The sequence below is a fragment of the Panthera uncia genome, chromosome E3 (assembly GCF_023721935.1).
Source record: "Panthera uncia isolate 11264 chromosome E3, Puncia_PCG_1.0, whole genome shotgun sequence".
NCBI classification, from domain to species: Eukaryota; Metazoa; Chordata; class Mammalia; order Carnivora; family Felidae; genus Panthera; species Panthera uncia.
This window is the reverse complement of record NC_064815.1, coordinates 15,685,700-15,815,277: the sequence shown is the minus strand read 5'-3', so window position 1 is coordinate 15,815,277 and position 129,578 is coordinate 15,685,700. Positions and strand designations below refer to the sequence as shown.

At 52.2% G+C, this 129,578-nt stretch overlaps 2 protein-coding genes and 1 long non-coding RNA gene across 6 annotated transcripts; 1 reads left to right on the top strand and 2 right to left on the bottom strand.

The window, feature by feature from the left end:
- Window positions 1-12,167: 12,167 nt before the first annotated feature.
- IL4R (interleukin 4 receptor) lies at window positions 12,168-53,724 on the bottom strand. Of its 3 annotated transcripts, none has more exons than XM_049638461.1 (10): window positions 53,586-53,724; window positions 32,055-32,145; window positions 30,888-31,026; window positions 29,456-29,607; window positions 28,162-28,313; window positions 22,986-23,142; window positions 19,454-19,550; window positions 17,463-17,541; window positions 16,028-16,077; window positions 12,168-14,710 (listed from the first exon to the last, which is right to left on the bottom strand). In XM_049638461.1, exons 2-10 carry the CDS (start codon window positions 32,122-32,124, stop codon window positions 13,153-13,155), a joined length of 2,454 nt encoding a protein of 817 aa, XP_049494418.1. In that variant the 5' UTR covers window positions 32,125-32,145; window positions 53,586-53,724; the 3' UTR covers window positions 12,168-13,152. The 3 variants fall into 3 exon arrangements, with proteins under 3 accessions (XP_049494418.1, XP_049494417.1, XP_049494419.1); XM_049638460.1 differs by having other exon boundaries at window positions 32,055-32,142; XM_049638462.1 differs by lacking the exon at window positions 53,586-53,724 and adding an exon at window positions 33,662-36,864 and having other exon boundaries at window positions 32,055-32,142.
- An 11,161-nt stretch (window positions 53,725-64,885) lies between these two features.
- On the bottom strand, window positions 64,886-70,989 carry LOC125927990 (uncharacterized). The gene is made up of 3 exons (XR_007459519.1): window positions 69,834-70,989; window positions 66,632-66,722; window positions 64,886-65,734 (listed from the first exon to the last, which is right to left on the bottom strand). It is a non-coding gene; the product is annotated as an uncharacterized LOC125927990 (long non-coding RNA).
- Window positions 70,990-97,005: 26,016 nt separating this feature from the next.
- Window positions 97,006-128,365, top strand: NSMCE1 (NSE1 homolog, SMC5-SMC6 complex component). 2 transcript variants are annotated; one of them, XM_049638465.1, is made up of 8 exons: window positions 97,006-97,119; window positions 102,600-102,746; window positions 121,532-121,653; window positions 122,543-122,620; window positions 123,851-123,997; window positions 126,564-126,680; window positions 127,641-127,761; window positions 128,145-128,365. In XM_049638465.1, exons 1-8 carry the CDS (start codon window positions 97,020-97,022, stop codon window positions 128,222-128,224), a joined length of 912 nt encoding a protein of 303 aa, XP_049494422.1. In that variant the 5' UTR covers window positions 97,006-97,019; the 3' UTR covers window positions 128,225-128,365. The 2 variants fall into 2 exon arrangements, with proteins under 2 accessions (XP_049494422.1, XP_049494423.1); XM_049638466.1 differs by having other exon boundaries at window positions 97,049-97,197; window positions 128,145-128,363.
- The last annotated feature ends 1,213 nt before the right edge of the window (window positions 128,366-129,578 follow it).

The window sequence follows — 129,578 nt, the reverse complement described above, 5'->3', positions numbered from 1 at the left end:
CCCCCCCCCCCCATCTTACACCTAAGGGAGCCACAGCCCAGAGCCACTTGGGTCCTCCAAGAGGCTGCACACACAGGGAAGAAGGGCACCGATGACTCCATTTCCAGGCAGCTGTGGTGAGTTTCTGCAAAGACTCCCTTCCTCAAAGAGGCTCCTCTTTACTGAAAGTTCAGGCTGCTGTGGTTTCCCCGCACTGACACAGAGGAAAGGACAAACTCACAAAAATGTTTACCAAAAAACTGTCCATCAGTCGATCGGCAAGCATGTACTGACAGCTGCCGTTTGCACCCTGGGCCGCGTGCAGCGCCGCGGGGAAAGAGAGAGAGGAGTAAGCACGGTTTGTCCTACGGAAAGGTCAAGGACCACGCGGGAGCTGTGGTTGGTCCAGAAGAGAGGGAGCTCCATGCACAAAGCCGGGTGGGGGGGGGGGGGGGGGGGGGGGTGGGGGGCCGGGCTGGGGAGGGGAAGCATGTTCTGGGCAGACCAAAACAGGTGTTCCTTTGCCCCCCCCCCCCAAATCACAGCTGGCAGTGGACTGCTAAGCCAACCATCAAGAAACAAAAAACAAAAACTTTACATGTGGCATTTGCTGCTGTCTGTGGTGTGAACAACACCCCCGCCCCGGCCAGTTTCAACCCGAGCCGCCAAACGCAGGGTTGACAGGGATGCGCACAACGGACCCGCGGGAGGGAGCTGGTGCGAGCCCGCCTCGGCACCCCGCGGAGCCACGGCCTTCTCTTTCCAGCGACAAGTGGAGGACGGAGCCAGAAGTCCCGGTTACAAAGGCCAAGGTCGAAAACAAAACCACTGCTCGTTCCTCAGTGCGTGTCCTGGTTTGCCCTTTCATTAACTCGGCACCCACCCTGCGCCGGATGCCGGCCCCCCACCCCCGGGGGTGCCACAGCCCATCCTACCTGTGCTGATGGGGAAGCACAGGTGCTGAGGAGCCCGGAAGACTTCTCGGAGGAGGCGGCATCTAAGCTGAAACATAACGCAGTGAGATCGTGAGCGAGGGGTAAGAAAGGGCTCTTTCTGAGCGGAGGAAATAGCCTGAATGAGGGCTTTAGCGATGCCATGCACTTCTTGGTTAACCCAGCCAAAGCATCCTGTTGAACAGACTTCTTAAATGAGCCGGCATAAGTGGCATACGGGTCCTCGATCATGTCGTCCTCAGATGACCCTGCGAGGTACTTAACTATTTTTAACCTCCTTGTACCTATGGGACAACGGAGACCAAGAGGAGGTGAGCCAACAGATCCGCGATCACTGGTTCCCTCTGCCTCTGCACACACCTCCTCTGAGCATCTGAAGTGGGTGCAGCTTGGGGAAATTTTCGGGGGTACCCAGACACGGCAACCACCTGTAAGTTCAGTTTTGGGTTTAATTAAATGTCAGCGTGTGGGAAGTGATCTGTTCAGCTCAAGCGTAGTCCTCGCCCCCCCTTTACACACAAACAAGGCAAGAGTGCGGTCCACGGTCAAAGTGTTTCCCGGAGACGTCAGTCAGCCAGTCCGCACACGCTGGTCAGCATCGGCACGTCTTGGCCTGGCCTGGGGCCGAGACGTTTAGAGTGAGCCCTTGTTCACTCTCGGTCTTGTCTTGTTTTTCCACTGAGCGTTTCGTCTGGGCCGGGCCCGGGGCTGGGGGCCGGGGGCTGGGAGTCACAAGAGGAAATAGGTTCTAGTCCCTGTTCTCCACGTGTCTGGTAGGAGAGACGCCCCAGCAGTGACTTCCTGTATGTTTGAAATATTCCGTTATCAAATACAGAAAATAAAATTGACAATTACAATAAGTGATCGTAAAGGGGTTATGTGCTGAAGAGAGATCGATTCTGCCCTGTGTTTAGGAACGGGCTCAGAGGGAAATGTCCACTGAAACGGGGCACTAGAAGGTGATATTTCATCCATTACTGGGTGGTTGGGGGGTGCAAGTTGGGAGTGATGATATCTAGGGATGGCCAGGTCGCGGGGTCTAGGGGTGACAGGTCATGGGTCTAGGGGTGCCCAGGCCATGGTGTCTGTGGCTGGCTGAGTCACAGTATCTAGGGATGGCCAAGTCATGGGTCTAGGGGTGACAGGTCATGGTATCTACGGGTGACAGATCATTGGTCTGGGAGTGACAGGTCATGGGCCTAGGGGTGCCCAGGCCATGGTGTTTGTGGGTGGCCAGGTCACATTGAGTGGTGGTGCCCAGATCCCAGTGTCTAGGGGGCCCCGGGTATGATTTCGACACTAATTTCCACATGTGTGGGTCTCTACACCACCAAGCCGTTAACTCCATTCTAACACTACCTGCCTGGAGATGCACCAGATCCCACAGGTTGAGGGCTCAGTCCTACCAGACGGCCCTGCCCCACACGCTTCAGACACCCATGTCAAGTCCGGCTGTCACCTGCGCTTCTGGCAGACCAGCAACCGATCAGACGTTCCACTTCTGCTCCCCGGGCTCCACTCGTTTGCTAGAGCCGCTCAATGTCACTTACTAGGTTTCCGGTCTATGACGAAGGGATAGAACTCAGGAACAGCCAGATTTAGGGTTCTCGGGCAAGATATGGGGAGAGCCCAGAACTTCCAGGCTTCGCTGGAGCTCGCCATTCTCCCAGCCCCTCTGTGTTCACCAACCCAGACGTCCCCCTGAACTTAATCCTTTTTGGGTTTTATGGAGGCTTCGTTACCTAGTCGTGATTGGCCATTGGTGACTGAACTCGATCTGCAGCCTCCCTCCCTTCCCCAGAGGTCAAGGAGGTAGGACCAACGCTTTCAACCGAAGGACACAGTTGGTTCCCCTGGCAACCAGCCCCATCCTAAGGTGGCCTAGGGACTTCCCAAAGGTCACCTCATTAACATAACAAAAGACACATTATTGCTCTAATCACTTAGGAAATTCCAAGGGTTTTAGGGGCTCTGAGCCAGAAAGGGGACAAAACCAAAGATACATTTCTTATGTAAATCACAATATCACACCAGCTTGCAGATTCTAGGGTGCCCAGGTCATGTCTCGAGGCGATAGGTCAAGGTGTCTCGGGGTGACCAGGTCATGTCGTCCAGGGGCGACAGGTCACACTGTACCCAGGGCCAACAGGTCATGCTACTTAGGGGCGACAGGTCACGATGTCTAGGGTGTAATGTAGGCTGAAGGGACAAGAAGAGAACGAGCCAGGAGCCAGGTGGCAAAGGGGTTTGGACTCTGAGCTGTAGACCAGTGTCTACATAAACAGTGCCACAGGCCATTTCTTCCAAGCTTCCCTTTTCTCCTCCACCATCGTGTCCTTAAACTTGCTCTCATAGTGCCTTGCTTGTTTTCTTTAAGTCATTTTATTTTAAAAAGAAACGTTGTCCTCCTCACACATGGAAAACAAGAATCCTGTGTCACAAATAGAAGGGAACTGTAAAAACAAAAACAGTGAAACCAAAACTGAGTTATTAAATTCTGGCGACACGCTGCGACCGTGGAAGGCTAGTCAGATGAGGACAGAATTGAAAAAGGATTCGTTTCCTCGGCTCACAGCCCTTTTACGCCACACCCATGTGCCACCTAAAAGCATCTCAGGGCTTTGTGTCCCCCACCTGGGTTACCCTGGGGTGAGTGACCCATACTCCTGCCCTACTGGGAGCCAGGAGGTACTGGGAGCAGGGAAGGGAGGTGACTAGCCCGAGTCTTGGGAAAGAGGGAGTAAATGGGCCGCCTGGGGCAAAGCCTGCTGTGGCCTTAGCAACTGGGACCCAGAAGGAGGAGGTTTGGGGAGGGTGATGGAGCGCCCGCGTGGGATATGCTGATTCTGAGATGTGGGGACGTCCATGTGGGGATCCATTCCTTTGTTCGGAAAGTATTTACTGAGCACCTACTGTGTACCACACACTGTTCTAAGGCCCTGGGGATAAAGCGGTGAACCAACCAAACAAACATCTCTGTCCCCGTGGGGTCTACGTTCTTGTGGGGGAGATGTGGGAGCCCTGATAAGAAATAAGGGAGTTAAAAATACCTCATAATAGGGGCGCCTGGGTGGCTCAGTCCGTTGAGCGTCTGACTCTTGATTTTGGCTCAGGCCATGATCTCACGGTTTGTGAGTTCGAGCCCCACACCGGGCTCTGTGCTGATGGTGGGGAGCCTGCTTGGGATTCTGTCTTCCCTTCTCTCTGCCCCTCTCCAGCTTGTTCTCTCTCTCTCTCTCTCTCTCTCTCTCTCTCTCTCAAAATAAATAAACTTAAAAAATTGTTTTTAAATATGTCATAATATATGTCACATTAGATAGTGATGCGTACTGGGTAAAACACGTGTGTCTGGGTGGGAGAGGTGAGAATTGAGATGGATGTATGGGTCTGGAGTTCAGGCAAGAGACCTGGGCTGGGGAGACCTATTTAGAAGACATCATTCATTCATTCATTCATTCAACAAATGTTTGTGGAGCGCAATCTATGTATCAGCCATAGATACATAATGCTGGTACACACAGCCTTCGAAACTCCAGTCCAGTTATAGTTAACTCGATGGTGATGAGGTGCAGGGGAGGTCGCCCCCAAATGCCCCAAATAATCAAAATATTGATTATTTTGAATTAAAGTTACTTAAGACAGCGTGTGCAAAAAGGACACTGTGACCCTCCTCTGTCCCCCTGAAAGCAGGGAATAAATCTCCTGGGGGAAAGGTCCCCTCCGTGTACCAGGTGGTAAAGAGATGCCCTTCTCACCAGAGAGGGGACGTTCGGGCCGAAAAGGCTGTAGAAACAAACCTTGTTACTTTTACCACTTTGTCGCCTCAACCCAAATTTTGCTTACAACTCCTTACTAGTTGAAGCTCCCAAGCGTAATTTTCCTTTGTCCTGTCCGTTCCTCACGGATTTGCGTCTGTCCACAGGATATGAGAGCTGCATGCTTTTTCGTCGTTTCTTGGGTCTCAGTTTTATCATTGGATCTCCCTGTGCACCTCATTACACTTGGGTTTTTTTTTTTTTTTCTGCCATTAGTCTGTCTCGTATCAATTTAATTCTTAGACCAGCCCGAAGAACCCTTGAAGGGGACAAGAAAAGTTTTCCTCCTCAACAATGGAAACAGATGAGATTGCCCATGGAGCGTGTGGGTAGGTGGGTGTGGTGGGGGGTGCTGGGGACCCCCAATGTTTACGGTGGGGCAGAAGGGAAGACCCAAGGAAAGGAGCCTGAGCAGGAGCCAGCGGCCGTTACCGGAAGAACCAACAAGGGCAGAAAGGTATGGACTGAAACAGACCTGAACTTGGTGGCTGGTCTCTGTGAAGGCAGTTTTGCAGCTTCTGCACAGAGAGGGCTGGGGAGTGGGTGTGCAGGGAGGAAGTGGAAACAGAGAGGAGACAGCTTTCAAGAACGTGGCCGGGGAGGGAAGGAGACAGAGAGAAAGAAGGAGAAGTAGGAGGGGTGGAGGGAAACTTTGACGGCTTGCAGAATGAGGGGATTTGACCAGAGACCCGCAGGGATGGGCAGAAGGCGGCAGAGGGAAGGAGCTGAGAACACAGGGGACGGTGGTGACTGGGGTCCAGAGAGAGTGGTGGGCTCAACCTTGGAGCCAAGGGCCGACCCTATTTCAGGAATGTTTACGTAACTCGAGGGGCTCAGGGCAAAATGCCAGTGAAGGTCTTCTTCAAAAAGTACTAAGAATTCAAAATGGTGACTCTTGGTACCCAGATGGGTAGTGGAGAAGAGGCTTGACTTCTTGGCTTGGCTGAGTTGACAGAATCCACTGGATGTGCAAACTGGGTGCCGATCATGAGAGAGAGAATGGAGATGTGGGGATAGGGCTTGAGGAAAAGGCCGGGAAATATCCGTGTATTCGTTCCCTATTGTTGCTGTAACAAGTTGCTGCAAATCTAGTGGCTTGAAATGAACATCCATTATCTTACAAGTCCTAGAGGTCAGGAGACTAAGATCGGTCTCGCTGAGCTGAAACTCAAGACGTCAGCCGTCCTGCATTCCTGCTGGAGAAATCTAGGGAAGAATCTGTCCTTGTCTCTTCCAGCTTTTAGCGGTCACCTGCATTCCTGGCTCACGGCCCCTTCTTCCGTCTTCGACGCCGGCTGCATGGAATCTTCACCTTTCTCTGGGACACTAACTCTCCTACATCCCCTTTTCACGATTATAGGGACCCTTGTGATTCTAAGAGCCTTGGGCCCCTCCAGATAATCTAGGATCATCTTTCCATTGCAAAGTCAGTTGATCAGCTGACCGGATTCCACCTTCAACCTTGACCCCGCCTTGCGCTGTAACATAACAGATTCACGGTTTCCAGGGACTAGGATGTCCATATCTTTGGAGGTTCATTATTCTATCTGCTACAATCTTTAAGGCTGCTTTATGGCTGCAAAAGAAACTCCACAGTGACTTAAACAAAATCAGGTTTATGGTTTATTTAAGAATCCAGAGGTTGGGGCGCCTGGGTGGCTCAGTCGGTTAAGCGTCTGACTTCGGCTCAGGTCACAATCTCATGGTCCGTGAGTTCGAGCCCCGCGTCGGGCTCTGGGCTGACGGCTCAGAGCCTGGAGCCTGTTTCCGATTCTCTCCCTCTCTCTCTGACCCTCCCCCGTTCATGCTCTGTCTCTCTCTGTCTCAAAAATAAATAAACGTTAAAAAAAAAATTAAAAAAAAAAAAAAAAGAATCCAGAGGTTGATTTGATCACTTGATGATGTAATCAAGGACTCATGGTCTTTTCTTCTCCCGTGTGGCCATATTCAAGACACTAGCTTTCATCTCCGGTCTTGTTCCCTCATGATCACGAGATGGTTGCCAAACCACCAGACATCACATCCCAAGCAGCATGGATGATGGCAAAGGGACCTTCTCTTACTGCCACTCTGTTTGGTTAAAAAAGGAGAACTGCCAGCTTGCCCTGCGGTTCCGTGGCAAAAAGGAAGGACCACATATGTTGACCAACTCGAGCTGAATTTACCAGCTGGAAATCAGGAAATGCCAGTTCCTGGTTGGGGTGGGGTGTCAGTGTATAGGAGTGAGGAGTCCAGATGGCCAGAATCACAGTCTACAGCTGGGGTCAAAGATTAGTTTGTGGCCAGGGAGAGGGGTCAGCATGTGGCTGGGGTCAGTGTGCAACCAGGATCATGATGAATAGGTCCCTAGCGTGGGTCAGGAATCATTCTATGGCTTGAGTCAGAAGTCATTCTGTGGTTGGAGTCAGGTTTCAAACTGGAGCTAGGATCAGAAGTTTGGGGGTGCGCCTGGGTGGCTCAGTCAGTTGGGCGTCCGACTCACGGTCTGTGGGTTCGAGCCCCGCGTCGGGCTCTGTGCTGACAGCTCGGAGCCTGGAGCCTGCTTCCCATCCTGTGTCTCCCTCTCTCTCTTCCCCTCCCCTGCTTGTGCGCTCGCGCTGTCTCTCATTCTTTCTCTCAAAAATAAGTAAATAAACTTAAAAAAAAAAAAGAGAGAAGTTTGGTTTAGCATTGCGCTCTCTCTCCCTGCATCTCTCCCGTCTCATTCTCTGGATTATTTACACTGATGTGAGTGTATCTAGTTGGGTCCAGGAGACGAGGTGAGCTCAGGGCCCTACTCGGCCATCTTCCCAGGCTCTCTCGTCTCCTTCTCCTTCTCTGACAAGATCTGCTGAAAGCTTGGTGACTTGGGTCTGTGGGGAAGAGAGAAGCAGAGTCTGGGCAAGACCCTTAAAGACAGGTGGGGAGGGGGGGGTGTGGGGTATGGAGGAGGAAAAGACTGCAGTAAAACAGCGATGGCGGGAGGGAGAAAATACATACAATGTGAATGGATAGATGGGGAGAGATCCGTGAGCCAAACACACACCTACCCATCCCGCATATGAACAGCATCCAGAAGCGATGTGCGGACAGCTACAAACACGAATTGGTAAGGTGTTGCCATTGGGACCATTCCTGTCCTTCTGGTGTGCTAGTCTGAACTTTTGGCAATAAATTAGCATTAAATTCAGAGTGCCGTTGTTTCTTTGAATCATATTTCGTGCCTTCATTTCCACAAAACCCACGGACCCGTTCGGTCTAACAAGAGTGCTAGCAAGCCCGTGGACAGCGTTGCCCGTGTGCAGGCGCCATTCTGAGCCTTCCACCTATCGACATACACGCCAATATCGGGTTAATTTTTAACAACTGGTCCATGAGGGCGGTGCTATTATCGTTCCCATTTTACAGATGAGGAAGCAAACACAGAGAAGTTATGTGACTGGCCCCGAGCCACACAACCGGTCCTTGGAGCACTCTGAGGTCCTAATGTGTGTCAGGCCCTTTTGCCGGGTGCAGAAGGGGACAGGGGACAAAGGCAGGTGCGCGGAGATCGCCCACGCCTACTTTTCTGGGCGTGGCATCGCCTCGGAGCCGCCGAGGCAGAGGCAGGCGCTGGGGCCAGAGCCGGTCACTAGGGGGCAGCAGGGACCAAGGAGCGAGCCTGCAGCCCATCGGATGCTGCCGGTTCCCCCCACTGGGCTGGTCAAAAGACACGTGGGAACGGGTGGGATTCTAAGGAAGAGCTGGCGCTGTCCAGCTGCCGTCAGGTAACTTAGGCAGATGCATCACAAGGGCAGCTGGGCATCCATCACCACCTCTGCTGCTCACCCTACCACTGTGGGCCGTGGGCTGTAGGCTACTTCTTTCCGTCTTTGACGGGGTGGAAGTCGAGGCCCAGAGTGGTCAAGTACTTTGCCCGCAGTCACACAGCCCCAAATTGGCAAAGGCAGGTTTAAACGAGGCAAGATGAGTGCAGAGCCCTTGTTCCCCGGAGCCTGTGTTCTCCCCTGGAAAAGGGATATGCGAGGACGGGCAAACGGTGGCCACGAGCGACCAGGAATCAGGGCTCCTCACGGGCAAGTCCTGCCCACGTCACAGCCTGGGGATCCTAGCTGTGGGGATCCGCTGAGATCACGCCTCTCTCTTGCAGTGGGGGCTCAAAAACTTCTTGCTGTTTTTTTCTTTTTCTGATTAATAACTTTCGTGGGAAAATAATGTCAGAAAGGTTATTCAACAGGATATGCACGGAGATACACCTTCAAAAACAAACATTCATTTTTGTGACCTCCCACATGGTTCCAGGAGCAGGGGCGGGGGATGGGATTTCCGGTGGTTTTCACTTTTCTCTTTATACCTTTATGTTTTCTCTGAATCAGAGAATCCCGGCATGTGCCAATTTAGTAATCAGAAACAAACAAATAAGCAGGGTTTTTGTGTAAAAAAAAAAAAAGAATAAAAATAAAGTAAAACAAAATAATTTTAAAATAAAATAAGATAAAATAAAGCATAGGCACACCCCTTCCCCCCCCACCCCCGCCGCCGGGGGAAATCTTGGTAAAATCGAGGCTGGGGGTGTGCAGGGCCGGAGTGTGAGGGGGGGAATCCTGGAATCAATGCATCGGCAAGCCCAACCCCTTCACTCTCTGCACCTCTAGTCCTGTCCCGCAGGGGGGCGCTGGGAAACTCCAGCCTTCAGCATCTCCCTCCGCCCACACCCCTGCCGCCTGCTTCTAGTTCTGGGCTCCCCCCATCTGCCAGACCCTCACCCCTCTGGGGCTCTTGGGGCAAACATTTGGTGCAGCCAATCCCTGTTCTTCCCCTCATCTTTCCGGATCGTTGCCTCTCCCCTCCATACCAGGGCAATGGATGTCTAAAACAGCAGGGTCCATTCATTTGCCTTGCCACAAAATCCCTTTCTACAATTATCTTTTTTGAGCCGACATTTTCTCTTTCTCTTTTCTTCTGATTTCCTTCCTGCAGATCTCACCTGAAACTTTGGTCCATGCTCATAATTTGAATTTTTGTGTTTCCTTTAACAACTGACTCCCAGGGAGTAGTTACTAAACATTTGAGTGAGGGAGTGTTCTGCCAGGTGGGGAACTCCTGGCCAGCGAAGGAGTAGGCATGAGCCAGAGAGCTTGGGGACCGAGAGAGGGCACAGGCAGGGGAGCTCCCACGTCAGGAGCCATCAGAGACCCACCAGGGAAGCTTGGAAGGAGCCCAGGGGATGATGAAGATGAAAAGGGACTCGATCTCCAGGACAACCCCAGGAGGGAGGTGTTATTATCTTTCCTGTTTTACAAATGAGAAAGCTCAGGCATAAAGGGGGTGCAGCAGAGAAGGGGGCTGGGGCTCCCTGCCCCGAATACCCTTGGGGTTTCTTGCCTAATGTGGAGACCTGGGAGGCCAAGAACCAGATTTTAAGGGGATTTTTAAAAGTCCTTTGTTGAAGAAATGTCCAGAAAGGCCCTGGCAGCCAGCCATTCCCTGGGGGAAGTCACTTCAGTCCTGAGTGAGAATATCAGCAATGAGGATTTTTAAGCCGCCCCCCCCCCCCAACTCCCCTTGGCTGTAGTCAGGAGGGCTGTAGTCCCCTGCTTATGGGTAGCTTAGTTTGGGGACTGGCTGGTTTCTTTCGGACCATGTATCTCAGTGCATGGGCTAATGTGCAGTCGAGCCAAGATAAAAATTCCTCACTCCAGCCCCCATCCTGCCTGATCTTATCTCCCACCACTGTCCCTGGCTCACTGCGCTCTAGCTGATCTTTTCTGAACTATGAACAGGTCGAGTTCATTATGCCGCAGGACCTTTGCACTTGCTGTACCGTCTTGCCTGATACATGCTCAGTAAATATCGGTGGGGTGTGCAGCTTCCCTGCCCTCTGCTTCCTCCTTCCTGGTGTTAAGCTGGAGAAGAAGGTTGGGGAAGCAAGAACAGTGGCCTTGTCCCAGCTTCCCTGAACCAAGGAGGGTGGGTTTAAATCCACATAAGAAATGCGAGGTGTCTGATTGTCTACTCCCGCTTCCCAAAGCCCAGACGACTCTCTGTTACGAGAGGAGCCTCAGCTGACCACCTGGGTCCCTTTTCTCTTAAGATCCTGGCGGGGCAACGAAGAGACCAGCGTCAGGTCTGTGTCAGACTTCCATCCCGACCACCCCTCCACCATTCGCACATCTTTTCTGTTTGCTGCTTGCTTTTAACAGTTGGTTTTCTGAGACGACGCTCAGGCAAAATGGACTGGAGCTGGTATTTGAGTGGATGGCATACCATGGCGGCTGGGAGCTCTGCAGCCTGACCTGGGTTCAAGTCCTGCTCCGGGATGTCCTTGCTGTGTGGTCCTAAGTGAAACCTCAGCCTCTCTGGGCCTGCTTCCTCATCTATAAAATGGGGGTAATAACTGAACCTGCCCGCCAGAGACGTGACGTCGTGGACGTAGAGCACTTAGCACATTGCTTGGCCTTAAAGAGAGATTTTTATTAAGAATTATATATATAATTTTTATAAAGAGCTCTTGAGGGCAAAAAGTCCAGAGGGCTAGTTCAGGCTCCGTCATTCACTGTGTGACCTTGGGCAAGTCCCTTTTCCTCTCTAGCACAAAGTTCCCCCATCTGTAAATCATGGGGTGGTGGGGGGTGGGGGGGGGATGACTTAGGCCTCTAAAGGGGTAGATTTGGGCTCAGCACAGAGGAAGGATTTCTAACAAACATCAGGCTGCATGTGAGGTAGTGAGCTCCCCATCACTCCTAGCGCATGGTACAGAAGGCCAGAACAGAAGGGAACCTCATGCGGCCCAGCCGCTTCTTTTGCCAAGGGTGGCCGTCCGGGTAGCTACTCAGGGAGCAGACTGATCACAGACACAGAGCTTACGTCCCCGGCCTGCGTCTTCATGCCACCTGCCCGGGTTCAGCTACGGGCCTGCCACTGACTAGCCGGGCCACCTTGGCAAAGTGCAGCAGCTTCCGGTAATCCTTCGTACCTCTCCGTCTGGGGGCTTGCTTCCTGGAGCAGCTGGACGTGCTGGAGAACTAATGCCCTTGACCAGATGGAAGCTGGTGGCCCAACACCCGGCTCCCTCACCCCTGCAGGGATAGCTTTGGACAGGCGCTGTGCATGGTTACCCGAGGCTCCCAGCGGGTGGAAGGTCAGTTGCCCGGGCTGGCCCCGTTGGATAACACACCGTTTACTGCCTCCTGACCTTCCCCGCCTCACGTCCCCACTCCCGAGCAAGGTTTCCTGGAATCACCACCTACAGCAGCTAACTGCCCTTGAGTCCTTGGCTCGGGGAGCAGGGGGGGGGGGGGGACCCAAACAAACAGAGACAGAAAGTTAACCTCTTGGACCTCATTTCCTCTGGATGGAAAGATCCAATGAGTTAACAGAGATAAAGAGCTCACCACCACCTCGGCCCGGATGTTTGTTTAATACACGGAGAGGGCAGGGAACGGAGATAAAGAGGCTTTATTTACACAAAACACCACGCCCTGCCCTCCGATTCCACGCTTCTCAGCGAAGACAAATCCCAGGCGATAAAATAATCTTCGAGATGCAAACAAGCATTACACAACCAGAGGGGCAGGTCGCCGTGCTGGCTGAGGGTGTGGTGTGGGCCGGCGGAGCCCTAACTCGGCCAATCCCTCCCTCCCTCCGGCTGCTGCGGCTGCCAGCAAAGCGCCCGCGGGGGCACAGACTGGCCCCGAGGTAGCTGGCTGTGTTCATTCTGGGGCTCCTGTGCTTAACGGGAGCCCCCGGTCTCAGCGGTTGTGTGGGAACCAGACAGCAGCCAGTCGTGGCTTGGTGATCCCAGTCTTTCGGGTCCTTTTGTGTCTGTTACCGCACTTGACTTCGCGCCCCGCCACGGCCCAGGTCCCGCCCCCAGGGTCGACTTAAGGAAGGTCTGTTGAATGAATGGGCACCTCCGGGCAAATGACCACCTTCCCAGGACCAGGATGTCCCATCCATTTCCCAAGGTCTCCCAAGTCATTCCCCGGTGGGCTGGGCCTCCAATCCGGTGAGACAGCGGCAGCCGATCCCAGAACCCGGCAAGACATGAGTAACAGAGTGACGAGCGGACAAAGCGCACCCAGGGTGAGCGTGGCAGGGAGAGCGCGTGGACCCATGAAGTGGCCAGTGGCTCGTGCATAAGCCGAGGCACCCAAGGAGCTCCCGATCCCCGCAGGGGCCTCGCCCCCGTGCCCTCCACTCCCTTGGGTGGTGGCGAGCCCAGGCCAAGGCTGGGAGCTGGCGGAGGGGCGGGGTGGAGTCCAGTCTCTGTACCCCCAGGTCAGACCACCTCCCAGCTTCATAGCAGGGTTCTCCAAGTCTTTTGCAAATCTGCTGGCCTAGCCGCCTTCCAGGAGGAGGCACTTCCCAGGCCGGGCTGAGGCCCAGCCCTCACTCGTAGACGGCAGTGACAAGCGGGCACACGCCTAGGAAGCCATCGTGCACGTGGGCTCTGGGAAGAGCATGGCCACCTTTTTGGGGGTCTGGCTTGAGCTGTGAGCATGGCTCGGGGCAGGCTGGAAGCACAGGGAGGACGGGCCCTCCTCTGAGACAGCCAAGGGTGCCGGGGAGGCTGGAGCGAGGCTGGCCTCCAGGGGCACCCCACCTGGCAGGGGGTCCGGGGCCCTCAGAGGGCTCACCAGCGGCGAGGACCTGTCTCCACAGCAGCAGCCGCAGCAGGGGCTGGCCACGGGATGGGCCTCGCCACCCTCCTCCTGGCCGTGACACTGCTTCAGGTGGCCACACAGGTGGCAGGTGAGGGCTGAGTAGACAATGCCGCTGGCCAGGTCGTCCCGGAGGGGGTCTGCGGCCTGCTCCGGGGCCGGCGGGGTCTTGTGGCTGTCCTGTGCCTTCCCCGCTGGCTCTGGGGAGCTGCCCGGGAGGGGGGAGTCCTGCGGGCAATGAGGTGGCTCCGCGTCCAGTCCGAAGGTGAACAGGGGGACGGGGACTGGGGCGGGGGCCCCAGGGCAGCCAGGAGTGAGGCTCTGGAAGGGCTTGTAACCCCCGTCCCCACTGCCGGCCTCACCCCCGGACGTCTCTGGGCAGACGGCACCGCTTGTGAGCAGACTCGAGAAGGCCTTGTACCCGGCCTCCTCCGAAGGGCCGAAGCCCCCCACCCCGCCGTCCTGGGTGCTGCCCTGCCTCACGGCGCACACAAACTCTCGGTAGCCGCTGCCGGGGGCCGGGGCAGGGGCCCCCCTGTGCTGCAGGACTCGCTGATGCAGAATCTGCTCCCAGGTCTCTGGCTCGGGCTGGAGCGCGGAAGGCGCCTCCGAAGGCTGGGGGGCAGCGGGGATGCCGGGGTCCGCCTCCCCCAGGCGTCCCGCCAGCTCCGGGCCCGAGTCACACTCGCCGGGACCGGAGGACTGGCCCTGGAAGGTCCCGAAGCTGCGGTAGGCGGGGTTGTCTGTGACGACCGGGGGCGTCTCTGGGAAAGTCGGGCTGGCTGGGCTCTGGGGCAGAGTGGCCAGAGGACCGGACCAGGGGTCGAAAGGCTGCTCCTTGCCCCGGGGCGATGCCTCCTGGGGCCCCGGACCCGGAAACTCAGCCCAGGGCATCTGAGCACCTGCACTTCCCGAAGGAGGAGGAAACCACGATTCCAGAGAGCCCTGTGGGCCAAAGCCCCCTTTCTCAACCCCGAGAAGGTCCAGGAAGAGGCTTTCTGTCAGCCGGGCCGCGATGCCCTCCCTGCCCTCCTGGAAGCTGTCCTCGAGGTTCACAGGCGATGGGCAGAAGCTCCCTTTATCTTCCTCCTCCTCCTCCTCCTCCTCGCTCTCCACCGGGGCCTCCAGGAGCTCCACACATCGCACCACGCTGATGCTCTCGGGCCAGAGGATCGTCTTGCTGACCTCCACGGGGCACCATGCTGATTTTCCAGAACCCTGCAAAGACCCATTTCTGGCAATCTTGGAGGGATCCTCTTTCCTTTCCATGCCGTGCTCCAGTAAACAGGGCAGGAGCTTCCTAAGACAAGTCTTCCAGTGTCTGCAACAGCAAAGAGAAGTTTGGTTGGGATTCGCTTTCTCTGCTGGAAAAACTCCTATTCGTCCTTCAAAGCCCAGCTTAAAATCAGCCTGGACTGACGTCTATCTAATGCAGACAGGCCTCCTGACTTTAATTTTTTTTTTTTTTTTAACATTTATTTATTTTTGAGACAGAGAGAGACAGAGCATGAACAGGGGAGGGTCAGACGGAGAGGGAGACACAGAATCCGAAACAGGCTCCAGGCTCTGAGCTGTCAGTGCAGAGCCCGACGCAGGGCTCGAACTCACGGACCGTGAGATCATGACCTGAGCCGAAGTCGGACGCTTAACCGACTGAGCCACCCAGGCGCCCCTGGCCTCCTGACTTTATGGTCAATAATCTGTCAGTCTGACTTCCCTACTAGCCCAGGAACTCCCTGAAGGCAGGGCCCGTGTCTCACTTTGAGATTTCTGGAGGCCACACATACAACCTGGCACCCGATGCAAACTCAGTCTACTGAATAAGGAAAAGTCTCCGTCAGGGACGATGACATTTAAAAATACTTATCAGGTTGACAATAAACTTCATATATTGAAAAAAAAAATACTTATCAGGGGCACCTGGGTGGCTCAGTCGGTTAAGCGTCCGACTCTTGGTGTCAGCTTGGGTCACGATCTCACAGTTTGTGCGTTGGAGCCCCACGTAGGAGCCTGCGTGGGATTCTCTCTCTGCCCCTCCCCCACTTGTGTGTGCGCACGCGCTCTCTCTCTCAAAAATAAAAATAAAAATAAACTGAAAAAAATACTGATCAATTTAAAATATTTATCAATACCACAGCACAAGTAATGACCGGGGCTGTGGGGTCCTAGGCTGGGGCAGTGTCCTGGGGCCCCCGTGCTGTGCCAGGTACCAACTCTTTAGTTACTGGATTGTGGGTCATCCAGGGACGAGCTAGGGGAGGCAGGGGCGATGGTCAGACACTCAGCGGTTCCAGAGTTGGCGATTCGCCAACCAGCACGCGATGCTGTTGACATTGTAACAACCGGCGCAGCCGTCCGGCTTGTTAACCTCTACGAGCCTGGCTCAGGCCAGACTGCGCACTTCCGAGGGGGTTCGGCCTGGGCCTGACCCCTGGGGAAATTCAGGGGGCTTAGCCAACATGCCCACCTACCCAGACCTCCTCTCCTCCTGCCACCCTCCGAGCCCAGTGTCCCAGGGCAAGTCCTGAATGCTCAGGAGGAAAAACAGGCGGGTGCGGGGGTGGGGGTGTGGTCCTACCGCCCCGCTTCCAACATCCTCCAAATCCACACAGGCTGTGACCTGAGTTCATATACATACAGGCACTTGGCTGGTTCCTGGCCTCGGGACCGCTTCCCCCACAGTGACACCTAAAATACAGAGACAGCCAATGAAATGGAGTGGAGAGGCCTTGCGGCCCAGCCTGGCATACGGCACGGCTCAGGGAGTGTTTGCTGCAAAAGGAGTGTTCGACGAGACATCACATAGGCCGGGGGTCCAATCGAGGTCACTTCAGCTCTCTGAGCCTCAGCGTCCCGCGGGATCGACGAGACTGCCCAGATATCAAGTCGCCGGGGGCGGACGGTAAAAATGGCCACACTGCTCTGAAGCTCCTCCCACCCTCTGAATCTGGCCTGGGCGTGTGACTCGCTTTGACCGACAGGATGCCGCGGAGTGACATCGGGCCGGCCAGCTCGAGGACGTCACCACTGCTCCAGCTGACAGTCAGCCAACTTCCAGACCTGTGACTGAGGCCACTGGGAAGGGGCCCATCCCAGAGCCTTCCACCCTCACCACTGCATGGAGCCCAAACTGCCCACCTGCAGAAGCAAGTGCTAATTTAGAGTGTTTCAGCTCTCTAAATTTGGGGCTGATTTGTTACACAGCAAAGCTCACTGATACATGAACAGCACTTATGACGTGCAGGACCCTGCAATATATACTTTATATGTGTCGCCTCCATGAATTCCAGTATCAGGTAAGCACTACAATAACCCACATGAAGAAACTGGCTCAGAGAGGTTAAGCAACATGCCCGAGTCCACACCGCAGGCAAATGGCGAAGCCAGGGTTCCAAGCCAGACCACTGGACTCCAGAGCCTGCCAGCGGGTCCCTGGAGAACGGAGGACACTTGGATGTTCTGTTCTAGACAGGGCTTGTGTCCCCCCTCCCTCCCTCCTACAGAGCCCTGAGATCACCCAGGAAACCCCACGTGGCCATGGCATTGGAGAAGCTCATCCACCCTTAGTTCAGGGGTATGCATCTGGCTGGTCTCAGAGCATCCCCACTCCCTTACTGGTGAATGCTTTAGGAAAGGGCGTGTGGTACAGTTCAGACCGACGAGAATCGAGGAGAGATTTGCTCATGCTTTGGGGGCAGTTTTCTGCTCGTAAGAGGAAGACACGGGAAGTCTGTCCCCAACCCCCTCACCTTTTGGCTTCTTGCCCTGGTACAGAGACCTTTCCAGGAGATGACACAGAGGTGACCTCATGGGTCACCTCCTCCCGGGGGAGATAAGACGCCAAGCAACCAACCCAGAGGAACCCGGCCCGTCGGAAAGAGTAGCCACGGAAGCTAGGGGGCAGGGAGCAAAGGCCTCTGGGCTCCTAGTGACCACACGAAGCTGCTGCTGAAATCCGGAAACCTTCCTGATTTGTCACATGCAGTTCCAAAAGCCAACAGCCTCCCAGGCATTTTGAATCCTGCTTCCTGATGCGTGCGGCCTACAAAAGGCTAACCAACCCACTCTCCTACCTGTGGGTCCTGGATGACTATCGCCACTAGGTGGCTGTGGGCGGGGTTGGGAATCTGGTCCCACCATTCTTTCTTAATCCTGAAAAAGAAAAGGGAGAGTTATTGAGGGGCGCCTGCGTGGCTCAGCCGGTTAAGCGGCCGAATCTTGATTTCGACCCAGGTCACGATCTCACAGTTTGTGGGTTCGAGCCCCGCGTCAGACTCTGAGCTGACAGCCCAGAGCCTGCTTGGGATTCTCCGTCTCCCTCTCTCTCTCTCTCTGCCTCTCCCGTTCGTGCTCTCTCAAAATGAAAAAAAATAAACATAGAGTTATTGGGTGCGTGAACAGGTTGATGTTCTTTCCGTGAAGGGGTCAGGGACCACGTTGAGAGGGTTCGTGGATGCCTTGCCCTAACCTCATTCTACAGATGAAGACACCAAGGCCCAGAAGTGAAGTGACAGCTGGACCGTGGGCAGAACAGCCAGGTTCTGTTAGCCAGGATGGAGCTCCTGATGTGGCCACCTCTGCCCTCCATGGGAATAAGCCCCAGGGAGTTAGGAGACACCCAGGCAGCAGAGAGAGAATTCTGGGTTTCCCCATCAGCAATTCTGCCCTCCCCGGGGCAGCCGAGACCAAGATGCTGGGGTGAGGCCTGGGATGGCCAGAGCAGTTGAGGGAACCCAGAGACAAACGGAGTCCTTCTCTCCGCCTGGTCTGTCCGGAGCCACACAGCGTCAGTGCTGGGAGGGAAGGTTCTCACATCACCTCTGACTGGCTTCCCGCTTCACTCAGTCTGGCAACACATATTTATTGAGCATTTGCTATGCACCATTCACTGGTCCAGGCGTCGGGAACGCAACAGTGAACAAGACAGACAAAATTCTCCGCCCTGGCGGAACTGACCTTCTAGAAGAGAGCGACCTCAGCCATGGCAACTTCAGTGTCATGAATAAAAACACACAAGAAAGGGAATAGAGAGGAATGGAGGGTGTGCTCGCGGAAGGCCTCTTGGAGGAGGGGACTTCTGAGTGGCCACGGAGGCGGGGGCAGGAGCCACGGTGACACCCGGGGAAAGGGCCTCCCTGGCAGGGAGGGACCGCCGATAGGGAAACTGAGGCTCACAGAAGGGGAAAAGACCAGCCCAGGGTCACGCAGAGCCATCCGGAATAAGACACGAAGGGAACCTGTATTTGCTGCATGCCTACTGTGTGGCCGGCAAAATGCAGGACCCGGCTCGCTCAGCGCCCAGTCGTCGCTAAGCCTCACGCGGTGAGCCAAGGCTCACTGGTCCCATTTCAGAGATGGGAAGATGGCCGCTGCGAGACACCACGAACCCAAGTGCCTGAGCTCTCACTGGAAACAAGGCTCCTTCTATCCCCCCGCCTACTGTGGCCCGGGACTCTCTCAGGACTCTCAGCACTCATGAAATAAGCTCCTTCCACCTGCAACAGAGACCCAAGGCTGAGAGGTTCGGCCTCTTATTGGCCACAAAGCTCCCGAGCTCCAAGGCCAGGATCCAAACGCAGGTCTCCGGGGCAACTGTCTAGAATTCCTCTGTCTCCTGCCACGTGCTCTGAGTGTCTGGACCTCATCCTGGGGACCCAGGGTGACCCATCTTCCTTCTGCTGGAGGAAAGTCCCTCCCCAGCTCATTCTCCCTCCAGAATATCCCTCAGCTCGAATATCGCCTCCTCAGAGGGGCCCGCCTGGCCTCCCGACCCAGCAGCCCGCACATTTCTTCCCTTCACCCCGGCAGATTCCCTTCAGCGCACGGATCACCATGGAAACCAGCTGTGGTTATTGGTTGACCGATGGCTTCGGTCTCCCCACCAAGAGCACAGACAGGGTCGTGGTCGGCCCTGCTCTCAGCTGTTGCCCCTGGGCCTCGCGCATAGTAGCTGCTCAATAAAAACGTATCGTGAGAGCGGACGGACCCGAGGGGGGTTCCCACCCTCCGCACACCCCAGCGGGGCCGGCTCGCGGGCCATCCCGTGGCGAAGCCCCGGACTCACTTGATGACGCTGAGGTAGCAGGACAGGCAGACGGCCAGGATGACAAGGCAGGAGATGCTGACGCCAAGTGGGAGGTGCTGCTCCCAGGGCTCGTAGTCTGCAAGTGGGAGGGAAGCCGTGAGCCTGCGCCGTGCTGGGTGCCACCCGCTGGTTCCCAGGCCGCCGAGGCCTCCGGAAAGGGTCCGCTCAGACCCTGCGTGGGCCGGCCTCCACCCAGCGCTCCCGCCTCACCCACTGCTACTGAGCCCTGGCCACACGGCCTCCTCACTCTCCCCTGCTCCTCCCAAGCTCCGTGGCACCCCAGGATCTTGAACTCGCTGCTGCCCCTCTCCTGAAGCCCAGAGGTCAAGAGTGGGGGACCTGCGGAGCCCAACTACCTGAGTTCAAAGCCTGACTCTGTCATATCCTTGCTGGTGACCCAGGACAAGGCCCTCAGCCTCTCTGTGTGCCTCGGCTTCCTCATCTGTACACTGGGGTTAACACAGCACTGAGGTCGCAGGGCAGTTGTGGGGATCACACGACGCGGTCAGAGCAGCGCCCGCATGTCCCATAAGCCTTTGCCGTTGTTGTCTGTGCACAGCTGGCCCCTTCTCATTCACTTCACCGTCACCTGCTCCAAAAAGTTCCGGCACGCCCTCTCCCCTGCTGCCCCTCCCATCTCTCCGTGCCTGCACCCTGATTTTCTCCCCGGACTTAATGTCATATGGGTCAAGGGCTATCTGATTTATTTTCCTGTTTACTTGTTTGTTCTCTGTCTCGCCTCCAGAAGGTCTGTCCCACAAGATCAGGGATTTCTGTCTGTTTCGTTCATGGCTGATGCCCCAGAGTCTAACACAGGGCCAGGCGTGCCGTATGGGCTCAATACATATTTGTGGAAATAACGAATGAGTGTCCAGCCCATCGTACATGCTCCATAGAAGCCATTTCTCTCCCTTTCCTTCCCTTCCCCAGGGCAGTGGTATAATCGAGTGAACTTTGCCCAGCACTATACCACGTGGGACACTCAGTGGGAGAAGATCCTACCTATGGAGTGGAAGGCAGATGGGTCAGGTGACGTCTGCAAGGCAAGACGAACAACACAAGAGGGCTAAGGTCAGGGGCGGGGGCGGGGCGGGGCGGGGCGGGTGGGGTACCCACCCGCAGCCACTTTGCCCGGCACTTTGAAGACCCTTCTCCCACTGGGTGCCCACAACAGCCCTGCTCCTTCTCCATGGTACAGACTGGTGCCTGAGGCGGCCCCCTTACTCAACAGGGAGCAGTGTGCCCACCCTGAGGTTTGGGTCAATCGTGATTATCTTATTCTCTTTTCCAGGCATGAGTTTCCAGCCTCTCTTGCAGCTGGGAGAGGCCCCGCGACAGTCCTGGCCAATGAGATGCAAGGGAAGTCCGCTAGGGAAGCTTCTGGAAAGATTTTTGCTTCCTGATGAAAGAGATGTCCGAGGAGCACTTGTTTGTGGAGCCTTTCATTTCTTTTAGGCTTTGGGGCATGAGGGCGTGTGCAGCAGCCAGCTTGGGGCACGGGGTAACAAGTCTAAGGATAAAATGCTACCACGCTAAGGAGGGCTGGGGGAAAGAAAACAAGCCTCTGGGGCCACATCACTGAGCTGGGGTATAAACCAGGGAAGGTCCACTTGTCAGACTTCATTTTATGTGAGATAAATCAATGTTTCCATTGCAAAAAGCCATGAGTAACAGTGTTGCAAAGACCTCTTGTGGGGGCCGGTGGGGGTAATGCAGCTACCGTATGAGGGACTACATCTCCCAGAATCGGTTGCAGCTCTGTGTGGCCATGTGACTAGTTCCACCAATAAAACTGGAGAGGAAGTGGTGTGTGTGTGTGTGTGTGTGTGTGTGTGTGTGTGTCACTTCTGGGCTCAGGTTTTTAAGAAGCGCTTTCTTACGCCATAAACAAAAATAAATTCAAAATGGATGACCTAAATGTGAGACCTAAATTGCGACAGGAAATCATAACACAGGCAGCAATCTCTTTGGCCTCGGCCGTGGCAACTTACTAGACTTGTTGACAGAGGCCAGGGAAACAAAAACAAAAATCAGCTACTGGGACCTCATCCAGATAAAGAGCTTCTGCACAGTGAAGGAAACAATCAACAAAACTAAAAGGCAGTCTACGGCATGGGAGAAGATATTTGCTAACGACATATCTGATAAAGGGTTCTCCTCCAAAATCTATAAAGAACTTATCAAATTCAACATCCAGAAACCAAATAATCCAGCGAAGAAATGAGAAGACATGAATAGGCGTTTCTCCAAAGAAGACATCCAGATGGCCGACAGACACATGACAAGCTGCTCACCATCACTCATCATCGGGGAAACACAAATCAAAACCATAATGAGATACCACCTCACACCTGTCAGAATGGCTCACATTAACGACTCAAGAAACGGTAGATGTTGGCGAGGATGCGGAGAAAGAGGATCTCTTTTGCACTGTTGGTTGGAATGCAAGCGGGTGCGGCCGCTCTGGAAAACAGTGTGGAGATTCCTCATAAAGTGAAAAAGAGAACTACCGTTAAGACCCAGCAATTGCACTGCTAAGTATTTACCGAAAGGAGACAAAATTATAGATTTGAAAGGGTAAATGCACCCCAACGTTTATAGCAGCATTATCAACAATAGCCAAAGCATGGAAAGAGCTCAAATGTCCACCGATGGATGAATGGATAAAGACGCAGTGCGCGCGCGCACACATACACACACACACACACACACACACACACACACACACACAGAGAGGAATGTTACTCAGCCATCAAAAAGAATGAAATCTTGCCATTTACAATAATGTGGATGGAGCTAGAATGTATTATGCTAGTGAAATAAGTCAGAGAAAGGCAGATACCATGTGATTTCACTCATATGTGGAACTTAAGAAGCGAAACAGATGAACATAGGGCAAGGGAGAAAAAAAAGAGGGACACACACCATACGAGACGCTTAATGACAGAGAACAAACTGAGGGTTGACGGAGGTGGGGGGGGGGGGGGCTAGATGGGGGATGGGTATTAAGGAGGGCAACTGTTGGGATGAGCACTGGGTGTTGTACGTAAGTGATGAGTCCCTGAATTCTACTCCGACCCATACCGCGCTGTATGTTAACCAACTAGGATTTAAATAAAAATTTGAAAAGAACAAAAAATAAATTCACTTGTTCAATTCTCTTAAAAAAAAAAAAAAAAGGATCTTCGTCCTAGAGAATGATGGAAACCACAGGAAGAGAACCATCCACAAACCAGCGATGTTCACGCCGGACCGTTACGTGAGCGAGTCATACGTTTCGGCGGTGTTGAGCCGCACGCCTCGTGGGCTTATCTGTGACCGCAGCCTCGCCCTGGCCACCCTGAGCAGTACACCAGGTCGGTCGGGAATTCCGTTACCTGCGGTCAGAGGCACTCTATGGGACCCATAGGGTGGGCAGGCGGGGGGGGGGGGGGGGGGGGGGGGTCTGGCCAATAGGACAAATGGGAGTGGCCCCGGCTCTAACTGCCCATGGCTCCCAGGAGATACTCACAGTTAAGCCACTTGGTGCTGGGGCTCCACTCGCTCCAGGTGCTGTTGTAGCTCTGAGCCCAGGCCCTCACGCGTGCGCTGTAGGAAGCCCCAGACTTCAGGGTGCTGGCTGCCACGCGGAGGGTGGGCCCCATGTAGGTCACATTATAGATTCTGGACTGGGAGAGGAAAGGGACACGTTAACGCGCCAGCTCGGGGCAAAGGAGGTACCGGCTCCCACCCTGGCTGCTGTCCTTGGCTGACTCCCCCGCAGTGTCGAAGGGCCACCAGCCTCGGTGTTTGGTTGTTCCTCCAATTCAGGCCTGTGGCTGCCACCTCCACAACCGTGACCAGAGTCAGGCGGGAGGGGTCAGGGAATGCCCTCCCCCCACCCCCGGCCCCGGCGCCCTGACGATCAGCCATACAGCATGACTGGGGCCAGCCGATTAAGCTTTGAGTTGTAATTTCCTCCTCTGTAAAACGAGGGTAGGAGTCCCTGCTGCCACTTTTTAGCTGTGTGACCCTAGGTGAGTCGCATAACCTCTCTGGACCTTGACATCCTTCTTCCGCAAAATGGTAATAAATAATAAATAACGATTTATCTTTTATTAATAATCATTATTAACAATGATTTATTTTATTATGATTTATTTATTCCTGGCACACAGGAAGCATGAGAGTGACCTTTCTACAGCACAGGTAAGGTCCCCGGTGTCTCTCTCTCTCTCTCTCCTTTGTGGGCTCTCTGGAGCCGTCATAGTCAAGTCCAAACTCTGGCCTAGAATCTCAGCCCTGCTCCAACTGCTGGGAAGGGACTTCTAAGACCTGTTATCAAGTGAAAAAGGTAAATGAAAAGTAGTATGTGCTGACTACTGCTTTTTATGTTTAAAAAAAAGGGGGGGCGCCTGGGTGGCTCAGTCGGTTAAGCATCCAACTTTTGATTTTGGCTCTGGTCATGCTCTCACGGTTCATGAGTTTGAGCCCCACAAGGGGCTCTGCGCTGAGGGTGTGGAGATTGGGATTTTCTCTCTCTCCCTCTCTCTGTGCACTGTCTCTCTCAAAATAAATAAGTAAATAAACTTAAAAAAAAAAAAAAAGACAGACTCTGGGATGGCCCTGCGATCCCCCACCCTGTATCACGCCCCTGTGTAATCCCCTCTTCTTGAGTGTGGCCAGGGCTTGCGACCCACCATGGGATTATATTCTGTAAGGCTATATAATTCCAACTTGCTAGGAGACTCTCTCCTTTGCTGGCTTTGAGAAGACAACAGGGAAGGAACTGAGGGCAGCCTCCCACGAAGGGCCAGCGAGAACCCGAGGCCCTCAGTCCAGCAGCCCGTAAGAAACAATGCTGCCAACAACATAGCAGCTGGGGAGTGATCTTCCCCAGTCAAGCCTCAGATGAGACCGCAGCCCCAGCTGAGTCCTTGACTGTGCCCTTGGGAGAGCTGAAGCTGTAAGCCACACCCAGACTCCTGGCCCCCAGAAATGGTCAATAAAATGTGTGATGTTTAAAGTCGCTACACTGGGGCACCTGGATGCCTCAGCTGGTTAAGTGCCTGACTTTGGCTCAGCTCATGATCTCTTGGTTCGTGAGTTCAAAACCCGCATCGGGCTCTGTGCCTCCAGCTTGGAGCCTGGAGCCTGCTTCGAATTCTGTGTCTCCCTCTCTCTCTCTGCCCCTCCCCTGCTCATGCTCTGTCTCTCTCTCTTTCTCTCAAAAATAAATAATAACATTAAAAAAAATAAAGCAGCTGCATTGGTGGTGATATTATTACATAACAAGAGAAAACTGACACGGCGGTGAATGAACACACATGTTTCACGCTTGCTTGTACAGGCACACACTCTCTGGAAGGACACAACAGCCTTCACAACCTCTCCTGGCTCTAACCTGGCCTTCCTTCCCCTCCTGGCAGGAGACGGGAGCAGTCAATCTCTGGGGGTTGGGGTCACAAGAGAAACACATTACCGTTCTAAGTGCTTTCAAGCCATCTGGCTTTTTTACTACTCGTAAATATTACTCGTGTTTAAAAACCCTTAAGATGCGAAATGAAATCTGTGTTCGGGATCGATCTGACGACATGGGAGTAGCCTGAATCCTCTGCCCGCGGCTCCTCTCCCTGCCAGGTCCGTCCCTTTGCAGCCCTGCTTCTGCTCACGGGTTGGAGCAGAGGTCAAGGGGAGAGTTATGGGAGGAAGCGAGGGCAGAAGACAAGGACACTCACTCACAGCCCTATTGTCTCTCTAAATATGAGTAAGCAGGAAGCAACAGCTGGACCTAGGTTGCCAAAGGAATCGTATACCCCAGAAAGGAGTGGGGGGCGGGGGGGGTGGGAAATGTTTTACCAAGAAACAGAACAGAAACTGGGGATTCCCAGGAAACACTTGTGGCTTATTGTTGTTGTTGTTGTTGTTGTTGTTGTTGTTGTTGTTATTGTTTTGGCAAAAAGGGCCAAGTGTTTGGGAGGCCACCCCTGAGAGAAGGATCCAAGGAAGAGGAAACAGCACTGGCTCTGGAGTTCAAATCCTGGTTTCCCAGCCCGGCTCTGCCTTTTCCAGCCGGGGGGCCCTGGGCAAGCCATTCCACCTCTCAGGCCTCAGTTTCCTCATCACTAAAATGGAGAGACCAACACCCTCCCACCTGCAGGGCTGTGTTGTGCCTAGCACATTTCAGGCACGCAAGCAATGGTAACCATTCACGATCCTGAACAGACTGGTGGCCTCCTTTTCTGCTGCTTCACTGCACTCACTGCCACATCTCCGTAATCCCCAGACACGCCATGAATCTTCTTATCCCCCAAGCCTTTCCTCACGTGGTTCCCTCTGCCTGGCCTCCTACTCTTCCCTTCCTTCCCCGTCCAGAAAACTCTTCTACGGCCTCCAATGCCCGGGCCAAAACTCCACCTCCATTATGGACCCCTGTCCAGAGATCATCCAGGACAATAGGTAGCTCCACTCCCCAAATTCCACTTCTAAGGTGTCTTCTAGAACTGATCCCATCTATGTCATCCATGGGGAACACAGTTGCTCATATTCTTTCCACTCTGTGTGGTGACAGATGGTAACCAGACTTACTGTGGGTGATCATTTTGCAATGTGTACAAAACGTCAAATCACTACGTTGGGGTGCACCTGAAACTATTACAATATCGTATGTCAATTATACCTCGGAAAACAGAAAAACAAAAAAATCGGTCCCACCCAATCGGAGCTGTAGCTGGCGTCTGCAATATGGTAGCAAACGGGGCCGGGCGCCCATCTTTGCCGTTGGGGACACGTCCTCAAAGCTCAGGGCAGGTAAGCCTCTGACTCCACCTCCAGGGTTCATCCTCATTGGCCAGGACCAGTTGTGCCCACCCCGTTGTCTAGCCTGTGATTGGTTAGAGATCAACTCCGGCCAATGAGGAGTGAGGGGACTTCTACAGGTGGGTCCAGCCCTGGGAAAGGGAGAGATGGGAGAGGGGTGTGTCCGTGGCGTCTGCCCCACCAACAGGGGAAGCTGAGCCAGGAATTCTGAGGCTCCGGGCAGCGCCCAGCACGTCCATGACAACTGAGCCATAGCTCGGGTACACTGATTAATTCTACCTGCTGGTTGGGAGTCCAGGCCCAGGTCCCAAGGCTGGCTGTTACAGCCAGCCCTGTCCCCGCTTCCCCTTCCCTGGAGTTTGCTCCGGGGAGCCACCCCTCCCTCCTTCCCAGCCCTCGTGGCTTGGGGGGAACTGACCACACCTGCGCTCCAGAGGTGGGCGTGTGACTCACCTCTGGCCAATCAGAGCACAGTACGAGCACCCTCCTTCCTGCCCACAGCCTGGGCCAGGGTCAGAGATTTGCAAGTGATCCGAGCCAGGCAACCGAGCATTGGTCCCAGAACTTCTACCGGGACTAATTAAAAGTGGGACTCTCCCAGTGTGGCGCTGGCACGTAGCCCCGGAGGCGCTGGGGGGGGGGTGGGGGGGCATGCTGGCCACCACCTAAAAATGAACCTAACCCAGAATAAAGCCGGGCCGAGGGAGGGACAGATTCCCGGAACCTGGATGCAGCCACGATAAGCAAATGAAGAACACTTCACACCCCTCTCTCCCCTCCGGACTTCACCCCTCTGAAGCCCTGCACAGGCTCAGCACACGGGGAGGGGATTCACCTACGAAATGGGATCTGCCTATCTCTTTCGGCATCAGAGCAGCCTTGCCAGTGCGTTCTGAGCCTCCGCTGTCACACCCGGGCCCCTCCATCCCTGCTCCCACCCTGCGCCGTGGCCCAGAGCCAAGGGGGAAACCACACCTGAGAAACCGAGAGATGGAAGCCAATACCCGCCCCCTCCCTGGCTTAGGTGGGAAGGACAGGAAGCAGAGAAGCTGATGTGAGAGGGCGAGACGAGTGGGGCCTGCTCCCTGGCAGCGGAAGCCAGGCCAGCCTGGGTCCCAGGACACAGGACACGGGGCGTGGCTCCGAAGAGGCCCTCGGCGACGCTGACGTAGCGAGTTCTAGACCAAGGTGTGGGAGGCCAAGGCCGCCGGGGCTTTCCAAGGCCTGCGGCGCCCCGGCGAAAAGGAGAACAGTGCTTACGACACATTTAGAGCCAGGCCGGGGGAGCCTGTGTCACACGCTTGGCGCCCTCAAGGGCTGATGGGGCGGGGACGCTTATCCTCCCCATGTCACAGAGGGGGAAACCGGGGCCCCAGGAGGTTAAGCGACAGGGCTAGGGCCCCGCAGCCAGGGAGCGGAAACAGGTATCGGGAGCCCGCTCTGTGGGAGGCCGGGGCCCAGGGTGCTCAGATGTGCCTCCCGTGGGGATGCCTGAGGGGAAGACATGGGTGGCAGGAAATGATCTCCAGCCCCGCCTGAAACCAAACTCAGAGGCCAAGCCATCCCGTGTGCAGGCCCCTGCCAGTATTGACCCGATGGTTTGCTGCCCATCAGCTCTCCCTCCTAAAAACCGTCAACGCGTCGTTTAAGAAGGAAACTCACGATCAGTGCTGTGATCGCAAACCAGGTGTCAGCCTCCATCGGCCGCCTCTAGAAGTAAGTGCTATGAGGACCCAGCGACGGCATGAAATGACGGCACACTGGGAACCAGGCACACGGCGGGGGCGGGGTGCACAGAGCCAGGGTGGAAGTCGGGCTCCAGGGGCCCCGGTCTCCACCCGCCCGAGTCCCAAGAGGTGGCAGAGAAACGCCGAGGCGCACACACTCACATCCGTGGGGTCGTCTTCGCTCGAGATGTTGACCGTGTAGGTGAGCTCGGCGTGCAGGTGGTTCTCACGGGGGTAAGGGTTGCTCCACCTCAGCAGCCACGTGTGGGAGACGTTGGGGTGAACCGTGAGGTTTCCGGGAGCCCTGGGTTTCACTGCGGAGAAGCAGTGGCTGGTGAGGCGCTTGTCCAGGTGCGGGGAGGAGAAGGGTCCGCAGGGCACGGGTCATTTAGATGCTCTTGGTCGAGCACACCTCCGTAGCACATTTACGGAATAGCGTGTGGATATCGTCTCAGCAGAGAATGACCACCATCATACTGATTACAATGTCGCTAAAACTCCGCTTCCCACGAGTGGGGACTAACCGACTTTCTACAGTGAGTGCAGGAAGCATAAGGCAAAGGAACCCAAAATGTGGCTTTTTCACTTCGGTTCCTTCACACTTGGGGCCACATCTATGCGCTGTGTTATGACTCAGAGTTTTTGTTGATCTTGACCCGCGTGTTTTAAAACTCAGTCTCCTTTTAAGCAATCCTATCCAGGAGATTACAGGTATGTAAAGCCGGCCCACCCGTGCAGAAACGATTTTAATTCATGGGTTCGTTCTTGGGTCTATCTCAACAACCCCCCGACCGTGGGTGGTAACTACTAAGCTCTGAGCTCGGCGATACTCTTGCAAGAATATTCCTCTGCAGCTTTGTGGCCGTGTGACCCGGGGCAGGTTACGCGCCTCCTCTGTATTATACCCGATCGTAAAACGGGGATAGCTCTCTTCTGGAAAAGGAGGCCCAGAGAGGTGATGTGACTTGCCCAAGGTCACAGAGCAATAGATGATGTCCCAACCTCCCGTCACGGTACCGCAGCAGAATCGTGGTGAATTGCTGTGGGGACTCTGGCTACCAGGATGAAGTCAGACTTCTGAGGTCAGACTGTCCGAAGAAGCAGCAGCTGACCAGTCCACACAGCGGGGAAGGAAGGTTCCCAGCTCAGTCTGTGGTCTACAGCAATGCCTTCTATTAAGCACGCCTCATCTCAGCACCCCAGGCTGGGCACTTACATTCAGGCGGCCGAGACGCGTAGACTGAAGGGGACCTGACGTCCTAGGGAGCCCAGCCCCATTTCAAAGACGGGAAGCCGGAGCCCAGAAAGGGGCAAAAATCCCGTCACGTCTGGGGACGCGCAGAAGACTGCTTGCGCCTCCCTCCCCCGCGTGGAGCCTGCCGCCCCCCCACCCCCCGCCCCGCCCCAGAGCCCAGCCGGGGTTGGGGGTCCGGGAAGCCCACCCCGTGCCCCTCACCGTGACTGCTGGGCTTGAAGGAGCCACTCCACAGCAGCTGCGTCCCCGCCCACAGGTGCAGCTGATACACGTCCGCCTCGACGAAGTCGTCCATCAGCATGCTGCACGCACACGCCGCGCCTTCTCCGTTCTCAGGGACACACGTGCGGTTTCTGCAGACACGGGTGTTGCGTTAGGCTGGCTGTGACCCACGGGCATCCCGGGAACGTGCCTCAAGGGACACGCGCTTGGAGGGCCACGCTGTGTGTGTCTCAGCCATTCAAGTCCGCTCTCCTAGCACAAAAGCAGCCACGGGGAACGCAGGAGCGAATGGGCGTGGCTGTGTGCCGATAAAACTTTATTTATAAAAGCAGCTGGTGGGCCAGATGCGGACCTCGGGCCGTAGTCTGCAGAGCCCTGGTCTAGGCCAGCGTACCACATTTAGAAGCAGAGCCCGTCTGCCTCGGTAGGTAGGGGAAGGCCTCTGGCAACGTACCCTGCACCCTGGGGTGGGCACACCCCAACACTCCCCCGTGACTGCGTGCCTCGCGTACCCAGCCGCACCCTCAGCGCCGCCTGGAAGAGCACCCCATGTGCCACGGCTGTCCCGGTGACCCAGCCGGAACCACGTACCCCAGGCTCCACGGTCCCCCAAAGAACACCGTGGGCTCCACCGCTAACGTGCCCAAACAAGCGGTCTAGCCAGCGGTTCTCAAAGCGGGGTCCGGGGGCGGGTCACGAGGTCAAACTCTTTTCATAATACCAAGAGGCCGTGCGCCATTTTCCACTGTTTCTTTCAAGCGTAAGGTGGAATTTTCCAGACGCTACACAGCGCGCGATCATTGCCCCGACGGCTTAGCGAATGTGGACCCGTGTGCTGTCGTGATCTAGTATCTCTGTTTTAATTACTAACAGGGTAAATAGCAATATTACGAGCCACCGAGACAAGAGCTTTGGTCTAACTTTGAAGCAGACGAACAAACCCCGGGACTCCAAAGTCTAGTCCAACATTCCACCACACCCACACGCCACGCGCCTCAGTGACAGTGCACTTAGAGCACCGTGACATGCCCACTGAGCCCCAGGGCGCCTCCCTTTTTTTTTTTTTTTTTTATAACGTTTATCCATGTTGGACAGAGAGACAGAGCGCGACAGAGGGAGACGTAGAGAGAGAGAGGGAGACGCAGAATCCGAAACGGGCTCCAGGCTCCGAGCCGTCAGCACAGAGCCCGACGCGGGGCTCGAACCCACGCACCGCGAGATCATGACCTGAGCTGACCGACCGCGCCACCCAGGCACCCCAGGGCGCCTCACTTCGAACACCACGCTCAGTCAGCTGTGGGGAAGCCCATTCAGCACCCCGCGCTCCAGGGCACCACCGGGACAAGTGAACTCCTGGGGTGAACGCTCTGGGCTCAGCCTCCCCCAGATCCCAGCTCCACTCGTGGCTTACTCGGACCCCATGAAGTTCAGCTGGTAGGACAGGCGGAGCTCAGCGCTGCAGTTCGTGGGCACATCCATGTTCCACTGGCAGACAGAGGTGCTGAGGTAGTCGGAGAAGCAGGTGGGCGCACGCAGGACCTTGACGCTCCCTGGGGAGACACAGGAGCGCCGTGTGCGGCCGGAGCCAGGCAGCAAGGGGCACGTGCAGCAGCGGGACAAGCAGGAAAGCGGGACAAGCGGGACCGAGGGGCCAACGCCACGCAAGGGAACCACAGTCCCAGGCACGGTTGTGGGCCGGCGTCCGGGGAGCTGGGGGCAGGACGGGGCTCTGCGGCGTCCCGGCTGGCATGGGGGCGATTCCCGATGTGGAAGACTGCCCCCCGCGGCAGGCCTACCTTGCCTCATGGCACCTCCACTGCTTGCCCTTGGCCAGATTAAAGGACGTTTCTAATCTAAGGCATTTCTAGTCTTTTCCATCACCACGGGCGTCTGCTCCAGAGCCGTGTGAGCAGGAGGAGGGCCGCCGTCCATTTGCCCGCTCCCGGACCCCATCCGTTCTGCACCCCTCTCTGGCTCAGGCGGCTGAACGCCATGGTCTTGGCACTCAGGCGCCCCTGTCCTCTGGCTGCCAGTTCGGTTCAGCCAATGTCAAGGGCAGCATGAAAGGCTGGGGTATTTCTTCCCACTGGCCAGTGGCAGAGCTGGGGTGTGAGGCCGGCAGGGCACGTACTGGGTTTGCCAAATCGTTCGAGAGCCCGACAACAGACAGGCAGGTGCCTTCTCGCTCTGATGCCCAGCACCAGCCTCCACAGCGGATACGTTGGCACACGCTCGCCGGATAAAGGACTTAACGTGTAAGGCAGAGTCTTAGATACCTAACAAAGATCTCAAACTCACCTCGTGTCCAAAACTAACGTCCGATTCCCCACCCCCCGCAAATACGTGCCCCCGACTCTGTTCTGTGCTGTGTTTTTCTATCACTTTCTAACGCTCTTTACAATTGACTTATAATTAGGACCCTGTGTCATTGGCCGTCCCCTCCCACTACAATGTAAGCTCCTCAAGGCCCGGAATCTGTGTTCCTTTCGCTGATTATCCTAGGACCCTGGCATCTAAACAGCCAATGAACGTTTGCTGAATGAATGAGTGGATGAATGAATGAGAGGTGGTGACTTACCAGAGCCTGCCGCCCACATCAGGATCAGACAGCTCACAGGGAACGTGAGCCCAGAGCAAAGTCGCCCCATTGGGAGATCCTAAGACACCTGCTGAGTGAAAGCGAGCCAGGTTAGTGCCAAGAATGAGCCCTCTGTGTTCACTAGAGCTCACCCTCTCTCTCTCTCTCTATCTACCTATCATCATCATGAAACGGTTGTGTTTCAGATGTACAAAGCCCACAATGCTTGCCCGCAAGAGACACTTCGTGAAAAAAATCCCATGACCTGCTAAGTTTAAGCAGCCCCTTGGACTTACGGGAGACCATAATGCACATTTGTGTGTAAAGGCTCTGATAAGTCCTGCGGCAAAGAAACTTATTTTTCTTCATTTAACCCAACACTTGCCAAATTTATTTCCCTACTCAACCTTCATCTGTATGTGTGTGTAGGCTAAACACCCAATTAAACCCCCAAGAGACTTACAATTCCTTGAAATGTACTTTGGAGATGTTAATCTGTTTAGCCTTACGGGGCAGGTTAAATGAACAGTAGACCCATGCAATGCAGTATTAGGTGGCCACTAAAAAGGATGCTGTTGAATGTGTTAGACTTACACCAATGGTCCCAATTCTTCCCAGTCCTCCTGGATCCATGTAACCTTGCGGTGCCCACCGCCTCCTTCCCCTCCCCCCCTCCCCCTCCCACTGCCCCGGGCAGGGCATTCTCCCCTGGCCTTCGATTTTGGGCTCAACCACGTGACTCGCTCTGGCCGGTAGAATATGAGCAAAAGGGATGCACTGAAGAAGCCTGCTTTTGCACGACCACTGTCTTAAGAACGCACGTGCCAGCCTGCTGGAGGATGTGGACACGTCGCATTCTGCATCGGGGAACAGGCAGCCACCCCCAGTCATGTGAGCGAGATCAGCAGATCGGCAGAACTGTGTAACCGACCCCAGGCCGACCACAGGGGCACAGGTGACAACCTCCAGCGAGGTTGGCCACGCCCAGGTAAGCCGGCTCTCCCGGACCTGAGCTAAGTAAGCCTCTCCTGCTACATGCTCCTGGGGTTTTGTGCTTTATTGCCATTCTCCGTCCAGTCGTTCCCCACCACCTGGACTCCTAACCCCATAGACGACCTCTGTGTTTTGTGTTTCAGATAAATGGGATCGTACACTGCCCCTACTGTGTTAGATGCATCCCATGTAATACATGACTGGGGAATAGAAGTCAGCAAGCACAGACACCCAAAAAGAAAACACAGTTCCAATCCCTCCAAATCCCAAGGCCACGTACACGTTCGTATCAACTCTTCCAGATTTGTATCTGTACAAACAGGGAGATAAGTACGAATTTTGTTTCCCCAACTAGCAGCACCCTCTTCCTACTGAAACTTAAATTTTAAGCTTAATATATCATTAAATATCATTCCATACCACTAGAGATTCAAAGCATCCAATCAGTGGGATCTCCCTGTGTGTCACTGGATTTTAGCCTTTACTGATTACTCTTACTGCTTTGTTGTTCTTTGTTTTGTTTTTTTAAGGTATGATATTGATCTTTTTTCCTATTACAAAAGCCACACGGGATCACCGTAGACAATTCGGAAAAGAGAGACATGCAAACGTACAAGAATGCCTGTAGGGGGCGCCTGGGTGGCTCCGTCAGTGAAGCCCCTGTCTGGCTCTTCACTTCCGCTGGGGTCCAGGTCTCCAGGTCTGTGGGACCGAGCCCCAGGTCGGGCTCTGTGCCGACAGCGCGGGACCCGCTTGGGATTCTCCGTCTCCTCTCTCTGCCCCGCCCCTGCTCACAGGTGCACGCTCTCTCTCTCTCAAAACTAAAGAAACTTAAAACAAAAAGGAACGGCTGTAATTCCGTCACCTGGAAAAACGCCCCTGGAGACATCTGGCATCCAAATCTAGTCCTTTCCACGCGTACCTAGTTTGACAGATCGGGCCGGTACAACGTCTTCTGTTTTGGAGCTTGTGCTTACATCCTGCCCCCCTCCCTCCTCTCCCCGCAATGGCTGTGCAGCGTCTTCCTGAAGTTTGAACACCTGCTCTGTCCCTTACTCGTTATGAACGTTCAGCAAACCGCTTAGCCCCTCCGTGCCTCAGTTTCCCGCCCGGTGAAGTGGCGCTAGGAACGGCCCCCACCTGACCAGGGTGCTGTGGGCACTGAATGGGCTAACACGCGCAGGGTCCTCAAACAGTGACCTGAACACAGCCACGGCCCAAGGAGTCGCTTTCGTGAAGGGAAATGCTCCGCAGTGGGATCTCGCCGGGTCAAGGGGCGTGCGCTTCCCCCCACGGCACTCGCGGCACGTGGCGCCCTCTAAAGCGCGACGTATGGAGGAGGCAGGTTTCCCGGCGATGCTCACAGCATCCGCTCTCCCTGTCCCCGTGTGGGTCTCGACCTCCGCGTCGCATTCAGCCAAGCAACGGCCAGGCTTCCTCCTGGGGCTTGGGAGCTATGTGCGGTTCAAGGCAGTCCCGTGGTCATCATCGCAGCGTGGGCCTCCTTACCTGCAACGTGCAGATGAGACGGAGCCTAACCTCGCAGCTGTACTGCAGAAACGAAGAGTCGCGCGGACCTGAAGCCTTCCGCCCGGTGTCTGTGCAGCATGGGGGGGGGGGGGGTTATGTCCCTGCCGGAAGCTCCCCAGGGACTCTGTTCCCCTTGCAGGGCCTCCCCAGCGGGGCCCCGCCCCCCTCTCCACCTGGCCCAGCACCTGTGCACGGTGCTCCCGCCACCGGCCACATCCTCGCTCCTTGCTGCTCGTGAAACACACGAAACCCATTCCCGAGTGCACACCTTCCCCCTCAGTCTGTCTCTGTTTTATTCATTTTATGTATTCGTTTGTTCCCAATGAATAAATCACTCCTTAAGGCTCCAGTGTATATTTCGGAGAAGGAGGTCATTCATTCTCCTGCAGCCACAATGCAACTGCCCAAATCAGGACATTAACACTGACGCATGACTGTCGGCGGGTCCGCAGACCCTATTTCCGTCTTGCTCGTTGCCTCCACAGAGCTCCTTCTTTTTAAAATTTTTTTTTTCTTAATGTTTTTATTTATTTTTGAGACAGAGAGAGACAGAGCATGAGCAGGGAAGGGGCAGAGAGAGAGGGAGACACAGAATCGGAAGCAGGCTCCAGGCTCCGAGCCGTCAGCACAGAGCCCGACGTGGGGCTCGAACTCGCGGACCGTGAGATCATGACCTGAGCCGAAGTCGGACGCTCGACCGACTGAGCCACCCAGGTGCCCCTCCACAGAGCTCCTTCTAATGAGTCCAGGATCCGAGCAGGGAAAGTGCATGACGAGCCTGGAATCCTTGTGTCAGAGAGTAAGGACGCACTCCAAGAATGATGGGCTCCCGTCAAAAAAAAAAAAAAGACACAGGAGCCAGCTAAACCGCGTCCACCGGCCCACACGGGCACAAGTGAAGCACCCCAATAAAGGTACAGTAACCAACCGTAACCCCTGGAGTTCAATAGGGGTGCGGGAGTCTGTCCCGATTTAGATCTATACGCGGGGCAGAGAGAGCGGCTGTATTTCAGCAGGGGCAGCCTCTAAGCATCTGCCCACAAAATTCGTATTGTCTATTGACTAACGAATCAAAACGCTTGTTAACTTTACCGCATCCTATGCTTCATATACGTGTGTGCGTAAAATCGGAGATGATGCAGAACCCTGGGAGGCCCCACCTTCAACCAAGTGGTCAAAGGTGACATCTCCAGGAACGGGACAAAGCAGGGTCATGAGCTCTCTGAGACTATCCCCTGAGAACATAGCCTTCCTTCTCTGGCGATGCTGCCCCAAGGGCACAAATCACAGGGGAGTGTCAGACAAACCTAACGGAGAAGTCTATAAAAGAACTTGCCTGTGGTTTTCCAAAAAATGCTGGGGGCGGGGGGGGGGGGGGGGGGGGGGGGAGACAAAAGGCAAGGAAAGTCCAGAACAGCTGTTCTTTTTCAGTTGCCTGTCATCCTGAGAGCTGTCATTTGTCTTGTTCACTGCCAGGTTCCTGGTGCCTCTACGTTGGTGCCTGGCGTATAACAGCTGCTCAGTTAATGTTTGTGGAATAAAGTCATTTTGGACATGATGTGGGGCCTCTAATGGGCTCAGCACGGGTCTGGAAACCCTCCCCAGGGGGAACCTGGTATCTGTTCCAAGCCCCAACTCGCTTCCCTTCAAGAGTCACAGTGAAGAACAAGGAAGAAGGGGCGGGAGTGGAGCGGTGGACCCGTGACGCTGGTGTCCTCTACGAAGTCCTGGTGACGCTGCCTCGGACAAGTTCACACGGGGCCACAGCCTCCTATGGCAGAGACGGCAAAGGTGTCACTTTCGCCCCGATTTCGAATGAAGAGAAACAGAGAGGGCAAGACGTGCGTGCAAGGTCACACAGCAGCCCAGCGTCCGTTTGCACGCCTCCACGGCAGGACGCTCAGCTCCAGGTCATGGCTGAGCAGAACTGAGACTGGAAACAGTTTCCTTAGATCGAGCCAAAGATTTGTGTAAACACAACCCCTCTTGTCAAGTGCTCACATTGTGCCTGGCACTTAGCTGAGTGCGTTAGGAACATTACCTTATTGAATCTGCCCAAGAGCCCTGCTACATGGGCCATTACTTCCGTTTTCGACCTGAGGGAACTGAGGCCAAAGAGGTCAAATAGCTTGCCCGTCAGGAACCACAGCTGGCAAGAGGGGAGCGCTAGAGTCAGAAGCCAGTCTACTGGCCTCTGAGCCCGAAGTTCATTCTGGCATTATCAGTGCCTTCACCTTCTCCAAGGACTGCAGAAAGGGCTCAACTGGGTGAATGAAATAAGCCAGGAAGAGCTGGCCCCCCTGCTTGCCAATTTCTTTCTTTCTTTTTAAAATGTTTTAATGTTTATTTGTTTTTGAAGGAAAGAGAGAGCGTGAGCAGGGGAGGGGCAAAGAGAGAGGGAGACACAGAATCTGAAGCAGGCTCCAGGCTCCGAGATGTCAGCACAGACCTGGACGCGGGGCTTGACCTCACAAGCCTCGAGATCACGACCTGAGATAAAGTTGGATGCTTAACCGACTGAGCCACCCAACGCCCCTGTCAATTTCTAACGTAAGCTGCCCAAGCAAAGAACCAGAAACAGCAGAAAAGACTCAGGGCTTTTGATGTCTGCAAATGCCCCACACGCCATAGGTGAAGCAGCACCTTTTTAAAAAAAAAAAAAAAAAAAAAAAGACAAAAAAAAAGCCAGTGAAAGTCATATTAACAGAGATATGAAAGCCAGGACAAAGGAGGGGACAGTGCCCAACCACACCTGTGTATCCCTTTGGAAGAAACCCTGCTGATCTGAAGCTTGTCTAGAGGATGATTGATAACTGACACAGAGAGGGCTTGAAAATCCCAGAGGGCCTAGGAAGTTTTTGCCTGAATGTTCTGCCCCCCTACACCCTATAGGCTCATGATTCACTTAACAAACATACAATATTTCCCACGTGCCAAGTTTCCTTGTGAACACCGCACTTTGATTAATTCATTCAATACTCAACGCAGCCCTATGAAGTAGGTACTATTCTTTCCCCCATTTTTAGATGAGGCAACCAAAGCACAGAAGGAGTAAGTGACTTGTCTGAGGGTACAGAGCCGTGGAGGTCACGAGATCTGAACAGGGGCCATCAGGTTCGGGGGCCTCAGCTCCTAACCACTATCTCTGTCTGGAAGGCACAGTCCTTAATGTTCTGGAGATCACTGATCCGTCTGAATATGTGATGCAAACTCCAAACCCTCCTTCTCGAAAAGTGCACACGTTACATTTTGCATCCCATTTTAGGGGTTCACAGCTCCCCCACAGCCCAGGCTAAGGGCTCCAGGTCAAAGACCCCTCCTCTAGGCAATGAGTGGTTTTTAAGGGTCTTTGAATTAAATTTCTTTTAAGTTTATTTTGAGAGACAGAGACAGGGGGGAGGGGGCAGAGCATGAGTGGAGGAGGGGCAGAGAGAGAAGGAGACACAGAATCAGAAGCAGGCTCCAGGCTCTGAGCTGTCAGCACAGAGCCCGACGCGGGGCTCGAACTCACGGACCACGAGACCACGACCTGAGCCGAAGTCAGACGCGTAACTGACAGCCACCCAGGTGCCCCTTAAGGGTCTTTGAACAGGGTTGTGGCAAGATTTTCCAAAGGGCTAGTCTGGGGCTGAGAGAATGATGGGGCAGGGGCACGGTGGGCGGCAAGGAATTAGCAGTTACTGCAAACATGAGTCACTTCGTTTCTTCGCCACACTGCAGGCAGAATCATTTTTTTTTTAAGTTTATTTATTTTTGAGAGAGAGAGAGAGGGTGGGAGAGAGGCAGAGAGAGAGAGAGGGAAACACAGAATCCAAAGCGGGCTTCAGGCTCCGAGCTGTCAACACAGAGCCCGATGCGGGGCTCAAACCCACAAACCATGAGATCATGACCCGAGCCAAAGTCAGACGCTTAACCTGCTGAGCCCCCCTCAGGCGCCCCGGCAGAGTCATTTTAACATCAGAAACCAGGCCATGAACTGCCTGCTCAAGCCCTTCGTTAGCCTCTGGCTCCCAAAGGGTGTCTTCGCCCAGGGACAAGGATGCCTGGAGTTCATGGCCCATCCAAGAGGAGCATCTCTGACTCAGCATTCAACCCAAGCCCGGGAGTGAAAACAGCCAATCCAAAAGGGTGCAGCCTGTGTGATTCCATTTATGTAACATTCTTGAAATGACAAAATTATGGAAATGGAGAACAGATGCACAGGCGGCGGGTAGGAAGGGAGGTCCGTGTGGCTATAAAAGGGCAACACGGGGCTCCTCGAGTCGCGGCTGCTGTGCTGGCGAAACAAACCTGCACACGGGGTGAAACTCCACAGAACCAAACACCCGCAAATGGGTACAAGGAAAACAGGGGTGCTCAGCGGATCCCATCAATGTCAATATCCCGGTTAGGCTATTGTGTTTTGTGAGACGGCACTCTTGGGCAGCAACGGACTCTGTTATTTCTTACAATTGTGTGTGAGTCTACAATCGTCTTAAAATAAGAAGTGTAAGAAATGCAAAAACCCAAACCAACCAAACAAAACCTTAAGCCCCCTGATGATCTGGCCCGGTACACATCCACCGTTGCCTCCCACCCCGTCCCCGTCCCCCACGAGCCTTTGGTCCCACTGGCCTCCGAGCACCTTGACGCACTCCTAAGCCCTCTTCTCCCTCACAGCCTTTACACCCAGAAACCCTACCCACTGAGGGTGCCCCCCTGTTAACTGCTCATCGCAACACCCTGTTTATTTCTGTCCTACACTTATCAGCATCTCTGTTCGTATCACTGAGGTTACACATGTGAATGTTTATTTCAGAACGTAGCCGGCAAAGACTGAGAGATCTGACTGCAAAAATGTTTTCAACTTCCCCAGTTCAAAATGCACCACTGAAAAAAAAAAAAAAAAAAAGCAGGACGCCTCGGGGGCTCAGGGCGTTGACTCCTGATTTCAGCTCAGGTCATGATCCCAGGACTGTGGGATCGAGCCCTGTGTTGGGGCTCCGTGCTGAGCGTGGAGCCTGCTTAACATTCTCTCTCTCTCTGCCTCTACCTCTCTCCAGCCTCCCCTCTCTCAGATTTAAAAAAAAAAAAAAAAAGCAAGCAAAGACTAGACAAAGATAGCAATCTACATTGTAGACAGCTAATGACCTTCCTATAAAGAGACCTTACAAATCAGTAAGACAAACATCCCTTTAAGAAAAACAGGCAAAGGGGGGCGCCTGGGTGGCGCAGTCGGTTAAGCGTCCGACTTCAGCCAGGTCACGATCTCGCGGTCCGTGAGTTCGAGCCCCGCGTCAGGCTCTGGGCTGATGGCTCAGAGCCTGGAGCCTGTTTCCGATTCTGTGTCTCCCTCTCTCTCTGACCCTCCCCCGTTCATGCTCTGTCTCTCTCTGTCCCAAAAAAAAAAAAAAAAAAAAAACAGGCAAAGGTGGGGCGCCTGAGTGGCTCAGTCAGTTAAGTGTCCGACTTCAGCTCAGGTCATGATCTCACGGTTCCTGGGTTTGAGCCCCGCACCGGGCTCTGTCTGTACTGACAGCTCAGAGCCTGGAGCCTGCTTCGGATTCTGTGTCTCCCTCTCTCTCTGCCCCTCCCCTGCTCACGGTCTGTCTCTCCCTGTCTCTCAAAAATGAATAAATGTAAAATATTAAAAAAAAGAAGAAAAAAAACAGGCAAAGGGCATAAATTATTCACCCAAGAACTATTCCACGTTGGCAAAACATGAAACAGCCCCTCTCATTCTGCTGCTAGTTTGCAATGTTCTGAGTGTAGAGGATCACCCATACCATTTAAATTATTTGTCTATATATGTATTGTTTTTCCCCCCTGCCCCACACACCCCATCAGAAGGCAAGCCCCATGAGGACAGAGCTTTATGGTCATTGTTTTGTCCCCAGGACCTGAATAGTGCCTGACACATACATAGTGTATGCTCAATAAACATCTATTAAATGAGTGGCTAAAAATCAAGAATAACAGATCCTGTAATCTATTTTCAAACACGAGGTGCCGAGCTGTTGCTTATGACGATTGCCGTGCATACACCTCTATAAGGCAGGCTGCCATTGAAACCCCCATTTTACACAGGAGGAGACAGAGGCACAGAGAAGTTACACAGCTAGGATTTGAACCCAGGCAGCCTCACTCCAGAAGCCACGTGCCTGACCACTTGTTTTTGCCGCCTCGTGAAATGCCATCCCTGGCCCCCTGGGAATGCGGTGTTATGGCCAAAACTGAGGCCTAGAGACGGGCAAGTGACAAAACCAAGGTCAGGGAGGTAGGAAGCAGCACTTAGTGAAAGCCTGAGCCAGGAAGAGGTCAGAAGTGCTCTGAGTGGGAAAACCCTCCTGCTGGCAGTGAAATACACTTAACTCACTCTTTCTGTTGGGGAGGAGGGGAGTGGAGAGTCTTGAAATGTCAAGGCCGGTGGCAGTCAGGCAGTGACCGGACAGGCTCTTCCTGAGCCCAAAAGGGTTGCAAGGCCGCCCACACGGGCTCCTCTTTCCTCTCTTGACCGCAAACCGGCTCAAAGTGGGGCTGGACGGGCAGACAGGATGCAGCCAGTCCCATGAGGAGCGAGCGCATGTGAAGAGGAAGCCGATGACAGCAGGGGCTGACGGTGGCCTCCCTGGGGGGAGCCACCAGCCCCTGAAACTCCACAGTCTTAAGCCAGCCTGGAGCTTCCTCTGGCCTCCGGGACAGCTAGGCCAGTCTGGCGGGGAGCCAGGGGCACACTTCTCCTCCCAGCGGTCGCCTTCCCAGAAGCGCTGCCCGGCAGAGGTTCCCGGAACCGGCAGCCGCGTCAGCAGCCCCGCCTGGCCGGCAAGGCAGGCCAGGCCAGGGCCCCAAGACCGAAAGCCGAGTGAGGAGTGACGGCAGGCTGCCTCCACTACTGCTGGAGGCAAGAACCGGCCACCTTGGCCAACAGAGCCCAGCGGGCTCCCCGTGCACCTACTGTGTGCTCCCAGCCTTTGCCCGCGTGTATTCTCGCGGCGGGTGTTACTAAGTGCCTACTACGTGCTGGCGACCGCAGACGTGGGAGAAGCCACTCATGCATTCACTCATTCACTTCCTCCCTCTGACAAGTACTTGAGAAGATAAGTCACTGGAGGTTTTTGAGCAGAGACGTGACATTATGAGACGTTTTAAGCCATCTCTCCGCTTATGTGGTCTACAGGGCCCACGGGGTGAAGGGCAGAAGCAGGTACTGGTGAGGAGCCTCCTGCGCTGGTCCAGGCAGCAGGTGCCGGGAAGGGGTCTGTAAGAGCAGGCTGGATTCCAGATCTGTCGAGGGCACAGCCAGCAGCATTTGCTGACCGCACAGACTTTGCCAAGAGAAGAGAGCCATCAAAAAGGCTAGATCTGGTCTTGTCAGGATGCCACGCAGTGTGGGAGGGACCCATGCGGGAAGCAGGCCTGCAGAGGGGCTGTGGGTACGACGAGGCTGTCGGCAGGCAGCCGTCAGGGAGGATCCACGCTGGTCCTCGAGGGTCAAGTGTCCCTAGAGGGACTCCCCAGGGGAGGGCAGGGGTGCCGTGTGCAGAGGGAGGAAGACCTTCCCACGCACGGGAGGCGCCGTGGACTCCGTGAGGGCAGGCCACGTCGCGTCCTCTGTAAGCAGAAGGCCAAGCCCGGCGGCCGGTGCAGGGTACCTCCTCAACAAGCAACCCTGCGTCTCCCACCTTGTTCTTATTTCTACATTTACACGGTGCTCCCCCAGTGCCAGCCGCTGTTCTAGATGCTCTAAGTCCTCACTGTGAGGGGGCGACAATAATTAAGCCCATTTTTGATCCTGAGGAGTCTCGGGAGAAGGCAAGAGACGGGGGAAGTGACGAGTGAAGGATGAGTGAATAGCCAGGGAGGATGGAGGGCATGGCCCATCCCCCACCCCGCAAGATAGGCCGTGGGCTGCAGGGACGGACAGAAGGAGAGGTCAGTGGGGCCAGAAGACAACACTGCCAACCAGGCACAGTGCGTGGTTCAGACCCCGTCCATCCCCAGTGCAACGGGGAGCCACTGAAGGCTGTCAGGCAGGGCAGGAGCAGGTGCACCTGCCAGAAAGTCCACTGCACCTTAGGTGTGGAGAAGGGCTGTAGGTTCAAGGCCGAGGTGGCCGGGCTGAGGGGCGTGCTGGGTGCTGCTGGAGACGAGGGGCAGACTCAGCCCTGCACGGGAGGTAAGGGTGGTGAACTTGCCGATGGCTGGCAGTGGGTGCCAGGAAGATCACGCGCCCCCCATGCCGGGGACACGGGGAGTCGAAGCAGGTGGTGGGGAGTGGGCATCCAGTCCGGAAGGCAATATATTCTTTTTTTTTTTTAATTTTTTTTAATGTTTATTTTTGAGACAGAGAAAGGCAGAGCATGAACGGGGGAGGGGCAGAGAGAGAGGGAGACACAGAATCCGAAGCAGGCTCCAGGCTCCGAGCTGTCAGCACAGAGCCCGATGTGGGGCTCGAACTCACAAGGAGTGAGATCATGACCTGAGCTGAAGTCAGACGCTACACCGACCGAGCCCCCTAGGCGCCCCACGGAGGCAATACATTCTACTGGCCTGGAGCTCAGAAGGTAGGCTTGGGCTGGAGACAGGCCTGAAGGTCATTAGCCGTGTCAGAACCCACGCGGTTGCGCAGAGTTAGGGAAGGCCTTGTCTGAGGGGGAAAGGAGAGGGTTGGAGACCGTGGACCTCCTTCACAGGACATGGCTGGGCCAGACCCGCTGGAGGGGGCACCATCTTGGGGACAGGCTGGCCACTTTATGGCAGTGGGGACACTCGTGCTGGCTGTCCCAAGCTGCCAGTGGGAACCCAGGGGAGGCTGGACCTCAGAAGGTCCTGGAGGCCCCAGGGAGGAGGCTGAGCCTACGGGCCCTGTGTCCAGACGCCGCAGAGTCAGGAACGGCAGCTGAGCCCCGTCACTTGCAAGGCCATTTCTCTGTTTAGCACTTATCCCTTGAGGCTCACCACATGCACACACGTCCTGTACCTCGGTCCCAGCTCCCACGAGACCCGAGGCTGTGTCCACCCTGTTCACTGCTGGCACCCCAGAGCCATACGCCGCTCGGCACACAGCAGAGGGGCCATGGGTATGTGCTCAGTGCAGGAGGGCCTGGACGGCCATCCCTCATGAAAGCAGGGACACAGCTCCACAAGCTGGAATTTTCCACCTCTCACAGCTAGATAAACACTGACCAATTCTGGCTCCGAATTTCCTTAAATACCTTAATGCAGGCACCGATCTTGGCCACCCCCGGGGGAAGTGACTGCAGAATGCTGGTAATTGGGGCATTACCATGATTATGACATCTGGCCCCAAGATGCTGATTAGATTTTGCTGGTCTTAGGGACAGTCACGGCTCCCAGTGGGCCTGCTTCCCGAGGTCTGCAGAAGTCACCATGATTGCCCCTGTGTGTCCCCAGTTCCTCCAGCCATTAGAGACGATGCCCTGGGCCCTTCTGCCCAGGGGTTCCACCCCACCCCCCAAACTGACCGGCCACAGCCTTGGTCAGAGCAGACTGTCTTGCACTTACAAGTTAACCAACTCATTTAACCCTAACAGCAACCCGAGGAACAGGGCAGGTGCGGTTAGTACCCTCCCCACGGCAGACACGGGGGAAACTGACACCCAGAGGCCCAGGAACCTGCCTAAGAACCGCAGAGAGAGAGGGAAGCCGAGGCTCAGAGGCGTTCAGGGATCATCCAAGGTGACCAGGCAGGAAGTGAGTGAGCTGGAACTTGGCTTCTGTCCCTGTTTGCCCAGCCCTCCTCTGTGAACTTGTCTCAACAGTGACCAGGACTTTGCCCCCTGGGCAAACCCACAGCCGGTAGGTAGCATGTCAGCACAGGCAAGATCTCCCTGTTCACTTTCTGCCTGCAGACAGGTGCTGGGGGCAGAGGTCTCTCCCTGGAGCGCATCCTGCTGTCCACCCTGCCCTGCGCCAATGTTATCCCTGGCACGGTGAGGGACACCCGGACGCGTGGGGCCGCCCACGTGGGCAGCGACCTTAGAGCATCTGACACACAGAAGCCTAACTCTGGGCCTAAGTGTGCAGGCCCTGCCCTGCCCGGCTGACAGGCCTAGGCAAGCCAGGGGCCCTCTCAGAGCATCAGTCTCCTCGTCTGTGATGTGAGGACAGAACCACTTGCCTCGCCGGTCGCACAAGGGGACGGAGAGACCACAGCGGGGTGGAAGAGGCACTAGGGACAGCGTTGATGGAGCAGGTGGCAAAAGCCCATCTTCAAGCACCAAGGAAACGCTCCGAGACCCTGAGTAGCGACAGCGGCCATGACAACCGTGGTCAGGTCTCACGGGCGCGAACTGAATGGAGGAAGCCGGGTTCCAAAGGGCAAAACTGATTCCATTTACATCAAGTTCCAGAGGAGACAGCCCTTGATCCTGGGGGTCAGAGGTCAGGGAAGTGTCTTTGGCGGGGCAGGCAGGAGGGGACCTTCCGGGGGGCCGGTCAAGCTGGGTTACACACACTGCTTTGGGAAAATGCACGAAGCTGTGCACCGGCCTGCACGTAAGCTCACTAAGGAGGAAAAGGGAAAGAGATGGGGGAACGTGTGTGCGATCCGGGCTGAGGGGGCACGGCCGCAAACGTCTCAGCCCACCCGTGCTCAGGCCCACGAGGGTCCCCAAAGACCCCGCAGTCCACTCCCCAGCCTTTACAGGGGCCCCCGACTTCAGCCTACCTGCTTCTTCACTCACTGTCTCGGCGGGGGGGTCGCACAGCTCACAGCCACCTGCCCCAGACGACCCAGGTGTCTACGGGATCACAGACCCGACACCTCAATGGCAGAGAAGGGACAAGCCGCAGCGGGCGGGCACAGGCCCAGCCCTAAAGGGCAGCCGTCACTCTGTGTCAGCCACTTTTTGCCACATCAGCGAAGGCCTGGGCATTGCTAGGTCTCCTGATTTTTCAAAAGAAGCTAGAAATCCAGATTTCTATGCATATTTTCCTGATTTTTAAACGTTGGAAAAGAGTTCCATTTTCAAAAACCACACCACACATCTGTGGTCTCCCTTTGGCTTCCGACGACCAGCTGGTGTCATCTGGGGTGGGTGGGTGTCCTGAGACCACCCCCCCAGCCTCCTGGTGCACCGGCCCCACCCCCACCCCTAAAGGTGTTAAGGCTGATACCTTTCCCTCCCTTCTGTCCCTAGTTCCTCTTATTCATTATGGGATGTGGTTGTTATGGTGACAAGGAAGGGGTGGGGCTGGAGACCCAGCTTTGCCTGCTCTTTGGTGTCAAGGATCCTCCAAATTCTGCAAGCCCCCTGCCTTCCTCCTTCGTCGGGGAGGACGAGGAGCCCAAGAGCGGTCCTTACCAACCTTGTGCCCTCCCAGCGCTGCCCCCCACCCGTCCCCAAATGTGCCCCAGACTCCCCTCTCAGTGCCCACTTCCTAAGCCACCCCCTTGGGACACTGCTACTCAAACCCCGCTCCTTCCTCAGCCCTTCCCTGCCTGTCCCTCTGTCCCATGAGCAGTGAGCTGCACCTTCTTCCAGACCAGAAGCCCCTCCAGGCCAGAGACTGTGTCTTACTCGTGTATCTGTGAACAGCCCAGGAAGCCAACCAGGGGCGGCCACTGTGAAGTCGGCCTTCACCCTCAGGGCTCCGGCACAGTCCTCCCTCCCCCTCCCTCCCTCTCCGTCCCTCCCTCTCCTCACCTCTCCTCACCGTCTGGAAAGCCAGCCCATATTCACACCCAGTGACTAACTTGTAGGGATGTAGGCAGCTCCTTTTCTATTCTCCACTCTCATTATTTTTCCAGAAACCCGAGAGGAGAGGCCAAGTGAGTCATGTCCCCATTTTACAGATGAGGAAATTTAAGGCCCAAGCAGGCAAAAGGACTTGCCCCAAATTATGCAGCAAGTGGGTTACAGAGCTGAGTCTGAGAGATAATATATATATGTGTGTGTGTATATATATACACACACACATATATATAATTATTTTTAATTTATGTGGCTACAAGACTGTAGTCAAAGAAAATTCCTAGAAAAGTCCTTCAACTTTAGTGTTGAAGAAAAGAAGACAGAGAATTGGTCAAGAGACCAATGCGCATAAAGATAAGAGGTACGGGAATGAAGGAACACTGAATAAAATAAATTCAAGACAGCAAAGTATTAAAAGAGAGAAAGGTGGCTCTTTTATACTGATAAAAGGAGCAATTCACCAGAAGGAATAAATATCATGAACCCTTCTTCGATTCATGTTTTGTTTTTATATGCACCTAACAACACAGCTTTGAAAATAAAGCAAAAAAAAAAACAAACAAGAAAAGGTCAAGGTGAAATGAATAGATCCTTTATCAGAGCGGGAGATAAGTCAGATAGAGAAAAACACATAAAAACATAGAAAACATGAATGATGTAATTAGCAAAATTGATCTAAGAGCTCTATTTCTGAAACATTACACCCACCTTGGGGGAGCCTGGGTGGCTCAGTCGGTTGAGCCTCAGGCTCTGGATTTCAGCTCAGGTCATGATCTCACGGTTTGTGAGTTCAAGCCCCACATCGGGCTCTCTGTTGTCACTGCGGAGACTGCTTCAGATCTTTGGTCCCTCTCTCTCTCTCTCTCTCTCTCTCTCTCTCTCTGCCCCTCCCCCACTTGCACTCTCTCTCTTTCAAAAATAAACAAACATTAAAAACAAAACAAAAACCTCCACACCCACCAGAAAATATACATCCTTTCAAACACAAGTGGAAGATACAAAAGAAACTAACCAGAGAATCTTACAAAGATCTTCACAAATTCTCCATCACTGATATCATACAAGCCATAAATACTGACCACAATGCAACAAATTGAGACTCCAAGCATACAAGGATAACTTCAAAAAAAAAAAAAATCCATTCATCTTTAAAAACGTTTGAAGTGCGTAACACTTTTAATCAAAAGGGAAACTGAATTATTTTTGCATTGTGTCACAAGACCTGTGGAATGAAGCCAAAGGAGTACTCAAAGAAAAAAAAATTACAGCCTCTTAGCCTGAAGTAGATTTACTAGAAAACAAGAAAGCCTAAAAACAACTGCCAGCCTCAAATAAGGAGTCTCATGACAGAATATACTTTGACAGACAGCAGCTCGTGCAGAAGAGAGATCTGGAGGTTTTAGCTGGCAAGCCCAATGTACGCCCCAAGCGGGATGTGGTCACTATAAAGTATGATTGCAGGTTGTATCAACAAAGATATGGGTCCAAATCCAAGGAGGTGACAGTCTTCCTCCTCTGTGACTGGGCAGACACTGGGGGAAGCAATGGGTTTTATGTGAGACTTTGAGGAATCTGTTCATGTCTAAAGCCAAGCTGAATTCTCTACAATTCCTTGAGTCAGGAAGAGTGGTTGAAAGGACTATACCTGTGTAGTCTGAATAAGAGAAATATTGGGCTCAGGTTGGGGGGAGCTGGTTACTACTTCCAAGGGGGGCAGAACCAGAGTCGGAAAGTGAATGTTACCGGAAAGTGAGTTTGGCTAAATCTCAGGAAAGATTTTCTCCCAGTTAGAGCTGTCCAGCTATGAGGATCTGCCTTCCAGAAGGCCCGTGCTCTATGGCCAGGGGCAAGATCGTCAAGAGGCTATGGCTCCAGGAGCCTGGAGGACTGCCCGTCCAGAGATCTAGTGTCTCCCCTCTCCAGAGAGATTCCGTTTCCTCTTTTCAAAAGGCAGAACGCTTTCCTGGCTCCTTCAGGAAAACCTCAGGGCCTCCCCAGTTCCCCAAAATGGCTCTGGGTGACTGTGCTCCCCTCATTTCTGACCGTGAAACGTAGTTCTCTACTCCTTGGGCTGTATGGCTCAGAACAGTGGTTAAATGCATAGGCTCCCAGGTCAGCAGCCGTGGGTTTGAATCCAGACTCTGCCCCCTTGGAGCTGTGCCACCCAGATCGGCCACTTACCCAGAGCCTCAGCTTCCTCCTCGGGGAAACGGGGAGGCGCCCACTCATCTACCCGTGTTCACCCAGCGCAGTGCCTGATCCTCACTGTATGCTCTGTGCTGTGGTGGATGTCACGGTCACGGTCACAGGCCGGGAACGTGCTCATTGGCAGAATGATCTGTAAAACGATCTGTATGATGATAGAATCACCCGTAACACCAATCCGGGCCTGACCACATCCAGGTGTTTTTTGTTTTTTTTTTTTTAATTTTTAACATTTATTTATTTTTGAGACAGAGAGAGACAGAGCATGAACGGGGGAGGGTCAGAGAGAGAGGGAGACACAGAATCCGAAGCAGGCTCCAGGCTCTGAGCCATCAGCACAGAGCCCGACGCGGGGCTGGAACTCACGGACCGCGAGATCGTGACCTGAGCCGAAGTCGGCCGCTCAACCGACTGAGCCACCCAGGCGCCCCCACATCCAGGTGTTTAAACACCGTGGTAAAGACTGGAGATGCTGGAGCTGCTGGGTTCACGGCCCCGCGCTGCCACCCGTGTGACCCCGGACAAGTTACTCAACTACTCAGTGCCTCTTTCTTCATCGGCAGAGTCTAGATAAGAGCAGTTCCTACTTGGGAAGGTTACTTTACAAGGTGAATGAGACACTGCAGGGATCTGGTTCCCGTTTTCCTCCCTGACCTATGCTCCTACCCCTCGGTGTCTGGCTCACTTCCATACCACCACATCAGCTTCCTTGTGGGTCAGATGCACCAAGCCTGTTCCCACCTCAGGGCCTTTGCACCTGCTGTTCCCGCTGCTGGAATCACTCTCCGGATGTCCATGTGCCTTTTTACCTCAGGTCTCACCTCAAAAGTCACCTCCCCCGCTAGACTGTCAGCTCTAAGAGGGCTCTCGTTTCTGTGTCATTCACCGCTGTGTCCCCAGTCCCTAACACGTCTGCTGAGCGAGTGGAAGCCTGGTGCTGACCCTCAAGACGTGTGTGTACCTGTTACTTTCAGGTGTGTGGTTAGTCCCTTCAACCCGCTGCTCAGAACTACAGTCCTTCCGCTAATATTAGGAAGGGTTCCACCAAACCCAGGAAGCCACGCTCTCTTCCCCTCACACGGACCCACTTCCTTCCTCTGTCCCTGGAGGAGGGAGGCGGGTGGAGGGAGGACTCAGATGCCCGCCCCGCTGCTGATCCTCTCCAGCCGGCTGGCACCCGGGCCTGCTTGAGACAAGTCCCAGAATCTCTAAAGCAAACTCGGAAATGCCACGCGGGCCCCCGTGGGTGAGAATGAGTCAGTCAGAGCCAAACCCGAAATCTCAGACTCACGGTCACATCTTGGAAAGGCAAGGACATGCGAGTTTAGACAGAACTGTGCGCCCAGAGCCAGGGACAAGCAGCGGGCCAGGAGGCGGGGTTGGTGGGGTGGATGAGACCTTCCCTGAGGGCTCCCTCCCCACCCGTGGCCCATTCTTCCCCGGGGCCTCTGCCCCACATCGTCCTAAATGTGGCTCCTCGGGAGAGGCTCCCGCAAAGTCCACCCTCACCCGGCTTTCGTTTTCCTCCCCAGTCCTGACGGGGTCCTGAAGGTCCCTGTCCTCTTGTGTGAAATCCCCGGGGACCAGGCATGTCTCAGAAGTCACAGTAACTCAGATTATAGACAGGTTATTGAGGATAAAATCCCACCAGGCGTAACCACCCACCCTGCCTCCCTCCCCCCATGGGTCCAGCACTACCCCCTCCCTCCCCCCCATCGCTGACGTCAATTTCTCCACAGGGCAACACATAAGGGTTGGCGTCCAGGGGGATTAACAAACACACCAAAGAACCCCCTGATTAGTTGCCCTCAGTTCTTGCTTCCAACTGAATGATGGAAAACCTTGTCGGTTTTCAGAACTTGCAGAGTTCAGAATTAGGAATAAGGGTGATACATGTGAATGTGTTTGCTTAGTTGTGTATCGCCCGTCTTCAAACTAGAATTTAAACTCTAGGAGAGCAAGGACTTTGTCCAATACTCGGTCAGTAGCTCCTGGAACATATAGGTGCTTGATGAACATTTGAAGACATGAATGAGCTAGCCAGGTGCTGGATATGGAGAAGCGATTGTCCTAAGAAGAGAAACCGCCATCGCTGAGCCGTGGGCAAGGTGCCTGTAAAAACTATGCCCTGAACACCCCCCAATAGTCATTTTCGTGACAAGCAAACCAAGGCTCACAGAGGTTAAGCAAGTGCCTCATGATCACACAGATAGGAAATAGCAAGGTCAGATCTGAACCCGGGGCCCCTGTCTGCAAGCCTGTGTCCTTCTCTCTGCCTCCTGCTCAGAGAAACAGAATGACTCGATGGCAGTCAGAAAACAGGGAGACAGCCCTGGGTGACGCTGGTTGCCCTGGCCTCTGCAAGAGCCTTCAGTCTCCCCTGGGCTTCCTGTCCACACTCTTGCAAAGGGCAAGTTCATACACAGCCAGGGAGCCACTGGCCTGTCTTCTAGCCTAGCCAAGGGAATTCTGGCCAAACGTGACTGGGCATGTGGAACGCTCAGAAAGATGTCCCTCTTGCTAACCTGAGCAAACTGACATAGCGGGAGAGAACTCAGGCTGGGGAGAAAGGCAGATTCAAATCCTTCCCTGTCGCTCCTAGACAACATGGCCTTAGGCAAGGCCACTGCACACATCTCTGGGTCTCAGTTTCCTCCCTGGCAAAATGGATCGATTCCATCCCATCCAATGGGGTTCCTTTATTTATTTAACAAATACATAGTGCTCAGTCAGTACCAGGCACTGCTCTGGAGGCTCGACATGTATCTGTTCACTTAATCGTTGCTACAATGGTATAAAGCAGTCACTGTAATTTCGTAAACGGGGAGACTGAGGTCCTGACAAATTAGTAAATTGGAAAGCCAGCATTTGAACCTCGGCAACCTGGCTCCAGAGTCCATACTCGTTACCTCCACGCTATACTTCCTAACGGGTAAAAACAGTCATGAACATTTGTTGTGCATGTACGACGCTTTGGAAACTGTGTTAAGTATCTTATAAAACATGATGCCCTTAGCCTTCGTGAAAGCCCAGCCTGACAAATGTGAAGCACCCCGGGGGGCTCTGTCCCTGCCTCCCTTGCAGGTGCCATCAAAGGCAGCTGAGGGCAGAGGGCAGCACCTCCATTCTGGGGGGCAGGGGAGTAGGGGTGGAGGGAGAGGACGGGTCCAGGACAGGCCCTCTCCTCACTTCTCCCACAGTGCATTTCAGCTGCGTTGCTAAATCAGAGCATCTGGAAACTGACTGCCTCAGGGGACCACCTCCCTGCCCCTGCTGTGTGGTACAAAACACATCAGTTACTGAGCTGCTGCCCGGAATGTGGAAATCTTCAGGTGATCCCAGATCTGCTGGTAACTGGGCGTGTGGTAACCAGAGTGCCTGACTCACGAGTGGTTTTCCCTCCCTGCTGCCTTCCCAAGGCCTCCCTCCAGCCTTGGCTGCAGGGATCCGGGGGCACCCAGGAATCTGCATTGTGGTTTTTATGGCTCGGGCTGAGGTGAAGTGCACTGGGCCACACTCTTCAGCATGGCATTCAAGGCCTTCCACAACGTGGCCAGACGCACCTTCCCATCCCTGTCTGGCTGCCCCCCCTCCCCCGGCACCTCTCCCTCAGGCCTCTCCCAGCTGCTCCCAGCTGCTCCCTCCCATTCTCCCGCAGCCAAGCTCCCCCGCCCCTCTTCCAAGGCTGGCTCAGGGGTCCCCGCTCCATGAAGCCTGTCCCTGCCAGGTGATCACCCCTACTTGCGCGAGCCCCCCCTGAAAGGCAAACACCAGTGCTATTTAGAGCAGTGTCCTGTAGGAGCCCAGCGGGTGCTGATTAATGAATGGATGGCTGCGGGAGGTTGCCCCCCCCAACCCCTTGCTCCCTGCCAACACCACAGCATCCACATCTGTAACCACTGGGCAGGTGAGCTGCTCTTGAGGAGTCTTTGCAGGACTCTGGAATCCCCTGACCGTGGGGGGACACCCTGGACAGAGGTACACCTCACCCTCAGTTTCCCCATCGGACTTTAGGATTGTAATCAAGGCACTGATGTCCCAGAAAATGCCCAGGCTTCTAACAGGCCACCCTTAGGGAAGGAGCAGCAGGGGTGGAACCTGGGAGGCAGCTGGGGAAGAGCAGAGGCTAGGACCCCGCAGGGATGAGTGCTGGCAGGGGAGCCATCTGCAAATCCCAGCAGCAGGACCACTGAGGGTTGCTTGGTCCCCAGTCTTGCTTGATATAAGAAATCCAGATGTTGTGGGTTTTTAAAACTCCAGATTCCTAGATTTACTGAATCGGAACCTCACTGAAGACAGCCCGGGAATCTGCCTTTTAATAAAATCCCTTGGATAATTCGTTTATGGGGTAGTTTGACAAATATTGCCGACGGGTGGACCACGACAGGCTCTGGCGTCAGAACCGCCTGGGTTCGAATCCTGCCGCACCCTTTCCAGGCAGTTGTCCACCTCGGGCAAGTCATTTAAATTGCCTGTGCCACACAGCGTCCTCCTCTGAAAAACGGACGGACACACGGCACCGACCAAAACAGTTATTTTGCGATTTAACTCAGAATACGTTCAATGCTCAGGACAGAATCTGTACAAAATGAGTCCAGTTAAATGACCGCTATTGTTACTGGGTCTACCCAACGTTCAAGTAAGGAGACAAGGAGTCGACTGGGCCCCGTTTCCCCAGATGCCTCGACCGGGTAACCAAGTTCAGTTTTCGGAACTCCCCCTCCCCCCCTCCGCCCCAATCCTCACCCATTTCCTGCGCGCGGGGCAGGGGGTGATCGCTGGGACACTGGCGCTGCATGGCCCGAGCCCCGCCTCACCCCACGCTCACGACGGCCCCGGGTCCCCGAGGGGCCGTCCCCGCTGGCGTCTCCGGGCCAGCACGAGTTTGGGGGGCGCGCCGGGGACCCCGCTCCGCGCGTCCGCCGCCCCCGGGGGCGCCCGGGCCGAGCCGGCCGCCGCTCGGGGCGCGGGGAGGAGCGGGCTCCGGGCGACCCCCGACGGGGTCTGGTCGGCCCGGGGGTCCCCGTCGCCTGGAACCCCGCCGGCGGCCGAGCCCGTCCCCCGGCCGGTCCCCCGTCTCCGCCGCGCGCATCGGCCCGCGTCCTACCTGCGCGCCCCGGGTCCATTCGCCGCGCCGGCGCCGGAGCGGGATGTGGGGGACCCCCGGTCGGCCAGTCCTGCCCGCGCCGCCCGGGGCTTTCCTGGGCGCGCGAGCCGGCCCGCCCCGGCTTCCTGCGCCCCGCCCCTCCGCAGGCCCCGCCCCTCCGCAGGCCCCGCCCCGTGCCCCCGCCCTCCCCGCCCTCCCCGTGCCTCCCGGCCGCCCACTGTCCCCGCCTGGCTCCCGGGCCCGCCTCCTCGCCCGCGCGGCCTCTCCCGCCAGAACCCCGCAGTGCTTCCCCCTGGCTCTCCGAATGGCGTCCCGGCTCCGGCCCCCAGCCTCGCGTCGCAGAGGGGCAGGTGCATGTGGGGCTGGGGCGTTGGGCGGCTTTCATCCCTCTGCCCTTCCCAAAGGCCCAGTTTCTGCGAGGTGCCCCTGTGCGTTTGTTCCTTCAGTGTTTCCTGAGCGCCTGCCTTATGCCGGGGGCCCGAAAAATTTAGATAGTGGAACAACTCTTCTGGCAATAGCTGGTAAGATCTGGCAGGCTCTGTTGTGAGGCACTGCATGTAGTAATTTATTTAACTCTCACAACTACCCTAGGAGGGAGCTGTATTACTATCACTCGTTTTACGGATGGGGAAACTGAGGCACAGAGGGGCAACTTGGTGAGAATCGTGCAGCAGGTGTGGGATTTGAGCCCAGGCCCCGTAGACCACTAACCACTGGACACCATAAAAACCCCAATGGAGCCAAGCAGTAGGGAAGAATGCTAAGAGAATAAAATATTTCAGGTGACAAGAGGTCCGGAGAAGAAAGTAAAGCAGAGAGGGACCTATTAGGCCAGTCGGGGTCGGTGGTTGAAAGGTGTCCCTGATGAAGACACGTTTGAGCTGATCCTGAACAGAATATGGGGGAAGACTAGTTCAGGGAGAGAAAACAGCAAGTGCAAAGGCCCTGGGGTGGCGTGTTGGAGTAATTGTCTGAAGGCTAGCTTGGCCGGAGAGACTTGAGGAAGGGAAAATGGAAGGAGGTAAGGTAAGAGGATGTGCTGACTCAGGCTGCGAAGTGCTGGAGATCCAGAGGGTAATTTGACCCCATCTTAGGCTCAAGGAGCTCCTGATCTCAGAGTAGAGGCAGAATCCTCACAGCCAAGGACAGCCCGATGGGCTTGCTGTGGTGGAGGGTGAGCCAGGGGAGCAGAGAAGCCTCTGGGAGGGGACACAGTACTTCAATTCTCTTTCGTTATTTTTCATGCACTTATTTTTCTCTCGGCCCTACTGTGTGCCTAAGCCTGTGACAAGTGCTGAGGACACAGATACGGAGATACGAAATAAATATGGACCCTGCTTACTGAGACCTTACAGTTCAAGTATTTGATAGTAGACAGTTTGGGGGGGGAGTCAAGGGTGGCTTCCTGGAGGACATGGCCTCTGACGGTCTCTCCAAAGATCAGTGCAGAAAAGGGAGGGAAAAGGGAAAGGCATTCAGGCAGAGGGGATGGGGCGAGCAAATACCTAGAGGTGAGAAAAGCTACAATAATTTAGCATGTATGTATTAATGCCTCCATGTGCCAGGGCCTGAGCTGGGGGCAGGAGAGAGTGAGAAATACCCATCCCCTGCTTTCTTAGCCCTGGGGGGTCAGGCGGGAGCCCTGACAAGTCACAAACGCAAGCAGTTGTGTGTAATGAACGCTGGATGGGGACAGCCAGGGCAGCCAGGGAGAGAGGCCTCAGCAAGAGCCAGGAAGCTTGGCCAGACAAGCTGTGAATTCCAAGAGGAATTCAGGTCAGATGGGAATTCTGCATTTCTTTTTTTTTTTTTTTTTTTAATGTTTTTATTTATTTATTTTGAGAGAGAGAGAGAGACCGAGCATGAGCAGGGGAGGGGCAGAGAGAGAGAATCCCAAGCAGGCTCTGCACAGAGCCCGACACGGGACTCGATCTCGTGAACCATAAGATCACGACCTGAGCCGAAATCAAGAGTCGGACGCTTACCCGACTTAATCACCCAGGCGCCCGGGAATTCTGCGTTTCACGTGAAATCCGCCAAGAGCAATGGCCGGGGGGGGGGGGGGGTTGGGGGCAGGTATAGGCATTGCGTCACTGACAAAGGTTTGTTCCTGCCTAGAAAAGCTTGCACGCACGTTCACACCCACCCTCACACCCACTCACTCACATTCTCCAAACACGTTCACGTGCATACATTCACACTCACGTACTCACACATCCACTCGCACACCCGCACACATTCACACCCACACCCGGGGACTCAAACTCATATACAGCTGACCCTTGAATGACATGGGGGGCTAGGGGTGCAGACCCCGGGGCAGTAGAAAATCCGCATGTAACTTTGACTCCCCAAAAACGTAAGTCCTAATAGCCTACTGTTGACCAAAGCCTTACAGATAACACAGTTGATTAAACCATATTTTCCATGTTGTACAGTTTTATATACTGTATTTTTAGAATACAGGAAGCTAGAGGGGCGCCTGGGGGGCTCAGCTGGTTAAGTGTCTGGTTCCTGGTTTCGGTTCAGGTCATGATCTTATGGTTCGTGGGTTCGAGCCCTGTGTCAGGCTCTGGGCTGACAGGGCGGAGCCTGCTTGGGATTCTCTCTCTCTCTCCCTCTCTCTGCCCTTCCTCCGTGCTCTGTCTCTCAAAATAAATAAATAGACATGTTTTAAAAGCTTTCAAAAAAATTTTTTTTAATATTTATTTTTGAGAGGTAGAGACAGAGCGTGAGCGGGGGAGGGGCAGGGAGAGAGGGAGACACAGAATCGGAAGCAGGCTCTAGGCTCCGAGCCGTCAGCACAGAGCCTGACGCGGGGCTCGAACCCACAAGCTGTGAGATCAAGACCCGAGCTGAAGTCGGACGCTTAACCGACTGAGCCACCCAGGCGCCCCATAAGTTTATATATTTTTTGAGAGAGAGGGAGAGAGCACAAGCGGGGAAGGGGGCAGAGAGAGGCACACAGAATCCGAAGCAGGCTCCAGGCTCCGAGCCGTCAGCACAGAGCCCGACGCGGGGCTTGAACCCACGAACCACAAGATCGTGACCTGCGCTGAAGTCGGATGCTCAACCGACTGAGCCACCCAGGCGCCCACAAAAGCTTTTAATAAAAATAATAATAATAATAATAAAGTAAGCTAGAGTAAAGAATGTTATTAAGAAAGTCATAAGGAAGGGACAGCCTGGGTGGCTCAGTCAGTTGAGCGCCTGACTCTTGATCTCGGGGCCTGTGCCGTCTGCCCTCCCACACTCCCAGCTTGGCTCCCACCCTGTTTTCTGCAGTTTTAAGTCAACCTCACTCTTCAATTGCCGCCAAAACACCTGCCTCCGCAGACCAAGTCCACCACTTACTGACTGTGGAACTCTGGGCCGCAGGGTCACCGTCCCTGTGCCTCAACTTCCACATCTGCCAAGTGGGACCCCGACGGGCTGCTTCCTGGGGCCAGGTGAGGGGAAATGCCAAAAGGCCGGTGAAGTGCTTGCAACGATGCCCCGCACGTCGTAAGCGCTCAGTGAATGTTCATCATTGTTCCTAACAGAACGAAGATGAAAATGGGGCCTTTCCCTCAGCCCGTTTCTTCCTTGGGAAATGGAGCTGAAAACACTGGAAAGACAGGGAAGGTCACACCACATGGGGTCCTCCGTGAAGGCTTGGGGGGAAATCGGGGGAAGGGAACACGGGAATTCTTTGGACGACTCTCGCCACCTGCCTGTAAGTCTGAAATGATGTCAACATAGGAGTTCAAGAGAACAGGGAATTGTCGTGAGGCCCCAGAGGCAATAAATGGGAAGCTTGTCACTTTGCATACGGTTTCGTTATTCAAATTCACCTGCCCCGCGCTATGCAGCCTTTATCGGCTCTGTGTCCGGCCTAGGGAGGAGCCTGGAGACCCCCAAATAATAAAAACCCAGTCCCTTCACCCAGGGGGTTCCCAAGTGTGGCTTCAATACAAATTCAGCTCACATCACATCGTAACTCACTCGTTTTAAGCCCATCTCTCAGGTTTTAAAGGAGTGGTAAAGATGAATAAAATTGTTCAATAAGAGGTGTAGATTTACAGAAAAACGGGTAGTGCAGACCGGTCCCACACACCTCCCTTCCATGAGCATGACTTCCCCTGTTACTAGCGTCTTGCCTTAATGTGGTGTATTTGTTCCGGTTAGTGACCGATATTTACGCAGTTGCTATTAACTAAAGTCTGCAGTTTACGTCCCGGTTCACTCACTCCGTGACACTTTTGACAAAATCGGGTTTGGACAAATGCGCGATGACTTGTGTCTGCCAGGATAGAGCAGCGTGAACCCTAGAAGCCACTGATCTATTTACTGTTCCTGTTTAGTTTTCCGCACTTAGAATACGCTTTTAGGATTCCTCCTTGTCTTTTGGGGGCTTGATGGTTTTCTTTTTCTTTTTCTTTTTTTCTTTCTTTCTTTTTCTTTTTCTTTTTCTTTTTCTTTTTCTTTTTCTTTTTCTTCCTCATTCTCTTTTTCTTTTTCTTTTTCTTCTTCGTTCTCTTTTTCTTTTTCTTTCAGCACTGAATACTATTCCGTCGTCTGGATGTATCACATTTTATCCAAATCAGTCTTGGGCGGTTAGGAATAAAGCTGCTTCAAGCCCTTGTGCGCAAGTTTTGTGTGGACATGTTTTCAACTCCTTTGGGCAAATACAGAGGAGTGCGATTGCTGGATCACATGGTTAGAGAATGTTTCTTTTTGCACGAAACTTTCAAACGCTTTTCCAGAGTGTCCCTACCGGTGTGCATTTCCAGCAGCAATGAACGAGGCTTCTGCTGCTTTGCATTCTTGCCAGCGTTTGGTGTGGTCAGTGTTTTTGCATTTTAGCTAGTCTGGTAGGTGTGTACTGGCATATTATTGTTATTTAAAAAAAAAAAAAATTTAATGTTTATTTATTTTTGAGAGAGAGAGAGAGACAGAGAGACAGAGCCAAGCAGGGGAGAGGCAGAGAGAGAGGGAGACACAGAATCTGAAGCAGGCTCCAGGCTCTGAGCTGTCAGCACAGAACCCGAGCAGGGCTCGAACCCACAAACGGCGACTTCGTGACCTGAGCCATAGCCAGACGCCTGACCAACTGAGCCACTGAGCGCCCCCTATCATTGTCATTTTAATTTGCAATTCCCCTAAGGACATACTGTGTGGAGCATATTTTAATATGCTTATTTTTCATCTTTTAGGTTACTGATTTTAGAGTTTTCTTTATTTCGGGGCACCTGGGTGGCTCAGTAGGTTGGGGGACAGACTTCGGCTCAGGTCATGATCTCATGTTCCGTGAGTCTGAGCCCCATGTTGGGCTCTGTGCTGACTGCTCAGAGCCTGGAGCCTGCTTTGGATTCTGTGTCTCCCTCTCTTGTGTTCTATCAAAAATAAATAAACATTTTTAAAAATCTAGTTTTATTTCTTTTTTTTTTTAATTTAGAATGTGAGGGGGGTGCTGGGGAGAAGGGCAGAAGGGGAGAGAGAGAGAGAGAGAGAGAGAGAGGGAGAGAGAGAGAATCTTAAGCAGGCTCCACGCTAAGTGTGGGCTCGATCCCACAATCCTGGGACCATGATCTGATCTGAAATCAACAGTCGGATGCTCAACCGACTGAGCCACCCAGGCGCCCCAAGATTTCTTAAGTTCTAGTATCTGTGTTCAATGCTGTAGATTTCCCTCTAAGCACCTCTTTCACCACACCTCACAAATTTCGGTAAGTTATGTTTTTATTTTCATTTATTTAAAAATATTTCAGGGGCACCTGGGTGGCTCTCAGTTGGTTAAGTGTCCGACTCTTGATTTCAGCTCAGGTCATGATCTCAGTCGTGAGATTGAGCCCTGCATCGGGCTCTGTGCTGACAGTGTGGAGCATGCTTGGGATTCCCTCTCTCTCTCTCTCTCTCTCTGCCCTTTACCACTCATGATTGTTCTCTCTCTCTCTCTCAAAATAAATAAACTTTAAACAATAAAAATAAAATACTTAAAAAATTTCTTCTCTGATGTATTCTTTGATCTATGTGTGCTTTTTCTTCTCCAATTATTTTGGGATTTTCCAGGTTGCTTTCTATTATTGATTTCTAGTTTAATTCCGTTGTAGACTAAGTATGTATTTTATATGATTTCTAATCTTTTAAATTTGTTACAGTTACTTTACAGTCTAAACTGTGGTCTGTCTTGGTGAATGTCCCATGTGAGCTTAGAAGAAAGTATAATCTTCTGTTGTTAAGTTATGTGAATGTCCATTAGATTCAGTTGATTGATAGTGCTGTTCGATTTAGCTATATGCTTACTGAGTTTTGCTTAATGGATCTGTCAATCACTAAAAAAAAAAAAAGGTGTTGAAGTCTCCAACTTCCAATATTATTAAGATCCAAAGATATTATTACCCAAATAATAGTGGATTTGTCTATTTCTCCTTGCCGTTCTATCAGTTTTTGCCTTATGTATTTTGACACTCTGTTGTTAGGTGCATATACATTAAGGGCTGTTATGTCTTCTTGGAGAATGGACCCTTTTATCATTTTATAATTTCCTCTTTAATCCCTGCTACTATTCCTTGTGCTGAAGTCTGCTTTGTCTGAAGTTAATACGGCTACTCCAGCTTTCTTTTGATTAATGTTAGCATGGTATACCTTTCTTTATCCCATTAGTTTTCATTTAAGCGCATGTATACAATTAAGATGGGTTTCTTGTAGGGGCACGTGGATGGCTCAGTCAGTTAAGCATTCAACTTTGGCTCAGGTCATGATCTCACAGTTTGCAAGTTCAAGCCCTGTGTCAGGCTCTGTGGACAGCTCAGAGGCTGGAGTCTGGAGCCTGCTTCAGATTCTGTGACTTCCTCTTTCTCTTCCCCTCCCCCCCTTACACACTCTCTCTCTCTCTCAAAAATAAACATAAAAAAATTTTTTTAATGGGTTTCTTGTAGACAAAATGCAGTTGGGTCTTACTTTTTAATCCACTCTGACAGTCTCTATATTTTAGTTGGTGTATTCAAACTATTCAACTTTAAAACGTTTATCAGTATAATTGGGCTAATATCTAGCATGTTGGTAACTGGTTTGTATTCATTGCACTTTTTCTTTGTTTCTTAAAAAAACATGCTCTTTTTCTGATTTTTCTGGTCTTCACTGAGCATTTTATAGAATTAAGTTTTCTCTCCTCTCTTAACATATAAATTATACTTCTTTTTTTTTTAAAGTTTACTGATTGTCATAGAGTTTTGCATACACATTTGTCATACATATTGCAATATGTATTTACAATGTAATCTAAATTTATTTTCGAGCAACACTGTGTTGTGTTACAGGTACTACAAAGTTTTCCCAATTCCTCCCTCCCATTCCCTGTAACTTTGTTGCCATTCATTTCACTTATTCGTATGTTATAATCACCCAACACGATTATTACTTTGAATAGCTATATATCACATCAGTTCAGGGTTTTTCGTACAATTTTATTTTTATTTTCCTTAATTTATCGCTTCTCCGACACTCTTCTTTATGTAGATCTGAGTTCCTAACATTATTTTCTTTCTCTCCAAAGAACTTCTTTTAACAATTCTTGGGAGGCAGGTCTATTGGCCACAAATTTCCTTGGTTTTTGTTTGTTTGAGAACATCTCCTTCACTTTTGAGGGGTAATTTCACTGGATGCTAAATTCTAGGTTGGTGGCTTTTATCTTTTTTTTTTTTTTAGTGTTTTTTTTTTTTTTTTGACAGAGGGGGGGGGAGGTGATAGCATGCACTCGGGGGGGGGGGGGGGGGGGGGGGGTTGCGGAGAGAGAATCCCAAACAGGCTCCACACTGTCAGCCCTGAGCCTGACTCCGGGCTCAGTCTCACGAACCGTGAGATCACGACCTGAGCGGAAATCAAGAGTCGGAGGCTTAACCAACTGAGCCACCCAGGTGCCCTGGTGGTTTTCTCTTTCAATACTTTGAATACTTCATCCCACTCTCTTCTTGCTAGCCTGGTTCTGACAAAAAGTCTGTTTCTTTATAGATAAGGGGTTTCCCCCCCACTTGCTCCTTTCAAGATTTCTTCTTTGTCTTTGGCTTTCTGCAGTTTGAATATGGCATGCCCAGGTACAGATCCTTTGATATTTATCTTGCGCCTGGTATTCTTTAAGCTTCCTGGATCTGTTCTGCAGTGTTTGTCGTTAGCGTAGAAGATTCTCCACCGTAGCGGGGGAGCTAAGCACGTCAAACATTCCTTCTGTTCCTTTCTCATTTTCTTCCCCTTCTGGTTTTCCCCTTATGTGTATGCAGCGCCTTTTCAGTGACACCACAGCCCTTGAATATTTTCTCCCTTTTTTTTCTTTTTTCAGTCTTTTTCTGTCTGTATTTCAGTTTGGGAAGTGTCTGTTGACAAAACTTCAAGCTCCCTGGGCTGTGTCCAGCCAACTCACATGCCCACTAAGACCGTTACTCATCTCTGTGTGGCGTATTTTTTTTTTTCCCTGACGGTCCTTTCTGAGTCCTCCATAGAGTGTCCTTTTCTGTGCTTCCACATCGTCTACTTTCTCTGTGAGGTGCTTTACTATCTATCCGTTTGTAGTTACTGTCGGATTAAGTCTCGAACCTGGATCCTCTCTGCCTCTGAGAGTTGCTTTGTCTTCTCAGGCTGTGTTTTTTTTCTTGCCTTTACAGCGTATCTTGGAAATTTCTGTGGAAAGCCGGACCCGATACAGCGCATAATAGGAAACAAGATAATTAGGTTGCTAATGTGAGGTTAATCTGGCGAGAAGCTGGCTGTGTTTGATATTTGCTGTAGCTGTAGGTACTGACGGCTTTTGTTTTCTCCTGTTTCCTTTTTTTTTTTTTTTTTTTTTTTTAACCCTCTGTGGTCTTTGGGTTTCCCTAAGAACTCCTTAGTAAATAAAATCAGTCTTTCTATTCTCAGTCGTACTCCACCGGTACACTGGAGCCCGTGGATAGGGTGTCAGGGTGTCAGAGAAGCCATCTATAACTTGTAGGACCTGAGTTCCCAGTCTGACCTTCAGAAGCATTTCTTAGACTTTTTTTTTTTTTCTTGCCTTACTAGAGATGGGAAGGCTAGATGAGGCTGGAGTTGTCTTAATTTCCCTTTTCTCAGCTCAGATGTGGCCCTGGAAGCCTCCCTGAGAGGGCGGGCCTTTGTTATGGAGAATGCTTTCTGCATATTTTAGAAGGGTTACTTCCCCCTCTCCCTACCCCCAGACAGGAGGGGATTTCTGTCTGGTGTTAACTGAGAATGTGCTAGGCTCCTCGAAGTAAAATCTATGAAAGTACGGGGTCCTTCTAAGACTGGGCCCCCAGGATTTATCTCCCGAGCTAGTTCAGTCGACTTCCTGCAGTTTATCAGAATTACCATGTAAGTGTGCCTACCGATTATTAGCCAAGGTGGTTTCTGCACCTGGTAAGCTGGTCTTCTTAGCTGTGAATCTCTGTGTTCACCTTGTCTCTCCAGATTTCGGGGTGGCGGCACGCCCCATGACCTCCATTCCCTGAAGGGTCTACGGAACGTCCTCGGTCTTCACTTTGTTCAGCTTCTCTCCTGTGAGGGTGGCAGCGATGATGTCCAAGCGCTTTCCGTGGCAGAGCTGAGACTCCGAGTCCTGTCCTCCAAGTTCTAAACCTCGTTGCCTTCCTTTGTTTTCCCTGGAAGCAGACTCTGAGACTAGGATTCTCATGCCAGCAACTTATCTCCACGGCGATCCCAGGAAAACCCGAGAGAGGTCTGGGAAGCACGACTGGGAAGGGAAAGAGTGAACACCGTCTGCATCACTAAGTGGGTAGTCCCTGTGGCCAACTGAGGCTTAGCTGTGCCGCAGAACTCTTGGAAGAGGGGACCGAGCACGGTAAAGTCATCTCACCAAGGGGGAGGGAGCTGGGGTATTTATACGCCTCCTCCTCCCAGTCACTCGCCCAGAGCCCCAGAGGGTGGAAGTAGGAGAAGGACCAGAGGGGGTGCTGAGCAGGCTCCAAAAGCCAGGAGACAAGCCCCCAGGCAGAGCTGCGGGTGCTGGAGGTCAGAGGTCAGGAGGTGGCAAGGCTGACTGGACCAAGGCCAAGGCAGGAGGGGAGTAACTGCCACAGGGTTGCTCTGCCTCTAGAATGAGGAATACTGGGGTCCGTGGGCGGCTCAGTCAGTTACGCAGCCGACCTCAGCTCAGGTCATGGTCTTGTGCTTCATGGACCCAAGCCCCGCGTCGGGCTCTGTGCTGACGGCTCAGAGCCTGGAGCCTGCTTTGGATTCTGTGTCTCCCTCTCTCTCTGCTCCTCCCCCGCTCGCGCTCTCGTGCTCTGTCTCTCTCTCCCAAAAATAAACACTAAAAAAGTTAAAATTAAATGAGGAATTACTTCCTTTGCTGAGCAGACCCCACTCTGATTCTTCGGAGAGCAAACCGCTGTAAGTTTTAGGATCTGAAGAGAGAAGAGCGTTTCAAAGCATTGGTCAGCTGTCCTCTTAATTCTCCACCCAACACAGTGCTTTACCGTCTGTTTTTTTTTTTTCTAGGTCTCTGTCATTGGTACGTAGATGTGACATTAAAACACGTCCAATCATTTATCTCCCTCCCAAAAGATGGACTCTAGTTCCCCTCTCCTACTCGTGACCTGGCCTCAGTGGGCCTCTTCTTTTTTCTTTCTTTCTTTTTTTTAACGTTTATTTATTTTTGAGAGACAGGGAGAAACCGAGTCAGAGTGGGGGAGGAGCAGAGAGAGAGGGAGATACAGAATTTGGAGCAGGCTCCAGGCCCTGAGCCCGATGCGGGGCACGAACCCGCGAACCGTGAGATCATGACCCGTGCCAAGGTCAGACGCTTAACCAGCCAAACCACCCAGGCGCCCCTCAGTGGGCCTCTTCTAATAAATAGGATGTGGTGGAAATAGGATGCAGTGACTTCTAAGGTCCTGCTTCTACTAGGAATGCTCGCTCGCTCTCTCTCCCTCCCTCCATCCCTCTATCTCCCTCCCTCCCTCTCTTTCTCTTAACTCACACCTTGGGATCCCTGAGCTGACACGTGGGAAGTCCAGTTACACTGGAGGGAGCATATGGGCCGTCCACATAGAGATACAGTGAGAAGCCCAGGGAGCCCCAGCTGTTTGGAACTTTCCAGCCCAGGTCCAGATGTGAGCGAGCGAGTCATCAGCTGATTCTAGAGCCATCCCAGCTGACACCAAGGGGAACGGAGATGAGCTCAACTCACCAAACTCCGACAAAATCGCAAAAATCATGTGCAGAATAAATGTCGCTGTTGTTGTAACCTGTCGCCAAGTGGAGCAGAGACCCGCTGTCCCCACTGAGCCCTGCCAGATTGCAGACTCGTGGGGCAAAGTAAATGCCACAAAATTCGGGGATGGCTTGGCACGCAGCCATAGTACCTTGACATATAACCGTGACACTCAACCCCCCACGTTCTTCCTTGCTGATGGAACCCAGACTTTATCTGGGGGCAGCGATGTACCCTGCCTGATTCCGCCAGTCATGGCAATCCCGTTCTAGCTTCGTCAGCCTCCTTTGTCCTGCGGGGGCAGGGCGGGGGGCAGGGGGTAGGCTGAGTAACCCAGTTCTGCCAGTGAAACACAAGCGGGAGTCTGTGGGGAGGAAGCCTCTGGGAAAATGTTAGCATTCCTGATGGCAGTGGTCTTCCAGCTGCAACCACAGAACGTCTTGCCCCCGCGAGAGGGGGGTCAAGACAACCACATTTGTGGGAGCCCTGACATCTGTGAACAAACTGGCAACAGCCAGTATCTGGAATTCTTGGAAGGTGAGAGGGAATTCACGGACGTCTTCGAGCAGTTGAACTACACCAGCTGTGGCCAAGCTCCAGCCTGCCTTTACTAGGAGAAACTTGAAACCTCTGTTTATGCTTTCGTTGCCTGGTTTGGGGGGAGGAGGGGGTTGGTTTTCTGTCTGGTTTTGTTTTAGTTCTACAGGACGGCCCCTGTGGGATCGTTTCGAGAGTGAGAGCCATCTGGAACCTCTGAGCTGGCGTGGCTCTTTGGTTTTGGCGGGTAAGGACGGAGGGAGAGCCCACGACCCTGAGCCAAGTTCTGTGGACATAGCCAGGAGACTGTGTCGAAGGGGCTGAGCGTTGGTCCTTTTGGCCGTCGCCTTTGGGGCAGGGTGACATCCAGTCGTGCCCCAGTCGGGTGGTCTCCATAAACAAGCTTTCTCTAGAAGAAAACAATGATGGTGATGGTGATGGTGGGGATGACAGGTATGGGGGGGCAGGGACGTTGATGACGATGTTGGTGGAGATGATGATGGTGGTTAAAAAGGTGATGGTAAGTGGGGGCGACGGTAACGTCAATGATGATGTTGGTGATGGTGGTGGGGATAATGACGGGATGGTATTAAGAGCCGATACGTACAGGGTGGCTCAGTTGGTTGAGCATGTGACTCTTTTTTTTTTTTTTAATTTTTTTTTTTAACGTTTATTTATTTTTGAGACAGAGAGAGACAGAGCATGAACGGGGGAGGGTCAGAGAGAGAGGGAGACACAGAATCCGAAACAGGCTCCGGGCTCCGAGCCGTCAGCACAGAGCCCGACGCGGGCTCGAACTCACGGACCGCGAGATCGTGACCTGAGCCGAAGTCAGCCGCCCAACCGACTGAGCCACCCAGGCGCCCCGAGCATGTGACTCTTGATTTCGGCTCAGGTCACGGTCCCAGGGGTGTGGGATCGAGCCCCACGTGAGGCTCCATGTGTGGAGCCTGCTTTGGATTCTCTCCTTCCCTCTCCCTCTGCCCCTCCCCCCCCCCCCCCCCCGCCCCCCCCCCCTCTTTAAAAAAAAAAAAAAAAAGACATTAGGGATTACATATGGAATTACCTATTACAAAAGATCCTAGATAGTAGTGTGGCACTTTATGCCAGACCCTGTTGTAGCCCAATATACCTACATACTAATTCTGGAAGCTCTAGGACTTAGGTGCTATTCGTCCCTTTTTTAAAACAGGCGCAGAGAAGGTCAGTAACTTGCTCAAGATCTCGTAACTCGTCAGTGCTGAGCGTGCATGCCCTTTCTCGGAAGAGGGAACCATCTCCCAGGAGCCCAACAGACATTACGTACCCACTTTGCTGGTTGCAATGGTTATGATCTGTCATCTGGGAGGAATGTACACGGGGCTGAAGAACAATAGACTCCTTACTTGGCTGATTTCCTGGGGGGGGGAGGGGGAGGGAAAAGTCCTGAATTACCCTGGTCTTGGGGTGTCTTCATCCAGGCCACCACCAACCCAGCTGTCGGAGTTCACAAAGTTGAATCAATCTCTCTCCCCCCCCCCCAATCAAGAATCCCTCTGTAGCTCCCCGTTGCTGAAGGGTTAAACCAGAGTTTCTCAATCTCAGCTCTGTTGACATTTTGAACCGGATAGCCCCCTGCCGTGGGCGGCTGTCCAGTGCATTGTAGAATATTTAGTGGCACGTTTGGCCTCTTCTCACTAGATTCCAGAAACATCCTCCCAGCTGTGACCATCATCATGTCTCCATATGTTGCCAAATGCCCCCTTGTTGGGGGAGGGGGAATCACGTGGCCCCCGCTTTAGAACCCCGGGGTTAAGGGAAACAGGCTTCCCACCTATAGAAAGCGATTTGACCACAGGTCTTAGAAGACCCTCCCAGCAGACAGTGGGCTCCCCAAAGGGTGGGGTCCCAGCCTTACTCCTTGTTTCTAGTCCCTTGAGGTTGATCTGTAGCTCGTAGCAATGACGACTCAAGAAATAGTGCTCAGTTCAGGCGTAACCAGACTGTGGTCAGGGATGAAACTGTGCAAACAGGGAGCATGGGGAGTACTGAGGAGGGGCGGGGGGGCCTCCAGAAGAGGTCCTAAGGACATCTCTGAAGAGGAGAGGCCTGCAGTTGGAAGCAGAGGAGCCTTCTGGCGGAGGCAGAAGGGAAGACGGGCATCTGAGGCACAAAAGGCAGCGAGGGGCGTTCAAGTCCACCCCGGGGAGTGCCGCGGTGGGGTGAGCCGTGCGGCTCAGGCGCTGTTACAAAAAGATCTTGAACACTAGGATTGGGTGACGTGGAGCCTCGAAGAATTCCAAACCAAGGCATGAGAGGCCCCGCCTTGGCTTTTAGAATAACCTCTGTCTGTGGCAGCTGTGTGGATGGAGACACAGCTGGGGACCAGCTGGGACAATAATCCAAGTGAGAGCTGGGGCCCAGTGGAGGGGAGAGCAGAAGCCAGGGTCCTCCCATTTCCTTGTGCGTAAATTCTGAGCCTTTCCAAGTGTGTAAAGGCAGATGGAAAATTTCCAGCCCCTAATAAGAGGTTAGTAATAGAACTTTCTTCCCCGTCAGCTCTGCACCGCGGTTTACGCGGTTCCTGGGCTAGCTGTGCGTTTCCTCCTTTCCTCAGGCTGGGAAAGCATCTTCTTCCGTAAGGACCTGATGCCTCCTCACTGGAGAATTCTTGAGCCCGAGACAGAGGCTCCCTCCTCAACAGGGCTGAGGGCATGTTACAATTCGTTTGTTTTCTCTGTTAGACAGTGAGCATTTTGAGGCTATGACTTTTGTCTTGCCCATTGATTCCTGGAACCAGTATTGAATGGGCACCTGCTACGTGCCAGGCACTGGGATACGGCTGTGAACACCTGTCTTGTATCCCGAGCACCCACAGAGGGCCCGGTGACTGAGTGAGTGAATGAGTGAGAATGAACGGAGAGTGGGGCAGGAGAGGAAGGCTGAGGCCTGGAGAGGTTCCGTGAGTTACCCGTGACTGTCGGGCAGGAAGTGGCCGAGGAGGAGCTGAAGCCCCAGACAATGAAAGAACATGGAAACCAGGGCTTGGCACACAGTGGGGCTCCATTCCGGGTGCTGTCCTGTGAGGTTCTCTGTTTTCCCAGAGCTGCCCCCACCTTCAGCAGGACCAGGCATGGCTTTGCCTCTTCAGCTGGTTGATCAAAGACGTAGGAACTATGCGCATGTTTGTGGGGGGTGTGAGTGGCTTGTCTCCCACACACACTTGTCCCCATGCTGCAAAGTAACGGCCTGCTTTCCCTCCGGGGATCTGCCCACCCTCAACTCTCCATGCACATGCATGCACGGGACTCGATGCCCAGCCTAGGATGGGAACGTGTGGTCCAGACCTCTGTCATTCAGTGGACCTGGTGCCACGGGCCTCAAGGCCACAGAGCTTGGTCAGGGGGCAAGCATGTGACCCGAGTGCCCTCCGCGCGTGTCCCAATCGGGCTGAGCTTCAGGGCTATGGTGGGCCTCTGGGACAAGAGCACGTACACCCTTTGGCAACTGGACGCGAGTGCGGAAGGTGCAGATTTTAACTTCGTTGCCTTTGGGTGCCATCAAATAACCACCGGGTGAGGTCCTTTCTATCAATGGAAACCCACAGAAGGAAGTCAAGAGACGGAGAAAGAGAGAGTGAAATTACATCCCGGTGTTCGATGTTTCTGTCTGAGCTCCCGGATCCAGCCAGGTCGGAAGCCAGCAAGATCTCCCCCTACCTACATTTTGGTTATTTTCTCAAGCCAGTCTATTGGATTTACAGTCTTAACTCTTGTGGTGCTTTACTGGCTGCTCAGCCTGTAGCAGGGAAATCTTGGTACTGGTTAGTCCCCGGTGGGAGGAAGTAAGAACGCAGCATGGAAAAGCTGTCGACAGGGTGACCTCCCCCCCTCCAACATTGTGGCTGTTTTGCAAGAAGAAGGCAGTAGAACACCAGACCCTTTGAACAAGGGACAAGCCAATGTATGTGCTGCATTCCCAGAGTATATTTCCTAAACGGGGTGGCCTCCTGGTTCCAGACTTTCTTTTTGGGTCTTCTCGCAGACTCTGGCACAATCAGTGCTTCCTGTCCTTGGTGACGTCCTTCACTCCTCCTTGAGTGCTGTCCCTGTCTTTAGCTCAACTTACTTCTGGCTGATTCTCCTACCTCCTCCTTGTCTCGGGACACTCAGAGATGCCTCTGGAAATGTCACTCCTCCAGACCGGACTCAGCCCTGTAGCTCTCATTTCTTGGAAATTCACCATGTGCCCAGTGCCGTGTAATCAACTGAGGCCCAGAGAGGTGGGGTGACTTGCCCCAGGCCTCACAGCTAGTGAGTGGGGAAAGCGAACTATACCCTGTACCTCCCCTACTCCACAGCCCGTGCCTTTAACCGCTCTGGGATTCTATCCAGAGGCTCTGTACCTATGGGCTTCCTTGCCTCGAGGGCAGGACCCAGACCAAAATGAACTCCTGTCCTAACCTGAGACCTGTTTTTCCCACCATAGTAGATGCTGTCAACGCCCCGCCCCTAACCCCTAGCACTTACCAGTCCAGCTTCTGGATGCAAGCACCAGTGACTCGACCCAAGGACATTCTCTGGCCACGGGAGACAGCTTAGCCCGTGCAGAGGGCGAGGAGAAGTGTCAGAGACTTAGGGCCCACGGAGGCAAGTCGCAGCCAATGGTGATTGGAATTGGCAGGTAAATCGCCCAGTTTCTTGCATCCCAGGTCATTTGTCAGGAACAACTTGAAGGCATGCTCTGTGGTGTCCCAGAGGCTCCAGAGGGACGGAGCTTGGTCCCCCAGCATTAACCTGCTCACTAACGCTCCTGCATGGGCTCCCTTCCCTCCCCCATCACTTCCCCGCCCTCTCACAGTCTTTTCGGGGATCCCTTCACAGATACATTGTGTTCCAGTCCCTGTCTCAGAGACTTCTGGGGCTACCTAACCTAAGTCAGCCACCTTCTGTAGCATCCTTGATAGTCCTCCGGTGAGCCACCCTCCCTGAACCTCAGTCCATATAAATTAGGTAGGATTGACTCCACCCCAGCTCAAAAGTGGGCAGGTGACTCAGGAGGGGCCAATCAGAACTCTGTGGTCCCTTAGCCTTAGTGATTTGGTAAGAGACTGGGCATGTGACTCATTGGAGCCAGAGAGACTCTGAGATTCTTCTGGAGCTGCTAAAATAGAGAGTTCACCTGTGCTGTCCACAGGTGTCTCACCCGTGCCACCTGGAGGATGTGGGGCTGGAGCCCTGGCAGCCATCTTGCATGAAACCAGCTTACTGCATCTGAATACACAAAGACAGAACATATGTTGTAGGCAGTTGCAATGATGGTCTCTCTTAACCCTCCCTAGACACCCTCCCTGACGTGTAACTTACGGGTGCCTCTGACTTGGACTCCAAGCTCCACCATGTGACTCGTTCTGGCCAGTAGGATGTTAGCAGATGTGATGGGGGAGGCGGGGTGCGGAAGCGTGGTTTGCTTCCAAGATTGGATTTATTTGCATTTCTGCCCTTGCCACGAGGATGCCTCAAGCCTGGGCCCACGCACAGGATAAGAGATAATGTGGAGTAGAGTTGCTTCATCTGTCAAGCCGTGACCAGTCTAGATCGGCCATCAGCCAGCCATGCCCAGACATGAAAGAGCCCAGCCAAGGCCAGCAGAGTCACCTGGCCAACCATTGTCCCGTGGGCAGCATTCCTATAGCAGTATGTAATTGATGCAATTCTCAGTTAAATTAGCAAGTTGAAGCCATACAGAAAAGCTTAAAAAACTGAGTGAAAATCACCTCAAATCTCAGAGGTGGCCCCTGGTGACATTTTAGTGACCATCTCTCCGGTGCACGTGACGCGCACCATGCACACCTCCATGCACAACCACGGCCACAGAATTAATATAACTTTGGCAAGATGGGGGAGGGTCCTGGGGCAAAAGGCCGCAAAGAGAAGGCTATGACGTCATCTTCTAATGAAGGTTGTTGCCTCAGGACATCTGGGAGGCAATAATGATGATGAAAGGATTAGCATTGGGCATGCAGAGAGGAAAATTGAAAGGCTGAGGTCTCAGGGCGATTGAAGGAGGTTTTAAAAACCTGATGGTTAAGAAATCAGAGATACACAGGGTAAAAAAAAAAAAAAAAAGCAGGAATGGGAAGATTGTTGGGAAAGAATCAGGCTGGTTTATTTAAAACTCTGTTGCCCCAGGGGCGCCTGGGCGGCTTAGTCAGTTAAGTATCCAACTTTGGCTCAAGTCATGATCTCATGGTTCATGGGTTCGAGCCCTGCACACGGCTCTGTGCTGACAGCTCAGAGCCCGGAGCCTGCTTCAGATTCTGTGTCTCCCTCTCTCTCTGCCCCTTCCCTGCTTGTGCTCTGTCTCTCTGTCTCTCAAAAATAAATAAATGTTAAAAAAAAAAAAACAAACCCAAAAACCTCTGTTGCCCCAAACTCTGTGGTTTATTCATTCATTAATTCAATGAACATTTATTGATGCCTATTATGTGTCATCACATCCTAGTTGCTAAGGAATGCAAAGGTGAATGAGCCATGCCCCCAGTCCCCAGGGAGCTTGTGGTCAGCTGAAGAAAAGAGTGACCTGATAATTAGGGTTCAGCATGATGCCAGTTCTGAGAGGGGAAAGCATGCAAATGGAGAAAATTTTCTAGAGAAGGGCCAACCAAGCTGGCATCTGATGGATGAATGGGAGTTCTCCAGTTTGAAGATGAGTGGGACGAGATGGGGAGAGTGACCCAAGGGGAACAAAATTTGCAGAAGTTTGAAAGTGAGACCAGTCACTGGGGTAATTGATATGAGATCCGGGAAGCAAGGGGGTAGGGAGAGTGACAAGACAGGTAGAAAAGAAACAGTTCTAATCCAGGAGAACAGTAGCTTTTAAATCTTTTTGATTGCCCCATGGTAAGATATGCATATTCTATTTTGGCCCTGTATAATCATGCGTGTGTGTGTGTGTGTGTGTGTGTGCATGCATGTGTGTGTATCTGAAGCAAAGGTCAGAAAAGCAATATTTCACCCTGCAGCATGCTATTCATTCTGATATTTTCTATTTTGTTCTATTTTGTTTTAAAATGTTGGCCAGGGGTGAAATAAGCTGACCACAAAATAACCCACATCGTATGATTTCATTCCTATAAAATTCTGTTAACAGGCAAAACTAATGAGATCAGTCGTTGCGTGGGGGTGCGGTCTGGGTGGGAGCAAGGTTAACTGCAAAGAAGTGAAAGAGAACTTTCTCAAGAGATGGAAAATTTCTATATCTCGACTGGGGTGGTGGTTACATGGGCACATGCATTTGTCAAAAACAAATACATAAAAATAAACGCATGCGAGAGAACTTTCTTGGGTGGTGTTGCTGTGCTATATCTTGATAAAGGATTTGCATTGCACAGGTGAACGCATTTGTCAAAACTCACCAAACGGCACACGTAAGATCTGTGCCCTTCATTGTATGTAAATTTTACATAAAAAAAAAAAAAGAAAACTGTGGACAAACACTGACCTGTAGTTGGTGAGGTAGGTGCACGCTGAAGGATTAGGAGGAAGTATTGTGGTGTCGGCAGCAAACCATTTTGAAATGGGGAGAGCCATGTGCAGATGGACAGATAGGTGATGAACGTACAGTAAAATGCTAATGCATGTCACTCAGTGAAAAAAGACTAGCCTTTTTCGTTCCTCATGCTGGAATAACTGGACATCCACCTGCAAAAGGATGAAGCTGGATCCCTACCTCACGTCATATCCAAACATTAATTCAAAATGGATCAAGGACCTAAACACAAGAGATAAACTATAAAACTCTTAAGCGAAGACATAGGGTGTGCATCTTCCAGACCTTGGGTTAGGCAACGGTTTCTTAGCTATGACACAAAAAAGTACAATCAACAAGAGAACAAAAAAAAAAACAAAAAACAAGGAAACTTGATATCGTCAAATTGCAAAGCTTCTGTGGTTTGGAGGATGCCACCAAGAAAGTGGAAAGACAATCCACAGAATCAAAGAACACTTTTGCCAACCCTGTATCTGATAAAAGGCTTGTCTCTAGAATGTGTCAGCAACAATTGCACCTCAGTAATAACAATACGGATGACTCAATTTTAAAATGGTAAAAGATCTGAACAGACAGGTGTCCAAAAAAGATACACAAGTGGCCAACACGCACAGGAAAAAAAATACTCAACTTCATCAGGGAGATGCAAATCAAAACCACCATGAGGTACCGCTTGGAACCCACCAGGAGGGCTATTATCAAAAAGACAGACAATAGTGAGCGTTGGTGAGGATGCAGAGAAATTGCAGTTCTGTATCCAGCTGGTAGAGGTGTCAGGGAGCACAGCTACTTTGGAAAACAGGCTGGCAGTTTATGACCCAGAAATTCCACTCCTAGGCATATAAGCAAGAGGAGTTAAAACTTGTGTCCATATGAAAACTTGTACGCAAATGTTCATAGCAGCTTTATGTGTAATAGCCGAAGGGGCAGAAACGGTCCAGATGTTCATCAACTGACGGCGGATAAATAAAACGTGGCATATCCATACGAGAGAGTGTTATTTGGGAATAAAAAGGGATCGAGCACTGGTACCTTCCACAGCATGGATGAACCTTAAAAACATGATGCTAAGTTAAAGAAGTCAGTTGCAAAGGATCCCGTGTTGTGTGTTCTATGAGTAGGAAATGCCCACAGTAAGCAAATTCAGAGTGATAGAAAGCAGATTAGCGTTGCTAGGGCTGGAGGTGGGAAGGGTGGAGTAGGAGGCTGAGGGTTGAGGGGTGCAGGATTTCTCTGGGAAGATGAAGATGTTCTAAAATTGATTGTGGTGAAGGTTGCACAAGTCTGTGAGCATACCAAAGTAATCGAGTTGCACACCTTCAATGAATGAATTGTAGGATTTGCTTACCGCATCTCAATAAAGCTGTTCAAAAATGTCAACATAGGGCCCCCTGGGTGGCTCAGTCAGTTAAGCATCTGACTCTTGATTTCGGCTCAGGCCGTGATCTCACGGTTTGTGAGTTAGAGCCTCACATCGGGCTCTGGGCTGACATCATGGAGCCTGCTTGGGATTCTGTCTCCCTCTCTCTCTCTGCCCCTTCCCTGCTCTCTCTCTCTCTCTTTCTCAAAATAAATAAAAATAAACTTACAGGCTCCTGGGTGGCTCGGTCGGTTAAGCGTCCGACTTCAGCTCAGGTCATGAGCTCACGGTTCGTGAGTTTGAGCCCCACATTGGGCTCTGCATTGACAGCTTAGAGCCTGGAGCCTGCTTCAAATTCTGTGTCTCCCTCTCTCTCTGCTCCTCCCCGCTCATGCTCTCTCTCTCAAAAATAAATAAAAACATTAAAAAAAAAATAAACTTAAAAAATGTTAACATAGATATAAATGAAACATTTGATAAGTTGCCCTTAACCCAAATGAAACACTTTTGCTCTTCAAAAGACACTACCAAGAAAATAAAAAAGATCTGCCACAGAATGGTAGAAAATACGTGCAAATTATATACCTAAGAAAGGACTCGCATCCATAGTATATAAAGAACGCTCCAAACTCGATAAGAAAACAACTAAACATTTTTAAATGGGCAAAAGGCTTGAACAGGCATTTCACCAATAAATATAAACATATGGCAAATAAGCACATGAAAGGATGTTCAATGTCAGCAGTCATTTGGGAATTAGAAATTAAAACCACAATGAGACAGCACAATACACATTAGAATGGCTCACATTTTTTCAGTGTACTGACACTACCGAGTGATTGCGAGAGCAGAAACAACTGGAATTCTCATACATTGCTGGTGGGGAGGCAAAATGACAGTCATTTAGAAAATAGTTCGGCAGTTTCTTATAAGGTAAAACATGTTTTACCATATGACCTACTGTCCTACTCCTAGGTATTTACTCTAGAGAAATGAAATGTCTTCATTTCTGTCTGCAGGGGTGCCTGGGTGGCTCAGGTGGTTAAGCGTCTGACTCTTGACTTTGGCTCAGGTCACGATCTCGTGGTTCACGGGTTTGAGCCCTGTGTTGGGCTCTGCATTGACAGAGCAGAGCCTGCTTGGGATTCTCTCTCCCTCTCTCCCTGCCCCTCCGCTGTTCGCTTGCTTATTCTCTAAATACATACATACATACATACATACATACGTAGAAAAATCTGTCTGCAGATGTTTACAGTGACCTTATTTGTAATCACCAAAAAATAGAAACAACCCAAATGTGCCTCAGCTGGTGGTGAATGGATAAATAAACTTGGCTACATCCATACTATGGAACACTGCTGAGCAGCCAAAAGGAACAATCCTCTGATACACACAACACTACAGAAAAATCTCCAATGGGTTGTGTGTTATGAAAGAAGCCATACTCAAAATGCTGCATACTGTATGACTCTCTTTCCGTGACAAGCTATAGGGAGAGAATAGATCAGGGGTTGCCAGGAGCTGGGGGTGGAAAGAAGGGTCACTGCAAACGGGCAGGTGAGAATTTTGTGGATTAAAGGAACAATTCTGGAAAAAATAGTTTCAAACAGAGAGGGAGGGAACCTCTAAGAGACTCTTAAATACAGAGAACAAACTGAGTGTTGATGGTGGGAGGCAGGGGAGAAGGGGAAGTAGGTGATGGGCACTGAAGAGGGCGCTTGTTGGGATGAGCACTGGGTGTTGTATGTAAGCGATGAGTCATGGGAATCTACCCCCGAAGCCAAGAGCACACTGTATACACTGCATGTTAGCTAACTTGGCAATAAATTATATTTAAAAAAATAAACAGGCACAAAAACAGACACTCAGATCAATGGAACAGAATAGAGAACCCAGAAATGGAGCCACAAATGTATGGCCAACTAATCTTTGACAAAGCAGGAAAGAACCCAGAAATGGACCCACAAACAATCCTAAAATTTGTATGGAACCAGAAAAGTCCTCGAATAGCCAAAGCAATCTCGAAAAAGAAAACCAAAGCAGGAGGCATCACAATCCCAGACTTCAAGCTATACTACAAAGCTGTAATCATCAAGACAGTATGGTACTGGCACAAGAACAGACACTCGGTTCAATGGAACAGAGTAGAGAACCCAGAAATGGACCCACAAACCTATGGCCAACTAATCTTTGACCAAGCAGGAAAGAATACCCAATGGAATAAAAACAGTTTCTTCAGCAAGCGGTGCTGGGAAAACTGGACGGCGACATGCAGAAGAGTGAACCTGGACAACTTTCTCACACCAGACACAAAAGTAAACTCAACATGGATGAAAGACCTCAATGTACGACGGGACGCCATCAAACTCCTCGAGGAGAAAACAGGCAAAAACCCCTTTGACCTCAGATGCAGCAACTTCTTACTCAATACGTCTCCGGAGGCAAGGGAAACAAAAGCAAAAATGAACTATTGGGATCTCATCAAGATAAAAATCTTCTGCACAGCAAAGGAAACAATCAGCAAAAATAAAAGGCAACCGACAGAATGGGAGAAGATGTTTGCAAACGACATATCAGATAAAGGGTTAGTATCCAACACCTATAAAGAACTTATCAAACTCTTACCAAACCAAAAGACAAATAATCCAGTGAAGAAATGGGCAAAAGACATGACTAGACACTTCTCCAAAGAAGACATCTGGATGGTCAACCGACACATGAAAAAATGCTCAACGTCACTCGTCATCAGGGAAATACAAATCAAAACCACAATGAGATACCACCTCACACCTGTCAGAATGGCTAACAGTAACAACTCGGGCAACAACAGATGTTGGCAAGGGTGTGGAGAAAGAGGATCTCTTTTGCATTGTTGGGGGGAATGCAAGCGGGTGCAGCCACTCTGGAAAACAGTGTGGAGGTTCCTCAATAAAACTAAAAATAGAACTACCCTACGACCCAGCAATGGCACTACTAGGCATTTATCCAAGGGATACAGGTGTGCTGTTTCGAAGGGACACATGCACCCCCATGTTTATAGCAGCACTAGCAACAATAGCCAAAGTATGGAAAGAGCCCAAATGTCCATCGGTGGCTGAATGGATAAAGAAGATGTGATACAATGATCTATACAATGGAGTATTACTCAGCAATCAAAAAGAATGAAATCTTGCCATTTGCAACTACATGGATGGAACTGGAGGGTGTTATGCTAAGTGAAATTATTCAGTCAGAGAAATATAAATATCATATGATTTCACTCATATGAGGAATTTTAGATACCAAGCAGATGAACATAAGGGAAGGGAAGCAAAAATAATATAAAAATAAGGAGAGGACAAAACATAAGAGACTTTTAAATACAGAAAATAAACTGAGGGTTGCTGGAGGGGTTGTGGGAGGGGGGAATGGGCTAAATGGGGACAGGGCATTAAGGAAAACACTTGTTGGGATGAGCACTGGGTACTATACTTTGGGGATGAATCTCTGGAATCTACTCCTGAAATCATTATTGCACTACATGCTAACTCACTTGGATGCAAATTAAAAAATAAAGAAAAAAAGAATAAATACATAAATAAATAAATAAATTTAAAAAAAGGAACAATTCTGTATCATGCCTGGGGCGGTGGCTGTTCCACTATATTTGCCAAAACTCATAGAACTGTACTCGAAAACAGGTGAATCTCGCTGTATGTAAATTATACCTTCATCTCAAAAAAAAAAACCTAAAAATATGGATTAATGGTAGACTCTGGATGATGGGAATTGTACAGTGATTGTGCACTGTGCAATTCTTACAACTCTTTGGCACGTTTGACCCTGCTCCTAACCAGCTATTTGGCAAAAAACATCAAAAAGATGTGAGGCGGTTGATGAAAATAAAGAAATGTACGCATGACCAAAACAACCTAACAAGCAATTAGTTAAATAAATGAAATCAGTCAGTCATCTCACCCTTCCAATCTTAAATAATAATAAATAATAAATACAATCAGTAAAGCATTATAGGTCACGGCCCACTACATTGATTTTGTAAGCCGTTGATGGGCCATGACCTTCAGTTTGGAAGACACTGCTTTAGACCTGGTTAAGGGGCTTGAACTTGAACCTGAGAGAGGCTGGGGAGATTGAGGTCCCCAGACGTGCGTTGAGCTGGGCAGACTCCCCACTCTTGGACCAGGAGTAGTTGGGGGTCCTGAGGAATAGCTGGGGAACGTGTCCAGCTCAGACAGAAATCACTGCCTGGTGTCCCCGGGGAGCGATCCAAATTGGATTTTCTCACGACTGTGGGTAGAAGAGGGCTCTCCCCTTATGACCAAGAGAATAGCTTTCTCACCGGCCTCGTCACCGGGCACACAGGGGCAGGCTTAGTTTAATTTATTAGCAAAACCCCATTTCCTGCATTCAAGACCATTGCCGTCAGGGAAAAAAAAATTATCCCTTTTGTATTGGATATATATATTGGAGTTACATTCAATTTCAACTTTCGTAAAGGGGTTCAGGAATATGAAAATAGTCTTGCTACTTGAACGCGCAAGTTTGGAAACCTCTTAATCAGACTCATTTGAAGAGCTTTATCTACCGATGGTCTTGAAGCTTAAGATAATTCCCTGAGGTCTTTCCCGAGCCCCATCTCCTGACCTCTGTGCCATTTGCCCCAAATGCTCAGTTCTGAGGGAGAACAAGGTCTTTATATTTCTTTGCCTTTGCGTAGAGCCTGTCTCTCTCTTGTCCCCCTGGTGAACTCCTATCCATCCCTCAGGACCCTGCTTCAGCCGCACCTCGTCTGTGGAGACTTACCTGGATTCTTTGTCCTTAGGACAGCAGCAGTGATCCCTTTTTCTGCATTTCCACCTGTCTGCATGCAGCTGTAAGGTCAGACTGGCTTTCTCTCTGGATGCAGGAAACGCCATGGGAATTTGTTGTTCCGGACAAAAGTAAGCCTGATGCCAAGCCCTCATGCTCCAGAGTATAACGAATGATTCTCAGTGGCTGCTGGAGCCTCTCCCCGCTTCCAGGGTGACACAAAGGGTGGAGGTGTCATACGTAGAGCAAATGATTACGGAGAGCCCTCTGGGCTGTAATCTGCAAGAGGCACCACGGAGGGGCCATTGTCTGATTCTGCCTGCCCCTGGGTGTCCTCACTGCTCCTTCCCAGCTTGGGCCCCCCCCTCCTCACCTCACGCAGTCCCAATGGGGTCCTGTCACCTCTCTGTGAGCCGCAAGGCAGCACGGCGTTGTCACGCCACCCCAAAACGCTCCCACCCACTCCCCACCCCGAGTTTGGGGAACTCTCCCCCTCCCGAGGCTCCCTGCTTCTGCTCGTCTCCCCACCACACCCTTCCATACTTCTGTTCCATTCCTCCCTGGGAGGTTTCATTGACAACACAGTGTGGCCTGGCTTGCCTGAGGAAGGGGGGAAAGGAACACTGATGCCAGACAATTTCTTACTAACTCACACCCTGTTGTACGTGAATTAACACTGACCTCACCACATTACAGTGATACATTTGCCAGCCTGGACCTTCCCCTGAACTGTGAGTCTTTGGAAGTCAAGTACTATCTCATTGGCTTTGGCCTCTAAAAGGCCAACGGTGGGCTTTCTAAGTGTGATGATGGCAAGCTTTGCAAACGTCTCTGAGGCTTCATGTCCTTGCCTATATAATAGGGGCAACAATAATATCAATCTCATACTAGTGTGGTTGGCATGAACCAAAGTAATGCGTGTTGGTCCCTTACGACAGTGCCTGACACGTAGTTGTAGCTCAATTAAAATTAGCTGCCATGATTACTTTTCATTCTCATTCTGGTTCCTTGCAGTGGCTGTGTGGTTGCCTACCCAACAGTCATCCCCAGCTCCTTTCTGCTACTACGGAGACTAAAAACTTGCCAGCTGGGCAGGGGCATGTGACCCAATCTTGGGCAACAGGACTGGAACGGAAGTGCGCAAGAGGCTTCTGGGAAAGAGTTTCCTCTCTCATAAAGACAGGGAAACACGGACAGAGGTGATGTTTGGAGCTGTGGCAGCCATCTTGTGACCGCGAGGGCAGAGCTAAACAGAAAAGTCGACATGTTGAAGATGTCAGAGCAGAAAAATAGAAGAGTTAGGGGTCTTTAGGACATTATTGCTGCCCCAGCCCTGGAACCTCCTACCTTAGAACACTCTGGCAAGGTAGATCTGAAAGGTCCTCATTATAAAGGCCACTTTTAGACGGGTATTCTGGTGTGAGCAGCTGAAGCTGTTCCGTGGCACACATAATTACAGAAACGTATGCTCAGTGACTGTTGAAGTGACGGTGCCGGGATGGAAGTCCTGGACTTCGGAGGTCTGGGTAAGTGGGTTTTTGCTGAACGTCTTCTACTGTCCAGCCCCCACTGCCCATCCCGGATCACATTAGCACAAGAGCTGGCTGCCACTGAGGTCATAGCTGGGTAATGCTTCTTGGCCCACTAGTATATGTGTTGGCCTTATGGGCAGTTCTACAGTGTGTTCATAGGAAAGCCAGTAAACACACAGCAAATAAAAATACCAAAGGGAGGGAGAGAGGAATTGCTCGCCAGTGAATAATCCAAATTCCTCGGGCTTTGTGTTCGCTCAGTCTTGGCACACGGCCTTGTTCGTTTAACCTGGGGCATCTGGTCCCCTAATCTGAGTTGGAACACTGGGTCAGTCTGCCGTTGGCCAGCAGAGAAACACTTAGCTGCTGCATTTCTAACTCACTCGTGGTATGTTGTTCGTTCCCTTGCCTCGGAGGCTCTGTCTCTCTGTTGCTGAGAAAAGGAGGGGCGGGGGTTATGCTTCTCTTGTTTCTGGTTAATTTTGTGGCTAGAGAAAATTTCGTGGGAAAGACAAAGGCACAACACAGTTTTACCACAACAACTACCGGTCCCATGGTGATGCAGGATGTTGTAGGAATCACCAGTGTGCACCTTGTACAAGTTCACATTCTAGTTAACCCTTCTCAGTTTGGCAGTCAAAGCCAAGCTCAAAAGAGAGGGCTGGTGGGATAAATACATCTTCAGGACGTGGCTGGTCTCCCGTGACCAAGAAATAGCACTTTTCTGCTCCCTTGAGCTCCTGGGTTCGCTCATGTCCTCACACTGCTGTGCGTAGGGGAGGAAAATCTTTTCCCTTCTTCGCTTCCAGATTCTTTGGCCGGGCCCAATAATTACATTGACACGAGACAGGAGAGAAACGAGTTTAATTTCATACGCAATGGGGGCTCGTAAAAATCTAAGACTCAAAGAAGCGGCCAGAGCAGGCAGCTTTTTGTAATTTTCAGGCGACGACAACAATACGTTTGGGAAGAATTAATGACACAAAGCAGTTTGAGCTCGGGGCAGAAAAGGAGTGAGATAACAACGGTGGTTTCCACGGCCTTCTCGGCCCTGAGTTGCCACATCTCTGCCGATAAGGATACTTTCTGCCTTCCACATACAGGGGGGCCACTCTCCACACGGGGCAAGTTAGTCCTGCTTTTAGAGGGACAGAGGAGAGTCCGAGTGTCCTTCTGAGACTGGCGGTTTCTTAAGTAGCTTGAATTCAAACTAGTCGATTTGCCCAAGTGTCATGTTTCGGGACGGGGCCTGCACTGAACCCCATCGCGGATATAGGACTATGTTTTGTCTGCACACGACCCGCACTTTCCAGGGTCAGCAATGAGGTTTCACTAAACACGAAGCCTGTCTTTTTTATTTTTTTATTTTTTTATTTTTAATGTTTATTTATTTTTGAGACAGAGAGAGACAGAGCATGAACGGGGAGGGTCAGAGAGAGGGAGACACAGAATCTGAAACAGGCTCCAGGCTCTGAGCTGTCCGCACAGAGCTGGACGCGGGGCTCGAACTCACGGACCGCGAGATCGTGACCTGAGCCGAAGTCGGCCGCTTAACCGACTGAGCCACCCAGGCGCCCCAAAGCCTGTCTTTTTTAGACTCTCCTTAAGGTTTCCTCCACCTCTGCAGCCACTCATTCTTTTTTCCCGCAGTTCTGTCCTGATTCTCTAATTACCTTCTAACCTCCTCTACGTGGAATCACACATCATACCCTCCTCTTTTTCCTCTAGCGCTCTCCTTCTTGTTCAGCTCATTAGGTTTTTTTTTTAGATATTTTTTTAAAGCTTATTTATGCTGAGAGAGAGAGAGGGCAAGAGAGTGGGGGGAGGAACAGAAAGAGGGAGAGAGAGAGTCCCAAGCAGGCTCCACCCTGTGAGCCCAGAGCCCGACGTGGGGCTGGAACCCACAAACCGCGAGATCATGACCCGAGCTGAAACCAAGAAGTTTAACTTATAAATTAGTTAACCGTAAAAGGTTAACAACACAATTGCTAGTAAAATAGAACAGTTATAACAATGCCCTGTAACACAAGTTATATGAATGGGTCTCTCTCTCTTAAAGTGTCTTATTATCCTCTCTTTGTGAGAATGGGAGATGGTAAATGTGTCCGTGATGAGATGAAGTGAGGGGCGTGATTAGGCACTGTGACATAGCGCGAGGTTACTATTGACCTCCTCATGATACTGGGAGGATTGCCTGCTTCTGGACCGCATTTGACCGTGGGGAACCGAAGCCGCAGATAAGGGGGCACCGCTCTCCAGCTCCAGGCTCATAACCAGCACTCTCTTCATCTGGCCCTATCCATCCTCCCACGCCTTCTGGGCCTTTCCCCCTAGCTATCTCTAAGATCTCTCTGACCCCAAAAGCCCAAGACCAAAGTCATTATCTTTCTGGAACCTCACTTCTCTGTGTTCTCAGACTCGGTTAATGCCGTCACCATTCAATTAAGCAAGCTGGAAACGGTGTCTTCACCTTTGACTTCCCTCTCTCTGTCTCTGTCTCTGTCTCTCTTTCTCTCTCCCCTTGTCTCTCATGAAAGACAAACATGAGCCGCCACGATCTGTCTACTCTGCTTGGGTCTCCACATTCACACCTGACCTGTTTCCCTTTCCCCATTGCCTCCGCCCTGGTCCAGGCCCTAACTCCCTCTCGTATGACCTAAAGTGACGTCCTTCCCTGCTTTGTGTTGCTGGTGGCAGTCTCCGTATATCGCCTCCCCAGTACCATTGTACCCCTTCCTCCCCCCGACTTCATCCAGCCTGTAATGGCCCCCACACCTAGAGAAGGAATCATGAGCAATCCCATTGGCCCTGAACAGATTCTCACCTTCCCCAGCTCGCTTGCAGCGAGGGGCGGCAACGTGATTCCACCCCGGCCAGTAAGACATACGGGGCAAATCTGGAAAGAGACCCACGAAGAGAAAGACCTCCGTGCCCCTCCCCCACTACCATCATTTTCATTTGTGTTCTAGAAGCTTAAGCTCTGTAGGCGGGCAGAAACCCTTTAGATGCCACAACGCAGCCCCCAACGTCTCTCTCCTCCAACATTGCCCACTTCCCCACTCCCCCCACTCTCTTGCCCTCTCTCTCTCTCAACATCAATAAGCTTTAAAAAAATATCTAAAAAAAAAACCTAATGAGCTGAACAAGAAGGAGAGCGCTAGAGGAAAAAAAAAGCTCCTCATGCTGGAGCTTGGCGGTAGAATGCTTAGGCCCGGGGACATCCTTTGTGGAGGCTGGTCTCCAGAGATGGGGTGCAAGTCAAGCCTGTCCCCCAGCAGTCATGGTCTTGTGCAGCCCTCTCTTGCTCTGAATCTGCACTGGTGCTGGGAAAAAGCTTAAGTCCCAGATCCTAGCAAAGGACCTGATGCCCAGCCAGCCTGCACCAAGACGACCTACGAGATTCCGGCTTTGTGCTCCCGGCTGCCCTAGTAAGCAATCCAACCTGGCCGAGACCCCAGGCTTCGAGGTGCCAGTTAACCACAGGGGAGGCCACGTGGAGGACAGCTGCCGAGAATCTCAGTCAACACAGAAGACCACGGCCTCACATTCGTGACAGAGCTTGAACGGTCCCCACCAGCCCCCATCCCCTTGTGTCCACGTGGAGCACAGACAAGCCGGGTCAGTTGGGGTGGAAAAGCAACTGAAAATCACTTCTTCTGGTCACACTCAACTCATTTTCTCTTTCTGGCGGAGGACTGCCCCTCTCCTGCATCCGCGCTTTGTTTGCATTGTCCTCGGCCTGGACTGTCTTTCCCCCCCATCCAACGTGTCCCTTCCTTCAAGCTTCATCTTGAATGCCACCTCTTCTAGAAAACCTCCATTACGTCAAGCCCTAGAATCGTTGGGCATTTTGGCCCGCCAGCGTTCACCTCCCTTTCTGTTGCAACGGCTCACCAGTTTTATTGGGATGCCTGATGCCTCCTTTTTGGTGGGAGCCGTCCATCAACTTGTCCACTTACCTGTCTCCTGGGTGGAACATGAACCTGCCTAGGCCAATCGGCCGCGCTCTCCCTCCAGGGCAAATCCTGAGATGGGTGACGGGAAAAACTGTAAGTGGGTGATGGCCTGACCCCATCTCTTGCTGGCCAGGCCTCCCAGGCTTCTCTGATCCCTGGTCAGTGCAAGAGCTGATTCTCGAGACCAGGAGCTTACCAGTTATTCCATTTGTCCCCTTAGGTGTCCCGGCTGCCTGCAGTGAGGGCAGACCATGTGACTAGTTCTGACTGATGACAATAGAGTAGAAATGACACATGTCACTTTCAGGCTGAGGCAGTAAAAAGCCCCTGGGCCAAACTCCAGTCTCCAGAGACCCCCGCGTGGTCACCGAGGAGGCTTCACGTTCAGGGCATGTGGCTACAAGATCGGGGAGCCTCTGTGCGTCTGAGTCCCCGGGCGAGTGCCGAGGAGAGCTGTCCTGTCGCTCACGGGGTATATGGCACGCCCTAGAAACAACAAGTGCGGGATGTTCGTTATAGCACCATAACCTTGACTCTCTTGAATAATAAACATATGCCCGATATCCTTCCAAGAAACTTTTTTATTTATACACATGTATTTTTGCTTAAGTTATCCAGAGTTATCCAGATCTGCAACTATTTTTCTGTTGTTCCCGAAGGAATTCATAATTTTCAAATCAGAAGAAAATAAAATAAAAGTGCCCCAGGAAGCTGTTGAACCAATGAAGAACCACAGAGAAGAGGAAATCCTCTGTGTTTTGTCCATTTTATTATTTTTTAAGTTTTTAAAAAATGTATTAGTTTTTGGCACCTAAAATAGCTCAACTGGTAAATTCTAAGAGCATTTAGCAGTTTCTTTTTTTTTTTTTTCTTTTTTTTTTTTTAACGTTTATTTATTTTTGAGACAGAGAGAGACAGAGCATGAACAGGGGAGGGGCAGAGAGAGAGGGAGGAGACACAGAATGTGAAGCAGGCTCCAGGCTCTGAGCTGTCAACACAGAGCCTGACGCGGGGCTCGAACTCACGGACCGTGAGTGAGATCATGACCTGAGCCGAAGGCAGACGCTTAACTGACCAAGCCACCCAGGCGCCCCATTTATCAGCTATTTTTTTAATCAACCTGACTCTAAGGACTAACACTAACCTTTGCATCTTACCACACTGCTGGACACCTTCCAAGCCTCTTCATCACTCATTAGGACGAACATAAAAATTAAATGAAAATGAAAATTTTGGTGAGTCAGCTAGGTGCTTTCTTTTCAACCTTGGCTTCCAAAACCATTTGCCAGTGAGGTTTTTTGTGTTTTGTTTTTTTCTTTTGGTGACAAAAGGTACTTTTATTATGACACAGGGACAGGACCCGTGGGCAGAAAGAGCTGCGCTGGCTTTGTGGGGAGTAACTGATTATATACTTTTTAGTTAGGGAGGGTCTAAGTGCATTTTATTTTATTTATTTATATTTTTGCAGGAGAATTTTAAATTTTTTCTTAACATTTATTTATTTTTGAGAGAGAGAGAGAGAGAGAGCATGAGCAGGGGAGGGGCAGAGAGAGGGGGATACACAGAATCTGAAGCAGGCTCCGGGCTCCGAGCTGTCAGCACGGAGCCCGACGCGGGGCTCGAACCCACGCACCGTGAGATCATGACCTGAGCTGAAGTCGGACACTTAACCGACTGAGCCACCCAGGCACCCCAATTTTTGCAAGTGAATTTTGATTAAGAGATTTGAAAATACGATTACCTCTCTATTTTATGATGATAGTACTATACATATATTTCATATGATATCGCTATATATCATATATATTATATCATTTCATGTCATATCATATATGTCATATAAATCTCTATATATCATATTACATATATAATCTCATAACTGCTTGTCATAACTTAAAAACCTTTATGAGGGGCACCTGGGTGGCTCAGTCGGTTGAGCGGCCGACTTCAGCTCAGGTCACGATCTCGCAGTCCGTGAGTTCGAGCCCCGCGTCGGGCTCTGGGCTGATGGCTCAGAGCCTGGAGCCTGCTTCCGATTCTGTGTCTCCCTCTCTCTCTGCCCCTCCCCCGTTCATGCTCTGTCTCTCTCTGTCTCAAAAAATAAATAAACGTTAAAAAAAAATTAAAAAAAAAAAACCTTTATGAAATGCCAAAGAGTAAAATACTTTTGAAACAGCGGAACGACAACACTATTCACTGAGCTCACTTCATGATAGACACTTTATGTACGGCTTTTAGTTTTTATGTCCCCCCCCCCCCCATCCCCAATCCTGATGTTTAACATCATATTGTAGGCACAAGGGAGATGCAAAGATCTGCAACTGTTTTCCGGTTGTTCCCAAAGGAATTCATAATTTTCAAATCAGAAAAAAACAAAAGATAAAAGTTCCCCCAGGAAGCTGTTGAACCAATGAAGAACCACAGAGAAGAGGAAATCGTCTGCTTTTTGTCCGTTTTAGTATTTTTTAAGTTTTTAAAAAATGTATTTATTTTGAGAGAGAGCGCACCCGTGAGCGTGAGCAGGGAAGGGGCGGAGAGAGAGAATCCCAGGCAGGTTCCACACTGCCGGCTCAGAGTCTGATGCGGGCCTCGAACTCACAAACCCGTGAGATCATGACCTGAGCTGAAATCAAGAGTCGGGGGCTTAAGGGACTGAGCCACCCAGGGGACCCTGCTTTTGCTTATTTCTTTTAAAAGAAATGTGTCTGACGCGAAGACAATTTGCAACCTGCTGCCAATGAGAGAGAGAGAGAGAGAGAGAGAGAATATTTTTGTTGGAGTAAGCTTTAAGAGCGTGGGACCTGGGATGGGTGAATAAATGCAAGTGTGTTTGAACTCAGCACTCCTCAAACTTACACAAGCTGTGGACCTTGCTGAAACACCAGTTCTGCTCCAGTAGGTTGGGGCAGCCCCTCAGACTCATCTTGGTCTGTCAAGTTCCCCTGTGGTGCCCATGCTGTTGGCTCAGGGACCACCCTCGGAGGAGCCGGTGCGGGGATGCCCCTGTGCGAGGCAGATGGTCCCTACAGTCCGAGAGCCCTTAAAAGGCCCATTTGGAACCACCCTGGATCTGGGGTTTTGATCAGCTTGCCCTGAACTTACCCTTTGCTCTGCTTTCTTTGTGAGTCGGTGAGATCACTAAGACCTTGCACCTCATGTGGAAACCCCTTCTCCCATAGCCTCACCATCTCTTTAGAAAGTACTGGAGAATGGGGCGCCTGGGTGGCTCCCTCGGTTGGGCATCCGACTTCAGCTCAGGTCATGATGGCGCGGGTTCGTGAGTTCGAGCCCCGCCATCGGGCTCACTGCTGTCAGCCGGTCAGCCCAGAGCCCATCTCACATCCTCTGTCCCCCTCTGTGCGCTCTCCCAAAAATAAATAAATATTAAAAGAAAACAAAAAGAAAGAAAAGAGTTAAGAAGGAGGAAACAGGCAGAGCAGAGTCCCAAAATAAGTGTAAGAAATTCTACATACTAAAACACGCTCACTTTACGCATATTTAGCTTTATTTATCTATTTGTTTACGGCCACTTTTCCAACAGGACTGGACGTCTGTTTGCTCAGGCTGAAGGGCGTTAAGAGAAGGCCATTATAAGAAGAGATTAGCACTGCTGGTGGTTTGACATGGGGAAGGAAGTGGAAATAATGAAAAGCTCTGGCTTTTTTCTTTTAATTTTTTTAAAATGTTTTTTATTTATTTTTGAGACAGAGAGAGACAGAGCACGAGCAGGGGAGGGGCAGAGAGAGAGGGAGACACAGAATCGGAAGCAGGCTCCAGGCTCCGAGCCATCAGCCTCGGAGCCCCGACGCGGGGCTCGAACCCACGGACCGCGAGATCGTGACCTGAGCCGAAGTCCAACGCTTAACTGTCTGAGCCGCCCAGGCGCCCCTGGCTTTTCATTTCTAATAATTAACAAGCAACATCAGTCTTGGGATATTTCACGGAAAAGCAAAAAAGCCCGAGATGAAGTAATTGTCCTCAGAGACGTCCTGTACTCATCAAGAAAAGTCATTGCTTACAGGAGCAGATAAGCCTATATTTTAGAACCACTAATACGGAAAATAGAAAAAGGTTTTAGCATGCCTGTGCTTGAAGGGATAATCTAGTTCTAGGGAAAATTCGCTCGCATGAAACAATTCTCAGAACGCTGTACATACATGGCTTTAACTATCTCCTAATTGTACATAGGATCAGTCTTATTAGATCCCCCTCCAAATCTTTATGATCACAGACTCCATTTATTTTGAAAACAGTGTTTCTTTTTTTATTTCTTTATGTTTATTTATTTTTGATAGAGAGCGCGCGAGCATGAGTGGGGGAGGGGCAGAGAGAGAGGGAGACACAGAATCCGAAGCAGGCTCCAGGATCTGAGCACAGAGCCTGACATGGGGCTTGAACTCACAAACTGTGAGATCATAACCTGAGCCGAGGTCGGACGCTCAACCGACTGAGCCACCCAGGCGCCCCGAAATATAGTACTTCTTATGATTGTAAAATAAAAAAATGCTTTTGGAAAGAAGTTGAAAAATATAAGGAAGCAACAAGAAAAAAAAAAAATTACCTATAATCCTCCCAGTCCGGGATAGTCACTGATAAAATTTCGGTATATATGCTTCCAGTTTTCTCTCTCTCTTACAATATTCTGCATTATGGCTTTCTTTTTTCTGACCTCAAGTATGCTTTGAAAACATGACTTTTCAGTTATGTAATATTCTGCAGAATTTTTATTTATTCCAACCATTCCTCTCTTTATAAAGCTATTTGGAGTCATTCAAATGGTTGCCATTCTTCCTGATAAAATTAAGGCTCTGATGCATTTTTTTGGTTTTGTCCATTAACCTTTGGGTGCATGTCTGATTATTCCCTCAGATGGATTCCCAGAAGTGGAATTACAAGGTCAACGAACATGATGTGTGCGTGCTGTCGAGGAGCGTGGCCAAATTACCCTTTAGAAAGACTGAGCAGTCTACACTGCCTTGGGGAGCGGGGATGTTTCTCAACCCTGTGTCTGAGTCTTCCTGGACTTTAAACAGGAATTGATTTTACAATTGACACTTGGGGCCTGCCACCATCCCTCCAAGATGAAGGATGAGTAGAGGGAGATCACTTTCCCTTTCTGCCCCACTGGCTCGGACCCGTCACCTCCACCGGGTCCAACCTAAAATGTGATGAATCCAAAAAACACGTGAGTATGTGGGTGTGGAAGAGGACCATCACAGGAAAGTGGAAAAGGTCTCACCAGGACTCCGGTGAAACCTCATCTTGCCCCTCACCCTTTCCACTGATGGCCGTGTACTTCTAGAAAAACCAAAAATACGATTTTTGTTCTTGTGTTCACACTTCCTGTCAGAAATTGTCTTTATTTATATTTTTTTTAATGTTTATTTATTTATTTAGAGAGAGAGAGAGAGAGAGAGAGAATGAGCAGGGAAGAGACAGAGAGAGAGAGGGAGAGAGAGGGAATCCCAAACAGGCTCCGCCTGGCACGGGGCTCGAACTCACAAACTGTGAGATCATGACCTGAGCCGAAATCAAGAGTCAGACGTTTAAATGACTGAGCCACCAGGTGCCCCTAGTAATTGTTTTTAAATTTTATTTATTTATTTATTTTTAAAAGATTTATTTACTTTTGACAGAGACAGAGAGAGAGAGAGAGAGGGCAAGCCAGGGAGGGGCAGAGAGAGAAGGAAACAAAGGATCTGAAGTGGGCTTTGTGCTGACAGCAGATAGCCTGATGCCGGGCTTGAACTCACGAACCTGGAGATCATGACCTGAGCCAAAGTCGGAGGCTAAACAGACTGAGCCACCCAGGTGCCCCCAGAAATTGTTTTTAAATACAGAAGAGTGAAAGTGAACAAAATAACAGGCATTCACTTTCCCACCACCCCACATTAACCTCTGTTAGCATTTAGGCATATTTGCCCCGGTCAGAAAAACAGACAACCACTATATGAATATACGTTCATTCATTCAATGTGTACATTTATATACGTTTTGTTATTTTAATTTAACATTTGAACATGACAGGGGCGCCTGGGTGGCTCAGTTGGTTGTGTGTCCGACTCTTGACCTCGGCTCAGGTCATGATCTCACAGTTCGTGAGATCGAGCCCCACGTTGGGTTCTACGCCGATAACGTGGAGCCTGCTTAGGATTCTCTCTCTCTCCCTCTCTCTCTCTGCCCCTCCCCTGCCGACACGCTCTCGGTCTCTCTCAAAATAAAAATAAACAAATAAACAAAACAAAACTCATCCATATAGGTACTTGTGAGTGAATTCATCCCTCTTAATGTCATAGGATTATCCATCCTACACGAATATCTTGCTGTTTTGTTTCCTTGTTCATGGATAGTTGGGACGTCTGCATTGTTTCTTCTATCGGCAACACTGTTGGAGCAAACCTCTCAAGATCACAGGGGCGATTTTCTCCAGTTAAATTCCTGGAAGTAGTTTCCAGACCGGATTGCTCTCCAGAGCAACTCTGATATTTACAACTCTTCCAGATGTGTGTAGGGATGCTGGCCTCCCTTCCCTCTCCCCAGGCAACATTTTGTCATTCTTATGGGGGAAAGTTGGTATCTTTTTGTCGTTTGTATTTCCAACTGATAGTAAGACCAGCATCCTTCCATGCTTCCTTTTCAGCCATTTGAATCTCCTCTTCTGGAAGAGATGGTCTGTTTAAAACCATTTTTTTTTTTTTTTTAATTGGAGTGTTGTTGACACACAATGTTACGTTAGTTGTAGGTGTACAACCTTGTGATTCAGCAATCTCTGCACATTACGTTGTGCTCGTAAGCGTGGGCTCCATCTGTCCCTATGTGGTCTTACTAGAATATCATTGACCGTATTCCTTATGCTGTGCCTTTCATTCCCATGACTTATTCATCCTGTAACTGGCAGCCTGTATCCCCCACCCCCTCCCCTCCAGCAGCCATCAGTTTGTTCTCTCTGTTTATAGGTCTGGTTCTGCTTTTTGTTTGCTTATTTACTGATTTTGTTTTTTAGATTGCAGATATGGGTGGAATCGTATGGTATTTGTCTTAGATTTATATCATTTAGCATAAATAGCCTCTAGGTCTACCCATGTTGTTGTGAATGGCAAGATCTCATCCTTTTCTTATGGCTGCACTAATATTCATATTCATCTATACAAATACACCGTATCTTCTTTATCCACTTGTCTATCGATGGACACGTAGATTGCTTCCATATCTTGGCTATCGCAAATAATGCTGCAAGAAACATAGGGGTGCATGCATCTTTTTGAATTAGTGCTTTTGTTTCCTTTGGGTAAAAACCCAGTGGTGGAATTATCGGATCATATGGTATTTTCTGTTTTTAGGTTTTTGAGGAATCTCCATGCTGTTTTCCACCGTGGCTGCACCAATTTACGTTCCCACCAATGGTGCACGGAGGTTCCTTTTCCTCTACATCCTCACCATCACTTGTCATTTCTTATCTTTTTAATTTTCGCCATTCTCACAGGTGTAAGATGATATCTCGTGGTTTTGGTTTGCATTTACCTGGTTGGTATCCAAAATACATGAAGAACTTATACAATTCAACACCAAAAAAAAAAAAATAATAATAATAATAATTCAAAATCCAATTAAATATGGGCAAAGGACCTGAAGAGACATTTTTCCAAAGAAGACAGACAGGCAGCCAACAGACACATGAAAAGATGCTCAACATCTCTCATCATAAGAGACAGCCTTGTGAGACACTGAGAGACCCAATTTTTGCATCCTTGCTTATAATATGCATGGACCTGACGTTTTCCTTAATTCTGCTGTTCTTGTTTTGGTACCTAGATTAGATTAGCCCATAGAATGCTTGGGTAGACTTCTCTGTCTTGTTCATATCCTGGTGCCATTTGCATAATATAGCTTGTTTTATATTTTGCATCTGTATGTGTGTGTATCACTCTAGTTGAACTATCTCAGCCTGGGCATTTTCAAAGTTGGAGCAGAGCCGTCGCTTTTCAGTTTCATGGGTGATTATTGGTCTGTTCTCTTCTAGGGCCAAGTTTGTAATTTGTATTTTTGTCAAAAATTCCCCCCTTTTATCTAGATTTCCAAATGTATTGGCATAAATTTGTCCATAGTATACTCTTATGCTTTCTAAAATTTTTATACTCTATCTGGTATGTCTCTTTTGCCATTTATAGTATTACATGTGTTATTTTTTATATAAATCTTTAAAAATTTTTAATGTTTATTTATTTGAGAGAGAGAGAGAGAGAGACAGAGAGAGAGAGAGAGAATTTGAGCAGGGGAGGGGCAGAGAGAGAGGGAGACACAGAATCCGAAGCAGGTTCCAGGCTCTAAGCTGTCAGCACAGAGCCCTACACAGGGCTCGAACCCATGAACCATAAGATCATGCATGACCTGAGCCAAAGTCAGATGCTTAACCGACTGAGCCAACCAGATACCCCTTTTTTGGGATAAATCCCACCAGAAGTTTGTCTATTTTATTAGTCTTTAATAGGACACCAGTGTTTGATTTCTATAATCAATTTTCTTTTCTTTTTTGTTTTATTCATCTCTGCCCTTTGCTTTATTATAATTTCCTCCCCCCCCTCCCTGTTTTCTCTGGGTTATTTAGTTGTTATTTACCTTTTAAATTCAACACTTAAATTTTTTCTTGTTTTATAGTATTTTTTTTTTTAATGTTTATTTATTTTTGAGACAGAGAGAGACAGAGCATGAACGGGGGAGGGTCAGACAGAGAGGGAGACACAGAATGTGAAGCAGGCTCCAGGCTCTGAGCTGTCAGCACAGAGCCCGACGTGGGGCTCGAACTCACGGACCATGAGATCATGACCTGAGCGAAGTCGGACGCTTAACCGACTGAGCCACCCAGGCGCCCCTATAGTAAGTATTTAAAGCTCTAAATCCCCCCTGTGACTGTTGTTTTAGTTGGATCTCACAAGTTTCATTCTGTGAGGCTTCTTTTTGTCATTCATTTCTAAATATTTTGTAATTTCCATATTGGTTTTCTTTTTAATACATATGTATTTTTCAGTTTCCAAATGTATGTTCTTTTTCTCTTAAGAATGTTTTAAAATCTTTCAACATACACCAAGGTATGAAAACTAATATAACGATCACTTAGCTTAATGCTTATCAGGTTTAATTTTATTTTTCATAAGCAACAGATGCACATGATAAACAAAAATCTTGTCTTCGGGACCTTCTCCTCAGAGGCAATTTCAGTAAGTAATTTAAGGTCTGTAAGTGGTATGGGTTTCTTTCTGGCTGTCTTTCTGTTGATTCTTCATTTTACTTCATTGTGGTTTGTGAATGTGGTCTATAGATTCTTTGGAATTTATTGAGGCTTCCTTTGCGGCCAATATACAGTCAATTTCTGTAAATGTTCCAAGTATGTTTGAAAAGAACAGATGTGCTGATGTTTTTTTTTTTTTCTAAAATACAAACCTGATCTCATCACTTCCTCCCCGATAGCTTTTGTGGTCTTCAGCTAAAAGACGACCCTCTTAGCCTATGATTTGGCCCTGGGCTTCCTCTCTAGCCAGGTTGCTTGGCCACCTGCCTTATGTACAAGGAATTTATGTCCATGTAGCTCCTGGACCTTTCAGGGCCAACTTTCAGAAGAAAATTTGAGCTGGCAGAATGTTCTGTAGCAAACGGTCCAATGTCTGGCCCATCGAGGGTTCTAACAGAGACTGAGCTAGCTTCTGAGGGTGGAGTCACATTGAGGCAGGACAGTCACCTGCTGGTGGGTCACTCACTCATCTGGAACGCCAGTCCTTACTACTTGCTTCTGGTGAAGCCAGTTCACCTCACTGGGACCTCTGGTTGCTGTATCCCTCCGTGCTAATGTCTCAGCACTTTCTCTCCCTCCTATGTCTGCCTGCCCATACCATGGTGGGCGACTTCAAAGACCCTCCCACCAACACTCTCCAGTTGCTTTGACTTCTAGGGTCAGCTGTATTGGTTCAACCCAAGCCCACCCCATGAGGAGTCTACACAGAGCTTCTGCTCTGGGGCCCCTGGTAGGGCGACGGGAGATTGAGGGGGATCGGGAGTGACTCTCCTCCCTACGCATATATGATGGTTTCAACCTTAGCTGGGACCTCACTTTTGCATTCCCTTTGGCATGTGTTCCAAACCTTTGATTCCCCTCAAATCCCTGAGCGTCTCCCAGCTCCTTTGTTTAGCAGAATGATAGCTTTGCTGCTTTGTGGAGAAAATAGGAAACATCAGGGGTGAACCTTTCTTTATCTAACCAGTTTTACCTACTTTCCTCCAGTTTCAGAAATGTCTCTTCTTCCTTTCTGGGGTCAAAGGAAAACCTGTCTCCATATGCCCTTGACCCCATCCTCTCCTGTCTCCCCTGTTTTTTATTCTATTGGTTATTCCCTCTACTCCTCTTCATGTCTCCCCTTCCCAAACCACGCTTTCTAGAAGTAGTCAGCACCCCCTTCTCCCCTTCTTCAGCTTCCATGCATCACTTGTCTTGGAGGCCAATCCAGCTTCCTCCTGTTTCTATAGGCTCTTGTTGGCCATCACATTCTAAACGGGTGGCACATGGTTCTTCTTCTTTTTTTAGTGTTTATTTATTTCGTGTGTGTGAGAAAGCGAGAGAATGAGCAAGGGAGGGGCAGAGGGGATCTGAAGTGGGCTCTCCACTGAATCAGAGAGCCCAATGGGGGCTTGAACTCACAATCCGTGAGACCATGACCTGAGTCAAAGTCAGATGCTTAACCAACAGAGCCACCCAGGTGCCCCTATGTGGCACATCTTTCTTGATCTCTCCAGAGCACTGACAATTCAGACCACACCCTGCTACTCGATACTCCCTCCCACCTGTTTTCCTCTGATACCACTTGGCCTTGAATTCCTTTCTTCTCTTTCTACCTCCTTTCTTGGCTCTTTGATCCTGAAATGTCGGTGTTCCCAGTGTTTTCTATCCATGGGTCTCTGTTTTTATTCCTCTACCCACCCTCCCCCCCCAGGAGGGCACACGTGTCATCACAAAGGGGCGTAGTCTTCACCAAACTTCAAACAAGGGCTGCCCTTGGATTGCCCCCATTTTTCAAGAGCTGTCAGATACCCTAGGGTTTTATGTGAAATGTTTCAGCTTTAAATATTGGTAATGAATTCAAAATTTTATAAAACTATGCAGGGTAAACAAAACATAGATGGTCTCCCTAGAGCTGTTCTCTTCTTTGAGTGCCCTGGAGGCATTTTATAAAGTATTTTATTAGTAAAGATAACTCACATCGAGGCCTTACTATGCATCAGATACTCTAAGTGGTTTGCACGTATGAACTCCTCTCTTCTCAACGATCCTGTATCAACAATGTGCTATTATTATCCCTGCTTTATAGAGGAGCAAACTTGGATGGACAGCTTCAGTATTTTGTCCTGGGTCTTAGAGATACTGAGTTTAAGAACCAGAATTCAAATCCAGAAAGTCCAGCTCTCCAGCTCAAGTTTTTTTTTTTTTTTTTTTAATTTTTTTTTTTTTTTTGGGGGGGGGGGGGGGGCAGAGAGAGAGGGAGAGAGAATCCAAACAGGCTCCTCCGTGCTGTCATGGCAGAGCCGGATATGGATGGGGCTTGATCTCACAACCGTGAGGTCATGACCTGAGTGGCAATCAAGAGTCCGATGCTTAACGGACTGAGCCACCCAGCCGCCCCCCAAGCTCAAGCTCTTAACTAGCACAGTCTACGGCTTTCCTCACGCAGCAGACAGGGAAACTGAGGTCCAGAGAGGTTGAGATATTGTCCAAGATCACAGGAGCGGTAACCGCGCAAGTAGGGATTTGAAGTTATCGTCACAGAGATAGATGCTTGCACTCTGCTGTTCTGTGATTAGTTACCTGTTTCCCTGCTAGACTGCGTCCCCGGGAACTGGGAGGCAAGCGTTTGTAAAATGAGTGCCCTCGCCTGGCAGAGTCCACTCACTTCTCTTAATAACTTCATTTGCTTCTCCCAACAATCCCTAGTTAAGACAGTAGCACATTTAATCAGCTCTTCCAATGTGCGTGATTTCTTTCAAAACCTCATGAACACACTATTTCATGGGGACTATTATCATCCCCATTTAACAGAAGAAGAAACTGAGGCTCACTGCAGCTCAGTGACTTGCCCAAGATCTGGCAACTAGTAGGTGGCAGAGCCAGGATTTCAGTTCAAGCTATGTGACAACAGGCTGACCCTGAGGCCACAGTGTCGGTTGTACAGATGGGGAAACTGAGGCCCCGGGGCAGCGTACTGGCTTGTGTCCGCGGAGCCATGACTTTTAGGGGGAGGATCCCGCTGCATGCTTCCCCTTCCGACTCCTAGGTCGCGGGGTGCCACTGTGGGGCTGCAGGCGGAGGGAGGCAACCAGGGGCCCAGCGGGGTAAAGCGCGTAGGGAGGCGCGAGAAGAGCCGAACGCTGCATCTAGGGGAGGGCCTCCGCGGCACCATGGCAACGGCGCGGCGGGAAAGCAGGAAGTGCGTCACCAGGGGAGGGACTAATAGGTGACATTCACCAATGGGAGCGCCGCGCCCGCGTTCGCCCCGCCCCGCAGGAGGAGCCGAGGCCGCCTTTCTGCCTGGGCCGCCGGCGTCGGGGGCTACGCCGGGGTACCGCGGTGGGTAATCGGGGCGCGGGGCCGCGAGGCTGCCAGGGATGGAAGAGGGCCGTGCAGAGAGGCGACGGAGGACGGAAGGTGGGGGTCAGGCCCCGGGGTCGGCCCGTGTCTGTACCGGAGTGTGGCGCTGGGGGCCCGGGGGCTTGGGGCTCCTCATTTCCTGATGAGGAAACTGAGGCCCAGAGAGGGGCAGGAAGGCAAAGTAGGCTGGACCCTAGGACCCCCGGCACACAGACATTGTTAAATCGTAGTACCAGGTGGACAAAGCGTTTTGCTCCTAATATTAGGTGAAAAAAAGCAAAATACAGAATTCTGTCCGAACTGAATACGTAAAGTGTCGCCTTTGTGGACCACCTCAGTTATCTCGCCGCCCTCTGCCCTTGTCCTAGAAATCCTTACTTTGTGCAAGTCCACAGCCTCGTATTTTAAAGCCCGGAGGCCAGACGTGGTCAGAATCCCGAATTTCTCGGATATTCGGGAGGAATATGATGCATATATTCGATGTTAGGTCATACCTTCAATTAGGGTCTGGGGCAGCCTCTTGTAATCAAATACACTAATATTTTCACAGCTAAATATGTGCGTATTTACATCAAAGGAGGTAAAGAACCGCCATACAGAGTCTCACCTTAGGTCAGGTTTTCAAACTTAAAAGATTTTGGTTTTAGGACGTCTTTTGATTTGAGAATTGTAGGTAGAGCGGTCCTGATTTAATTGTAGGCGCCTGTTTCTCGCTTACCTGGACAGTTCCTGAACTGTTTGTTTTGCCACCCTTATGTCCATCACCTGGGCCCTCCATCTCTCTTAACTCATCTTTTTAACATTTATTTTGGCTGGTATGTAACATATTTACATCCTTTTTCAATCAAGATATATAACATATCTGGGACTTCGGCTCGGGTCATGATCTCACGGTTTGTGGGTTCAAGCCCCGCGTCGGGCTCTGTGCTGACAGCTCAGAGCCTGGAGCCTGTTTCTGATTCTGTGTCTCCCTCTCTCTGTCTGCCCCTCCTCTGCTCGCTCTCTGTTTCTCTCTCTCAAAAATAAATGTTAAAAAAAATTTTTTAAGACATATAACATATCTGTAAAAATGTTTGCAACTGTAAATTTAAAGAATAAAAATAAAATAAACACCCATCTATCCACCATCAGGTTAGGAAATCGAACAATTCCATATCCATAATGCCCAGGTTGAATCCTTTCTTCCCATCACTAAAGACCACCGTCTCCCTGTATTGTGTTACCTAATCCCTTGTTTTTCTTTGTGGTTGTTACTATGCATCTGTAATGACTACCACGTATGTTTTGCTAGGTTTTATATTTTATAGAGGAGGCTAATCTATATTTGTGTAACTTTATTTTTGTATGTAACATTACATATATGAGATATGTCCATGTTGACGTGAGTAGCCCCACTTCACTTACTTTCATTGCTTTGTTGCTATTTTGAATTCCGTGGCCTGATTGTAAATGGAGGCGTTCTTCAACTGATTGTCATTTAGACGGTTGCCAGATTTTTGCTATCACATGGTGATATTTTTGCTATCACACATTTCCTGAGGCAGATGTGGAAACGTTTCTGTAAGTTGTATACCTAACAGTGGATTTCTGGGGCTACCCGGGTTTGCTATTAATATCGAATCGTCTGAAGTGGTTTATAAGAAGAGTTTACCCTCTTACCAGCCTCAGCCCTTCTGAAGAATTTTTGCCTACACCTGGGGATGAATAAGACATTAATCACCGTGGCTTGAATACTCATTTGCCTGATGACCTTGCGATTGAGCATAATTTTAATGTATTTATTCATCATTTGTGCATCCTCTTTGAACATTTCTGTTGCTTATTTCTTACAGTTGTCTTCCCCTTACTGATATGTAGGGATTCTTTGTTCTGAGTATGAATCTTTTGTGGCTTCACTGTGTGTCAGATACTTTCCAGTTTGTAGCTTTTCTTCTCTCTTTCTCTCCCACCCTCTGCTGTTTTTGGTGAACAGAGGTTTTTAATTTTAATGAAGTAGAATTTATCGGTATATTCCTCTATGGTTTCTGCTTCCTGTATCTTTTTAAGAAATTCTTCCCTGCCTTTGGCTCATAAAAGATGTTCTCCGGGGTGCCTGGGTGGCTCAGTCAGTTGAGCGTGCGACTCTTGATTTCAGCTCAGGTCATGATCTCAAGGTTCATGGGGTTGAGCCCCATGTCGATCCTGCAGAGCCTGCTTGGGATTCCCTCCCTCTCTCTCTCTGCCTCTCCCCTGCTCTCTCTCTCAAAATAAATAATTAAACATTAAAAAATAAAATAAAATCTCGAAAAAAGAAAGATGTTCCCCTGTACTGTTGTCCAAAAGTTTTATGGTGTTTCCTTTCCTACGCTCTTCACCCTCCAAAAGATTTTTACGCATAGTCTGAGGTGAGGGTTGGGCTCTCTGTGTTTTCACATAAGGGTAATCTGTTGCCCTGGCACCTTTTATTGAAAAGCTTGCTTTGATCTGGAGTTCCATTTCTCCAGCGTATCAGGTATTCATATCTGTGCGTTTCTGTGTCTGAGTTGTCTGTTCTGGCCCTCTGGTCTTCTCTGGTCCATGTCTGTACCATTGTCCTACATCGTTCCTTACTCGAGCTTCAGAATAAACTGCTAACTGGTGGAACCAGTCCTCCTGCCTTTATCTTCTCCCAGAATGGCGTTGCTGTTTTGCCTTTATGTTTTCCATGTAAATTTTGGAATGATCTCATCAAATCACTCACAGACACAAGAAGCCCATTGGGATGTTGATTGGAATCACACCGATTCCGTTGCATTGGCTCCGTTTGGATTTGAAAGTGGTTGCTTTCAACATTCCATCCTTAAGTATGATGATGGTCACTGTAGGTTTTTGTCGATATCTTTAGTAGATAAAGGAAGTTTCCTTCAATCCAGTGACTGTTGAATTTTATCAATCGTATTTTCTGAATCTATTAAGCTGATAGTAGGCTTTTTCTTCTGTATGCTGTTAATGTGGTGACTCACACTGATTGATTTTTTTTCCAGCTTTATTAAGACATTATTGACATAGAACACTTGACTGATTTTTAAATGTTAAACTGCTGCCCGGATAAACCCAACTTGGTTACCGTGTGTTATCCTCTTTATGTTGCTAGTTCAGATTAACGTTTTGCTTAGGACAATTGCAGCTATGTTCCTGAAAGATACATTTTCCTTTCTTTTGAAGTCTCTGTTAGATTTTAATGCCCAACCTATGTCAACCTTATCAGATGATTTGGGGAGGGTTTGCTCCTTTTGGGGCTCTGAGATAGTTTTGTGACATCTGAAATCACTTCTAGAATGTTTGATAGGACTTCTTGATAAATCTTTCCGGATCTGAAGTTTTCTTTGTTGGGGGATAGATTTCCCACAGTGTGTCTTCAATGGTTATAAAACCTGTTAGGTTTTCAGATCATTCTTTAGTTGGTTTTGAATGGATTTCCTATAACTTTGCTTGTTTAAAACTCATGATTATTATAAGTTGTTTATGTGTCTGCAATTAGTGTTCCTTTTTCATTCCAAATATTGTTTATTTGTTAGTCTTCTCTCAGAAGATCTTGTCAGAGGTTGGTCGCTTTTATTGTGTGTTTTTTTCTTAAATTTTTAAAAATGTTTATTTATTTAAAAAAAATTTTTTTTAACGTTTATTTATTTTTGAGACAGAGAGAGACAGAGCATGAACGGGGGAGGGTCAGAGAGAGAGGGAGACACAGAATCTGAAACAGGCTCCAGGCTCTGAGCGGTCAGCACAGAGCCCGAAACGGGCTCAAACTCACAGACCGCGAGATCATGACCTGAGCCGAAGTCGGACGCTCAACCGACTGAGCCACCCAGGCGCCCCTAAAATGTTTGTTTATTTTTGAGAGAGAGAGAGAGATCGATTGTGAGCTGGGGAGGGGCAGAGAGACAGAGGGACCCAGAATCTGTAGCAGGCTCCAAGCTCTGAGCTGTCAGCACAGAGCCCTATGTGGGGCTCGAACCCACAAACTGTGAGATCACGACCTGAATGGAAGTCAGAGGCTTAACCGACTGGGCCACCCAGGTGCTCCTGTTATGTTTTTTTTTTTTCAAAGACTAATTTTCATTTTGTTGATCTCAGGTATATGCTAATTTTATTAAATTCTGCTCTTTATTATTTAAGTTTCTTGAAATTCATGAAGAGGACTCAGGGGAAGAAAAGGGTTGAGGAGGGGGAAGGAGGGGTCCAATTTAGGATCTGTCCAGGCTGCATTTCCGGTGAACTGTTCTCAAGGAAGTTTCGCAGGCAGGCAGAGAAACCGGCCATGAGCTGGCGGGTCTTCCTTCCTCCGAGGTCCAGCTGATGTGCTGCTTGGAAAGAAGAGCGAGCGACAGCCCGCCTTGGTGTGTGTCTCCTAGTCCTGTCTCCTTTAACCTCATCTTCTGCCTTAAAGAGAGCTTTTTATTATCCCCATCTTATGGAGGAGAAGACTGAGGCTTGGGGAGATGAAGCTTGTTAGCTAGAAATGTTTTCGTGCCGTATTTGCCCAAGGTAACAGCCAGTTTCTTGTCCGGTCATGGCATCGCCTGGAGTGTGTATTAAAACCTCAGAATTCCAGCCCCTCTGCGGCCTGAACCTCCGGCGAAGGGGCCTGGGAATCTGTATTTTTCACGCACAGATGAGATGATTCTTAAGATGGAGCAGGTCTGGCAGACACTGGTCTCGGCACCACGTGTCTATTTCTAAACCCACGCCCTTTGCCTCCGCACGGTGCTACCACTCCGTGGCAAGGGCAGGCTTTTTGATCAGGACTCATGTGATGCTTTTATCGGCTCTGATCTTTGTGGTTTGTGGAAAGACGATGTTTTAGTAGAGAGCAAGAGATTGAAACAACACCCCACAGCGACAGTCGTTTCATTAGCGGTTTGGGAGACGAGGAGGAAGCTAGCACTGGTTCAGCCAAGTCTGCCGGGGGTTCTTCGGGCAGCACACACCGTTCTCGTTTTATCGTGAGAAAACGGGGCCTCGGCACACTTGGTCCCAGTGAGTCTCGTGAGTGGCCGAACCACGCTTCAGAGCCAGAACCGCCCAGTAGTAAAACTAGCCGACACGTAGGTAGCGCTCAGCCTGTCGCCAGGCTTTCATAGGTCCTACCCCTTGAACAGCGTAATTCTCTGGTAGACGTCCTAGCGGTGGGCTCACCTTCTAGGTCAGAAACCGGGCCACGCCCCCTTTCACACACTTGGGTGTGGAGCGGGCTGCGTCCAGGCGAGCTGGCTGGCTCCAGACCCCCACTCCTTGCCGCCCCCCCCCCCCCCCCCCCCCCGGACTAGTGCGCTTGCCCCTGACTTGCCTCCTTTCTGCTTCTGTGCTCTTGGGCGGGATGAACTGGGGTCTGCAAGCCGTCACAGAGGGGTAGCTGTGAACGTAAGGAAGCACAGACCCCAGAACTTGGCTTTCGGAGCGCTCAGAGGTGACTGGGTGTCCTTTGCTTCTTTTCTTAGCGCCTTCGTGCACGCAGGGCGGCGCGCGGAGAGCGGGCATCATGACCGACGTCCACCGGCGGTTCCTCCAGTTGCTGATGACTCATGGGGTGCTGGAGGAGCGGGGCGTGAGACGCCTGCAGAAGCACTGCTATCGGGTCCATGGCCGTGAGTACCGTCTCCCTGTCCCCAGGGTGCCCGGGACCGCGCCATCGGCGGCTGGTGACACGGGTGTGAGCCTCGCCACCCGTCAGGCAGCACGCCTCACCTGGGCGTGCAGGTCTCCTCGGGCTCGCGCCAGCCCGTTTCTCACCTCCTCTTTGACCTTTTTTTTTTTGTAAGCACATCTGACATTTAGCCCAGTCGATGGGAACTTGAAGCGGCCTAGCTGTGGTTCACGCCAGGGCCCCAGCATCTTCTCCAGCCTGCGTTTCTTCATGTGTCAAATGAAGATAATTAATCATCCCGGACACCGTGGAGGGAGGGGGTTTGGGAGGGTTAAGAGACAAGATGCGTCCAGAGTTCCTGGCCAGGCCCGGGGAACGCGCTCCCTTGGCCGTGGCGGGTGAGAGGGCCGCTCGGCACAGTGGGTGAGAGCACAGCCCTGGACTCAGCCAGACCCGGGGCAAGGGCCGCCCTGCCCTGTGCGGGGGGGTGGGCGCTGGAAGCATGTCCTCAGTGGGCTGCTCAGAGGGGAGGGGAGGTAATACAGGCGAAGCACTCAGGCCGGGCCGGGCTGAGTTTTCAGTGACGGGAGGGAGCCGTAGAAACAGCAGAAAGGATGCCAGCGTGTCAGTAAGATCCGTATTGGTAGCTCTCGTGGAGTTGAGCGTCAGTGGGGGGAGATCTTGTTGTGTGAAAGAGGAAGTGGATAAATTTCACTCGCTGCACGATGTCACTGCGTTAAGCTTTTTGTAAAACCAGGATTCTTGTTGTTCGTGAACACACACATCTGCACGTAAAGACGTAAGGGTGCACCGGAAGGATATGTGACAGACACACTTTTGAGGTGCTTGCCTTTCTTTTGGTCTTTCATTAAAGAAGGAAAAAGGAGTCGAAGCAAACAGGGTATTAGTAGTGTGGCCTAATAACAAGCATCACTTCTGGTGAACGGGAGTACAGGTGTTTGTTTATATTCTTTGTTTTTGTCTTTCTGTCTGCGTGTTTAGTTTTCAAGAGAAGAGCAGAAACTGCATAGAGGGAAGCCGGCCAAGAGGGGTGAGGAAAGGTATGCGTGGGGCGCCAGGGTTACGGGTGAAGGCACACGAGAAGAGGGGCCGCATTTGGGGACCGGCGCCCGGGGCATAGCAGAAGAAGCCAGATCGAGAGAGGTGAAGGGTGGATGGGAGCAGGAAGGGCGAGACAGAGGGTACAGAGACAGGCGCTCTTCCGTGACGAGTGGGAGGGAGAGCAGAGGGTGCGTAGCTTTGGGGGGACTGGCCCCTCGAGGCATCCCGTGCGAAATTCTGGGCCTGCTGGTCCACGCTGACAAATGAAATGCTTGCAGGGGTCCTACAGTGAGGAACCTTGTGTAACTTTGTGTGATCCCATGTATCCAAACTTCGTTGACTTGCGCCTGACGTCCTTTGGGAGACCCCAGGCAGGAAAGCATGATGTGTGGGAACAACATATGTTCTTGTGGCACGTAGGTTTATACATCAGGAACAACCTGTCGTATAGACACCACGGTAATGGGGTTTCTTTTGTACTTAGTTCCGGGGACAGGGTGGACGTCTGGAAGGACTTGAAGCAGGGAAAGCACATCATTAGTGCTGTGCTGGAAAAGTCTCCTTCTGCTGAAAGCATACCCGCTCTACTTGGCCGGCGCTGGGGTGAATAGGGGGCTTTGGTGAGGGCCTCCTTTATGGAAAAGGAACATTACATCTGCCAAGCTAGCTGTCCTTGCTCTGAGAAAACACAAGAGGATTTTAACCACCCACCCCTTGGTATGCTCCAGTGAAGGGCATAAGAATGTTTTTCTTAGTTTTCTGACTACATGGCAGTTCATTTCTGTTCGCCTTCAGTTTCTCATGTAAGTCCTAAATGTGGGCTTTCATGCTAATGGGGAAGTTTCGTAGCTCACTGCAAGGAGCCACATGCTGCCTTAGTACTAAGAATGAAAGTGTTTTTGCCTTTGTTTGACCTTTAAAGCTGTTATGACCTAATTTAGGAAAGTCCTGTACAATATATCTAGGAATTAATTTATTCTTCATGCTTTACGTGCCCTATCTGTGCGTCAAGATAAAGTGACGGCTGGGTCATCAGGATAGAACTGTGGTTCATTTTCCCCTAGCCTTCATTAAAAAAAAAAAAAAAAAAAAAAAAGAAAGAAAGAAAAGCTTTTTCTCAAGGAGTGTTGTTATTTTAGAGATTTTAAAGCAAGGAACGTTAGAAAGAAATTATTCAAATTAAGTAAATACTTACAAGACCCACCATTATTATCTGTCTTTTGAAGAGATGCCCAGGAAAGTCCCCTTTTACCAACTGGAAAAACACTTAGCTTCTAAGATAATTATGAAACAGAAGGGTATTTGAGTCTGCGAGTTATTGTGATTACAGTTTCCCATGGATTTTCATCCAGCTTATCAAAAATACTTCCTATTCTGGGCTCTGGTTTGGGCTGTCTTCTTCCCATCACTAGTGGGAGAAATAAATTCCCCAGTTCTCTTGGCTAGCGAGAGTTCGATTTCGTTCTGGCGTGCTGGCTTTGTAAAGCCTGTGTCTGGACTCTGCGAGTGGCACTGGGGACCCGCGTGCGCGAAGAGGGCACCTTGGGTTGCGAGCCAGAGCTTGCAGACGTGCATGAGGTCACGCAGCACTGCCCGCCGTGGCCTCCTGTGGGGGGCCTCCTGTGCTAGGGACTGGTGACATAGACACACAGCTTTGGCTTTTGCCTTGGGTTTCGTGAGTCATGCGGACCAGACTCGTGATTCCAGGATAAGCCTCCCTTGACGGAAGTAGGGACAGGAAGCCTAGGGAGTGATGGTTAAGAAGACTTGCATTTGAGGATTTCCACTTTTGACCAAGATAGAGTAACAGGGACCGATTTACTTTCCTGTCTGAAACAATTAAGAGACGGACAAAATATCTGAAACCCTAGACTTTGGCCAGCGAAGCACAGTGATACCTCACGAGACGGGCAGTGAAGGTTTTTTTCCCCTCCTGACACCAAATATGTGTTGTCTTTTCCAGCACCTCCTCTCCAGTTCTCTGGACACCAACTGGATGTTGGTCAGCTCGGTTCTGACACTGTTTACCGGGAGTTGGGGCCAGATCTCACGGTTACAGGCTTTCGCCCCACAAGGCTGCCCCCATTTCGGACGCCAGTCTCAAGTCTGGGCCACCTATACTTCTGACTGACCGGCTAGCAAGCGGGGAGTCCCATGACCCCTTCCTCAGGTTCAGTAATTTGCTAGAATGGCTCACAGAACTCAGGAAAACACTTGACTTACATTTGCTGGCCTATTATAAAGGATATAGCTCAGGAACAGCCAAATGGGAGAGATGCCTAGGGCAGGGTGGCCTAAGGGGGGTGGGAGGGGGGCACGGAATTTCCACGCCCTTTCTGGGTGCTCTCTCCCGGCACCTTGATGTGGATCTCCAAATGCCATCATTTGAGGGTTTTCATGGAGATTTCGTTACAGACGCGTGGTCGATGATGAACTGGCCATCAGTGATTAGCTCCCTATCTAGTCCCTCTGTCCTTCCCCGAGATGGGGATGAGGCTGAAAGTTCCAGGCTTCCAATCAAGGCTAGGTCTTTCTGGCAGCCAACTCCCATCCTGAAGTTCTTTAGGGACCTGCCAAGAGTCGCCTCATTAGAACAAAACACTTGTGTTACCCTGATCGCTCAGGAAATTCCAAGGGTTTTAGGAGTTCTGTGCCAGGAACCAGGGATGACAACCAAGTATCTTTTTTATGCCACAGGCAAGAAGGGAATGAGCACTACAGTTGCCTCAGCTCACTTCCCTGAGTTTTCAGGCCAGGGGGCGGGGCGGGGCAGGGCGGCGGGGGTGGGGGGGGGTGCGGAGAACCTGAGCAGAACTAAACAGACTGGCTGAGCTGAGGGGATGGGGATGGGGGCTCAGGGAGACCAAAGCGCTGGCAGGTCAGAGCGGCAGAGGGGGTGCGCAGAGAGAGCTGGAGGTGGGGGCTGTCAGCTGAGGGCTGAGCTACCCGGTGAGCAGCCTGAGGCTGGGCAGAGATGTGGTGGGAAGGATAAAGAGAGGGGCACCGGCGGAGGCGGGGGGGGGGGGGGGGGGGGAGCAGAATCAGTCAGTTGAGCGGCTGACTCTTGGATCGGTTTTGGCTCAGGTCGTGATCTCACTTTTCTAGAATTCGAGGCCCGCGTCAGGCTCTGTGCTGACGGCTGTGCTGTGGAGTCTGCTTGGGGTTCTCTATCTCCCTCTGTCTCTGCTCCTCTCTCTCTCTCACTCTCTCTCTCAAAATAAATACATGAATAAATAAATACATAAATACATAAATAAATAAATAAATAAATAAAGACTAAGAGTGAAGCAGTGCCTGATGTCCACAGGGCTGGGAATCATGCCCGCTCCAGGCACAGCGGCTTCCCTGGTGAGTTCTGCAAAGTGTTTAAGGAAGAGGTGCTACCAGTCCCACCCACGCGCCTCCAGAAGGTTGAAGACAAGGGAACACTTCCCAGCTCGATTTCTGAGGCCTGAATTATCCTGATACCAGAACTAGACAATGACATTGCGAGGAGAGCAATCCAAAGACCAAGGTCCTTCATGAATATAAATGCTAAAATTTTAAACACACAGTTTTAGCAAATCTAATCCAGCAATATATAGAAAAGATGATTCAATATGACCAGGGTGGGGTTTAGCCCAAGAACGCAGGGTTGGTTTAATATTTGAAAACCAACCCATGTAGTTTACCATATTAACAGACTAAAAAAGAAAAACCATGTGATCGTGTCAGTAGTGCAGAAGACACATTTGACAAAATCTGATATCTATCTTGGCACGATGCCCCAAAGGTTTCTTACAGGAAACTACAGGGGAGAAGCAGATTTACAGGACAGGCTTAGAGCAGGAGAGAGGATTCGACAACTCTGCAGAGTTTAAAAACCTCACATGTATTCTTGACCAAAATCCCTTAGCAAAGTAGGAAAAGAAGGAAGGTTCTTTAACCTCCTAAAGGGGTTCTGTGTGCAACCTTCAGCTTCACGTCATACATACTTCACTGTGAAGACTAAATACTTTACCCTAATATCAGGAGCAAGACAAGAATGGCCATTCTAACAATCTCTCTTCTAGCCAGTGCACTAAGGCAAGAAAAAAGAAAAGGCATTCAGATTGGAAGGGAAGAAGTAAAACTGTTGATTGAAAGACATGATCTTCTATGTAGAAAATCTGATGGATCTTCAAAAAAGCTGCTAGAGCTGATAAGTAGGTTTGGTAAAGTGGCAGGATACAGGATCAACATCCAAAAATTTGTGGTATTTCTATATGCTTGCAGTGAATCATCAGCAATTGAAATTTTACAAAGTACCATTCAAGATAGCATTAAAAAATACAAAATACTTAGAAATAAATGTGACAAGAGTCTGTAAGGCCTGTGCACTGAAATGCACGAAACATTGCTGCGAGAAGTCAAAGAAGATCTAAATAAATGGAGAGATGCACCATGCTCGTGGGCTGTGAAACCCAATACTGTTAAGATAATCCGTTCTCCTCAGGAGTTGGTCTGTAGATTCAACTCAACCCCAGTCTCATCCCAGCAGCACTTTTTGTAGAAATTCACAGACTGATTCTGAAATTCACGTGGAAATGTAAAGGACCTAGAAAAGCCAAAACAATTTTGAAAAAGACAATCAAACTTGGAGGACTAACACTGATGAATTAAAGTTAGTTAAGAGTGACTACCTGATCTTGAGACATAATATATAGCTCCCCTATCAAGACAGTGTGGTATTGACTTAAACTCGTAGAAGAGAGAGTCTAGAAATAAACCCACATGTGGATGGACAGCTAAGTTTTGACAAAAATGTGAAGGCAGTTCAGTGTAAATATTCTTCAAAAAATGATGCTGGTGGGGCGCCTGGGTGGCTCGGTCGGTTGAGCGTCCGACTTCGGCTCAGGTCACGATCTCGCGGTCCGTGAGTTTGAGCCCCGTGTCGGGCTCTGGGCTGATGGCTCAGAGCCTGGAGCCTGATTCCGATTCTGTGTCTCCCTCTCTCTTTGACCCTCCCCCGTTCATGCTCTGTCTCTGTCTCAAAAATAAACTTAAAAAAAAAAATTAAAAAAAAAATGATGCTGGCATAATAATTGGATAACCCCATATTTTAATGACTCTTGAGCCATGCTTTGCACCATATAGAAAAATTAACTCAAAATGTAACATAGACCACAACGTAAAACCTGAAACCGTAACACTTACAGAAGAAAACGTAGAAGAAAACCTTTGTGACCTTGGGTTCGGCAAAGATTTCTTGAGTATAACACAAAGGTATGATCCGTAAGAGTACAAGTTGATAAATTGGGCTTCAGAATTAAAAAATTCTCTTTAAAATACACTGTTTAGGGAATAAAAAGACAAGCAAAATACTGGGAGAAAATGTTTGCAAATCACAGTCCAATAAAGTACTCATATCCGGAATATAGAGAACTCCCCAAATCCAATAGTTAGGAAACATACAGCCAAAAAAAAAAAAAATGAGCAAAAGACTTGAACAGACACTTTGCCGAACAAGTTCTATAGATGGCACATAGGCACGTGAAAAGCGCTCCGCTTCATTAGGGCAACGCAAAATGAAGCCACAGTGAGATATACTACACGCCTGTTAGGCCAAAATTGAAAAGATTGCGTACTGAGTAGTGACGAGAAAATGAAGGAACCGGAACTCTCTCTGTTGGAATCTAAAATGAGTAGAGCCATTTTGAAAAAACGCAGGCACTTTTATGACACAGCCATTTCTGTTTCAAGTATTTGTTTTTAGACTCAAGAGGAGCGAAGATACATGTCCCTACAAAGGCTTGTGTGTAAATATTCAGAGGAGTTTTGCTCGTAATGGCCACAGAGTGGAAACCTGGCCATCCATCAACAGGCGAGCCTGTAAATGGGCTGTGGTATGATCTGTCTCCTGGAATATACTACCTGGTAGTAAAAAGGAACGAGCTGTTGCTACGTGCTGCTGTATGAATGAATCTCAGAGTGATTATGCTGAGTGGAAGAAGCAGGGGAAGAGATTACGTGTTGTAGCAGGACTCCATTTACGTGCAATCCTAGACAGTGTGTACCTGGGTGAAGTGACAGGAAGGCCACTGGCTTCCTGGTGATGGTGTAGGGGAGGGTTGTGAGGGGTGAGAGAGAGAGATTACGAGAGTTTGAGGGAACTTTTGGGGGGTGATGGATCTATGTATTGTCTTGATTGTAGTGATGGTTTCTAGGGTGTATACATGTGTCAGAACTTACTAACTTGTGTCTTGAAAGAGGTACGGTTCACTGTATGTCAGTTCTGTCTCTCCAAAGCTATTTTTTTTTAAAAATCTGAATTTGAAACCACTTTACAACTTGGTGGCTGTATAACCTTGGTCAAGTCACTAAACCTCAGGGCTTCAGTTGTCCTAGCTGTGAAGCGGGGCTGGAGATATCGGTCACCCAGGGTTATTTGTGAAGATTATGAAGATACTGTGTGGCAGGTGCTTAAAGCCTGTAAGTGCCCAAGATGGTGAAATTTAGGGGATAAATCAGGTGCGCGGAATAGAGCTCATTCCTGCGGTCCGGTGAGGCTCTGCGTCCTCTGTGCTGGCCTCTACGGGAATGATTGCACCATCCAGGAAATGTATCCTTTCTGTCCTGTATCCAGGGTGTACCGGAGGAGCACCTTGCTTGAAGTCTGACTCACAAGAGAATTGGGAAGTGGTTATGGAACAGTCACGTAGCCATGGAAAGTTTCTTTGGTTCGGTTTCCTAGAAAACAACGAATGTTGGAAGCCTGAATTCTGAAGCCTTCACAAGTGGCCCAAGGCCCTTGGGGAGGAGGTGCTTAAGCCTGATGATTTGGTCACAGAATGGTGTTGCCCAGTGTGGGGTTTGAGGGTGTGCCAGCCTGGAGGCTGACTCTTGGTTGGAACCTTTATTCCATTTATCACGTGGCTTTACTGAACAGAAGCAGAAGGTTGCCGCGGCCCACAGTTGTCTGACAACGATTCTGAGTCCCTGGCCTCGTTAAAATGTTCTGGGTCTGGTCTTCTGTGTTTCGGTTGGACAGGTTCGCTTTTTAGGGAATCGCGGGGTCCAGCCTGCTCACCTCACAAACGCGGAAGCGGAGACCCCTGGGAGTCGGGTGGGCTGTCACCCAACACCCAGCTGCTTCTCACACCAGCTCCGGCCCCCCCACGGTCAAATGCTGCCTCCCGCATCAGTGGTGCGCTTGCGGAGGGCCTTCTTCACTGCAGCTCCTCGGGTTGCTTTTTAAACTTGTTTTTTATTTTGAAATAATTCCAAACTCACCAGAAAACCGTAAGAATAGTCCGGGGTCCAATAGCCCAATTTGAAGCTCCGTCATTACCACTAAATTCTTCAGGGAATGTCTCCTCCCGGCAAAGACATTCTCCTAAGTCATCATAGGATAACCATTCAAATCTGGGCATTAACGTTGAGGATTCCCTGCCATCTCATCTGCAGACCCCACTGGAGTTTTCCGGTTGTCTCAATATTGTCTTCTGTAGCAAAGGACCCACCGCAGGGTCACGTGTTGCGTTTGGTTGTCTCTTTAGACGCCTCCAGTCAGGAATCATTCCTCAGTCTTTCCTTGACTTTTATGACCTTGACATTGTTGAAGATTACAGCTTATTTATTTATGTCGATTTATTTTTGAGAGAGAGACAGAGACAGAACACGAGTGGGGGAGGGGCAGAGAGAGAGGGAGACACAGGCTCCGAAGCAGGCTCCAGGCTCTGAGCTGTCAGCACAGAGCCCGACGTGGGGCTTGAACCCACGAACTGGGAGGTCATGACCTGAGCCCAAATCAGGTGCTTAACCGACTGAGCCACCAGGTGCCCCAGGTTAATTATTTAGTAGAACAGAGGTGATAGAAATTCAGTGTGAGCCACATCTGTAATTAAAGTTTTCTGGCGGCCACATCAAAAGAGGTAGAAAGAAACAGGTGCAATTAATATCCCGAATAGCATTTTAACATGTAACGAATATACAAAAATTATTAATGAGATATTTCCATTCTGTCATAGCACGTCTTTGAAATCCAGGACGTATTTGACACACAGGACATACCTAATTTGGACAAGGCACAGTGCAAGTGCCTGGCCGCCCCGGGCCCGGTGGCTGCTGTATCAGGCAGCATAGCTGTGGAATGTTCCCTCAGTTCGGGTTCGTCTGGTGCCTCCTCCTGGTTCGGTTATGGGTGTACTTTCTCGTTCGGCAGAAATGGTGTAGAAGTGGTCGTGTCCGCATCCTGCCCGGTGGCGCGTAGCGTTGACTCAGACGCGCCTGCCGGGTCTCTGCGCTGTGACGTCACTCTCTCCTGATTCTGTGACTCTGATTCAGAAGCATTTTGCAGGGAAGCTCTTTGAGGCAAAGCACATGTACTACCCTTACGCCCTAGATGTAGTATCCGTTGGTGTTTCTTCCCCAACGTCCTTTCTTTTCTGGCGCTTGTCAGATGGCCGTGAGTGCCCTCTGTATTCCAGCACTCACATTTTGTCATCAGTTGTATGCTGGTTGTTGTATGTTAAGTGTAGGGGGTCTTTTCATTATCTGTGGTCCTAAGGACAAATTAGGTAGAATATCTACACTTTTAGATGAAACAAATTAAGATCGTTATTTGTTCAGCGAGCAGAACAAATACTATGGCGTTCGAGCGAAAAACCAGTTAACCGAAACGAATGTACCGAAAATAGATAAGTGACCACGGTATGAGAGGAACATTGGGGTTTGACAGATATTTTCTGCTTTTGTCGGACCTCGTGCCTACCTTCATCGTAGCTCTGCTTTTCTCCTGCTGAGTGACACGGCTGTTGGCCTCGCCGTGCCGGTGCCTTCCCAGGACTCCGCGCGCGTTAGCGGAGGGTCACAGCGGCGTTGACACTTGTGGCGTTCATCTCGCGTGTGCAGTGGCATCTGTAAGCGTCTTCTCTTTCCGGGGAGGACTCGGTGGTAGTTAGAAGCTGGCTCCCAATAAACATCCCCCTACTTTTAATGATCCCGTCATACCGTTTTCCCCCTTGACTGTAAAGAACAGTTAGTAGACTTACCACCGTCACAACCCGCTCGGCTTCCCAGTTAAAGGGGATTCGGCATGTAGTGAGCGTGAAAGGCGACGTCTAAAATGGCACTGGGTGAATTTTTGAACACAGAGAAGTCCACAACTCACTGTGCTTCGACAGGAATCTCGGGTCTCAGCAGGCTCCGTGACCACGAGGAGACAGACGTTGTCCTCACATCCCTGGCTCCTGAAGGACCCGATGGGTCCAGATCCCAGCCCACTCTTGACCGTGTGTAGCTCAGGCGCCCAGGGCGGGACGGATCCACAGCGGCCGGCGCGGATTTCCGCGCGTTCCACGCTCTTCCGAGTGTAGACGTCACTGGTTTTGGGTTGCGTTTTGTACTGGATCCCAAACACGAGGGAGGTCGTGTGTGGGCAGTGGAGGGCTGGGGATGAATCTGGATTGTCACGGGTAAGCTCTGGCCAGAGCAGTGAACCATTTCTTCGGACAGAGGTTTAAATCGGGGACTGGGAAAGTTCTTTCAGTTTCTGAGCCTCAGCTCTCTGTTTGACGAAGGAAGTCTCACCTACCTCATGGGACAGTTGTGAGGGTGTGCAGGGAGACTTCTGTCACGTGCCTGGTCAAAGTACTTCCTGGTGTGTGTTCAGCACGTGCCCCTTGCTGCCCCTTCCTTCCTCTGTCGTCATCTGACCCCACGGGCCCGGGGACAATCAGGAGACCCGTCAGGCTGCTAAATAGTGCGATAGAGACCATAGGACTGAACTTGTGGTGCTGCGAGTTTTCTCCAAAAATCGAGAAAGTGTGGTCCCGGTCTCCTAGCGGAAGGAAGTCACGCGTGTGGTACTGAGCTGGGAAGGCGCCCTGTGGGCGGGCGGCAGGCCCGCGACTGCAGTGTAGAGCCAGGGGGCGCGCCTCGGGATCACAGATGAGCCACCGGGGGCCGTGCGGAGAGGGGCCGCTGGGACCCGGCCCCTCTCTGGCTGGGCGTGGTGACGGGGTAGAGGGCTAGAGTGGGCACCGGGAGACCGTGGGAGGCTGGTCCACACCGCGGGGAGAAGGTGGGGGGGCCGTATGTAGGGAATTGGAGAAAGTGGCCAGTCTCCCCCTGACCGCGCTGGGGGCCCGCTCACAACACCGGGCCGCCTTGCTGACCCCTGCTGGGCACGGGGCCCTGAGCTACGTCTCGCACGTGGACCTGGGCAAAGACCACCCCGAGGCTGCGCATTCAGAACAGAGCGTGCTCGGGCAGGGGAGGCGCTCACCTCACCTGCGTCTCGGTAGAGACTCCGGGGCAGGTAGGGGAGCGGGCAGAGTGGAGGGCTGCGGTGTGGCCTGACCGGAGGCTGGCGGCCCGGGAAGCTGGAGGCGGGCTTCCTAGAAGCGGGACACCCCGCCCCTGGCTAGGGGAACATGTTTGGCTACCTCCGGCTGGCGTCCTAAGTTGGACGCAGGAACGAACACTTAGGGAAGCTGTCAGTTACAGAGCGAGTCCTGGCCACCCCGAGCCAGTTATCACGGGGGCTGTTGTCTGGCGTCCCGGGCCGGTTGCTGGAGATGGCGGTCTGGCCTCCTGCGGGTCTGGCTTCTAGGCGGCAGGCTGGCACCCCGGGCTGGTTCCTGTGGATAAGGGGTTCCTCCTCTGGGCTGGGTGCTGCGGACTGTGGGTCAGAGCCCTGTTCTTGCACGTTATCTGCCCTTGGCTTATATGCCAATATTTCAGGCTTTTCGTGATTATTACGTTGGTTACAGTGATCTGTGATCAGGGATTACCACTCACTCAAAAGCTCAGATGATGGTTAGCATTTTTAGCAGTAATGTATTTTTAAATTAAGGCACACACTGTTTTTGCAGACCTGACGTCATCATGTGTTTAATAGATTCCAGTGTAGCGTGACTGTAACTTTTCTATGCACCGGGAAACCGAAAAATGCATTTGACTTGCCTTATTGCGACGACACTTTATCGTGGTGGTTTGGAACCAAGCCCACGAAAGGTCTGAGGTCTGCCCGTGCTCAGTCTCTCAGAAGAATGAGCGTGACAGTCTGTTCCTTCGGGTTCTCCACCGCCTCTTATCTGGTGGCTCAGGGAACACGGTGGCCTCGTTAGTCATTGTGTCTCTTTATGGCAGGGTCACAGCCCACGTCAGAATTCGAAAACTGGGGACTGTCAGTGGTATGTAGCGGATGGATACAGATTGTTTGCCCTACGGTGTTTTAAAAATTAATTCCCGCGTTAAAAAACAAACACTGACAGAGAGACTTCTCACAAAAATCCGAAGACTGGGTCTGTGGCAGGAACAGAGGAAGTCCCGCTCCTCTCGGGCGACGCGTGTTCCCCACGTCACCCGCTGCGCCCGCGCTTGTCCACGTCTGTGCTTCTGCCTGGCGTCTGCGGGCGTCTGATTCTGTCAGGAGCAGCAGGCTGTGCTCAGATGAAAGCTGGGAAGGAGGAAGCCTGCACACCCGGAATGAGGCACAGCCGCTCTGGTTTTAGGGGGTGGGCGGCCACCCCCCGCGGAGCCCCTGCATCAGTTCCTTGGGGATCCCTGGTGGGGGGAGTGGGGGGCCACCGCCGGTCCCAGTGGCAAATGGCCCACCTGTTGTCAAGGGCGGGGACGAAGTGACATGCGCACGAATGGAATCGGTAGTGAGGTTCTGCAGCAGGCGGCTTAGTTTTCTGTGATGAGTCACGGAATTCAGGACGCTGCCTGGCTCAGCACCGTCCTGAGGAGGCGGCACTGTTCTGTTGCCGACCGCAGCACTGACCAACACACCCCTGGTGAGGGGGCTGGCCGATAGGTGGGTTTACCGCACAGACGGACACAGTAGGCGCACGTCCCCGTCACCACCGGCCGCGGTGTCGTCGTGGGTGTTGGAACACTTGGTGCCTGTGGCCAAAACGCGGGAACTGTGCCAAACAGTGTAAAACGAGTTTTATGTGCTGTTGTTTGAAGCGAGGCCCCAGAGCAGGCCTTCTAACTAAAATAATCTGTTGATTTAAAAAACAAAACAAAGCAAAGAGTCTCTGTGGACTTGCAAACAGATCTCTGAGATTTACAAACTGTCCGTTACTAAAAGCCTCTTCACCCCGAACCATCAGAGCTCTGAGCGAATCTACCTTGTCAGAGGGCACTGCCCCGTTTCTCTTTTTCGATTCAGAAGTGAAGGCATCGAGTGATACTGTTGAGCACTGAGGTATTTTTTTACCCTTAAATGGGAAAAGTCACACAGAAAAGTCAAAGAATACAGTGAAGCCCGTCCATTGCCCAGCCACGGTGGCAACTCATGACTAATTCTGTTTTATCTGCTTACCTCCTACCTCCTTAACCCTGGTTATTTTGAAGTAATTCTCAGACATCGCTGTGTATCTAAGCAACATTTTTTCTTTGTTTTAATGAATGCTCGAGGCCATTTGTCGCTGTGCCGAACTAAAGGCCAGACATCTGATTTCCAGTCTGCACCGTGTCACTTACGGGTCCTGTGATCTTGAGTAAGCCCTTAAGCTCTGACCCTCGGTGTCCGCCGACGTGCAGACCGTGCTGCGTCCCGGCTCCCCCGGGTGGTTGTTCATGAGGCTCTGCGGAGATCACGAGGGAGAGGAACCAGGGCACCGAGTGAAATGGTGCACAGATACAGAGAGCGACTTATCTAATGTATCTGCCACATGAAAGACAGCTTCTTCCCCCTGCTCTTCTCAGCACCGTTAACCAGCCAGACTTGGGGAGCGGTCTCGTTGTCGGTTCCCAGCTCTCTCCCACGTATCCCAGGGGAGATACGTGGCTCTGGAGAGCCATTTCTCTCCAGGCCGGTGGACGTGAAGGTCACGGGCTGAGACGTGCCCCCCGCCCCCACTCCCCCACTGCCGCCGCCCCGTGTCTCTGCCTGCCAGCCTTTCCCGGCCCCGGGGGCGGGGGGCTGCTCTGTGCCCCGTCCTCAGCTCTGTGCTCAGGGGGGCCACCCGGCCGGCCCATCAGATGAGAGGCCCGTCACGGGGCGGGTTGGCCTGCAAGTGGTTCCGTCCCTTGGGGTCTTTAATTTTAGGCTGTTATTTCCTCTACCTAAAAATAGCGTTTTCTATCTATAGTGCCTAGTTTGGAACAAAACTGTTTGTGGCTCAGAAGTTAGGGCAACAGACTTCCTGACCGCCCGCCCGCCCGCCGCCCAAGTGTGCGGTGTGCCCTGGGTTCCAGTAGCCTGCTGGGAAACAAGGACCCAGCTTAGCAGGCAGGGGTTTGTTGGTTAAACTAAAACTGAATTTTAAAAGAAAAGGAAATGGTATATATAGAAGTGGTCAGAGGAAAACAGCCTCCGAGTGAAGCAGCCTCGCTTGTCAGAGGGATGGTGTCCTCTTTGGTTGGTGCTGCCCCAGCCTGTGGACTGCCCTGAGTCCCCTCACCCCCGCCTGTGTTTTAAGTTTATTAGTCTATTTTGAGAGGCAGAGACAGTGCAAGCAGGGGGGGGGGCAGGGAGAGAGAGAGAATCCCAAGCGGGTTCCGCGCTGTCAGCGCAGAGCCTGACGCGGGGCTCAGGTTCATGAAACTTCGAGATCGCGACCTGAGTCGAAATTAAGAGTCGGATGCTTAATTGACTGAGCCACCCAGGCGTACCTGAGTCCCCTTTTATAAATTGTCCCATCGGAAGGGCATTTCCTGCTAAAGAAGGAGCTGTTCTGTCCTCTTCCTGGGCCTTGGGCTGTCAACCCCGCAACATGGCAGAGTGTGTGTTCCCAGAGAACACTCGCTCTGCTCTCCAGGGGGCCTGTGGCTCTGTGCCCAGGAGCTTGGGAAGTGGTGTCGGGCAGGCCCGGGTGCCTATCTAAGCCGTGGGAACTCTGGGTAAGTGACTGAACCCTCCCCAAGCCTCTTGTAGAGACAGATGATGCTAACGGCTCGCATTATGGGTCTGTTCTCACGGTGCTGAAGGGAGGCGGGCTCCTGAGTGGCGCCCAGCACGCATTAAGGTGAATTCCAGCCACACAAGCGTAGGCTCGCCATGTGCGGCCCAGTTTTGCCGTAGCCCACGAGGGAGGCCCGGGTACAGCCTGCTCCCACATAGAGAGGACCCGGAGGGGGGGTGACATAAGATCCATAGACCTTTGCTCGGTTCAGACGTGGTGCTGAGCGTCCTGGTTCGGGTGTCTCCCGCTCCCAGAGGAGACAGCAGGGTGGGGCCAGGGCCGGGCTCGTCACTTCTTGGAGCTGGTCGTCCCATGGTGCTGGTGGCGGGTCGGTGGTGTTGACGGACCCAGGTCCTGACTCAGCTCAACATGCAAAGACAGTGACTTGGAAACTTAGCTCGAGCCTGTCTCTTTTCTCAGTTGGCTCGGGATCCTGAAGGGAGGACTGATGTTATGAATTTTCTGAAGCCCGTCAGTCGTAGAACCAAGAAGTGTGTGATTTCATCTTTTATCTCATGCCCTTTATCATGACCCTGGACTCAGGCTCCGGGGCCAAAGGGACCCTCTGACAGTCCTTTGGCCCAGCGTGTTCGCACGGGTCTACAGAACGTAGCTGCTCCACAGGGGCCTTGGGGACAGGGCGGGGAGTGGGGGCACAGCAGTAAGAACAGCTCACCACAAGACCCGAGATCCAGAAGCTCCTGTCTGGTGGGCACCCTTGACGCTTGACGTGCATGTCAGGGATCTTGGCAGCAAGTGATCGATCCCGGTTCTGGCCAACTTCAAAAGAACCGTGTTGGGAGGCTGGTGGGAAAGGGACACACAAGGGCTGGTTGACAGCTAGGGGCCAGGCTGGGGAATGGGCAGGACCCCAGGGGCACGAGGACACAGGATGACCTTACGGCCAAAGCCTTCCTCGCTTCTCTGTGCTTCCTCCCTCTCGGGGCTGAGCTGGAGCCCCCCCGGTGGCCCTCCTCTTGTTGCTTCCTAGACTGGCCCACACCTGGCTGACCTCTGATCTGGCCCCCTCATCTTCCTGCCTCCTGGTTCTCTGGATATGGGTTCCTGGAATTATCCTCCTTCCAAAATCACACATATGGGGAAAGACAGTTTAGAAAAAAAAAAAGCTAGGTTCTGGTTAGGGATGGAAATTGCTGTCGGCAGCTGAAAATTGTGGGCAGATTTGTAGCTGGAGCCAAGGGATCAGGGAAGGCAGTGCTTGAGGAGGCCTGCACGGGAGGGGGTGGGAGGGGACATGACCGGGACCCGGGGCGGTGTGTGTGTGGGGGCGGGTGGAGTGAGGGCTGGCGCTATACAGAGGGTTTGGGGGGTGTGTTCTAGACACATGCGAAGCTGGAGGTGAGGTGCAGGGGGTGATGAGAGAAAGGGGGGGACTCGCCTGGGGTCCCCCAGAAAGGTAAGGCAGGTCTTGTCCCCTAAAACTCAAATCCAGGAGCGGTGTTACTGAACACAAGAGAAGTTTATTCTTAGGGGATGATCAAGAGGGAGACAGCATGGCACAGGGCCTGAGAAACACGCACAGTGTCAGCAGCAGACAGGGACACGGACGTGGCCTTGACGTAGGAAGCCGCGCGGTCAGGGAGGGTAAGAGGGGAGAGAACGTGAGCCGTGGAGCAGGTGCTTGGTTTCTGCAGTGAGCACGGCAGTAGGAAGTGGTTGTTGTTGGTGTTGTTGTTAAATGAAAATCCAGTGAAAATGTTCATGGTTCTGAAAACCGGGGCTGGACAGCACGGCACAGGAGGGTGGGAGAGGGGGAAGGGCCGAGCGGTTCATACCCTCCACGCACACAGGGTATCTGGAAACTCCGACGTATTGGAGTGTTTGTGATCTGCCCACAGGGTACATTTTTTCTGAACGACACCCAGGAGTGGCCTTTCCAGTGGAAAATGTGCAGTGTCACTTTCAGAGGGAGGTGGGACTTGCCATTGTGTCATATTGGGTGGACCGAGTGGCTCCTGCCCGGGGAAGAGCCCTGTCACTTGCCCTGTCGGTGAGGGGTGGCTCCCGAGTGCCTGGTCACCACGCAGCCAGGCTCCTAGGGGGGCAGGCGGGGGGCGAGGCTCTGTGGCAGAAAGGGCTTCTAGGCCCTCACGCTTGGTGTGGAAGAGGAAGAAAGGCGAGGCCACTGTGCACCGGGGGCCGCAGAGGACATTTCGTGGAAAAAAGTCCTGTTTGAGCTGGCTTCCGTAAAGAGTAGGGAGAAAGGGGGGGGGGGGGGGGGGGGGGGGAGGGGGGTGAGGAGGAAGAGGCCTTCCAGAAAGGAGGGGGTGAGCAAAGGCCCGGAGGGAGGAAATGCTGTCCAGGCTCCGATCACAGGCTTTGCAGCAGCTGCGACCAAATTCTGTTGTCCCGCTGTCCTCACAGTTCGTGTCCCTGTACCACCTGTGGATACTGTAGCACCCAGTATCAGTAACAATACTGACTTGTTATTTAAACAAGTTTACTTAAAGAGGAAGCTTTGAGGCCTGCTGAGATTTGCATATTAATGTTATGTCATGGTCTTTGTCATTAGCTCCCGTGGGCCCCCCAGTGTCCTCCCGTACCTGTGTCAGAGCTGTCTCCTTTACGTGGCCCACGTGGCTGTGACCTTCACTGCCACCAGCGTGACCTGCTATTTTGTCAGCCTTGACCATGGGCTTAGAAGTCTCTCTCTGTGTAGGAAGCCTGATACAGGTAAAGCTCAAGTGCCTTGGGATGATCCCCTCCTCTGTGTCTCCCTCCTGACGGTGGCTTTGGTCATCAGCCTAGTGGGTGTCTTTCCAGGCCTTTCTCCTGCAGTGTTGTTTCATTGGTTTCATTGTCGTTCCTAAGGTAAGTGGTATCATATTGTCTGTTTTTATGATGGCTCCTTCTCATAAATCTGTTGGAGTTACTTTAATAAATGAAAACAGTAATAAATACTTCTTGTTTAGAAAAAGGATCACAGTACACAGAAGGGTAATTCCAAGACGCAAAGCCGACTACGTCCTTTCTCTGCTTCCCACTCTGAAGGGCTGCCTGTGGCCCGCAGGGGAAGGTGACACGTTGCCCTGGTCTCCGGGGCCCTGCGCCAGGGCTCCCGCCGCCCCTGCAGCCTGGTGGACCCCAGGCCTCTTCCCTCCACTCACTGCAGCCCGGGGCTCTGTCCGCACACCTCCTCCGTGGGCTGGTGGCCCCGGGCCGGGGGACTGGGCAGCGTGGAGGCGGGACAGCACACGGAGCCGGGAAGGGGCCGGAGCCAGCGAGCCCGCCCTCCTCTGCCCCTTGGCCTGGTCACCGAGTTAGGGGAGGCCGCTAGCACCCGCCTCAGAGGGCAGCTGGCAGGATGGACTCACGACCGTGACAAGCACCCAGCACAGCCTCTCACTGGGGGCCAGGGGTGGTGCTCAGTGCGAGCTGCTGCTCTTGCCCTGCTTGTCGTCGGTCTTCACTGCCGCCGGCTGTCCCCGGGCCCAGCACGTGGGGCCTGGCATGGGAGCGTTCGGTACGCGTCCGGATGGCGGATAAAGGGAAGACGGGATGGAGACGGACCCGGCACACGTGAGGCCGTGCGGGCACAGGCTCCGCGTGGGGAGGGGCGGGGAGCAGGGAATCGGGGGCGGCAGGCCGGGGGCTCCCAGCGAGGACAGGGAGAGCGCGGCAGGCCCGGACGCCGTTTCCCGGCCCTTCCTACGGCACAGCCGCCCTCCCCGTCTGCACACTCAGGGAGGAAGGGGCCACACAGACTGGCGTTCACCCAAGCGGGCCGCGCCCTCGCCTGCCTCTGGCTTGGCTGGCCTGCGCTGGGGTCGACGGAGTGGTTAAGATGGCCACACTTTCTTGACGCCATCCCGTTTCTCTCCAGGCACTGCCGCCGTGGAGGAGCTGGAGGACTTCATCAACAACATTAACAGCGTCTTGGAGTCGTTGTATATTGAGATTAAGAAAGGGGCCACCGAGGACGACGGGAGACCCGTTTACGCGCTGGTGAGTGCACGCCGGCGCCCTCTCGTGGCTCCCGTGAGGAATTGCGGGAGTGGAGGTGCCCCTGCCCCGGCAGCCCCGGAGCCGGGGGACGCGGACACAGCCTGGCCCCGCCTCCCCCTCCACCCCGGTTCCGGTTCACTACTGGTGCCACCGTACGAATCCTCTGCAGTGATCAGGGCCGGGGGCTGTCACCTCAGTGCTCACCTCCCTGCCCCTGCCCGAGCCCCTGCCCGAGACACCGCAGCACGCGTTTGGCTTTGTTTTGTCTGTCGACAGTTGGCTGTAAGAAGCCATCCCAAATGTATGGAATACTAGGATTAAAGGAGGAAAGCGGTTTCTCATTTGGAATAAGACACAGAGGCTGTGAGAAGAGAAACTGGGGGTGGGGGGCCCTGGGGACTGAGCCATTCACGTTCCAGGAAGCCCCCCGCCAGAGAACAAGGGGAAGCACAGGTGGGGCAGAACTGAGCACATTAGGCCATTGGAGGAGACGCGGCTCCCCCCCCCCCCCCCCCCCCCCCCGCCAGGCCTGCCCAGAGAGGGGCCGTAGCCGGGGGTTCCACACTGTTCCAGGGGAGAAGGGTCGTGGAGCTGAGTAACTGCGGAAAGTCGCGGGCTTCGCGGCGCCTTTTGCATTTGAAGCTCCGTTAAGCGTGCAGATGAGTTCCCCAAATGTGTCTGATTTTGGAAGCTCCCGCACCACCTCTGGAAATCTCCGAGAGTCGGGGATTCCGAGCTAGACACCCAAGTCTGTAACATGCGACTGGTCACCAATCCGGGCCCTGTGGCCGACAGCGCCCACACCCCGGCGCTCAGGGACTGAAGAGAGGAGGGGGCTGGGCAAGCCGCCAGCGAAGGGCGCCGCCTGACCGTCACACTGACCTTTTAGGTGAATCTTGCAACGACTCCGGTTTCCAAAATGGCCTCGGATTTTGCAGAGAACGAGCTGGATCTGTTTAGAAAGGCTGTAAGTACAGTATGGTTGTTTATTGGCCGGGCTTGCGACGGGAAACTTGTCGTCTTCGGCGTTAGAAACGGAAACTGCCGTCGTAGAGGGTCACCACCGCGGCCCCAGACGGCCATCTGCGGGGTCCCTGCCCAGCGCGTCGCCTCCGGGCGCCGGCTCGGGAGGGCGCCGTGGCTGCCTGGGAGGGAGCTTGTCCAGATGTGAACCCCGGTCGGTGGAGCACCGGGCGTCGGGGGGTGTGGTGCAGGCGGACCGGCGTTCCCACCCGGTGCTCGCCGCGCCGCCCAGACCCCCGCGGCGGTGGCCGAGGTGCCAGGGAGCTCCCTGGCAAGGCCGGATCCCAGTCCCCGCCCGGACCGCGGCCCACGGCCCGTGGCCGTGCGTGTTACCAAGGGCACCCCGTGGAACCCTTCCCGTCCGCATCGGAGAGGCACTGCTCTGCCTCCCCGGCTTCAGGGCTCTTCCCTCAGCCCCCCTGTCACTCACCCGGCTGCGCGCCGGGTCAAGGCGGTGCTTCTCAGCCCGGGCCGCGTTCCGGGAACCGGGAGGTAGGAGCGTCGAGACATCCGGTCTCGTCCACAGCTGGCGGATCCGGGTCTCCGGTGACGGGTCCTAGAATCCTCCCTTTCGAGCCTCCTCTGACGGCAGTCGGCAGCCGAGGTCGAGGACCGGGCTGTGTGACGGCAGACGCTCCTGCGCGTGCGGAAAGCCTGTCTTCCTGGTGGCCCCGCCCCGCCGTGAGCAGTCTCGGGGGCGCGTGCCCGGCAGCCCCTCCTGGCCCGGGCTCCGGCGTCCCTGCGGCTCCCGAGTGGGCCTGCGCCCTGGCTCGCCCGGGCTTTGCTTTCCCGCCCTCCCTGCCTCCAGCCAGCCCCTCGGGCCCCCTGTCCTGCCCGCGTTCGGCTAGACGGGTGCTGCCTCGTCATCCACTCGTTCATCCCTCGGCTTCTCTGCCTTCGGGGAGGTGGGGGCAAGGGGGCCGATTCTGGATCCGGGGGCCTGAGGATCATCCCTCTGGCATGGTGTCACGGGGTGACCGTTGAGACAGAGGGACTGACCACGGTCACGGCCGTTGACGTTCGCTACTAAACTGTCTTCCTGAAGGATTGTTCTAGGGCTCAGCTCTGCCCGTGATCGGTGGTTTCGCGGCGCCCCTGCCAGGATCGGTGTTACTGCTTAAAGGTTGTTTTTGCCGATCTAATAGATGAACGTGGTGCCTGTCGTTTCTTCCAGTTGGAACTGATTATCGATTCGGAGACTGGCTTTGCGTCCTCCACAAATATTTTGAACCTGGTCGACCACCTTAAAGGCAAGAAGATGAGGAAGAAGGAAGCAGAGCAGGTGCTGCAGAAGTTTGTACAAAACAAGTGGCTGATCGAGGTGCGGTGTCCAGCGGCCCCAGCCCGGCTCGCCGTTCAGGCCGGAGAGCAAATTCTCCCCCAAACCGTATCGTATCCGGTGGTCCGCTAAGCCGGGCCCTCTCGGGCCCCTCGTCTGCCTTCACGCCCGCCGTGACCGTACGAGGAGGGCTCGGGGCCTCCCGCTCACTCACGTCACGTGTCCAGGAGGCCCGGCCGGAAGCGCAGAGCACCGCCACCCGGGTTGGAGCCCCCGGTCCGCAGAGGCGGGGCCGTGTGCACCGTGGGTGAGGGCGCCGCTCTGGCGTTGGGCCCGGGACCTGGTGAGGCGGCCTGGAGCCCCTCTCCTGTAGGAGGGGAGGAGGAGTGTCCCCTCGGGGCGGGGATGGGATGGCAGACGGCCAGAGCCTGGTGCCGGGGTCCCAGGGCAGCTGCTGCCACCGTCAAAGTTACCGGTGGTTGTTATCGTCGGCGTTCCGTTATTCGGGGCCAGCGCCCTCGAGCCCTCTCAGGGAGCCGGTGGCCCGCCCGGAGCAGGGAGGACGTGTGGGCGAACTGCCGGAGAGGAGCCGCGGCGCCCGGGAAGGGACCAGACCGCCCTGCACGCTCGCGGTTCGAGGACCCCCCCCCCACCCCACGTCCGCTTCTGCTGACCGGAGCGGGGCAGACGTCCCCGTGCTTTCCCACACAAGGCGAGACCTTTGCCCGGAAACCCGAGCCAGACGGGCGCAGCTCTCGCTCGCCGCGGCCTGTGCCCGCGCACGGTGCGCTCGGGTCAGCCTTTGGCTTCCTCGCTCGGGGCCAGACCGTGGCCGGGGACCACTGCTCGTGGCCGACGCGATCGTTCCTTTCCAGGGAGGGCCCGCCTCCAGTGGCCGGAGCCGCGGCGCTCTGGGCCGTTGCCCTCTGACGGGGCGGCCGTCCTGTACTGAGTGCCGCCGATTACTGAGTGCACGAGTGCTCGGCTCCTGAGGTGCTTTCCTGACCGGAGGGGAGGCCGGACGGGCCACAGAGCTGCGGACAGGGGCGCCAGGGCGGGGGTGCCGGTGCCATGGCCACGGGTCCCCCGCTGCCCCGCGGAGACGGAGAGCCCCTTTGCTTTGGTTTTAGCTGAACAAACCGCAGCTCCGTGGTCTGGCTGGCGTCCTGCACCCGGCCCTCGTCTGGGCGACTGCAGCTCCCTACCGATTGCTTTGTCACAGGTTTCCTTCCCCTTGGGGGCGTCTGGCAGTACGGAACATTCTCGGGCGGCTCGGGTGATAACTGACTGAGCTGGGTCAGACCGCGCGTGTTTAAGGACACAGGCTGGCATCCTCGACTTGTTCACTGTGCCTTGTTGCACCTGTAGGCGCGCTATAAATTCTTGCTGAGGGGATGGCCACATAGGTAGGGGACGTGCCAGAGGGACAGAATTTATGTAAGACTTGCCAAAAACTATACCAAGAAATGCTCGCTCCTCAGACGAAGAGGAGACGGTAATTGACCTTCGTGAAGAAACACGCTGCAGTCACCTGGTGTTCCACCCCGAGCCGTTCCGGTAGCCCCCGTGCACCTGCTTTGGCCCCGCGAGTTACCGTGTCGCGATGGCAGGGGCCGGAGGCGGGTGGTCGGGGGTCTGGGGGAGGTCCTGAGTGGCCCAGCTAAACCACGGATCCTCGAAGCGTGGGTGTGCTGACAGCCACGCGTCCGCATGTCGCAGGGACCGGCCCGATGCGAGGCCTGAGCTCAGATTGTAGTGGTGAGGCGAGGCCTGGGAGATCTTGGGAGTCTTGGTCTTTGGGGGGGGGGGGGGGGGGGGGGGGGTGGGCACCTCACCTGCCCCTGCCCCTCCCTGTGACGGCCCCGAGGATGAGTAGGGTCATGAACAATAAGCACCGGGCACGGTTTCAGGCGCGGGGTAGATGTTGAGTAAACGTGTCTTGGGCCCGACTGTGAACTCGAACTTTTCACTGGGGCCCAGAGCAATCCTCCGTGGTCTCCACGTAGGGTCGACTTCGTCTTCCCTCGGAGGCTTATCACGGGACCACCAAGCACCTAGCCCCAAGGCGCAGGGGACACGAGCGCGTCCCTGCGTCCCTGTCCCCACAAGAGCAGAACCGGGCCTGGTGTGGCATTCACAGGCCCACAGTCTGGGGAGGGAGCTGGTCAGGTAGCTCCCTGCGGGCGAGTTACAGATAGAAGGGAAAGGGGGTTGCAGAATGGCTTTGCCCCAGCTGAGGCTACAGGCTGTGTGGGGGGAAGGGGGCGGGGGGGGGGGGGGGGGGAGGGCCCCGGGGGGGGGGGGGGGCCGAGTTCACCTTGTGGGGAGACTGCCTCCCTCCCCTCTCCGCCCCGTGTCCTCACCGTGGGAGGGGGCCACCCGCAGACTCGGGATCCGCGCCCGTTGACTCACGGGTTCGGGGAACCCTCCTCCGGTCCCTTTTGGGTCTTGGCCCAAGTCCTTCCACGCGTGAGGCTCTGCCGAGGGGCAGGCGAACGCCGGCCGTGCGAGGGGCACCCGGCCCGTGAGCTCGCGGGACCCGTGGGGCTGCGGGACCGCAGGGAGGGGAAGGGGCTGGAGAGCTCACCGCCCCCCGTCGTGCCTGCAGAAAGAAGGGGAGTTCACGCTGCACAGCCGGGCCATCCTCGAGATGGAGCAATACATCCGGGAGACGTACCCCGACGCCGTGAAGACCTGCAACATCTGCCACGGCCTCCTCATCCAGGTACCCGCGGGCCCCGCCCCCGCCCCCGCAGACCCGGGGCATCCGAAGGGTCTGGGGCCACCACGACAGCGCCCGCCTTGCCTCCCCTCGCCCCGGGTCCCCCGGTTCCAGTCCCGGGGCGCGCTTGATTTTGTTTTCCCCCGGAAGGGCTCTCAGGAGCCAGGTAGCCCGTGTGGCCTGGCAGTGGCGTGGCCGGCGTCCCGCCGCGTCGGGCACTGTTCTGTGTCGCGCTGCCCGCCTGGCGGGGCACGTTCGGGGCTCCCCTCCCCTCCCCCCCCCTCTCTCTCTACGTCGTCAGCTCCGCTCCCGTGAGCCTCTGTGCACCTGTACCCTGGGCCACCTGGTGATTATTTCCCTGGGCCGGAATTTCTGGAACAGAGTACACGGTTTTGTTTTTTGTGTTTTTTTTTAAGTTTTATAGTTTTATTTCTTCGAGAGCGAGACAGATGCAAGGCGGAGGGGCAGAGAGGCAGGGAGAGCGAGAATCCCAAGCAGGCTCCAGGCCGTGGGCACAGAGCCCGACGTGGGGCTTGAACCCACGAACCGTGAGATCGAGCCCCGAGCCAAACCAAGAGGCGGTCACCTAACCGACTGAGCCACCCAGGCGCCCCCCCTCCCCCCACGTGTTTTCGTAAAGCCTCCGACCCACGTCCAAAAAGCCGGAGGCGTGAGGGCCGCGTGCGCCGGGACCCCGCGTTTCTGAGGCCGCCTGGCCGCGCCGCTGCGCTCCGGCCTGTGGCATCCCGAGCGCCCTCTGCCTGCGCCACGCACACGCGTGGGACTCTCTACTAAAAGTTCCTAGAAGCCCTCGCGCTGAGGGCCTAGGGGGTCATCGTCACCCGTCTGTGGTGCGGAGTGCGGAGCCTCCGGAGCCTGCCGGCCGTCCTGCCCGCCGCTCGCCGGAGGCGCGTGCCCGTGGAGGCGCGCGCAGCCGCTCAGCCCTCGCCCTTCTGGTTTCAGGGGCAAAGCTGCGAGACCTGCGGCATCAGGATGCACCTGCCGTGCGTGGCCAAGTATTTCCGGTCCGCCCCGGAGCCGCGCTGCCCCCACTGTAACGACTACTGGCCCCACGAGATACCAGGTTCGCGTCCCTCAGGCGCTCGGGGGCAGGCCGGGTGGGGGGGGGGGGGAACACCCGGGGACGGGGAGCCCTCTCTGCCCGTGTGGGTCTGTCCGCGGGTCCCCGGCCCTCCAGGGGAAGCCGCTCCCGCAGTAAGCAGAGGCCTGTGTTTGCACACGCTTGCAGGGGCCCTCAGAACGCAGCGGAAACCCCCTGGCTCATGAGGCTCATGAGGGTCTAGACGAGACACCCCCACCCCCTGCCCCGCCCCCGGCAGCTGCGTGCGGGTGGGAGGTGAAGGCGGTGCCCATCCCTCCCCGGCCGCGGTGCGGGGTCAGCAGGGAGGGCCGAGGCCGCCACCTGCCCTGCCGCTCACGGTATCTTCCGGCCTCTTCCGTGTACAGAAGTCTTCAACCCCGACAAGGAGCGGGAGGCCGGGACCTCCAAGGCGAACAAAAAACCCTCGCGGTCCAGGCAGCACTAGCTGGCGGGCCCTGTTCCGAAGAGAAGTGTCAGCGTCTCCCGTCGCACCGAGTCCCCTTGCTGCTTCGTGTTCACTCCTTAGCAGGTCTGGAATAAAAGTTGCTAAGGAGTCGTGGCTGCGGCCTCAGTCTGTGGTTGTGCGGGTCGTGCGCCCCCGGAGGAAGCTTCACGTTGTGGCTCTTCCCTTCCTGGGCTCCCCCTTAACTGAGAGCCCGCTGGGGGGGTTCGGGAGCGTCAGGCAGGTAACGGAGAGCGTCCCCACCGACTTACTCAGAGAAGGTATTTCTTGGGACATACCAGGAAGCTTGTGGAGATGACCGGAAGGCAGGAAAACCAGCGGAGAAAAGACCGACCTTGGAACCGGGGGTCTGGAAGGGCTGGGTAGTTCGGACAGCCCGCTGCCTGCCTGCCTGGCCAGGTGCTTTGGCCCGCGAGGAAGGGCAGGGTCATCGCACACAGGTGCAGACAAGTCCCAGCTGTCAGGAAGCCCTGAGCACCTGGTCCCTGGGGACACCCCCCCCCCCCCCCCCCCGCTTCTGGTCTCCCCTGCATTGATTCCAACGTGAACTTCCCAAAGACTCCTACCAAAACCCTCATGCGCAATTCTCGAGACCCTGCCTGGCGCTCCAGGTTTTGGACATCGGGCCGTTGCCCGCCTCCCTGCACAGCCCGTCTTCACTCGGTTCCCTGCTGACACCGCTCGCTGGGTCACCGGACCGGTGACGCTCATGGCTGTCCCGCTTCCTGGGGCCTCCCCTTCCGGCCCTTGTCACACAACAGCACGCAGACCTGTCTCCCTGGCCCGGCGCCCTTGTCCGTCCCAGTGCTGGCTGCACCGGGCCCCCTCCGGCCGCCCAGTTCCCTCTGCTCTGCCTGCACCAGGCTCCTTCCTCTCCCCCAAGGGCTGGGCCTTCCTGCCCCGGGGCTGCTGCACCTGCTGCGGGGAGGCCCCCCTCAAACCTCACTGCCAGTTTGAGTGTCCCGGTCATTCTGGCTTATTCACATGTGTCTACGGTAAATCGTGTCCCCGTCACCCTGTTCCGTTTCCTTCGTGGCACTCGTCACTACCTGCACCGTCGCCCTCCTCTCCGGACCCCCCGGGCCCTCGTGACCACCAGGGCGGGGCCCCATCCGACCGGAGACCGTGCGTGCCTGTGTGGGACCGGGTCCCGAGCAGGTCCCTGTGTCTCAGGTGGATGGGTGGGGTGACGGCGGCCTCGTGCCTGCCCCTCCTCGGCTTGCCAGCAGCCGGCGAGCACTCTTATTCCCAGTGGACCTTCGCCCACGTTCCTCGGGGCTGAAGCAGCCCTCTGCTAGCCTAGCTGGTGCTGCCGGCAGCCCGGGAGCCTTGCCCG

Bases quoted from the DNA above. Each gene is read 5' to 3' on its own strand.
- NSMCE1 (XM_049638465.1), top strand. From the start codon at position 97,020: ATGGGAGCGCCGCGCCCGCGTTCGCCCCGCCCCGCAGGAGGAGCCGAG. The intron at 102,747-121,531 runs GTGAGTACCGTC...GTTTCTCTCCAG, and splicing joins CTGCTATCGGGTCCATGGCC to GCACTGCCGCCGTGGAGGAG. The intron at 126,681-127,640 runs GTACCCGCGGGC...TTCTGGTTTCAG, and splicing joins GCCACGGCCTCCTCATCCAG to GGGCAAAGCTGCGAGACCTG.
- IL4R (XM_049638461.1), bottom strand. From the start codon at position 32,124: ATGGGGCGACTTTGCTCTGGGCTCACGTTCCCTGTGAGCTGTCTGATC. The intron at 17,542-19,453 runs GTGAGTCCGGGG...TTTCTTTTTCAG, and splicing joins TGCTACCTCAGCGTCATCAA to GATTAAGAAAGAATGGTGGG. The intron at 16,078-17,462 runs GTAGGAGAGTGG...TCTGTATTTTAG, and splicing joins TAGTCATCCAGGACCCACAG to GTGTCACTGTGGGGGAAGCG.